Raw genomic sequence first — 144,179 nt, forward strand, 5'->3', positions numbered from 1 at the left:
CAATCAAAAACGCCTGTTTTTTGGTGAAAGAGATAACCACCCCCCCTTACGACATGCTTCAGAAATAAGAAAAAATGGTCCATTTTCAAATGTTGCGTCTTTGAACGACAATTCACATTTGTACGTGGATAATCACTTTTAGAGATAAAATTAGACGTTTAAAGTGATTTTCAAGCTTCCAGGGGCCCTAAACACAAGATTTGAGAAATGGGTAAAAGTGAATGAAAATGGCAAATTTACTCACTCTGAGGCCTTAAAATGTGTTTCTCCTCCACGGGAAGTGAATAAAATAACATTTGGAGGCCTTTATTGTTCAATCAAAAACGCCAGTTTTTTGGTGAAAGAGTTAACCACCCCCCCTTACGTCATGCTTCAGAAACGAAAAAAATGGTTCATTTTCAAATGTTGCGTCTTTGAACTACAATTCAGATTTGTACGTGGATAATCACTTTTAGAGATAAAATTAGATGTTTAAAGTGATTTTCAAGCTTCCAGGGGCCGTAAACACAAGATTTGAGGAATGGGTAAATGTGAATGAAAATGGCCAATTTATGCACTCTGAGGCCTTAAAAAGTTTTTCTCCACCCCAGCAAGTGAATTAAATAACATTTGTAGGCCTTTATTGTTCAATCAAAAACGCCCGAGTTTTTGATGAAAGAGATAACCACCCCCCCTTACGACATGCTTCAGAAACTAAAAAAATGGTCCGTTTTCAAAAGTTGCCTCTTTGAACTACAATAAACATTTGTACGTGGAATATCACGTTTAAAGATAAAATGAGATGTTTAAAGTGATTTTCAAGCTTCCAGGGGCCCTAAACACAAGATTTGAGGAATGGGTAAAAGTGAATGAAAATGGCCAATTTACTCACTCTGCGGCCTTAAAAAGTGTTTCTCCTCCACGGGAAGTGAATTAAATAACATTTGTAGGCCTTTATTGTTAAAGCAAAAATGCCCGATTTTTGACGAAAGAGATAACCACCCCCCTTACGACATGCTTCAGAAACTAAAAAAATGGTCCGTTTTCAAAAGTTGCCTCTTTGAACTACAATTCACATTTGTACGTGGAAAATCACTTTTAAAGATAAAATTAGATGTTTAAAGTGATTTTCATGCTTCCAGGGGCCTTAAACACAAGATTTGAGGAATGGGTAAAAGTGAATGAAAATGGCCAATTTACTCATTCTGAGGCCTTAAAAAGTGTTTCTCCTCCACGGGAAGTGAATTAAGTAATATTTGTAGGCCTTTATTGTTCAAGCGAAAACGCCCGATTTTTGACGAAAGAGATAACCACCCCCCCTTACGACATGCTTCAGAAACTAAAAAAATGGTCCGTTTTCAAATGTTGCCTCTTTGAACTACAATTCACATTTGTACGTGGAAAATCACTTTTAAAGATAAAATGAGATGTTTAAAGTGATTTTCATGCTTCCAGGGGCCTTAAACACGAGATTTGAGGAATGGGTAAAAGTGAATGAAAATGGTCAATTTACTCACTCTGCGGCCTTAAAAAGTGTTTCTCCTCCACGGGAAGTGAATAAAATACCATTTGGAGGCATTTATAGTTCAATCAAAAACGCCTGTTTTTTTGGTGAAAGAGATAACCACCCCCCCTTACGACATGCTTCAGAAATGAAAAAAATGGTCCATTTTCAAATGTTGCGTCTTAGAACGACAATTCACATTTGTACGTGGAAAATCACATTTAAAGATAAAATGAGATGTTTAAAGTGATTTTCATGCTTCCAGGGGCCTTAAACACGAGATTTGAGGAATGGGTAAAAGTGAATGAAAATGGCCAATTTACTCACTCTGCGGCCTTAAAAAGTGTTTCTCCTCCACGGGAAGTGAATAAAATACCATTTGGAGGCATTTATAGTTCAATCAAAAACGCCAGTTTTTTGGTGAAAGAGATAACCACCCCCCCTTACGACATGCTTCAGAAACGAAAAAAATGGTTCATTTTCAAATGTTGCGTCTTTGAACTACAATTCACATTTGTACGTGGATAATCACTTTTAGAGATAAAATTAGATGTTTAAAGTGATTTTCAAGCTTCCAGGTGCCGTAAACACAAGATTTGAGGAATGGGTAAATGTGAATGAAAATGGCCAATTTATGCACTCTGAGGCCTTAAAAAGTTTTTCTCCACCCCAGCAAGTGAATTAAATAACATTTGTAGGCCTTTATTGTTCAATCAAAAACGTCCGAGTTTTTGATGAAAGAGATAACCACCCCCCCCTTACGACATGCTTCAGAAACTAAAAAAATGGTCCGTTTTCAAATGTTGCCTCTTTGAACTACAATTCACATTTGTACGTGGAAAATCACTTTTAAAGATAAAATGAGATGTTTAAAGTGATTTTCATGCTTCCAGGGGCCTTAAACACAAGATTTGAGGAATGGGTAAAAGTGAATGAAAATGGCCAATTTACTCATTCTGAGGCCTTAAAAAGTGTTTCTCCTCCACTGGAAGTGAATTAAGTAATATTTGTAGGCCTTTATTGTTCAAGCGAAAACGCCCGATTTTTGACGAAAGAGATAACCACCCCCCCTTACGACATGCTTCAGAAACTAAAAAAATGGTCCGTTTTCAAAAGTTGCCTCTTTGAACTACAATTCACATTTGTACGTGGAAAATCACTTTTGAAGATAAAATGAGATGTTTAAAGTGATTTTCATGCTTCCAGGGGCCTTAAACACAAGATTTGAGGAATGGGTAAAAGTGAATGAAAATGGCCAATTTACTCAATCTGAGGCCTTAAAAAGTGTTTCTCCTCCACGGGAAGTGAATTAAGTAATATTTGTAGGCCTTTATTGTTCAAGCGAAAACGCCCGATTTTTGACGAAAGAGATAACCACCCCCCCTTACGACATGCTTCAGAAACTAAAAAAATGGTCCGTATTCAAATGTTGCCTCTTTGAACTACAATTCACATTTGTACGTGGAAAATCACTTTTAAAGAGAAAATGAGATGTTTAAAGTGATTTTCATGCTTCCAGGGGCCTTAAACACAAGATTTGAGGAATGGGTAAAAGTGAATGAAAATGGCCAATTTACTCATTCTGAGGCCTTAAAAAGTGTTTCTCCTCCACGGGAAGTGAATTAAGTAATATTTGTAGGCCTTTATTGTTCAAGCGAAAACTCCTGATTTTTGGCGAAAGAGATAACCCCCCCCTTACGACATGTTTCAGAAACTAAAAAAATGGTCCGTTTTCAAATGTTGCCTCTTTGAACTACAATTCACAATTGTACGTGGAAAATCACTTTGAAAGATAAAATGAGATGTTTAAAGTGATTTTCATGCTTCCAGGGGCCTTAAACACGAGATTTGAGGAATGGGTAAAAGTGAATGAAAATGGCCAATTTACTCACTCTGCGGCCTTAAAAAGTGTTTCTCCTCCACAGGAAGTGAATAAAATACCATTTTGAGGCATTTATAGTTCAATTAAAAACGCCTGTTTTTTAGTGAAAGAGATAACCACCCCCCCTTACGACATGCTTCAGAAATGAAAAAAATGTCCATTTTCAAATGTTGCGTCTTTGAACGACAATTCACATTTGTACGTGGAAAATCACGTTTAAAGATAAAATGAGATGTTTAAAGTGATTTTCATGCTTCCAGGGGCCTTAAACACGAGATTTGAGGAATGGGTAAAAGTGAATGAAAATGGCCAATTTACTCACTCTGCGGCCTTAAAAAGTGTTTCTCCTCCACGGGAAGTGAATTAAATAACATTTGTAGGCCTTTATTGTTAAAGCAAAAACGCCCGATTTTTGACGAAAGAGATAACCACCCCCCCTTACGACATGCTTCAGGAACTAAAAAAATGGACCGTTTTCAAATGTTGCCTCTTTGAACTACAATTCACATTTGTACGTGGAAAATCACTTTTAAAGATAAAATGAGATGTTTAAAGTGATTTTCATGCTTCCAGGGGCCTTAAACACGAGATTTGAGGAATGGGTAAAAGTGAATGAAAATGGCCAATTTACTCACTCTGCGGCCTTAAAAAGTGTTTCTCCTCCACGGGAAGTGAATTAAATAACATTTGTAGGCCTTTATTGTTAAAGCAAAAACGCCCGATTTTTGACGAAAGAGATAACCACCCCCCCTTACGACATGCTTCAGAAACTAAAAAAATGGTCCGTTTTCAAATGTTGCCTCTTTGAACTACAATTCACATTTGTACGTGGAAAATCACTTTTAAAGATAAAATGAGATGTTTAAAGTGATTTTCATGCTTCCAGGGGCCTTAAACACGAGATTTGAGGAATGGGTAAAAGTGAATGAAAATGGCCAATTTACTCACTCTGCGGCCTTAAAAAGTGTTTCTCCTCTACGGGAAGTGAATAAAATACCATTTGGAGGCATTTATAGTTCAATCAAAAACGCCTGTTTTTTGGTGAAAGAGATAACCACCCCCCCCCTTACGACATGCTTCAGAAACGAAAAAAATGGTCCATTTTCAAATGTTGCGTCTTTGAACGACAATTCACATTTGTACGTGGATAATCACTTTTAGAGATAAAATTAGATGTTTAAAGTGATTTTCAAGCTTCCAGGGGCCCTAAACACAAGATTTGAGAAATGGGTAAAAGTGAATGAAAATGGCCAATTTACTCACTCTGAGGCCTTAAAATGTGTTTCTCCTCCACGGGAAGTGAATAAAATAACATTTGGAGGCCTTTATTGTTCAATCAAAAACGCCAGTTTTTTGGTGAAAGAGTTAACCACCCCCCCCTTACGACATGCTTCAGAAACGAAAAAAATGGTTCATTTTCAAATGTTGCGTCTTTGAACTACAATTCAGATTTGTACGTGGATAATCACTTTTAGAGATAAAATTAGATGTTTAAAGTGATTTTCAAGCTTCCAGGGACCGTAAACACAAGATTTGAGGAATGGGTAAATGTGAATGAAAATGGCCAATTTATGCACTCTGAGGCCTTAAAAAGTTTTTCTCCACCCCAGCAAGTGAATTAAATAACATTTGTAGGCCTTTATTGTTCAATCAAAAACGCCCGAGTTTTTGATGAAAGAGATAACCACCCCCCCTTACGACATGCTTCAGAAACTAAAAAAATGGTCCGTTTTCAAAAGTTGCCTCTTTGAACTACAATAAACATTTGTACGTGGAATATCACGTTTAAAGATAAAATGAGATGTTTAAAGTGATTTTCAAGCTTCCAGGGGCCCTAAACACAAGATTTGAGGAATGGGTAAAAGTGAATGAAAATGGCCAATTTACTCACTCTGCGGCCTTAAAAAGTGTTTCTCCTCCACGGGAAGTGAATTAAATAACATTTGTAGGCCTTTATTGTTAAAGCAAAAATGCCCGATTTTTGACGAAAGAGATAACCACCCCCCCTTACGACATGCTTCAGAAACTAAAAAAATGGTCCGTTTTCAAATGTTGCCTCTTTGAACGACAATTCACATTTGTACGTGGAAAATCACTTTTAAAGATAAAATGAGCTGTTTAAAGTGATTTTCATGCTTCCAGGGGCCTTAAACATGAGATTTGAGGAATGGGTAAAAGTGAATGAAAATGGCCAATATACTCACTCTGCGGCCTTAAAAAGTGTTTCTCCTCCACGGGAAGTGAATAAAATACCATTTGGAGGCATTTATAGTTCAATCAAAAACGCCTGTTTTTTGGTGAAAGAGATAACCACCCCCCCTTACGACATGCTTCAGAAACGAAAAAAATGGTCCATTTTCAAATGTTGCGTCTTTGAACGACAATTCACATTTGTACGTGGATAATCACTTTTAGAGATAAAATTAGATGTTTAAAGTGAATTTCAAGCTTCCAGGGGCCCTAAACACAAGATTTGAGAAATGGGTAAAAGTGAATGAAAATGGCCAATTTACTCACTCTGAGGCTTTAAAATGTGTTTCTCCTCCACGGGAAGTGAATAAAATAACATTTGGAGGCCTTTATTGTTCAATCAAAAACGCCAGTTTTTTGGTGAAAGAGTTAACCACCCCCCCTTACGAAATGCTTCAGAAACGGAAAAAAATGGTTCATTTTCAAATGTTGTGTCTTTGAACTACAATTCAGATTTGTACGTGGATAATCAATTTTAGAGATAAAATTAGATGTTTATAGTGATTTTCAAGCTTCCAGGGGCCGTAAACACAAGATTTGAGGAATGGGTAAATGTGAATGAAAATGGCCAATTTATGCACTCTGAGGCCTTAAAAAGTTTTTCTCCACCCCAGCAAGTGAATTAAATAACATTTGTAGGCCTTTATTGTTTAATCAAAAACGCCCGAGTTTTTGATGAAAGAGATAACCACCCCCCCTTACGACATGCTTCAGAAACTAAAAAAATGGTCCGTTTTCAAATGTTGCCTCTTTGAACTACAATTCACATTTGTATGTGGAAAATCACTTTTAGAGATTAAATTAGATGTTTAAAGTGATTTTCAAGCTTCCAGGGGCCCTAAATACAAGAATTGAGGAATGGGTAAATGTGAATGAAAATGGCCAATGTACTCACTCTGCGGCCTTAAAAAGTGTTTCTCCTCCACAGGAAGTGAATAAAATACCATTTGGAGGCATTTATAGTTCAATCAAAAACGCCTGTTTTTTAGTGAAAAAGATAACCACCCCCCCTTACGACATGCTTCAGAAATTAAAAAAATGTCCATTTTCAAATGTTGCGTCTTTGAACGACAATTCACATTTGTACGTGGAAAATCACGTTTAAAGATAAAATGAGATGTTTAAAGTGATTTTCATGCTTCCAGGGGCCTTAAACACGAGATTTGAGGAATGGGTAAAAGTGAATGAAAATGGCCAATTTACTCACTCTGCGGCCTTAAAAAGTGTTTCTCCTCCACGGGAAGTGAATTAAATAACATTTGTAGGCCTTTATTGTTAAAGCAAAAACGCCCGATTTTTGACGAAAGAGATAACCACCCCCCCTTACGACATGCTTCAGAAACTAAAAAAATGGTCCGTTTTCAAATGTTGCGTCTTTGAACGACAATTCACATTTGTACGTGGAAAATCACGTTTAAAGATAAAATGAGATGTTTAAAGTGATTTTCATGCTTCCAGGGGCCTTAAACACGAGATTTGAGGAATGGGTAAAAGTGAATGAAAATGGCCAATTTACTCACTCTGCGGCCTTAAAAAGTGTTTCTCCTCCACGGGAAGTGAATTAAATAACATTAAGTAGGCCTTTATTGTTCAATCAAAAACGCCAGTTTTTTGGTGAAAGAGTTAACCACCCCCACTTACAACATGCTTCAGAAACGAAAAAAATGGTTCATTTTCAAATGTTGCGTCTTTGAACTACAATTCAGATTTGTACGTGGATAATCACTTTTAGAGATAAAATTACATGTTTAAAGTGATTTTCAAGCTTCCAGGGGCCGTAAACACAAGATTTGAGGAATGGGTAAATGTGAATGAAAATGGCCAATTTATGCACTCTGAGGCCTTAAAAAGTTTTTCTCCACCCCAGCAAGTGAATTAAATAACATTTGTAGGCCTTTATTGTTCAATCAAAAACGCCCTAGTTTTTGATGAAAGAGATAACCACCCCCCCTTACGACATGCTTCAGAAACTAAAAAAATGGTCCGTTTTCAAAAGTTGCCTCTTTGAACTACAATTCACATTTGTACGTGGAAAATCACGTTTAAAGATAAAATGAGATGTTTAAAGTGATTTTCATGCTTCCAGGGGCCTTAAACACGAGATTTGAGGAATGGGTAAAAGTGAATGAAAATGGCCAATTTACTCACTCTGCAGCCTTAAAAAGTGTTTCTCCTCCACGGGAAGTGAATAAAATACCATTTGGAGGCATTTATAGTTCAATCAAAAACGCCAGTTTTTTGGTGAAAGAGATAACCACGCCCCCTTACGACATGCTTCAGAAATGAAAAAAATGGTTCATTTTCAAATGTTGCGTCTTTGAACTACAATTCACATTTGTACGTGGAAAATCACTTTTAAAGATAAAATGAGATGTTTAAAGTGATTTTCATGCTTCCAGGGGCCTTAAACACGAGATTTGAGGAATGGGTAAAAGTGAATGAAAATGGCCAATTTACTCACTCTGCGGCCTTAAAAAGTGTTTCTCCTCTACGGGAAGTGAATAAAATACCATTTGGAGGCATTTATAGTTCAATCAAAAACGCCTGTTTTTTGGTGAAAGAGATAACCACCCCCCCTTACGACATGCTTCAGAAACGAAAAAAATGGTCCATTTTCAAATGTTGCGTCTTTGAACGACAATTCACATTTGTACGTGGATAATCACTTTTAGAGATAAAATTAGACGTTTAAAGTGATTTTCAAGCTTCCAGGGGCCCTAAACACAAGATTTGAGAAATGGGTAAAAGTGAATGAAAATGGCGAATTTACTCACTCTGAGGCCTTAAAATGTGTTTCTCCTCCACGGGAAGTGAATAAAATAACATTTGGAGGCCTTTATTGTTCAATCAAAAACGCCAGTTTTTTGGTGAAAGAGTTAACCACCCCCCCTTACGTCATGCTTCAGAAACGAAAAAAATGGTTCATTTTCAAATGTTGCGTCTTTGAACTACAATTCAGATTTGTACGTGGATAATCACTTTTAGAGATAAAATTAGATGTTTAAAGTGATTTTCAAGCTTCCAGGGGCCGTAAACACAAGATTTGAGGAATGGGTAAATGTGAATGAAAATGGCCAATTTATGCACTCTGAGGCCTTAAAAAGTTTTTCTCCACCCCAGCAAGTGAATTAAATAACATTTGTAGGCCTTTATTGTTCAATCAAAAACGCCCGAGTTTTTTATGAAAGAGATAACCACCTCCCCTTACGACATGCTTCAGAAACTAAAAAAATGGTCCGTTTTCAAAAGTTGCCTCTTTGAACTACAATAAACATTTGTACGTGGAATATCACGTTTAAAGATAAAATGAGATGTTTAAAGTGATTTTCAAGCTTCCAGGGGCCCTAAACACAAGATTTGAGGAATGGGTAAAAGTGAATGAAAATGGCCAATTTACTCACTCTGCGGCCTTAAAAAGTGTTTCTCCTCCACGGGAAGTGAATTAAATAACATTTGTAGGCCTTTATTGTTAAAGCAAAAATGCCCGATTTTTGACGAAAGAGATAACCACCCCCCCTTACGACATGCTTCAGAAACTAAAAAAATGGTCCGTTTTCAAAAGTTGCCTCTTTGAACTACAATTCACATTTGTACGTGGAAAATCACTTTTAAAGATAAAATGAGATGTTTAAAGTGATTTTCATGCTTCCAGGGGCCTTAAACACAAGATTTGAGGAATGGGTAAAAGTGAATGAAAATGGCCAATTTACTCATTCTGAGGCCTTAAAAAGTGTTTCTCCTCCACGGGAAGTGAATTAAGTAATATTTGTAGGCCTTTATTGTTCAAGCGAAAACGCCCGATTTTTGACGAAAGAGATAACCACCCCCCCTTACGACATGCTTCAGAAACTAAAAAAATGGTCCGTTTTCAAATGTTGCCTCTTTGAACTACAATTCACATTTGTACGTGGAAAATCACTTTTAAAGATAAAATGAGATGTTTAAAGTGATTTTCATGCTTCCAGGGGCCTTAAACACGAGATTTGAGGAATGGGTAAAAGTGAATGAAAATGGTCAATTTACTCACTCTGCGGCCTTAAAAAGTGTTTCTCCTCCACGGGAAGTGAATAAAATACCATTTGGAGGCATTTATAGTTCAATCAAAAACGCCTGTTTTTTTGGTGAAAGAGATAATCACCCCCCCTTACGACATGCTTCAGAAATGAAAAAAATGGTCCATTTTCAAATGTTGCGTCTTAGAACGACAATTCACATTTGTACGTGGAAAATCACGTTTAAAGATAAAATGAGATGTTTAAAGTGATTTTCATGCTTCCAGGGGCCTTAAACACGAGATTTGAGGAATGGGTAAAAGTGAATGAAAATGGCCAATTTACTCACTCTGCGGCCTTAAAAAGTGTTTCTCCTCCACGGGAAGTGAATAAAATACCATTTGGAGGCATTTATAGTTCAATCAAAAACGCCAGTTTTTTGGTGAAAGAGATAACCACCCCCCCTTACGACATGCTTCAGAAACGAAAAAAATGGTTCATTTTCAAATGTTGCGTCTTTGAACTACAATTCACATTTGTACGTGGATAATCACTTTTAGAGATAAAATTAGATGTTTAAAGTGATTTTCAAGCTTCCAGGTGCCGTAAACACAAGATTTGAGGAATGGGTAAATGTGAATGAAAATGGCCAATTTATGCACTCTGAGGCCTTAAAAAGTTTTTCTCCACCCCAGCAAGTGAATTAAATAACATTTGTAGGCCTTTATTGTTCAATCAAAAACGTCCGAGTTTTTGATGAAAGAGATAACCACCCCCCCTTACGACATGCTTCAGAAACTAAAAAAATGGTCCGTTTTCAAATGTTGCCTCTTTGAACTACAATTCACATTTGTACGTGGAAAATCACTTTTAAAGATAAAATGAGATGTTTAAAGTGATTTTCATGCTTCCAGGGGCCTTAAACACGAGATTTGAGGAATGGGTAAAAGTGAATGAAAATGGCCAATTTACTCACTCTGCGGCCTTAAAAAGTGTTTCTCCTCCACAGGAAGTGAATAAAATACCATTTGGAGGCATTTATAGTTCAATCAAAAACGCCTGTTTTTTAGTGAAAGAGATAACCACCCCCCCTTACGACATGCTTCAGAAATGAAAAAAATGTCCATTTTCAAATGTTGCGTCTTTGAACGACTATTCACATTTGTACGTGGAAAATCACGTTTAAAGATAAAATGAGATGTTTAAAGTGATTTTCATGCTTCCAGGGGCCTTAAACACGAGATTTGAGGAATGGGTAAAAGTGAATGAAAATGGCCAATTTACTCACTCTGCGGCCTTAAAAAGTGTTTCTCCTCCACGGGAAGTGAATTAAATAACATTTGTAGGCCTTTATTGTTAAAGCAAAAACGCCCGATTTTTGACGAAAGAGATAACCACCCCCCCTTACGACATGCTTCAGAAACTAAAAAAATGGTCCGTTTTCAAATGTTGCCTCTTTGAACTACAATTCACATTTGTACGTGGAAAATCACTTTTAAAGATAAAATGAGATGTTTAAAGTGATTTTCATGCTTCCAGGGGCCTTAAACACGAGATTTGAGGAATGGGTAAAAGTGAATGAAAATGGCCAATTTACTCACTCTGCGGCCTTAAAAAGTGTTTCTCCTCCACGGGAAGTGAATTAAATAACATTTGTAGGCCTTTATTGTTAAAGCAAAAACGCCCGATTTTTGACGAAAGAGATAACCACCCCCCCCTTACGACATGCTTCAGAAACTAAAAAAATGGTCCGTTTTCAAATGTTGCCTCTTTGAACTACAATTCACATTTGTACGTGGAAAATCACTTTTAAAGATAAAATGAGATGTTTAAAGTGATTTTCATGCTTCCAGGGGCCTTAAACACGAGATTTGAGGAATGGGTAAAAGTGAATGAAAATGGCCAATTTACTCACTCTGCGGCCTTAAAAAGTGTTTCTCCTCTACGGGAAGTGAATAAAATACCATTTGGAGGCATTTATAGTTCAATCAAAAACGCCTGTTTTTTGGTGAAAGAGATAACCACCCCCCCTTACGACATGCTTCAGAAATAAGAAAAAATGGTCCATTTTCAAATGTTGCGTCTTTGAACGACAATTCACATTTGTACGTGGATAATCACTTTTAGAGATAAAATTAGACGTTTAAAGTGATTTTCAAGCTTCCAGGGGCCCTAAACACAAGATTTGAGAAATGGGTAAAAGTGAATGAAAATGGCAAATTTACTCACTCTGAGGCCTTAAAATGTGTTTCTCCTCCACGGGAAGTGAATAAAATAACATTTGGAGGCCTTTATTGTTCAATCAAAAACGCCAGTTTTTTGGTGAAAGAGTTAACCACCCCCCCTTACGTCATGCTTCAGAAACGAAAAAAATGGTTCATTTTCAAATGTTGCGTCTTTGAACTACAATTCAGATTTGTACGTGGATAATCACTTTTAGAGATAAAATTAGATGTTTAAAGTGATTTTCAAGCTTCCAGGGGCCGTAAACACAAGATTTGAGGAATGGGTAAATGTGAATGAAAATGGCCAATTTATGCACTCTGAGGCCTTAAAAAGTTTTTCTCCACCCCAGCAAGTGAATTAAATAACATTTGTAGGCCTTTATTGTTCAATCAAAAACGCCCGAGTTTTTGATGAAAGAGATAACCACCCCCCCTTACGACATGCTTCAGAAACTAAAAAAATGGTCCGTTTTCAAAAGTTGCCTCTTTGAACTACAATAAACATTTGTACGTGGAATATCACGTTTAAAGATAAAATGAGATGTTTAAAGTGATTTTCAAGCTTCCAGGGGCCCTAAACACAAGATTTGAGGAATGGGTAAAAGTGAATGAAAATGGCCAATTTACTCATTCTGAGGCCTTAAAAAGTGTTTCTCCTCCACGGGAAGTGAATTAAGTAATATTTGTAGGCCTTTATTGTTCAAGCGAAAACGCCCGATTTTTGACGAAAGAGATAACCACCCCCCCTTACGACATGCTTCAGAAACTAAAAAAATGGTCCGTTTTCAAATGTTGCCTCTTTGAACTACAATTCACATTTGTACATGGAAAATCACTTTTGAAGATAAAATGAGATGTTTAAAGTGATTTTCATGCTTCCAGGGGCCTTAAACACGAGATTTGAGGAATGGGTAAAAGTGAATGAAAATGGTCAATTTACTCACTCTGCGGCCTTAAAAAGTGTTTCTCCTCCACGGGAAGTGAATAAAATACCATTTGGAGGCATTTATAGTTCAATCAAAAACGCCTGTTTTTTTGGTGAAAGAGATAACCACCCCCCCTTACGACATGCTTCAGAAATGAAAAAAATGGTCCATTTTCAAATGTTGCGTCTTAGAACGACAATTCACATTTGTACGTGGAAAATCACGTTTAAAGATAAAATGAGATGTTTAAAGTGATTTTCATGCTTCCAGGGGCCTTAAACACGAGATTTGAGGAATGGGTAAAAGTGAATGAAAATGGCCAATTTACTCACTCTGCGGCCTTAAAAAGTGTTTCTCCTCCACGGGAAGTGAATAAAATACCATTTGGAGGCATTTATAGTTCAATCAAAAACGCCAGTTTTTTGGTGAAAGAGATAACCACCCCCCTTACGACATGCTTCAGAAACGAAAAAAATGGTTCATTTTCAAATGTTGCGTCTTTGAACTACAATTCACATTTGTACGTGGATAATCACTTTTAGAGATAAAATTAGATGTTTAAAGTGATTTTCAAGCTTCCAGGTGCCGTAAACACAAGATTTGAGGAATGGGTAAATGTGAATGAAAATGGCCAATTTATGCACTCTGAGGCCTTAAAAAGTTTTTCTCCACCCCAGCAAGTGAATTAAATAACATTTGTAGGCCTTTATTGTTCAATCAAAAACGTCCGAGTTTTTGATGAAAGAGATAACCACCCCCCCTTTCGACATGCTTCAGAAACTAAAAAAATGGTCCGTTTTCAAATGTTGCCTCTTTGAACTACAATTCACATTTGTACGTGGAAAATCACTTTTAAAGATAAAATGAGATGTTTAAAGTGATTTTCATGCTTCCAGGGGCCTTAAACACAAGATTTGAGGAATGGGTAAAAGTGAATGAAAATGGCCAATTTACTCACTCTGCGGCCTTAAAAAGTGTTTCTCCTCCACGGGAAGTGAATTAAATAACATTTGTAGGCCTTTATTGTTAAAGCAAAAATGCCCGATTTTTGACGAAAGAGATAACCACCCCCCTTACGACATGCTTCAGAAACTAAAAAAATGGTCCGTTTTCAAAAGTTGCCTCTTTGAACTACAATTCACATTTGTACGTGGAAAATCACTTTTAAAGATAAAATGAGATGTTTAAAGTGATGTTCATGCTTCCAGGGGCCTTAAACACGAGATTTGAGGAATGGGTAAAAGTGAATAAAAATGGCCAATTTACTCACTCTGCGGCCTTAAAAAGTGTTTCTCCTCCACGGGAAGTGAATTAAATAACATTTGTAGGCCTTTATTGTTAAAGCAAAAACGCCCGATTTTTGACGAAAGAGATAACCATCCCCCCTTACGACATGCTTCAGAAACTAAAAAAATGGTCCGTTTTCAAATGTTGCCTCTTTGAACTACAATTCACATTTGTACGTGGAAAATCACTTTTAAAGATAAAATGAGATGTTTAAAGTGATTTTCATGCTTCCAGGGGCCTTAAACACGAGATTTGAGGAATGGGTAAAAGTGAATGAAAATGGCCAATTTACTCACTCTGCGGCCTTAAAAAGTGTTTCTCCTCCACGGGAAGTGAATTAAGTAATATTTGTAGGCCTTTATTGTTCAAGCGAAAACGCCTGATTTTTGACGAAAGAGATAACCACCCCCCCTTACGACATGCTTCAGAAACTAAAAAAATGGTCCGTATTCAAATGTTGCCTCTTTGAACTACAATTCACATTTGTACGTGGAAAATCACTTTTAAAGATAAAATGAGATGTTTAAAGTGATTTTCATGCTTCCAGGGGCCTTAAACACGAGATTTGAGGAATGGGTAAAAGTGAATGAAAATGGCCAATTTACTCACTCTGCGGCCTTAAAAAGTGTTTCTCCTCCACGGGAAGTGAATAAAATACCATTTGGAGGCATTTATAGTTCAATCAAAAACGCCTGTTTTTTGGTGAAAGAGATAACCACCCCCCCTTACGACATGCTTCAGAAACGAAAAAAATGGTCCATTTTCAAATGTTGCGTCTTTGAACGACAATTCACATTTGTACGTGGATAATCCCTTTTAGAGATAAAATTAGATGTTTAAAGTGATTTTCAAGCTTCCAGGGGCCCTAAACACAAGATTTGAGAAATGGGTAAAAGTGAATGAAAATGGCCAATTTACTCACTCTGAGGCCTTAAAAAGTGTTTCTCCTCCACGGGAAGTGAATAAAATAACATTTGGAGGCCTTTATTGTTCAATCAAAAACACCAGTTTTTTGGTGAAAGAGATAACCACCCCCCCTTACGACATGCTTCAGAAACGAAAAAAATGGTTCATTTTCAAATGTTGCGTCTTTGAACTACAATTCACATTTGTACGTGGATAATCACTTTTAGAGATAAAATTAGATGTTTAACGTGATTTTCAAGCTTCCAGGGGCCGTAAACACAAGATTTGAGGAATGGGTAAATGTGAATGAAAATCGCCAATTTATGCACTCTGAGGCCTTAAAAAGTTTTTCTCCACCCCAGCAAGTGAATTAAATAACATTTGTAGGCCTTTATTGTTCAATCAAAAACGTCCGAGTTTTTGATGAAAGAGATAACCACCCCCCCTTACGACATGCTTCAGAAACTAAAAAAATGGTCCGTTTTCAAATGTTGCCTCTTTGAACTACAATTCACATTTGTACGTGGAAAATCACTTTTAAAGAGAAAATGAGATGTTTAAAGTGATTTTCATGCTTCCAGGGGCCTTAAACACAAGATTTGAGGAATGGGTAAAAGTGAATGAAAATGGCCAATTTACTCATTCTGAGGCCTTAAAAAGTGTTTCTCCTCCATGGGAAGTGAATTAAGTAATATTTGTAGGCCTTTATTGTTCAAGCGAAAACTCCTGATTTTTGGCGAAAGAGATAACCTCCCCCTTACGACATGTTTCAGAAACTAAAAAAATGGTCCGTTTTCAAATGTTGCCTCTTTGAACTACAATTCACAATTGTACGTGGAAAATCACTTTGAAAGATAAAATGAGATGTTTAAAGTGATTTTCATGCTTCCAGGGGCCTTAAACACGAGATTTGAGGAATGGGTAAAAGTGAATGAAAATGGCCAATTTACTCACTCTGCGGCCTTAAAAAGTGTTTCTCCTCCACAGGAAGTGAATAAAATACCATTTGGAGGCATTTACAGTTCAATTAAAAACGCCTGTTTTTTAGTGAAAGAGATAACCACCCCCCCTTACGACATGCTTCAGAAATGAAAAAAATGTCCATTTTCAAATGTTGCGTCTTTGAACGACAATTCACATTTGTACGTGGAAAATCACGTTTAAAGATAAAATGAGATGTTTAAAGTGATTTTCATGCTTCCAGGGGCCTTAAACACGAGATTTGAGGAATGGGTAAAAGTGAATGAAAATGGCCAATTTACTCACTCTGCGGCCTTAAAAAGTGTTTCTCCTCCACGGGAAGTGAATTAAATAACATTTGTAGGCCTTTATTGTTAAAGCAAAAACGCCCGATTTTTGACGAAAGAGATAACCACCCCCCCTTACGACATGCTTCAGGAACTAAAACAATGGTCCGTTTTCAAATGTTGCCTCTTTGAACTACAATTCACATTTGTACGTGGAAAATCACTTTTAAAGATAAAATGAGATGTTTAAAGTGATTTTCATGCTTCCAGGGGCCTTAAACACGAGATTTGAGGAATGGGTAAAAGTGAATGAAAATGGCCAATTTACTCACTCTGCGGCCTTAAAAAGTGTTTCTCCTCCACGGGAAGTGAATTAAATAACATTTGTAGGCCTTTATTGTTAAAGCAAAAACGCCCGATTTTTGACGAAAGAGATAACCACCCCCCCTTACGACAAGCTTCAGAAACTAAAAAAATGGTCCGTTTTCAAATGTTGCCTCTTTGAACTACAATTCACATTTGTACGTGGAAAATCACTTTTAAAGATAAAATGAGATGTTTAAAGTGATTTTCATGCTTCCAGGGGCCTTAAACACGAGATTTGAGGAATGGGTAAAAGTGAATGAAAATGGCCAATTTATGCACTCTGAGGCCTTAAAAAGTTTTTCTCCACCCCAGCAAGTGAATTAAATAACATTTGTAGGCCTTTATTGTTCAATCAAAAACGCCCGAGTTTTTGATGAAAGAGATAACCACCCCCCCTTACGACATGCTTCAGAAACTAAAAAAATGGTCCGTTTTCAAAAGTTGCCTCTTTGAACTACAATAAACATTTGTACGTGGAATATCACGTTTAAAGATAAAATGAGATGTTTAAAGTGATTTTCAAGCTTCCAGGGGCCCTAAACACAAGATTTGAGGAATGGGTAAAAGTGAATGAAAATGGCCAATTTACTCACTCTGCGGCCTTAAAAAGTGTTTCTCCTCCACGGGAAGTGAATTAAATAACATTTGTAGGCCTTTATTGTTAAAGCAAAAATGCCCGATTTTTGACGAAAGAGATAACCACCCCCCCTTACGACATGCTTCAGAAACTAAAAAAATGGTCCGTTTTCAAATGTTGCCTCTTTGAACGACAATTCACATTTGTACGTGGAAAATCACTTTTAAAGATAAAATGAGATGTTTAAAGTGATTTTCATGCTTCCAGGGACCTTAAACACGAGATTTGAGGAATGGGTAAAAGTGAATGAAAATGGCCAATATACTCACTCTGCGGCCTTAAAAAGTGTTTCTCCTCCACGGGAAGTGAATAAAATACCATTTGGAGGCATTTATAGTTCAATCAAAAACGCCTGTTTTTTGGTGAAAGAGATAACCACCCCCCCTTACGACATGCTTCAGAAACGAAAAAAATGGTCCATTTTCAAATGTTGCGTCTTTGAACGACAATTCACATTTGTACGTGGATAATCACTTTTAGAGATAAAATTAGATGTTTAAAGTGAATTTCAAGCTTCCAGGGGCCCTAAACACAAGATTTGAGAAATGGGTAAAAGTGAATGAAAATGGCCAATTTACTCACTCTGAGGCCTTAAAATGTGTTTCTCCTCCACGGGAAGTGAATAAAATAACATTTGGAGGCCTTTATTGTTCAATCAAAAACGCCAGTTTTTTGGTGAAAGAGTTAACCACCCCCCCTTACGAAATGCTTCAGAAACGAAAAAAATGGTTCATTTTCAAATGTTGTGTCTTTGAACTACAATTCAGATTTGTACGTGGATAATCAATTTTAGAGATAAAATTAGATGTTTATAGTGATTTTCAAGCTTCCAGGGGCCGTAAACACAAGATTTGAGGAATGGGTAAATGTGAATGAAAATGGCCAATTTATGCACTCTGAGGCCTTAAAAAGTTTTTCTCCACCCCAGCAAGTGAATTAAATAACATTTGTAGGCCTTTATTGTTTAATCAAAAACGCCCGAGTTTTTGATGAAAGAGATAACCACCCCCCCTTACGACATGCTTCAGAAACTAAAAAAATGGTCCGTTTTCAAAAGTTGCCTCTTTGAACTACAATTCACATTTGTACGTGGAAAATCACTTTTAAAGATAAAATGAGATGTTTAAAGTGATTTTCATGCTTCCAGGGGCCTTAAACACAAGATTTGAGGAATGGGTAAAAGTGAATGAAAATGGCCAATTTACTCATTCTGAGGCCTTAAAAAGTGTTTCTCCTCCAAGGGAAGTGAATTAAGTAATATTTGTAGGCCTTTATTGTTCAAGCGAAAACGCCTGATTTTTGACGAAAGAGATAACCACCCCCCCTTACGACATGCTTCAGAAACTAAAAAAATGGTCCGTTTTCAAATGTTGCCTCTTTGAACTACAATTCACATTTGTATGTGGAAAATCACTTTTAGAGATTAAATTAGATGTTTAAAGTGATTTTCAAGCTTCCAGGGGCCCTAAATACAAGAATTGAGGAATGGGTAAATGTGAATGAAAATGGCCAATTTACTCACTCTGCGGCCTTAAAAAGTGTTTCTCCTCCACAGGAAGTGAATAAAATACCATTTGGAGGCATTTATAGTTCAATCAAAAACGCCTGTTTTTTAGTGAAAAAGATAACCACCCCCCCCTTACGACATGCTTCAGAAATTAAAAAAATGTCCATTTTCAAATGTTGCGTCTTTGAACGACAATTCACATTTGTACGTGGAAAATCACGTTTAAAGATAAAATGAGATGTTTAAAGTGATTTTCATGCTTCCAGGGGCCTTAAACACGAGATTTGAGGAATGGGTAAAAGTGAATGAAAATGGCCAATTTACTCACTCTGCGGCCTTAAAAAGTGTTTCTCCTCCACGGGAAGTGAATTAAAAAACATTTGTAGGCCTTTATTGTTCAATCAAAAACGCCAGTTTTTTGGTGAAAGAGTTAACCACCCCCACTTACAACATGCTTCAGAAACGAAAAAAATGGTTCATTTTCAAATGTTGCGTCTTTGAACTACAATTCAGATTTGTACGTGGATAATCACTTTTAGAGATAAAATTACATGTTTAAAGTGATTTTCAAGCTTCCAGGGGCCGTAAACACAAGATTTGAGGAATGGGTAAATGTGAATGAAAATGGCCAATTTATGCACTCTGAGGCCTTAAAAAGTTTTTCTCCACCCCAGCAAGTGAATTAAATAACATTTGTAGGCCTTTATTGTTCAATCAAAAACGCCCTAGTTTTTGATGAAAGAGATAACCACCCCCCCTTACGACATGCTTCAGAAACTAAAAAAATGGTCCGTTTTCAAAAGTTGCCTCTTTGAACTACAATTCACATTTGTACGTGGAAAATCACGTTTAAAGATAAAATGAGATGTTTAAAGTGATTTTCATGCTTCCAGGGGCCTTAAACACGAGATTTGAGGAATGGGTAAAAGTTAATGAAAATGGCCAATTTACTCACTCTGCAGCCTTAAAAAGTGTTTCTCCTCCACGGGAAGTGAATAAAATACCATTTGGAGGCATTTATAGTTCAATCAAAAACGCCAGTTTTTTGGTGAAAGAGATAACCACCCCCCCTTACGACATGCTTCAGAAATGAAAAAAATGGTTCATTTTCAAATGTTGCGTCTTTGAACTACAATTCACATTTGTACGTGGAAAATCACTTTTAAAGATAAAATGAGATGTTTAAAGTGATTTTCATGCTTCCAGGGGCCTTAAACACGAGATTTGAGGAATGGGTAAAAGTGAATGAAAATGGCCAATTTACTCACTCTGCGGCCTTAAAAAGTGTTTCTCCTCTACGGGAAGTGAATAAAATACCATTTGGAGGCATTTATAGTTCAATCAAAAACGCCTGTTTTTTGGTGAAAGAGATAACCACCCCCCCTTACGACATGCTTCAGAAACGAAAAAAATGGTCCATTTTCAAATGTTGCGTCTTTGAACGACAATTCACATTTGTACGTGGATAATCACTTTTAGAGATAAAATTAGATGTTTAAAGTGATTTTCAAGCTTCCAGGGGCCGTAAACACAAGATTTGAGGAATGGGTAAATGTGAATGAAAATGGCCAATTTATGCACTCTGAGGCCTTAAAAAGTTTTTCTCCACCCCAGCAAGTGAATTAAATAACATTTGTAGGCCTTTATTGTTCAATCAAAAACGCCCAAGTTTTTGATGAAAGAGATAACCACCTCCCCTTACGACATGCTTCAGAAACTAAAAAAATGGTCCGTTTTCAAAAGTTGCCTCTTTGAACTACAATAAACATTTGTACGTGGAATATCACGTTTAAAGATAAAATGAGATGTTTAAAGTGATTTTCAAGCTTCCAGGGGCCCTAAACACAAGATTTGAGGAATGGGTAAAAGTGAATGAAAATGGCCAATTTACTCACTCTGCGGCCTTAAAAAGTGTTTCTCCTCCACGGGAAGTGAATTAAATAACATTTGTAGGCCTTTATTGTTAAAGCAAAAATGCCCGATTTTTGACGAAAGAGATAACCACCCCCCCTTACGACATGCTTCAGAAACTAAAAAAATGGTCCGTTTTCAAAAGTTGCCTCTTTGAACTACAATTCACATTTGTACGTGGAAAATCACTTTTAAAGATAAAATGAGATGTTTAAAGTGATTTTCATGCTTCCAGGGGCCTTAAACACAAGATTTGAGGAATGGGTAAAAGTGAATGAAAATGGCCAATTTACTCATTCTGAGGCCTTAAAAAGTGTTTCTCCTCCACGGGAAGTGAATTAAGTAATATTTGTAGGCCTTTATTGTTCAAGCGAAAACGCCCGATTTTTGACGAAAGAGATAACCACCCCCCCTTACGACATGCTTCAGAAACTAAAAAAATGGTCCGTTTTCAAATGTTGCCTCTTTGAACTACAATTCACATTTGTACGTGGAAAATCACTTTTAAAGATAAAATGAGATGTTTAAAGTGATTTTCATGCTTCCAGGGGCCTTAAACACGAGATTTGAGGAATGGGTAAAAGTGAATGAAAATGGTCAATTTACTCACTCTGCGGCCTTAAAAAGTGTTTCTCCTCCACGGGAAGTGAATAAAATACCATTTGGAGGCATTTATAGTTCAATCAAAAACGCCTGTTTTTTTGGTGAAAGAGATAACCACCCCCCCTTACGACATGCTTCAGAAATGAAAAAAATGGTCCATTTTCAAATGTTGCGTCTTAGAACGACAATTCACATTTGTACGTGGAAAATCACGTTTAAAGATAAAATGAGATGTTTAAAGTGATTTTCATGCTTCCAGGGGCCTTAAACACGAGATTTGAGGAATGGGTAAAAGTGAATGAAAATGGCCAATTTACTCACTCTGCGGCCTTAAAAAGTGTTTCTCCTCCACGGGAAGTGAATAAAATACCATTTGGAGGCATTTATAGTTCAATCAAAAACGCCAGTTTTTTGGTGAAAGAGATAACCACTCCCCCTTACGACATGCTTCAGAAACGAAAAAAATGGTTCATTTTCAAATGTTGCGTCTTTGAACTACAATTCACATTTGTACGTGGATAATCACTTTTAGAGATAAAATTAGATGTTTAAAGTGATTTTCAAGCTTCCAGGTGCCGTAAACACAAGATTTGAGGAATGGGTAAATGTGAATGAAAATGGCCAATTTATGCACTCTGAGGCCTTAAAAAGTTTTTCTCCACCCCAGCAAGTGAATTAAATAACATTTGTAGGCCTTTATTGTTCAATCAAAAACGTCCGAGTTTTTGATGAAAGAGATAACCACCCCCCCTTACGACATGCTTCAGAAACTAAAAAAATGGTCCGTTTTCAAATGTTGCCTCTTTGAACTACAATTCACATTTGTACGTGGAAAATCACTTTTAAAGATAAAATGAGATGTTTAAAGTGATTTTCATGCTTCCAGGGGCCTTAAACACAAGATTTGAGGAATGGGTCAAAGTGAATGAAAATGGCCACTTTACTCATTCTGAGGCCTTAAAAAGTGTTTCTCCTCCACGGGAAGTGAATTAAGTAATATTTGTAGGCCTTTATTGTTCAAGCGAAAACGCCCGATTTTTGACGAAAGAGATAACCACCCCCCCTTACGACATGCTTCAGAAACTAAAAAAATGGTCCGTTTTCAAATGTTGCCTCTTTGAACTACAATTCACATTTGTACGTGGAAAATCACTTTTAAAGATAAAATGAGATGTTTAAAGTGATTTTCATGCTTCCAGGGGCCTTAAACACGAGATTTGAGGAATGGGTAAAAGTGAATGAAAATGGTCAATTTACTCACTCTGCGGCCTTAAAAAGTGTTTCTCCTCCACGGGAAGTGAATAAAATACCATTTGGAGGCATTTATAGTTCAATCAAAAACGCCTGTTTTTTTGGTGAAAGAGATAACCACCCCCCCTTACGACATGCTTCAGAAATGAAAAAAATGGTCCATTTTCAAATGTTGCGTCTTAGAACGACAATTCACATTTGTACGTGGAAAATCACGTTTAAAGATAAAATGAGATGTTTAAAGTGATTTTCATGCTTCCAGGGGCCTTAAACACGAGATTTGAGGAATGGGTAAAAGTGAATGAAAATGGCCAATTTACTCACTCTGCGGCCTTAAAAAGTGTTTCTCCTCCACGGGAAGTGAATAAAATACCATTTGGAGGCATTTATAGTTCAATCAAAAACGCCAGTTTTTTGGTGAAAGAGATAACCACCCCCCCTTACGACATGCTTCAGAAACGAAAAAAATGGTTCATTTTCAAATGTTGCGTCTTTGAACTACAATTCACATTTGTACGTGGATAATCACTTTTAGAGATAAAATTAGATGTTTAAAGTGATTTTCAAGCTTCCAGGTGCCGTAAACACAAGATTTGAGGAATGGGTAAATGTGAATGAAAATGGACAATTTATGCACTCTGAGGCCTTAAAAAGTTTTTCTCCACCCCAGCAAGTGAATTAAATAACATTTGTAGGCCTTTATTGTTCAATCAAAAACGTCCGAGTTTTTGATGAAAGAGATAACCACCCCCCCTTACGACATGCTTCAGAAACTAAAAAAATGATCCGTTTTCAAATGTTGCCTCTTTGAACTACAATTCACATTTGTACGTGGAAAATCACTTTTAAAGATAAAATGAGATGTTTAAAGTGATTTTCATGCTTCCAGGGGCCTTAAACACAAGATTTGAGGAATGGGTAAAAGTGAATGAAAATGGCCACTTTACTCATTCTGAGGCCTTAAAAAGTGTTTCTCCTCCACGGGAAGTGAATTAAGTAATATTTGTAGGCCTTTATTGTTCAAGCGAAAACTCCTGATTTTTGGCGAAAGAGATAACCACCCCCCCTTACGACATGCTTCAGAAACTAAAAAAATGGTCCGTTTTCAAATGTTGCCTCTTTGAACTACAATTCACAATTGTACGTGGAAAATCACTTTTAAAGATAAAATGAGATGTTTAAAGTGATTTTCATGCTTCCAGGGGCCTTAAACACGAGATTTGAGGAATGGGTAAAAGTGAATGAAAATGGCCAATTTACTCACTCTGCGGCCTTAAAAAGTGTTTCTCCTCCACAGGAAGTGAATAAAATACCATTTGGAGGCATTTATAGTTCAATCAAAAACGCCTGTTTTTTAGTGAAAGAGATAACCACCCCCCCTTACGACATGCTTCAGAAATGAAAAAAATGTCGATTTTCAAATGTTGCGTCTTTGAACGACTATTCACATTTGTACGTGGAAAATCACGTTTAAAGATAAAATGAGATGTTTAAAGTGATTTTCATGCTTCCAGGGGCCTTAAACACGAGATTTGAGGAATGGGTAAAAGTGAATGAAAATGGCCAATTTACTCACTCTGCGGCCTTAAAAAGTGTTTCTCCTCCACGGGAAGTGAATTAAATAACATTTGTAGGCCTTTATTGTTAAAGCAAAAACGCCTGTTTATTGGTGAAAGAGATAACCACCCCCCTTACGACATGCTTCAGAAACGAAAAAAATGGTCCACTTTCAAATGTTGCGTCTTTGAACGACAATTCACATTTGTACGTGGATAATCACTTTTAGAGATAAAATTAGATGTTTAAAGTGATTTTCAAGCTTCCAGGGGCCCTAAACACAAGATTTGAGAAATGGGTAAAAGTGAATGAAAATGGCCAATTTACTCACTCTGAGGCCTTAAAATGTGTTTCTCCTCCACGGGAAGTGAATAAAATAACATTTGGAGGACTTTATTGTTCAATCAAAAACGCCAGTTTTTTGGTGAAAGAGTTAACCACCCCCCCTTACGACATGCTTCAGAAACTAAAAAAATGGTCCGTTTTCAAATGTTGCCTCTTTGAACTACAATTCACATTTGTACGTGGAAAATCACTTTTAAAGATAAAATGAGATGTTTAAAGTGATTTTCATGCTTCCAGGGGCCTTAAACACGAGATTTGAGGAATGGGTAAAAGTGAATGAAAATGGCCAATTTACTCACTCTGCGGCCTTAAAAAGTGTTTCTCCTCCACAGGAAGTGAATAAAATACCATTTGGAGGCATTTATAGTTCAATCAAAAACGCCTGTTTTTTAGTGAAAGAGATAACCACCCCCCCTTACGACATGCTTCAGAAATGAAAAAAATGTCCATTTTCAAATGTTGCGTCTTTGAACGACAATTCACATTTGTACGTGGAAAATCACGTTTAAAGATAAAATGAGATGTTTAAAGTGATTTTCATGCTTCCAGGGGCCTTAAACACGAGATTTGAGGAATGGGTAAAAGTGAATGAAAATGGCCAATTTACTAACTCTGCGGCCTTAAAAAGTGTTTCTCCTCCACGGGAAGTGAATAAAATACCATTTGGAGGCATTTATAGTTCAATCAAAAACGCCTGTTTTTTGGTGAAAGTGATAACCACCCCCCCTTACGACATGCTTCAGAAACGAAAAAAATGGTCCATTTTCAAATGTTGCGTCTTTGAATGACAATTCACATTTGTACGTGGATAATCACTTTTAGAGATAAAATTAGATATTTAAAGTGATTTTCAAGCTTCCAGGGGCCGTAAACACAAGATTTGAGGAATGGGTAAATGTGAATGAAAATGGCCAATTTATGCACTCTGAGGTCTTAAAAAGTTTTTCTCCACCCCAGCAAGTGAATTAAATAACATTTGTAGGCCTTTATTGTTCAATCAAAAACGCCCGAGTTTTTGATGAAAGAGATAACCACCCCCCCTTACGACATGCTTCAGAAACTAAAAAAATGGTCCGTTTTCAAAAGTTGCCTCTTTGAACTACAATTCACATTTGTACGTGGAAAATCACTTTTAAAGATAAAATGAGATGTTTAAAGTGATTTTCATGCTTCCAGGGGCCTTAAACACAAGATTTGAGGAATGGGTAAAAGTGAATGAAAATGGCCAATTTACTCATTCTGAGGCCTTAAAAAGTGTTTCTCCTCCACGGGAAGTGAATTAAGTAATATTTGTAGGCCTTTATTGTTCAAGCGAAAACGCCCGATTTTTGACGAAAGAGATAACCACCCCCCCTTACGACATGCTTCAGAAACTAAAAAAATGGTCCGTATTCAAATGTTGCCTCTTTGAACTACAATTCACATTTGTACGTGGAAAATCACTTTTAAAGATAAAATGAGATGTTTAAAGTGATTTTCATGCTTCCAGGGGCCTTAAACACGAGATTTGAGGAATGGGTAAAAGTGAATGAAAATGGCCAATTTACTCACTCTGCGGCCTTAAAAAGTGTTTCTCCTCCACGGGAAGTGAATAAAATACCATTTGGAGGCATTTATAGTTCAATCAAAAACGCCTGTTTTTTGGTGAAAGAGATAACCACCCCCCCTTACGACATGCTTCAGAAACGAAAAAAATGGTCCATTTTCAAATGTTGCGTCTTTGAACGACAATTCACATTTGTACGTGGATAATCCCTTTTAGAGATAAAATTAGATGTTTAAAGTGATTTTCAAGCTTCCAGGGGCCCTAAACACAAGATTTGAGAAATGGGTAAAAGTGAATGAAAATGGCCAATTTACTCACTCTGAGGCCTTAAAAAGTGTTTCTCCTCCACGGGAAGTGAATAAAATAACATTTGGAGGCCTTTATTGTTCAATCAAAAACACCAGTTTTTTGGTGAAAGAGATAACCACCCCCCCTTACGACATGCTTCAGAAACGAAAAAAATGGTTCATTTTCAAATGTTGCGTCTTTGAACTACAATTCACATTTGTACGTGGATAATCACTTTTAGAGATAAAATTAGATGTTTAACGTGATTTTCAAGCTTCCAGGGGCCGTAAACACAAGATTTGAGGAATGGGTAAATGTGAATGAAAATGGCCAATTTATGCACTCTGAGGCCTTAAAAAGTTTTTCTCCACCCCAGCAAGTGAATTAAATAACATTTGTAGGCCTTTATTGTTCAATCAAAAACGTCCGAGTTTTTGATGAAAGAGATAACCACCCCCCCTTACGACATGCTTCAGAAACTAAAAAAATGGTCCGTTTTCAAATGTTGCCTCTTTGAACTACAATTCACATTTGTACGTGGAAAATCACTTTTAAAGAGAAAATGAGATGTTTAAAGTGATTTTCATGCTTCCAGGGGCCTTAAACACAAGATTTGAGGAATGGGTAAAAGTGAATGAAAATGGCCAATTTACTCATTCTGAGGCCTTAAAAAGTGTTTCTCCTCCACGGGAAGTGAATTAAGTAATATTTGTAGGCCTTTATTGTTCAAGCGAAAACTCCTGATTTTTGGCGAAAGAGATAACCCCCCCTTACGACATGTTTCAGAAACTAAAAAAATGGTCCGTTTTCAAATGTTGCCTCTTTGAACTACAATTCACAATTGTACGTGGAAAATCACTTTGAAAGATAACATGAGATGTGTAAAGTGATTTTCATGCTTCCAGGGGCCTTAAACACGAGATTTGAGGAATGGGTAAAAGTGAATGAAAATGGCCAATTTACTCACTCTGCGGCCTTAAAAAGTGTTTCTCCTCCACAGGAAGTGAATAAAATACCATTTGGAGGCATTTATAGTTCAATCAAAAACGCCTGTTTTTTAGTGAAAGAGATAACCACCCCCCTTACGACATGCTTCAGAAATGAAAAAAATGTCCATTTTCAAATGTTGCGTCTTTGAACGACAATTCACATTTGTACGTGGAAAATCACGTTTAAAGATAAAATGAGATGTTTAAAGTGATTTTCATGCTTCCAGGGGCCTTAAACACGAGATTTGAGGAATGGGTAAAAGTGAATGAAAATGGCCAATTTACTCACTCTGCGGCCTTAAAAAGTGTTTCTCCTCCACGGGAAGTGAATTAAATAACATTTGTAGGCCTTTATTGTTAAAGCAAAAACGCCCGATTTTTGACGAAAGAGATAACCACCCCCCCTTACGACATGCTTCAGAAACTAAAAAAATGGTCCGTTTTCAAATGTTGCCTCTTTGAACTACAATTCACATTTGTACGTGGAAAATCACTTTTAAAGATAAAATGAGATGTTTAAAGTGATTTTCATGCTTCCAGGGGCCTTAAACACGAGATTTGAGGAATGGGTAAAAGTGAATGAAAATGGCCAATTTACTCACTCTGCGGCCTTAAAAAGTGTTTCTCCTCTACGGGAAGTGAATAAAATACCATTTGGAGGCATTTATAGTTCAATCAAAAACGCCTGTTTTTTGGTGAAAGAGATAACCACCCCCCCCTTACGACATGCTTCAGAAACTAAAAAAATGGTCCATTTTCAAATGTTGCGTCTTTGAACGACAATTCACATTTGTACGTGGATAATCACTTTTAGAGATAAAATTAGATGTTTAAAGTGATTTTCAAGCTTCCAGGGGCCCTAAACACAAGATTTGAGAAATGGGTAAAAGTGAATGAAAATGGCCAATTTACTCACTCTGAGGCCTTAAAATGTGTTTCTCCTCCACGGGAAGTGAATAAAATAACATTTGGAGGCCTTTATTGTTCAATCAAAAACGCCAGTTTTTTGGTGAAAGAGTTAACCACCCCCCCTTACGACATGCTTCAGAAACGAAAAAAATGGTTCATTTTCAAATGTTGCGTCTTTGAACTACAATTCAGATTTGTACGTGGATAATCACTTTTAGAGATAAAATTAGATGTTTAAAGTGATTTTCATGCTTCCAGGGGCCTTAAACACGAGATTTGAGGAATGGGTAAAAGTGAATGAAAATGGCCAATTTACTCACTCTGCAGCCTTAAAAAGTGTTTCTCCTCCACGGGAAGTGAATAAAATACCATTTGGAGGCATTTATAGTTCAATCAAAAACGCCTGTTTTTTGGTGAAAGAGATAACCACCCCCCCTTACGACATGCTTCAGAAACGAAAAAAATGGTCCATTTTCAAATGTTGCGTCTTTGAACGACAATTCACATTTGTACGTGGATAATCCCTTTTAGAGATAAAATTAGATGTTTAAAGTGATTTTCAAGCTTCCAGGGGCCCTAAACACAAGATTTGAGAAATGGGTAAAAGAGAATGAAAATGGCCAATTTACTCACTCTGAGGCCTTAAAAAGTGTTTCTCCTCCAGGGGAAGTGAATTAAGTAATATTTGTAGGCCTTTATTGTTCAAGCGAAAACTCCTGATTTTTGGCGAAAGAGATAACCCCCCCCTTACGACATGTTTCAGAAACTAAAAAAATGGTCCGTTTTCAAATGTTGCCTCTTTGAACTACAATTCACAATTGTACGTGGAAAATCACTTTGAAAGATAAAATGAGATGTTTAAAGTGATTTTCATGCTTCCAGGGGCCTTAAACACGAGATTTGAGGAATGGGTAAAAGTGAATGAAAATGGCCAATTTACTCACTCTGCGGCCTTAAAAAGTGTTTCTCCTCCACAGGAAGTGAATAAAATACCATTTGGAGGCATTTATAGTTCAATCAAAAACGCCTGTTTTTTAGTGAAAGAGATAACCACCCCCCTTACGACATGCTTCAGAAATGAAAAAAATGTCCATTTTCAAATGTTGCGTCTTTGAACGACAATTCACATTTGTACGTGGAAAATCACGTTTAAAGATAAAATGAGATGTTTAAAGTGATTTTCATGCTTCCAGGGGCCTTAAACACGAGATTTGAGGAATGGGTAAAAGTGAATGAAAATGGCCAATTTACTCACTCTGCGGCCTTAAAATGTGTTTCTCCTCCACGGGAAGTGAATTAAATAACATTTGTAGGCCTTTATTGTTAAAGCAAAAACGCCCGATTTTTGACGAAAGAGATAACCACCCCCCCTTACGACATGCTTCAGAAACTAAAAAAATGGTCCGTTTTCAAAAGTTGCCTCTTTGAACTACAATTCACATTTGTACGTGGAAAATCACTTTTAAAGATAAAATGAGATGTTTAAAGTGATTTTCATGCTTCCAGGGGCCTTAAACACGAGATTTGAGGAATGGGTAAAAGTGAATGAAAATGGCCAATTTACTCACTCTGCGGCCTTAAAAAGTGTTTCTCCTCTACGGGAAGTGAATAAAATACCATTTGGAGGCATTTATAGTTCAATCAAAAACGCCTGTTTTTTGGTGAAAGAGATAACCACCCCCCCTTACGACATGCTTCAGAAACTAAAAAAATGGTCCATTTTCAAATGTTGCGTCTTTGAACGACAATTCACATTTGTACGTGGATAATCACTTTTAGAGATAAAATTAGATGTTTAAAGTGATTTTCAAGCTTCCAGGGGCCCTAAACACAAGATTTGAGAAATGGGTAAAAGTGAATGAAAATGGCCAATTTACTCACTCTGAGGCCTTAAAATGTGTTTCTCCTCCACGGGAAGTGAATAAAATAACATTTGGAGGCCTTTATTGTTCAATCAAAAACGCCAGTTTTTTGGTGAAAGAGTTAACCACCCCCCCTTACGACATGCTTCAGAAACGAAAAAAATGGTTCATTTTCAAATGTTGCGTCTTTGAACTACAATTCAGATTTGTACGTGGATAATCACTTTTAGAGATAAAATTAGATGTTTAAAGTGATTTTCAAGCTTCCAGGGACCGTAAACACAAGATTTGAGGAATGGGTAAATGTGAATGAAAATGGCCAATTTATGCACTCTGAGGCCTTAAAAAGTTTTTCTCCACCCCAGCAAGTGAATTAAATAACATTTGTAGGCCTTTATTGTTCAATCAAAAACGCCCGAGTTTTTGATGAAAGAGATAACCACCCCCCCTTACGACATGCTTCAGAAACTAAAAAAATGGTCCGTTTTCAAATGTTGCCTCTTTGAACGACAATTCACATTTGTACGTGGAAAATCACTTTTAAAGATAAAATGAGATGTTTAAAGTGATTTTCATGCTTCCAGGGGCCTTAAACACGAGATTTGAGGAATGGGTAAAAGTGAATGAAAATGGCCAATTTACTCACTCTGCGGCCTTAAAAAGTGTTTCTCCTCCACGGGAAGTGAATAAAATACCATTTGGAGGCATTTATAGTTCAATCAAAAACGCCTGTTTTTTGGTGAAAGAGATAACCACCCCCCCTTACGACATGCTTCAGAAACGAAAAAAATGGTCCATTTTCAAATGTTGCGTCTTTGAACGACAATTCACATTTGTACGTGGATAATCACTTTTAGAGATAAAATTAGATGTTTAAAGTGAATTTCAAGCTTCCAGGGGCCCTAAACACAAGATTTGAGAAATGGGTAAAAGTGAATGAAAATGGCCAATTTACTCACTCTGAGGCCTTAAAATGTGTTTCTCCTCCACGGGAAGTGAATAAAATAACATTTGGAGGCCTTTATTGTTCAATCAAAAACGCCAGTTTTTTGGTGAAAGAGTTAACCACCCCCCATTACGAAATGCTTCAGAAACGAAAAAAATGGTTCATTTTCAAATGTTGTGTCTTTGAACTACAATTCAGATTTGTACGTGGATAATCAATTTTAGAGATAAAATTAGATGTTTATAGTGATTTTCAAGCTTCCAGGGGCCGTAAACACAAGATTTGAGGAATGGGTAAATGTGAATGAAAATGGCCAATTTATGCACTCTGAGGCCTTAAAAAGTTTTTCTCCACCCCAGCAAGTGAATTAAATAACATTTGTAGGCCTTTATTGTTCAATCAAAAACGCCCGAGTTTTTGATGAAAGAGATAACCACCCCCCCTTACGACATGCTTCAGAAACTAAAAAAATGGTCTGTTTTCAAAAGTTGCCTCTTTGAACTACAATTCACATTTGTACGTGGAAAATCACTTTTAAAGATAAAATGAGATGTTTAAAGTGATTTTCATGCTTCCAGGGGCCTTAAACACAAGATTTGAGGAATGGGTAAAAGTGAATGAAAATGGCCAATTTACTCATTCTGAGGCCTTAAAAAGTGTTTCTCCTCCACGGGAATGGAATTAAGTAATATTTGTAGGCCTTTATTGTTCAAGCGAAAACGCCTGATTTTCGACGAAAGAGATAACCACCCCCCCTTACGACATGCTTCAGAAACTAAAAAAATGGTCCGTTTTCAAATGTTGCCTCTTTGAACTACAATTCACATTTGTATGTGGAAAATCACTTTTAAAGATAAAATGAGATGTTTAAAGTGATTTTCATGCTTCCAGGGGCCTTAAACACGAGATTTGAGGAATGGGTAAAAGTGAATGAAAATGGCCAATTTACTCACTCTGCGGCCTTAAAAAGTGTTTCTCCTCCACAGGAAGTGAATAAAATACCATTTGGAGGCATTTATAGTTCAATCAAAAACGCCTGTTTTTTAGTGAAAGAGATAACCACCCCCCCTTACGACATGCTTCAGAAATGAAAAAAATGTCCATTTTCAAATGTTGCGTCTTTGAACGACAATTCACATTTGTACGTGGAAAATCACGTTTAAAGATAAAATGAGATGTTTAAAGTGATTTTCATGCTTCCAGGGGCCTTAAACACGAGATTTGAGGAATGGGTAAAAGTGAATGAAAATGGCCAATTTACTCACTCTGCGGCCTTAAAAAGTGTTTCTCCTCCACGGGAAGTGAATTAAATAACATTTGTAGGCCTTTATTGTTAAAGCAAAAATACCCGATTTTTGACTAAAGAGATAACCACCCCCCCTTACGACATGCTTCAGAAACTAAAAAAATGGTCCGTTTTCAAATGTTGCCTCTTTGAACTACAATTCACATTTGTACGTGGAAAATCACTTTTAAAGATAAAATGAGATGTTTAAAGTGATTTTCATGCTTCCAGGGGCCTTAAACACGAGATTTGAGGAATGGGTAAAAGTGAATGAAAATGGCCAATTTACTCACTCTGCGGCCTTAAAAAGTGTTTCTCCTCCACGGGAAGTGAATAAAATACCATTTTGAGGCATTTATAGTTCAATCAAAAACGCCTGTTTTTTGGTGAAAGAGATAACCACCCCCCCTTACGACATGCTTCAGAAACGAAAAAAATGGTCCATTTTCAAATGTTGCGTCTTTGAACGACAATTCACATTTGTACGTGGATAATCACTTTTAGAGATAAAATTAGATGTTTAAAGTGATTTTCAAACTTCCAGGGGCCCTAAACACAAGATTTGAGAAATGGGTAAAAGTGAATGAAAATGGCCAATTTACTCACTCTGAGGCCTTAAAATGTGTTTCTCCTCCACGGGAAGTGAATAAAATAACATTTGGAGGCCTTTATTGTTCAATCAAAAACGCCAGTTTTTTGGTGAAAGAGTTAACCACCCCCCCTTACGACATGCTTCAGAAACGAAAAAAATGGTTCATTTTCAAATGTTGCGTCTTTGAACTACAATTCAGATTTGTACGTGGATAATCACTTTTAGAGATAAAATTAGATATTTAAAGTGATTTTCAAGCTTCCAGGGGCCGTAAACACAAGATTTGAGGAATGGGTAAATGTGAATGAAAATGGCCAATTTATGCACTCTGAGGCCTTAAAAAGTTTTTCTCCACCCCAGCAAGTGAATTAAATAACATTTGTAGGCCTTTATTGTTCAATCAAAAACGCCCGAGTTTTTGATGAAAGAGATAACCACCCCCCCTTACGACATGCTTCAGAAACTAAAAAAATGGTCCGTTTTCAAAAGTTGCCTCTTTGAACTACAGTTCACATTTGTACGTGGAAAATCACTTTTAAAGATAAAATGAGATGTTTAAAGTGATTTTCATGCTTCCAGGGGCCTTAAACACAAGATTTGAGGAATGGGTAAAAGTGAATGAAAATGGCCAATTTACTCATTCTGAGGCCTTAAAAAGTGTTTCTCCTCCACGGGAAGTGAATTAAGTAATATTTGTAGGCCTTTATTGTTCAAGCGAAAACACCCGATTTTTGACGAAAGAGATAACCACCCCCCCTTACGACATGCTTCAGAAACTAAAAAAATGGTCCGTTTTCAAATGTTGCCTCTTTGAACTACAATTCACATTTGTACGTGGAAAATCACTTTTAAAGATAAAATGAGATGTTTAAAGTGATTTTCATGCTTCCAGGGGCCTTAAACACGAGATTTGAGGAATGGGTAAAAGTGAATGAAAATGGCCAATTTACTCACTCTGCGGCCTTAAAAAGTGTTTCTCCTCCACAGGAAGTGAATAAAATACCATTTGGAGGCATTTATAGTTCAATCAAAAACGCCTGTTTTTTAGTGAAAGAGATAACCACCCCCCTTACGACATGCTTCAGAAATGAAAAAAATGTCCATTTTCAAATGTTGCGTCTTTGAACGACAATTCACATTTGTACGTGGAAAATCACGTTTAAAGATAAAATGAGATGTTTAAAGTGATTTTCATGCTTCCAGGGGCCTTAAACACGAGATTTGAGGAATGGGTAAAAGTGAATGAAAATGGCCAATTTACTAACTCTGCGGCCTTAAAAAGTGTTTCTCCTCCACGGGAAGTGAATAAAATACCATTTGGAGGCATTTATAGTTCAATCAAAAACGCCTGTTTTTTGGTGAAAGAGATAACCACCCCCCCTTACGACATGCTTCAGAAACGAAAAAAATGGTCCATTTTCAAATGTTGCGTCTTTGAATTACAATTCACATTTGTACGTGGATAATCACTTTTAGAGATAAAATTAGATATTTAAAGTGATTTTCAAGCTTCCAGGGGCCGTAAACACAAGATTTGAGGAATGGGTAAATGTGAATGAAAATGGCCAATTTATGCACTCTGAGGCCTTAAAAAGTTTTTCTCCACCCCAGCAAGTGAATTAAATAACATTTGTAGGCCTTTATTGTTCAATCAAAAACGCCCGAGTTTTTGATGAAAGAGATAACCACCCCCCTTACGACATGCTTCAGAAACTAAAAAAATGGTCCGTTTTCAAAAGTTGCCTCTTTGAACTACAATTCACATTTGTACGTGGAAAATCACTTTTAAAGATAAAATGAGACGTTTAAAGTGATTTTCATGCTTCCAGGGGCCTTAAACACAAGATTTGAGGAATGGGTAAAAGTGAATGAAAATGGCCAATTTACTCATTCTGAGGCCTTAAAAAGTGTTTCTCCTCCACGGGAAGTGAATTAAGTAATATTTGTAGGCCTTTATTGTTCAAGCGAAAACGCCCGATTTTTGACGAAAGAGATAACCACCCCCCCTTACGACATGCTTCAGAAACTAAAAAAATGGTCCGTTTTCAAATGTTGCCTCTTTGAACTACAATTCACATTTGTACGTGGAAAATCACTTTTAAAGATAAAATGAGATGTTTAAAGTGATTTTCATGCTTCCAGGGGCCTTAAACACGAGATTTGAGGAATGGGTAAAAGTGAATGAAAATGGCCAATTTACTCACTCTGCGGCCTTAAAAAGTGTTTCTCCTCCACGGGAAGAGAATAAAATACCATTTGGAGGCATTTATAGTTCAATCAAAAACGCCTGTTTTTTTGGTGAAAGAGATAACCACCCCCCCCTTACGACATGCTTCAGAAACGAAAAAAATGGTTTATTTTCAAATGTTGCGTCTTTGAACTACAATTCAGATTTGTACGTGGATAATCACTTTTAGAGATAAAATTAGATGTTTAAAGTGATTTTCAAGCTTCCAGGGGCCGTAAACACAAGATTTGAGGAATGGGTAAATGTGAATGAAAATGGCCAATTTATGCACTCTGAGGCCTTAAAAAGTTTTTCTCCACCCCAGCAAGTGAATTAAATAACATTTGTAGGCCTTTATTGTTCAATCAAAAACGCCCAAGTTTTTGATGAAAGAGATAACCACCCCCCCTTACGACATGCTTCAGAAACTAAAAAAATGGTCCGTTTTCAAAAGTTGCCTCTTTGAACTACAATTCACATTTGTACGTGGAAAATCACTTTTAAAGATAAAATGAGATGTTTAAAGTGATTTTCATGCTTCCAGAGGCCTTAAACACAAGATTTGAGGAATGGGTAAAAGTGAATGAAAATGGCCAATTTACTCATTCTGAGGCCTTAAAAAGTGTTTCTCCTCCACGGGAAGTGAATTAAGTAATATTTGTAGGCCTTTATTGTTCAAGCGAAAATGCCCGATTTTTGACGAAAGAGATAACCACCCCCCCTTACGACATGCTTCAGAAACGAAAAAAATGGTCCATTTTCAAATGTTGCGTCTTTGAATTACAATTCACATTTGTACGTGGATAATCACTTTTAGAGATAAAATTAGATATTTAAAGTGATTTTCAAGCTTCCAGGGGCCGTAAACACAAGATTTGAGGAATGGGTAAATGTGAATGAAAATGGCCAATTTATGCACTCTGAGGCCTTAAAAAGTTTTTCTCCACCCCTTACGACATGCTTCAGAAACTAAAAAAATGGTCCGTTTTCAAAAGTTGCCTTTTTGAACTACAATTCACATTTGTACGTGGAAAATCACTTTTAAAGATAAAATGAGATGTTTAAAGTGATTTTCATGCTTCCAGGGGCCTTAAACACAAGATTTGAGGAATGGGTAAAAGTGAATGAAAATGGCCAATTTACTCATTCTGCGGCCTTAAAAAGTGTTTCTCCTCCACGGGAAGTGAATAAAATACCATTTGGAGGCATTTATAGTTCAATCAAAAACGCCTGTTTTTTTGGTGAAAGAGATAACCACCCCCCCTTACGACATGCTTCAGAAATGAAAAAAATGGTCCATTTTCAAATGTTGCGTCTTAGAACGACAATTCACATTTGTACGTGGAAAATCACGTTTAAAGATAAAATGAGATGTTTAAAGTGATTTTCATGCTTCCAGGGGCCTTAAACACGAGATTTGAGGAATGGGTAAAAGTGAATGAAAATGGCCAATTTACTCACTCTGCGGCCTTAAAAAGTGTTTCTCCTCCACGGGAAGTGAATAAAATACCATTTGGAGGCATTTATAGTTCAACCAAAAACGCCAGTTTTTTGGTGAAAGAGATAACCACCCCCCCTTACGACATGCTTCAGAAACGAAAAAAATGGTTCATTTTCAAATGTTGCGTCTTTGAACTACAATTTACATTTGTACGTGGATAATCACTTTTAGAGATAAAATTAGATGTTTAAAGTGATTTTCAAGCTTCCAGGTGCCGTAAACACAAGATTTGAGGAATGGGTAAATGTGAATGAAAATGGCCAATTTATGCACTCTGAGGCCTTAAAAAGTTTTTCTCCACCCCAGCAAGTGAATTAAATAACATTTGTAGGCCTTTATTGTTCAATCAAAAACGTCCGAGTTTTTGATGAAAGAGATAACCACCCCCCCTTACGACATGCTTCAGAAACTAAAAAAATGGTCCGTTTTCAAATGTTGCCTCTTTGAACTACAATTCACATTTGTACGTGGAAAATCACTTTTAAAGATAAAATGAGATGTTTAAAGTGATTTTCATGCTTCCAGGGGCCTTAAACACAAGATTTGAGGAATGGGTAAAAGTGAATGAAAATGGCCAATTTACTCATTCTGAGGCCTTAAAAAGTGTTTCTCCTCCACGGGAAGTGAATAAAATACCATTTGGAGGCATTTATAGTTCAATCAAAAACACCTGTTTTTTAGTGAAAGAGATAACCACCCCCCCTTACGACATGCTTCAGAAATGAAAAAAATGTCCATTTTCAAATGTTGCGTCTTTGAACGACTATTCACATTTGTACGTGGAAAATCACGTTTAAAGATAAAATGAGATGTTTAAAGTGATTTTCATGCTTCCAGGGGCCTTAAACACGAGATTTGAGGAATGGGTAAAAGTGAATGAAAATGGCCAATTTACTCACTCTGCGGCCTTAAAAAGTGTTTCTCCTCCACGGGAAGTGAATTAAATAACATTTGTAGGCCTTTATTGTTAAAGCAAAAACGCCCGATTTTTGACGAAAGAGATAACCACCCCCCCTTACGACATGCTTCAGAAACTAAAAAAATGGTCCGTTTTCAAATGTTGCCTCTTTGAACTACAATTCACATTTGTACGTGGAAAATCACTTTTAAAGATAAAATGAGATGTTTAAAGTGATTTTCATGCTTCCAGGGGCCTTAAACACGAGATTTGAGGAATGGGTAAAAGTGAATGAAAATGGCCAATTTACTCACTCTGCGGCCATAAAAAGTGTTTCTCCTCTACGGGAAGTGAATAAAATACCATTTGGAGGCATTTATAGTTCAATCAAAAACGCCTGTTTTTTGGTGAAAGAGATAACCACCCCCCCCTTACGACATGCTTCAGAAACGAAAAAAATGGTCCATTTTCAAATGTTGCGTCTTTGAACGACAATTCACATTTGTACGTGGATAATCACTTTTAGAGATAAAATTAGATGTTTAAAGTGATTTTCAAGCTTCCAGGGGCCCTAAACACAAGATTTGAGAAATGGGTAAAAGTGAATGAAAATGGCCAATTTACTCACTCTGAGGCCTTAAAATGTGTTTCTCCTCCACGGGAAGTGAATAAAATAACATTTGGAGGCCTTTATTGTTCAATCAAAAACGCCAGTTTTTTGGTGAAAGAGTTAACCACCCCCCCTTACGACATGCTTCAGAAACGAAAAAAATGGTTCATTTTCAAATGTTGCGTCTTTGAACTACAATTCAGATTTGTACGTGGATAATCACTTTTAGAGATAAAATTAGATGTTTAAAGTGATTTTCAAGCTTCCAGGGACCGTAAACACAAGATTTGAGGAATGGGTAAATGTGAATGAAAATGGCCAATTTATGCACTCTGAGGCCTTAAAAAGTTTTTCTCCACCCCAGCAAGTGAATTAAATAACATTTGTAGGCCTTTATTGTTCAATCAAAAACGCCCGAGTTTTTGATGAAAGAGATAACCACCCCCCCTTACGACATGCTTCAGAAACTAAAAAAATGGTCCGTTTTCAAAAGTTGCCTCTTTGAACTACAGTTCACATTTGTACGTGGAAAATCACTTTTAAAGATAAAATGAGATGTTTAAAGTGATTTTCATGCTTCCAGGGGCCTTAAACACAAGATTTGAGGAATGGGTAAAAGTGAATGAAAATGGCCAATTTACTCATTCTGAGGCCTTAAAAAGTGTTTCTCCTCCACGGGAAGTGAATTAAGTAATATTTGTAGGCCTTTATTGTTCAAGCGAAAACACCCGATTTTTGACGAAAGAGATAACCACCCCCCCTTACGACATGCTTCAGAAACTAAAAAAATGGTCCGTTTTCAAATGTTGCCTCTTTGAACTACAATTCACATTTGTACGTGGAAAATCACTTTTAAAGATAAAATGAGATGTTTAAAGTGATTTTCATGCTTCCAGGGGCCTTAAACAGGAGATTTGAGGAATGGGTAAAAGTGAATGAAAATGGCCAATTTACTCACTCTGCGGCCTTAAAAAGTGTTTCTCCTCCACAGGAAGTGAATAAAATACCATTTGGAGGCATTTATAGTTCAATCAAAAACGCCTGTTTTTTAGTGAAAGAGATAACCACCCCCCCTTACGACATGCTTCTGAAATGAAAAAAATGTCCATTTTCAAATGTTGCGTCTTTGAACGACAATTCACATTTGTACGTGGAAAATCACGTTTAAAGATAAAATGAGATGTTTAAAGTGATTTTCATGCTTCCAGGGGCCTTAAACACGAGATTTGAGGAATGGGTAAAAGTGAATGAAAATGGCCAATTTACTAACTCTGCGGCCTTAAAAAGTGTTTCTCCTCCACGGGAAGTGAATAAAATACCATTTGGAGGCATTTATAGTTCAATCAAAAACGCCTGTTTTTTGGTGAAAGTGATAACCACCCCCCCTTACGACATGCTTCAGAAACGAAAAAAATGGTCCATTTTCAAATGTTGCGTCTTTGAATGACAATTCACATTTGTACGTGGATAATCACTTTTAGAGATAAAATTAGATATTTAAAGTGATTTTCAAGCTTCCAGGGGCCGTAAACACAAGATTTGAGGAATGGGTAAATGTGAATGAAAATGGCCAATTTATGCACTCTGAGGTCTTAAAAAGTTTTTCTCCACCCCAGCAAGTGAATTAAATAACATTTGTAGGCCTTTATTGTTCAATCAAAAACGCCCGAGTTTTTGATGAAAGAGATAACCACCCCCCCTTACGACATGCTTCAGAAACTAAAAAAATGGTCCGTTTTCAAAAGTTGCCTCTTTGAACTACAATTCACATTTGTACGTGGAAAATCACTTTTAAAGATAAAATGAGATGTTTAAAGTGATTTTCATGCTTCCAGGGGCCTTAAACACAAGATTTGAGGAATGGGTAAAAGTGAATGAAAATGGCCAATTTACTCATTCTGAGGCCTTAAAAAGTGTTTCTCCTCCACGGGAAGTGAATTAAGTAATATTTGTAGGCCTTTATTGTTCAAGCGAAAACGCCCGATTTTTGACGAAAGAGATAACCACCCCCCCTTACGACATGCTTCAGAAACTAAAAAAATGGTCCGTATTCAAATGTTGCCTCTTTGAACTACAATTCACATTTGTACGTGGAAAATCACTTTTAAAGATAAAATGAGATGTTTAAAGTGATTTTCATGCTTCCAGGGGCCTTAAACACGAGATTTGAGGAATGGGTAAAAGTGAATGAAAATGGCCAATTTACTTACTCTGCGGCCTTAAAAAGTGTTTCTCCTCCACGGGAAGTGAATAAAATACCATTTGGAGGCATTTATAGTTCAATCAAAAACGCCTGTTTTTTGGTGAAAGAGATAACCACCCCCCCTTACGACATGCTTCAGAAACGAAAAAAATGGTCCATTTTCAAATGTTGCGTCTTTGAACGACAATTCACATTTGTACGTGGATAATCCCTTTTAGAGATAAAATTAGATGTTTAAAGTGATTTTCAAGCTTCCAGGGGCCCTAAACACAAGATTTGAGAAATGGGTAAAAGTGAATGAAAATGGCCAATTTACTCACTCTGAGGCCTTAAAAAGTGTTTCTCCTCCACGGGAAGTGAATAAAATAACATTTGGAGGCCTTTATTGTTCAATCAAAAACACCAGTTTTTTGGTGAAAGAGATAACCACCCCCCCTTACGACATGCTTCAGAAACGAAAAAAATGGTTCATTTTCAAATGTTGCGTCTTTGAACTACAATTCACATTTGTACGTGGATAATCACTTTTAGAGATAAAATTAGATGTTTAACGTGATTTTCAAGCTTCCAGGGGCCGTAAACACAAGATTTGAGGAATGGGTAAATGTGAATGAAAATGGCCAATTTATGCACTCTGAGGCCTTAAAAAGTTTTTCTCCACCCCAGCAAGTGAATTAAATAACATTTGTAGGCCTTTATTGTTCAATCAAAAACGTCCGAGTTTTTGATGAAAGAGATAACCACCCCCCCTTACGACATGCTTCAGAAACTAAAAAAATGGTCCGTTTTCAAATGTTGCCTCTTTGAACTACAATTCACATTTGTACGTGGAAAATCACTTTTAAAGAGAAAATGAGATGTTTAAAGTGATTTTCATGCTTCCAGGGGCCTTAAACACAAGATTTGAGGAATGGGTAAAAGTGAATGAAAATGGCCAATTTACTCATTCTGAGGCCTTAAAAAGTGTTTCTCCTCCACGGGAAGTGAATTAAGTAATATTTGTAGGCCTTTATTGTTCAAGCGAAAACTCCTGATTTTTGGCGAAAGAGATAACCCCCCCCTTACGACATGTTTCAGAAACTAAAAAAATGGTCCGTTTTCAAATGTTGCCTCTTTGAACTACAATTCACAATTGTACGTGGAAAATCACTTTGAAAGATAAAATGAGATGTGTAAAGTGATTTTCATGCTTCCAGGGGCCTTAAACACGAGATTTGAGGAATGGGTAAAAGTGAATGAAAATGGCCAATTTACTCACTCTGCGGCCTTAAAAAGTGTTTCTCCTCCACAGGAAGTGAATAAAATACCATTTGGAGGCATTTATAGTTCAATCAAAAACGCCTGTTTTTTAGTGAAAGAGATAACCACCCCCCTTACGACATGCTTCAGAAATTAAAAAAATGTCCATTTTCAAATGTTGCGTCTTTGAACGACAATTCACATTTGTACGTGGAAAATCACGTTTAAAGATAAAATGAGATGTTTAAAGTGATTTTCATGCTTCCAGGGGCCTTAAACACGAGATTTGAGGAATGGGTAAAAGTGAATGAAAATGGCCAATTTACTCACTCTGCGGCCTTAAAAAGTGTTTCTCCTCCACGGGAAGTGAATTAAATAACATTTGTAGGCCTTTATTGTTAAAGCAAAAACGCCCGATTTTTGACGAAAGAGATAACCACCCCCCCTTACGACATGCTTCAGAAACTAAAAAAATGGTCCGTTTTCAAATGTTGCCTCTTTGAACTACAATTCACATTTGTACGTGGAAAATCACTTTTAAAGATAAAATGAGATGTTTAAAGTGATTTTCATGCTTCCAGGGGCCTTAAACACGAGATTTGAGGAATGGGTAAAAGTGAATGAAAATGGCCAATTTACTCACTCTGCGGCCTTAAAAAGTGTTTCTCCTCTACGGGAAGTGAATAAAATACCATTTGGAGGCATTTATAGTTCAATCAAAAACGCCTGTTTTTTGGTGAAAGAGATAACCACCCCCCCCTTACGACATGCTTCAGAAACTAAAAAAATGGTCCATTTTCAAATGTTGCGTCTTTGAACGACAATTCACATTTGTACGTGGATAATCACTTTTAGAGATAAAATTAGATGTTTAAAGTGATTTTCAAGCTTCCAGGGGCCCTAAACACAAGATTTGAGAAATGGGTAAAAGTGAATGAAAATGGCCAATTTACTCACTCTGAGGCCTTAAAATGTGTTTCTCCTCCACGGGAAGTGAATAAAATAACATTTGGAGGCCTTTATTGTTCAATCAAAAACGCCAGTTTTTTGGTGAAAGAGTTAACCACCCCCCCTTACGACATGCTTCAGAAACGAAAAAAATGGTTCATTTTCAAATGTTGCGTCTTTGAACTACAATTCAGATTTGTACGTGGATAATCACTTTTAGAGATAAAATTAGATGTTTAAAGTGATTTTCAAGCTTCCAGGGACCGTAAACACAAGATTTGAGGAATGGGTAAATGTGAATGAAAATGGCCAATTTATGCACTCTGAGGCCTTAAAAAGTTTTTCTCCTCCCCAGCAAGTGAATTAAATAACATTTGTAGGCCTTTATTGTTCAATCAAAAACGCCCGAGTTTTTGATGAAAGAGATAACCACCCCCCCTTACGACATGCTTCAGAAACTAAAAAAATGGTCCGTTTTCAAATGTTGCCTCTTTGAACGACAATTCACATTTGTACGTGGAAAATCACTTTTAAAGATAAAATGAGATGTTTAAAGTGATTTTCATGCTTCCAGGGGCCTTAAACACGAGATTTGAGGAATGGGTAAAAGTGAATGAAAATGGCCAATTTACTCACTCTGCGGCCTTAAAAAGTGTTTCTCCTCCACGGGAAGTGAATAAAATACCATTTGGAGGCATTTATAGTTCAATCAAAAACGCCTGTTTTTTGGTGAAAGAGATAACCACCCCCCCTTACGACATGCTTCAGAAACGAAAAAAATGGTCCATTTTCAAATGTTGCGTCTTTGAACGACAATTCACATTTGTACGTGGATAATCCCTTTTAGAGATAAAATTAGATGTTTAAAGTGATTTTCAAGCTTCCAGGGGCCCTAAACACAAGATTTGAGAAATGGGTAAAAGTGAATGAAAATGGCCAATTTACTCACTCTGAGGCCTTAAAAAGTGTTTCTCCTCCACGGGAAGTGAATTAAGTAATATTTGTAGGCCTTTATTGTTCAAGCGAAAACTCCTGATTTTTGGCGAAAGAGATAACCCCCCCCTTACGACATGTTTCAGAAACTAAAAAAATGGTCCGTTTTCAAATGTTGCCTCTTTGAACTACAATTCACAATTGTACGTGGAAAATCACTTTGAAAGATAAAATGAGATGTTTAAAGTGATTTTCATGCTTCCAGGGGCCTTAAACACGAGATTTGAGGAATGGGTAAAAGTGAATGAAAATGGCCAATTTACTCACTCTGCGGCCTTAAAAAGTGTTTCTCCTCCACAGGAAGTGAATAAAATACCATTTGGAGGCATTTATAGTTCAATCAAAAATGCCTGTTTTTTAGTGAAAGAGATAACCACCCCCCTTACGACATGCTTCAGAAATGAAAAAAATGTCCATTTTCAAATGTTGCGTCTTTGAACGACAATTCACATTTGTACGTGGAAAATCACGTTTAAAGATAAAATGAGATGTTTAAAGTGATTTTCATGCTTCCAGGGGCCTTAAACACGAGATTTGAGGAATGGGTAAAAGTGAATGAAAATGGCCAATTTACTCACTCTGCGGCCTTAAAAAGTGTTTCTCCTCCACAGGAAGTGAATTAAATAACATTTGTAGGCCTTTATTGTTAAAGCAAAAACGCCCGATTTTTGACGAAAGAGATAACCACCCCCCCTTACGACATGCTTCAGAAACTAAAAAAATGGTCCGTTTTCAAATGTTGCCTCTTTGAACTACAATTCACATTTGTACGTGGAAAATCACTTTTAAAGATAAAATGAGATGTTTAAAGTGATTTTCATGCTTCCAGGGGCCTTAAACACGAGATTTGAGGAATGGGTAAAAGTGAATGAAAATGGCCAATTTACTCACTCTGCGGCCTTAAAAAGTGTTTCTCCTCTACGGGAAGTGAATAAAATACCATTTGGAGGCATTTATAGTTCAATCAAAAACGCCTGTTTTTTGGTGAAAGAGATAACCACCCCCCCTTACGACATGCTTCAGAAACTAAAAAAATGGTCCATTTTCAAATGTTGCGTCTTTGAACGACAATTCACATTTGTACGTGGATAATCACTTTTAGAGATAAAATTAGATGTTTAAAGTGATTTTCAAGCTTCCAGGGGCCCTAAACACAAGATTTGAGAAATGGGTAAAAGTGAATGAAAATGGCCAATTTACTCACTCTGAGGCCTTAAAATGTGTTTCTCCTCCACGGGAAGTGAATAAAATAACATTTGGAGGCCTTTATTGTTCAATCAAAAACGCCAGTTTTTTGGTGAAAGAGTTAACCACCCCCCCTTACGACATGCTTCAGAAACGAAAAAAATGGTTCATTTTCAAATGTTGCGTCTTTGAACTACAATTCAGATTTGTACGTGGATAATCACTTTTAGAGATAAAATTAGATGTTTAAAGTGATTTTCAAGCTTCCAGGGACCGTAAACACAAGATTTGAGGAATGGGTAAATGTGAATGAAAATGGCCAATTTATGCACTCTGAGGCCTTAAAAAGTTTTTCTCCACCCCAGCAAGTGAATTAAATAACATTTGTAGGCCTTTATTGTTCAATCAAAAACGCCCGAGTTTTTGATGAAAGAGATAACCACCCCCCCTTACGACATGCTTCAGAAACTAAAAAAATGGTCCGTTTTCAAATGTTGCCTCTTTGAACGACAATTCACATTTGTACGTGGAAAATCACTTTTAAAGATAAAATGAGATGTTTAAAGTGATTTTCATGCTTCCAGGGGCCTTAAACACGAGATTTGAGGAATGGGTAAAAGTGAATGAAAATGGCCAATTTACTCACTCTGCGGCCTTAAAAAGTGTTTCTCCTCCACGGGAAGTGAATAAAATACCATTTGGAGGCATTTATAGTTCAATCAAAAACGCCTGTTTTTTGGTGAAAGAGATAACCACCCCCCCTTACGACATGCTTCAGAAACGAAAAAAATGGTCCATTTTCAAATGTTGCGTCTTTGAACGACAATTCACATTTGTACGTGGATAATCACTTTTAGAGATAAAATTAGATGTTTAAAGTGAATTTCAAGCTTCCAGGGGCCCTAAACACAAGATTTGAGAAATGGGTAAAAGTGAATGAAAATGGCCAATTTACTCACTCTGAGGCCTTAAAATGTGTTTCTCCTCCACGGGAAGTGAATAAAATAACATTTGGAGGCCTTTATTGTTCAATCAAAAACGCCAGTTTTTTGGTGAAAGAGTTAACCACCCCCCCTTACGAAATGCTTCAGAAACGAAAAAAATGGTTCATTTTCAAATGTTGTGTCTTTGAACTACAATTCAGATTTGTACGTGGATAATCAATTTTAGAGATAAAATTAGATGTTTATAGTGATTTTCAAGCTTCCAGGGGCCGTAAACACAAGATTTGAGGAATGGGTAAATGTGAATGAAAATGGCCAATTTATGCACTCTGAGGCCTTAAAAAGTTTTTCTCCACCCCAGCAAGTGAATTAAATAACATTTGTAGGCCTTTATTGTTCAATCAAAAACGCCCGAGTTTTTGATGAAAGAGATAACCACCCCCCTTACGACATGCTTCAGAAACTAAAAAAATGGTCTGTTTTCAAAAGTTGCCTCTTTGAACTACAATTCACATTTGTACGTGGAAAATCACTTTTAAAGATAAAATGAGATGTTTAAAGTGATTTTCATGCTTCCAGGGGCCTTAAACACAAGATTTGAGGAATGGGTAAAAGTGAATGAAAATGGCCAATTTACTCATTCTGAGGCCTTAAAAAGTGTTTCTCCTCCACGGGAAGTGAATTAAGTAATATTTGTAGGCCTTTATTGTTCAAGCGAAAACGCCTGATTTTTGACGAAAGAGATAACCACCCCCCCTTACGACATGCTTCAGAAACTAAAAAAATGGTCCGTTTTCAAATGTTGCCTCTTTGAACTACAATTCACATTTGTATGTGGAAAATCACTTTTAAAGATAAAATGAGATGTTTAAAGTGATTTTCATGCTTCCAGGGGCCTTAAACACGAGATTTGAGGAATGGGTAAAAGTGAATGAAAATGGCCAATTTACTCACTCTGCGGCCTTAAAAAGTGTTTCTCCTCCACAGGAAGTGAATAAAATACCATTTGGAGGCATTTATAGTTCAATCAAAAACGCCTGTTTTTTAGTGAAAGAGATAACCACCCCCCCTTACGACATGCTTCAGAAATGAAAAAAATGTCCATTTTCAAATGTTGCGTCTTTGAACGACAATTCACATTTGTACGTGGAAAATCACGTTTAAAGATAAAATGAGATGTTTAAAGTGATTTTCATGCTTCCAGGGGCCTTAAACACGAGATTTGAGGAATGGGTAAAAGTGAATGAAAATGGCCAATTTACTCACTCTGCGGCCTTAAAAAGTGTTTCTCCTCCACGGGAAGTGAATTAAATAACATTTGTAGGCCTTTATTGTTAAAGCAAAAATACCCGATTTTTGACTAAAGAGATAACCACCCCCCCTTACGACATGCTTCAGAAACTAAAAAAATGGTCCGTTTTCAAATGTTGCCTCTTTGAACTACAATTCACATTTGTACGTGGAAAATCACTTTTAAAGATAAAATGAGATGTTTAAAGTGATTTTCATGCTTCCAGGGGCCTTAAACACGAGATTTGAGGAATGGGTAAAAGTGAATGAAAATGGCCAATTTACTCACTCTGCGGCCTTAAAAAGTGTTTCTCCTCCACGGGAAGTGAATAAAATACCATTTTGAGGCATTTATAGTTCAATCAAAAACGCCTGTTTTTTGGTGAAAGAGATAACCACCCCCCCTTACGACATGCTTCAGAAACGAAAAAAATGGTCCATTTTCAAATGTTGCGTCTTTGAACGACAATTCACATTTGTACGTGGATAATCACTTTTAGAGATAAAATTAGATGTTTAAAGTGATTTTCAAGCTTCCAGGGGCCCTAAACACAAGATTTGAGAAATGGGTAAAAGTGAATGAAAATGGCCAATTTACTCACTCTGAGGCCTTAAAATGTGTTTCTCCTCCACGGGAAGTGAATAAAATAACATTTGGAGGCCTTTATTGTTCAATCAAAAACGCCAGTTTTTTGGTGAAAGAGTTAACCACCCCCCCTTACGACATGCTTCAGAAACGAAAAAAATGGTTCATTTTCAAATGTTGCGTCTTTGAACTACAATTCAGATTTGTACGTGGATAATCACTTTTAGAGATAAAATTAGATATTTAAAGTGATTTTCAAGCTTCCAGGGGCCGTAAACACAAGATTTGAGGAATGGGTAAATGTGAATGAAAATGGCCAATTTATGCACTCTGAGGCCTTAAAAAGTTTTTCTCCACCCCAGCAAGTGAATTAAATAACATTTGTAGGCCTTTATTGTTCAATCAAAAACGCCCGAGTTTTTGATGAAAGAGATAACCACCCCCCCTTACGACATGCTTCAGAAACTAAAAAAATGGTCCGTTTTCAAAAGTTGCCTCTTTGAACTACAGTTCACATTTGTACGTGGAAAATCACTTTTAAAGATAAAATGAGATGTTTAAAGTGATTTTCATGCTTCCAGGGGCCTTAAACACAAGATTTGAGGAATGGGTAAAAGTGAATGAAAATGGCCAATTTACTCATTCTGAGGCCTTAAAAAGTGTTTCTCCTCCACGGGAAGTGAATTAAGTAATATTTGTAGGCCTTTATTGTTCAAGCGAAAACACCCGATTTTTGACGAAAGAGATAACCACCCCCCCTTACGACATGCTTCAGAAACTAAAAAAATGGTCCGTTTTCAAAAGTTGCCTCTTTGAACTACAATTCACATTTGTACGTGGAAAATCACTTTTAAAGATAAAATGAGATGTTTAAAGTGATTTTCATGCTTCCAGGGGCCTTAAACACGAGATTTGAGGAATGGGTAAAAGTGAATGAAAATGGCCAATTTACTCACTCTGCGGCCTTAAAAAGTGTTTCTCCTCCACAGGAAGTGAATAAAATACCATTTGGAGGCATTTATAGTTCAATCAAAAACGCCTGTTTTTTAGTGAAAGAGATAACCACCCCCCTTACGACATGCTTCAGAAATGAAAAAAATGTCCATTTTCAAATGTTGCGTCTTTGAACGACAATTCACATTTGTACGTGGAAAATCACGTTTAAAGATAAAATGAGATGTTTAAAGTGATTTTCATGCTTCCAGGGGCCTTAAACACGAGATTTGAGGAATGGGTAAAAGTGAATGAAAATGGCCAATTTACTAACTCTGCGGCCTTAAAAAGTGTTTCTCCTCCACGGGAAGTGAATAAAATACCATTTGGAGGCATTTATAGTTCAATCAAAAACGCCTGTTTTTTGGTGAAAGAGATAACCACCCCCCCTTACGACATGCTTCAGAAACGAAAAAAATGGTCCATTTTCAAATGTTGCGTCTTTGAATTACAATTCACATTTGTACGTGGATAATCACTTTTAGAGATAAAATTAGATATTTAAAGTGATTTTCAAGCTTCCAGGGGCCGTAAACACAAGATTTGAGGAATGGGTAAATGTGAATGAAAATGGCCAATTTATGCACTCTGAGGCCTTAAAAAGTTTTTCTCCACCCCAGCAAGTGAATTAAATAACATTTGTAGGCCTTTATTGTTCAATCAAAAACGCCCGAGTTTTTGATGAAAGAGATAACCACCCCCCTTACGACATGCTTCAGAAACTAAAAAAATGGTCCGTTTTCAAAAGTTGCCTCTTTGAACTACAATTCACATTTGTACGTGGAAAATCACTTTTAAAGATAAAATGAGACGTTTAAAGTGATTTTCATGCTTCCAGGGGCCTTAAACACAAGATTTGAGGAATGGGTAAAAGTGAATGAAAATGGCCAATTTACTCATTCTGAGGCCTTAAAAAGTGTTTCTCCTCCACGGGAAGTGAATTAAGTAATATTTGTAGGCCTTTATTGTTCAAGCGAAAACGCCCGATTTTTGACGAAAGAGATAACCACCCCCCCTTACGACATGCTTCAGAAACTAAAAAAATGGTCCGTTTTCAAATGTTGCCTCTTTGAACTACAATTCACATTTGTACGTGGAAAATCACTTTTAAAGATAAAATGAGATGTTTAAAGTGATTTTCATGCTTCCAGGGGCCTTAAACATGAGATTTGAGGAATGGGTAAAAGTGAATGAAAATGGCCAATTTACTCACTCTGCGGCCTTAAAAAGTGTTTCTCCTCCACGGGAAGTGAATAAAATACCATTTGGAGGCATTTATAGTTCAATCAAAAACGCCTGTTTTTTTGGTGAAAGAGATAACCACCCCCCCCCTTACGACATGCTTCAGAAACGAAAAAAATGGTTCATTTTCAAATGTTGCGTCTTTGAACTACAATTCAGATTTGTACGTGGATAATCACTTTTAGAGATAAAATTAGATGTTTAAAGTGATTTTCAAGCTTCCAGGGGCCGTAAACACAAGATTTGAGGAATGGGTAAATGTGAATGAAAATGGCCAATTTATGCACTCTGAGGCCTTAAAAAGTTTTTCTCCACCCCAGCAAGTGAATTAAATAACATTTGTAGGCCTTTATTGTTCAATCAAAAACGCCCAAGTTTTTGATGAAAGAGATAACCACCCCCCCTTACGACATGCTTCAGAAACTAAAAAAATGGTCCGTTTTCAAAAGTTGCCTCTTTGAACTACAATTCACATTTGTACGTGGAAAATCACTTTTAAAGATAAAATGAGATGTTTAAAGTGATTTTCATGCTTCCAGAGGCCTTAAACACAAGATTTGAGGAATGGGTAAAAGTGAATGAAAATGGCCAATTTACTCATTCTGAGGCCTTAAAAAGTGTTTCTCCTCCACGGGAAGTGAATTAAGTAATATTTGTAGGCCTTTATTGTTCAAGCGAAAATGCCCGATTTTTGACGAAAGAGATAACCCCCCCCTTACGACATGCTTCAGAAACTAAAAAAATGGTCCGTTTTCAAAAGTTGCCTCTTTGAACTACAATTCACATTTGTACGTGGAAAATCACTTTTAAAGATAAAATGAGATGTTTAAAGTGATTTTCATGCTTCCAGGGGCCTTAAACACAAGATTTGAGGAATGGGTAAAAGTGAATGAAAATGGCCAATTTACTCATTCTGAGGCCTTAAAAAGTGTTTCTCCTCCACGGAAAGTGAATTAAGTAATATTTGTAGGCCTTTATTGTTCAAGCGAAAACGCCCGATTTTTGACGAAAGAGATAACCACCCCCCCTTACGACATGCTTCAGAAACTAAAAAAATGGTCCGTTTTCAAATGTTGCCTCTTTGAACTACAATTCACATTTGTACGTGGAAAATCACTTTTAAAGATAAAATGAGATGTTTAAAGTGATTTTCATGCTTCCAGGGGCCTTAAACACGAGATTTGAGGAATGGGTAAAAGTGAATGAAAATGGTCAATTTACTCACTCTGCGGCCTTAAAAAGTGTTTCTCCTCCACGGGAAGTGAATAAAATACCATTTGGAGGCATTTATAGTTCAATCAAAAACGCCTGTTTTTTTAGTGAAAGAGATAACCACCCCCCCTTACGACATGCTTCAGAAATGAAAAAAATGGTCCATTTTCAAATGTTGCGTCTTAGAACGACAATTCACATTTGTACGTGGAAAATCACGTTTAAAGATAAAATGAGATGTTTAAAGTGATTTTCATGCTTCCAGGGGCCTTAAACACGAGATTTGAGGAATGGGTAAAAGTGAATGAAAATGGCCAATTTACTCACTCTGCGGCCTTAAAAAGTGTTTCTCCTCCACGGGAAGTGAATAAAATACCATTTGGAGGCATTTATAGTTCAATCAAAAACGCCAGTTTTTTGGTGAAAGAGATAACCACCCCCCCTTACGACATGCTTCAGAAACGAAAAAAATGGTTCATTTTCAAATGTTGCGTCTTTGAACTACAATTCACATTTGTACGTGGATAATCACTTTTAGAGATAAAATTAGATGTTTAAAGTGATTTTCAAGCTTCCAGGTGCCGTAAACACAAGATTTGAGGAATGGGTAAATGTGAATGAAAATGGCCAATTTATGCACTCTGAGGCCTTAAAAAGTTTTTCTCCACCCCAGCAAGTGAATTAAATAACATTTGTAGGCCTTTATTGTTCAATCAAAAACGTCCGAGTTTTTGATGAAAGAGATAACCACCCCCCCTTACGACATGCTTCAGAAACTAAAAAAATGGTCCGTTTTCAAATGTTGCCTCTTTGAACTACAATTCACATTTGTACGTGGAAAATCACTTTTAAAGATAAAATGAGATGTTTAAAGTGATTTTCATGCTTCCAGGGGCCTTAAACACGAGATTTGAGGAATGGGTAAAAGTGAATGAAAATGGCCAATTTACTCACTCTGCGGCCTTAAAAAGTGTTTCTCCTCCACAGGAAGTGAATAAAATACCATTTGGAGGCATTTATAGTTCAATCAAAAACGCCTGTTTTTTAGTGAAAGAGATAACCACCCCCCCCTACGACATGCTTCAGAAATGAAAAAAATGTCCATTTTCAAATGTTGCGTCTTTGAACGACAATTCACATTTGTACGTGGAAAATCACGTTTAAAGATAAAATGAGATGTTTAAAGTGATTTTCATGCTTCCAGGGGCCTTAAACACGAGATTTGAGGAATGGGTAAAAGTGAATGAAAATGGCCAATTTACTCACTCTGCGGCCTTAAAAAGTGTTTCTCCTCCACGGGAAGTGAATTAAATAACATTTGTAGGCCTTTATTGTTAAAGCAAAAACGCCCGATTTTTGACGAAAGAGATAACCACCCCCCCTTACGACATGCTTCAGAAACTAAAAAAATGGTCCGTTTTCAAATGTTGCCTCTTTGAACTACAATTCACATTTGTACGTGGAAAATCACTTTTAAAGATAAAATGAGATGTTTAAAGTGATTTTCATGCTTCCAGGGGCCTTAAACACGAGATTTGAGGAATGGGTAAAAGTGAATGAAAATGGCCAATTTACTCACTCTGCGGCCTTAAAAAGTGTTTCTCCTCCACGGGAAGTGAATAAAATACCATTTGGAGGCATTTATAGTTCAATCAAAAACGCCTGTTTATTGGTGAAAGAGATAACCACCCCCCTTACGACATGCTTCAGAAACGAAAAAAATGGTCCACTTTCAAATGTTGCGTCTTTGAACGACAATTCACATTTGTACGTGGATAATCACTTTTAGAGATAAAATTAGATGTTTAAAGTGATTTTCAAGCTTCCAGGGGCCCTAAACACAAGATTTGAGAAATGGGTAAAAGTGAATGAAAATGGCCAATTTACTCACTCTGAGGCCTTAAAATGTGTTTCTCCTCCACGGGAAGTGAATAAAATAACATTTGGAGGACTTTATTGTTCAATCAAAAACGCCAGTTTTTTGGTGAAAGAGTTAACCACCCCCCCTTACGACATGCTTCAGAAACGAAAAAAATGGTTCATTTTCAAATGTTGCGTCTTTGAACTACAATTCAGATTTGTACGTGGATAATCACTTTTAGAGATAAAATTACATGTTTAAAGTGATTTTCAAGCTTCCAGGGGCCGTAAACACAAGATTTGAGGAATGGGTAAATGTGAAGGAAAATGGCCAATTTATGCACTCTGAGGTCTTAAAAAGTTTTTCTCCACCCCAGCAAGTGAATAAAATAACATTTGGAGGCCTTTATTGTTCAATCAAAAACGCCAGTTTTTTGGTGAAAGAGTTAACCACCCCCCCTTACGACATGCTTCAGAAACGAAAAAAATGGTTCATTTTCAAATGTTGCGTCTTTGAACTACAATTCAGATTTGTACGTGGATAATCACTTTTAGAGATAAAATTAGATATTTAAAGTGATTTTCAAGCTTCCAGGGGCCGTAAACACAAGATTTGAGGAATGGGTAAATGTGAATGAAAATGGCCAATTTATGCACTCTGAGGCCTTAAAAAGTTTTTCTCCACCCCAGCAAGTGAATTAAATAACATTTGTAGGCCTTTATTGTTCAATCAAAAACGCCCGAGTTTTTGATGAAAGAGATAACCACCCCCCCTTACGACATGCTTCAGAAACTAAAAAAATGGTCCGTTTTCAAAAGTTGCCTCTTTGAACTACAGTTCACATTTGTACGTGGAAAATCACTTTTAAAGATAAAATGAGATGTTTAAAGTGATTTTCATGCTTCCAGGGGCCTTAAACACAAGATTTGAGGAATGGGTAAAAGTGAATGAAAATGGCCAATTTACTCATTCTGAGGCCTTAAAAAGTGTTTCTCCTCCACGGGAAGTGAATTAAGTAATATTTGTAGGCCTTTATTGTTCAAGCGAAAACACCCGATTTTTGACGAAAGAGATAACCACCCCCCCTTACGACATGCTTCAGAAACTAAAAAAATGGTCCGTTTTCAAAAGTTGCCTCTTTGAACTACAATTCACATTTGTACGTGGAAAATCACTTTTAAAGATAAAATGAGATGTTTAAAGTGATTTTCATGCTTCCAGGGGCCTTAAACACGAGATTTGAGGAATGGGTAAAAGTGAATGAAAATGGCCAATTTACTCACTCTGCGGCCTTAAAAAGTGTTTCTCCTCCACAGGAAGTGAATAAAATACCATTTGGAGGCATTTATAGTTCAATCAAAAACGCCTGTTTTTTAGTGAAAGAGATAACCACCCCCCTTACGACATGCTTCAGAAATGAAAAAAATGTCCATTTTCAAATGTTGCGTCTTTGAACGACAATTCACATTTGTACGTGGAAAATCACGTTTAAAGATAAAATGAGATGTTTAAAGTGATTTTCATGCTTCCAGGGGCCTTAAACACGAGATTTGAGGAATGGGTAAAAGTGAATGAAAATGGCCAATTTACTAACTCTGCGGCCTTAAAAAGTGTTTCTCCTCCACGGGAAGTGAATAAAATACCATTTGGAGGCATTTATAGTTCAATCAAAAACGCCTGTTTTTTGGTGAAAGAGATAACCACCCCCCCTTACGACATGCTTCAGAAACGAAAAAAATGGTCCATTTTCAAATGTTGCGTCTTTGAATTACAATTCACATTTGTACGTGGATAATCACTTTTAGAGATAAAATTAGATATTTAAAGTGATTTTCAAGCTTCCAGGGGCCGTAAACACAAGATTTGAGGAATGGGTAAATGTGAATGAAAATGGCCAATTTATGCACTCTGAGGCCTTAAAAAGTTTTTCTCCACCCCAGCAAGTGAATTAAATAACATTTGTAGGCCTTTATTGTTCAATCAAAAACGCCCGAGTTTTTGATGAAAGAGATAACCACCCCCCTTACGACATGCTTCAGAAACTAAAAAAATGGTCCGTTTTCAAAAGTTGCCTCTTTGAACTACAATTCACATTTGTACGTGGAAAATCACTTTTAAAGATAAAATGAGACGTTTAAAGTGATTTTCATGCTTCCAGGGGCCTTAAACACAAGATTTGAGGAATGGGTAAAAGTGAATGAAAATGGCCAATTTACTCATTCTGAGGCCTTAAAAAGTGTTTCTCCTCCACGGGAAGTGAATTAAGTAATATTTGTAGGCCTTTATTGTTCAAGCGAAAACGCCCGATTTTTGACGAAAGAGATAACCACCCCCCCTTACGACATGCTTCAGAAACTAAAAAAATGGTCCGTTTTCAAATGTTGCCTCTTTGAACTACAATTCACATTTGTACGTGGAAAATCACTTTTAAAGATAAAATGAGATGTTTAAAGTGATTTTCATGCTTCCAGGGGCCTTAAACATGAGATTTGAGGAATGGGTAAAAGTGAATGAAAATGGCCAATTTACTCACTCTGCGGCCTTAAAAAGTGTTTCTCCTCCACGGGAAGTGAATAAAATACCATTTGGAGGCATTTATAGTTCAATCAAAAACGCCTGTTTTTTTGGTGAAAGAGATAACCACCCCCCCCCTTACGACATGCTTCAGAAACGAAAAAAATGGTTCATTTTCAAATGTTGCGTCTTTGAACTACAATTCAGATTTGTACGTGGATAATCACTTTTAGAGATAAAATTAGATGTTTAAAGTGATTTTCAAGCTTCCAGGGGCCGTAAACACAAGATTTGAGGAATGGGTAAATGTGAATGAAAATGGCCAATTTATGCACTCTGAGGCCTTAAAAAGTTTTTCTCCACCCCAGCAAGTGAATTAAATAACATTTGTAGGCCTTTATTGTTCAATCAAAAACGCCCAAGTTTTTGATGAAAGAGATAACCACCCCCCCTTACGACATGCTTCAGAAACTAAAAAAATGGTCCGTTTTCAAAAGTTGCCTCTTTGAACTACAATTCACATTTGTACGTGGAAAATCACTTTTAAAGATAAAATGAGATGTTTAAAGTGATTTTCATGCTTCCAGAGGCCTTAAACACAAGATTTGAGGAATGGGTAAAAGTGAATGAAAATGGCCAATTTACTCATTCTGAGGCCTTAAAAAGTGTTTCTCCTCCACGGGAAGTGAATTAAGTAATATTTGTAGGCCTTTATTGTTCAAGCGAAAATGCCCGATTTTTGACGAAAGAGATAACCCCCCCTTACGACATGCTTCAGAAACTAAAAAAATGGTCCGTTTTCAAAAGTTGCCTCTTTGAACTACAATTCACATTTGTACGTGGAAAATCACTTTTAAAGATAAAATGAGATGTTTAAAGTGATTTTCATGCTTCCAGGGGCCTTAAACACAAGATTTGAGGAATGGGTAAAAGTGAATGAAAATGGCCAATTTACTCATTCTGAGGCCTTAAAAAGTGTTTCTCCTCCACGGAAAGTGAATTAAGTAATATTTGTAGGCCTTTATTGTTCAAGCGAAAACGCCCGATTTTTGACGAAAGAGATAACCACCCCCCCTTACGACATGCTTCAGAAACTAAAAAAATGGTCCGTTTTCAAATGTTGCCTCTTTGAACTACAATTCACATTTGTACGTGGAAAATCACTTTTAAAGATAAAATGAGATGTTTAAAGTGATTTTCATGCTTCCAGGGGCCTTAAACACGAGATTTGAGGAATGGGTAAAAGTGAATGAAAATGGTCAATTTACTCACTCTGCGGCCTTAAAAAGTGTTTCTCCTCCACGGGAAGTGAATAAAATACCATTTGGAGGCATTTATAGTTCAATCAAAAACGCCTGTTTTTTTAGTGAAAGAGATAACCACCCCCCCTTACGACATGCTTCAGAAATGAAAAAAATGGTCCATTTTCAAATGTTGCGTCTTAGAACGACAATTCACATTTGTACGTGGAAAATCACGTTTAAAGATAAAATGAGATGTTTAAAGTGATTTTCATGCTTCCAGGGGCCTTAAACACGAGATTTGAGGAATGGGTAAAAGTGAATGAAAATGGCCAATTTACTCACTCTGCGGCCTTAAAAAGTGTTTCTCCTCCACGGGAAGTGAATAAAATACCATTTGGAGGCATTTATAGTTCAATCAAAAACGCCAGTTTTTTGGTGAAAGAGATAACCACCCCCCCTTACGACATGCTTCAGAAACGAAAAAAATGGTTCATTTTCAAATGTTGCGTCTTTGAACTACAATTCACATTTGTACGTGGATAATCACTTTTAGAGATAAAATTAGATGTTTAAAGTGATTTTCAAGCTTCCAGGTGCCGTAAACACAAGATTTGAGGAATGGGTAAATGTGAATGAAAATGGCCAATTTATGCACTCTGAGGCCTTAAAAAGTTTTTCTCCACCCCAGCAAGTGAATTAAATAACATTTGTAGGCCTTTATTGTTCAATCAAAAACGTCCGAGTTTTTGATGAAAGAGATAACCACCCCCCCTTACGACATGCTTCAGAAACTAAAAAAATGGTCAGTTTTCAAATGTTGCCTCTTTGAACTACAATTCACATTTGTACGTGGAAAATCACTTTTAAAGATAAAATGAGATGTTTAAAGTGATTTTCATGCTTCCAGGGGCCTTAAACACGAGATTTGAGGAATGGGTAAAAGTGAATGAAAATGGCCAATTTACTCACTCTGCGGCCTTAAAAAGTGTTTCTCCTCCACAGGAAGTGAATAAAATACCATTTGGAGGCATTTATAGTTCAATCAAAAACGCCTGTTTTTTAGTGAAAGAGATAACCACCCCCCCCTACGACATGCTTCAGAAATGAAAAAAATGTCCATTTTCAAATGTTGCGTCTTTGAACGACAATTCACATTTGTACGTGGAAAATCACGTTTAAAGATAAAATGAGATGTTTAAAGTGATTTTCATGCTTCCAGGGGCCTTAAACACGAGATTTGAGGAATGGGTAAAAGTGAATGAAAATGGCCAATTTACTCACTCTGCGGCCTTAAAAAGTGTTTCTCCTCCACGGGAAGTGAATTAAATAACATTTGTAGGCCTTTATTGTTAAAGCAAAAACGCCCGATTTTTGACGAAAGAGATAACCACCCCCCCTTACGACATGCTTCAGAAACTAAAAAAATGGTCCGTTTTCAAATGTTGCCTCTTTGAACTACAATTCACATTTGTACGTGGAAAATCACTTTTAAAGATAAAATGAGATGTTTAAAGTGATTTTCATGCTTCCAGGGGCCTTAAACACGAGATTTGAGGAATGGGTAAAAGTGAATGAAAATGGCCAATTTACTCACTCTGCGGCCTTAAAAAGTGTTTCTCCTCCACGGGAAGTGAATAAAATACCATTTGGAGGCATTTATAGTTCAATCAAAAACGCCTGTTTATTGGTGAAAGAGATAACCACCCCCCTTACGACATGCTTCAGAAACGAAAAAAATGGTCCACTTTCAAATGTTGCGTCTTTGAACGACAATTCACATTTGTACGTGGATAATCACTTTTAGAGATAAAATTAGATGTTTAAAGTGATTTTCAAGCTTCCAGGGGCCCTAAACACAAGATTTGAGAAATGGGTAAAAGTGAATGAAAATGGCCAATTTACTCACTCTGAGGCCTTAAAATGTGTTTCTCCTCCACGGGAAGTGAATAAAATAACATTTGGAGGACTTTATTGTTCAATCAAAAACGCCAGTTTTTTGGTGAAAGAGTTAACCACCCCCCCTTACGACATGCTTCAGAAACGAAAAAAATGGTTCATTTTCAAATGTTGCGTCTTTGAACTACAATTCAGATTTGTACGTGGATAATCACTTTTAGAGATAAAATTACATGTTTAAAGTGATTTTCAAGCTTCCAGGGGCCGTAAACACAAGATTTGAGGAATGGGTAAATGTGAAGGAAAATGGCCAATTTATGCACTCTGAGGTCTTAAAAAGTTTTTCTCCACCCCAGCAAGTGAATTAAATAACATTTGTAGGCCTTTATTGTTCAATCAAAAACGCCCGAGTTTTTGATGAAAGAGATAACCACCCCCCCTTACGACATGCTTCAGAAACTAAAAAAATGGTCCGTTTTCAAAAGTTGCCTCTTTGAACTACAATTCACATTTGTACGTGGAAAATCACTTTTAAAGATAAAATGAGATGTTTAAAGTGATTTTCATGCTTCCAGGGGCCTTAAACACAAGATTTGAGTAATGGGTAAAAGTGAATGAAAATGGCCAATTTACTCATTCTGAGGCCTTAAAAAGTGTTTCTCCTCCACGGGAAGTGAATTAAGTAATATTTGTAGGCCTTTATTGTTCAAGCGAAAACGCCCGATTTTTGACGAAAGAGATAACCACCCCCCCTTACGACATGCTTCAGAAACTAAAAAAATGGTCCGTATTCAAATGTTGCCTCTTTGAACTACAATTCACATTTGTACGTGGAAAATCACTTTTAAAGATAAAATGAGATGTTTAAAGTGATTTTCATGCTTCCAGGGGCCTTAAACACGAGATTTGAGGAATGGGTAAAAGTGAATGAAAATGGCCAATTTACTCACTCTGCGGCCTTAAAAAGTGTTTCTCCTCCACGGGAAGTGAATAAAATACCATTTGGAGGCATTTATAGTTCAATCAAAAACGCCTGTTTTTTGGTGAAAGAGATAACCACCCCCCCTTACGACATGCTTCAGAAACGAAAAAAATGGTCCATTTTCAAATGTTGCGTCTTTGAACGACAATTCACATTTGTACGTGGATAATCCCTTTTAGAGATAAAATTAGATGTTTAAAGTGATTTTCAAGCTTCCAGGGGCCCTAAACACAAGATTTGAGAAATGGGTAAAAGTGAATGAAAATGGCCAATTTACTCACTCTGAGGCCTTAAAAAGTGTTTCTCCTCCACGGGAAGTGAATAAAATAACATTTGGAGGCCTTTATTGTTCAATCAAAAACACCAGTTTTTTGGTGAAAGAGATAACCACCCCCCCTTACGACATGCTTCAGAAACGAAAAAAATGGTTCATTTTCAAATGTTGCGTCTTTGAACTACAATTCACATTTGTACGTGGATAATCACTTTTAGAGATAAAATTAGATGTTTAAAGTGATTTTCAAGCTTCCAGGGGCCGTAAACACAAGATTTGAGGAATGGGTAAATGTGAAGGAAAATGGCCAATTTATGCACTCTGAGGTCTTAAAAAGTTTTTCTCCACCCCAGCAAGTGAATTAAATAACATTTGTAGGCCTTTATTGTTCAATCAAAAACGCCCGAGTTTTTGATGAAAGAGATAACCACCCCCCCTTACGACATGCTTCAGAAACTAAAAAAATGGTCCGTTTTCAAAAGTTGCCTCTTTGAACTACAATTCACATTTGTACGTGGAAAATCACTTTTAAAGATAAAATGAGATGTTTAAAGTGATTTTCATGCTTCCAGGGGCCTTAAACACAAGATTTGAGGAATGGGTAAAAGTGAATGAAAATGGCCAATTTACTCATTCTGAGGCCTTAAAAAGTGTTTCTCCTCCACGGGAAGTGAATTAAGTAATATTTGTAGGCCTTTATTGTTCAAGCGAAAACGCCCGATTTTTGACGAAAGAGATAACCACCCCCCCTTACGACATGCTTCAGAAACTAAAAAAATGGTCCGTATTCAAATGTTGCCTCTTTGAACTACAATTCACATTTGTACGTGGAAAATCACTTTTAAAGATAAAATGAGATGTTTAAAGTGATTTTCATGCTTCCAGGGGCCTTAAACACGAGATTTGAGGAATGGGTAAAAGTGAATGAAAATGGCCAATTTACTCACTCTGCGGCCTTAAAAAGTGTTTCTCCTCCACGGGAAGTGAATAAAATACCATTTGGAGGCATTTATAGTTCAATCAAAAACGCCTGTTTTTTGGTGAAAGAGATAACCACCCCCCCTTACGACATGCTTCAGAAACGAAAAAAATGGTCCATTTTCAAATGTTGCGTCTTTGAACGACAATTCACATTTGTACGTGGATAATCCCTTTTAGAGATAAAATTAGATGTTTAAAGTGATTTTCAAGCTTCCAGGGGCCCTAAACACAAGATTTGAGAAATGGGTAAAAGTGAATGAAAATGGCCAATTTACTCACTCTGAGGCCTTAAAAAGTGTTTCTCCTCCACGGGAAGTGAATAAAATAACATTTGGAGGCCTTTATTGTTCAATCAAAAACACCAGTTTTTTGGTGAAAGAGATAACCACCCCCCCTTACGACATGCTTCAGAAACTAAAAAAATGGTCCGTATTCAAATGTTGCCTCTTTGAACTACAATTCACATTTGTACGTGGAAAATCACTTTTAAAGATAAAATGAGATGTTTAAAGTGATTTTCATGCTTCCAGGGGCCTTAAACACAAGATTTGAGGAATGGGTAAATGTGAATGAAAATGGCCAATTTACTCACTCTGCGGCCTTAAAAAGTGTTTCTCCTCTACGGGAAGTGAATAAAATACCATTTGGAGGCATTTATAGTTCAATCAAAAACGCCTGTTTTTTGGTGAAAGAGATAACCACCCCCCCTTACGACATGCTTCAGAAACGAAAAAAATGGTCCATTTTCAAATGTTGCGTCTTTGAACGACAATTCACATTTGTACGTGGATAATCACTTTTAGAGATAAAATTAGATGTTTAAAGTGATTTTCAAGCTTCCAGGGGCCCTAAACACAAGATTTGAGAAATGGGTAAAAGTGAATGAAAATGGCCAATTTACTCACTCTGAGGCCTTAAAATGTGTTTCTCCTCCACAGGAAGTGAATAAAATACCATTTGGAGGCATTTATAGTTCAATCAAAAACGCCTGTTTTTTAGTGAAAGAGATAACCACCCCCCCTTACGACATGCTTCAGAAATGAAAAAAATGTCCATTTTCAAATGTTGCGTCTTTGAACGACTATTCACATTTGTACGTGGAAAATCACGTTTAAAGATAAAATGAGATGTTTAAAGTGATTTTCATGCTTCCAGGGGCCTTAAACACGAGATTTGAGGAATGGGTAAAAGTGAATGAAAATGGCCAATTTACTCACTCTGCGGCCTTAAAAAGTGTTTCTCCTCCACGGGAAGTGAATTAAATAACATTTGTAGGCCTTTATTGTTAAAGCAAAAACGCCCGATTTTTGACGAAAGAGATAACCACCCCCCCTTACGACATGCTTCAGAAACTAAAAAAATGGTCCGTTTTCAAATGTTGCCTCTTTGAACTACAATTCACATTTGTACGTGGAAAATCACTTTTAAAGATAAAATGAGATGTTTAAAGTGATTTTCATGCTTCCAGGGGCCTTAAACACGAGATTTGAGGAATGGGTAAAAGTGAATGAAAATGGCCAATTTACTCACTCTGTGGCCTTAAAAAGTGTTTCTCCTCCACGGGAAGTGAATAAAATACCATTTGGAGGCATTTATAGTTCAATCAAAAACGCCTGTTTATTGGTGAAAGAGATAACCACCCCCCTTACGACATGCTTCAGAAACGAAAAAAATGGTCCACTTTCAAATGTTGCGTCTTTGAACGACAATTCACATTTGTACGTGGATAATCACTTTTAGAGATAAAATTAGATGTTTAAAGTGATTTTCAAGCTTCCAGGGGCCCTAAACACAAGATTTGAGAAATGGGTAAAAGTGAATGAAAATGGCCAATTTACTCACTCTGAGGCCTTAAAATGTGTTTCTCCTCCACGGGAAGTGAATAAAATAACATTTGGAGGACTTTATTGTTCAATCAAAAACGCCAGTTTTTTGGTGAAAGAGTTAACCACCCCCCCTTACGACATGCTTCAGAAACGAAAAAAATGGTTCATTTTCAAATGTTGCGTCTTTGAACTACAATTCAGATTTGTACGTGGATAATCACTTTTAGAGATAAAATTACATGTTTAAAGTGATTTTCAAGCTTCCAGGGGCCGTAAACACAAGATTTGAGGAATGGGTAAATGTGAAGGAAAATGGCCAATTTATGCACTCTGAGGTCTTAAAAAGTTTTTCTCCACCCCAGCAAGTGAATTAAATAACATTTGTAGGCCTTTATTGTTCAATCAAAAACGCCCGAGTTTTTGATGAAAGAGATAACCACCCCCCCTTACGACATGCTTCAGAAACTAAAAAAATGGTCCGTTTTCAAAAGTTGCCTCTTTGAACTACAATTCACATTTGTACGTGGAAAATCACTTTTAAAGATAAAATGAGATGTTTAAAGTGATTTTCATGCTTCCAGGGGCCTTAAACACAAGATTTGAGTAATGGGTAAAAGTGAATGAAAATGGCCAATTTACTCATTCTGAGGCCTTAAAAAGTGTTTCTCCTCCACGGGAAGTGAATTAAGTAATATTTGTAGGCCTTTATTGTTCAAGCGAAAACGCCCGATTTTTGACGAAAGAGATAACCACCCCCCCTTACGACATGCTTCAGAAACTAAAAAAATGGTCCGTATTCAAATGTTGCCTCTTTGAACTACAATTCACATTTGTACGTGGAAAATCACTTTTAAAGATAAAATGAGATGTTTAAAGTGATTTTCATGCTTCCAGGGGCCTTAAACACGAGATTTGAGGAATGGGTAAAAGTGAATGAAAATGGCCAATTTACTCACTCTGCGGCCTTAAAAAGTGTTTCTCCTCCACGGGAAGTGAATAAAATACCATTTGGAGGCATTTATAGTTCAATCAAAAACGCCTGTTTTTTGGTGAAAGAGATAACCACCCCCCCTTACGACATGTTCAGAAACGAAAAAAATGGTCCATTTTCAAATGTTGCGTCTTTGAACGACAATTCACATTTGTACGTGGATAATCCCTTTTAGAGATAAAATTAGATGTTTAAAGTGATTTTCAAGCTTCCAGGGGCCCTAAACACAAGATTTGAGAAATGGGTAAAAGTGAATGAAAATGGCCAATTTACTCACTCTGAGGCCTTAAAAAGTGTTTCTCCTCCACGGGAAGTGAATAAAATAACATTTGGAGGCCTTTATTGTTCAATCAAAAACACCAGTTTTTTGGTGAAAGAGATAACCACCCCCCCTTACGACATGCTTCAGAAACGAAAAAAATGGTTCATTTTCAAATGTTGCGTCTTTGAACTACAATTCACATTTGTACGTGGATAATCACTTTTAGAGATAAAATTAGATGTTTAAAGTGATTTTCAAGCTTCCAGGGGCCGTAAACACAAGATTTGAGGAATGGGTAAATGTGAAGGAAAATGGCCAATTTATGCACTCTGAGGTCTTAAAAAGTTTTTCTCCACCCCAGCAAGTGAATTAAATAACATTTGTAGGCCTTTATTGTTCAATCAAAAACGCCCGAGTTTTTGATGAAAGAGATAACCACCCCCCCTTACGACATGCTTCAGAAACTAAAAAAATGGTCCGTTTTCAAAAGTTGCCTCTTTGAACTACAATTCACATTTGTACGTGGAAAATCACTTTTAAAGATAAAATGAGATGTTTAAAGTGATTTTCATGCTTCCAGGGGCCTTAAACACAAGATTTGAGGAATGGGTAAAAGTGAATGAAAATGGCCAATTTACTCATTCTGAGGCCTTAAAAAGTGTTTCTCCTCCACGGGAAGTGAATTAAGTAATATTTGTAGGCCTTTATTGTTCAAGCGAAAACGCCCGATTTTTGACGAAAGAGATAACCACCCCCCTTACGACATGCTTCAGAAACTAAAAAAATGGTCCGTATTCAAATGTTGCCTCTTTGAACTACAATTCACATTTGTACGTGGAAAATCACTTTTAAAGATAAAATGAGATGTTTAAAGTGATTTTCATGCTTCCAGGGGCCTTAAACACGAGATTTGAGGAATGGGTAAAAGTGAATGAAAATGGCCAATTTACTCACTCTGCGGCCTTAAAAAGTGTTTCTCCTCCACGGGAAGTGAATAAAATACCATTTGGAGGCATTTATAGTTCAATCAAAAACGCCTGTTTTTTGGTGAAAGAGATAACCACCCCCCCTTACGACATGCTTCAGAAACGAAAAAAATGGTCCATTTTCAAATGTTGCGTCTTTGAACGACAATTCACATTTGTACGTGGATAATCCCTTTTAGAGATAAAATTAGATGTTTAAAGTGATTTTCAAGCTTCCAGGGGCCCTAAACACAAGATTTGAGAAATGGGTAAAAGTGAATGAAAATGGCCAATTTACTCACTCTGAGGCCTTAAAAAGTGTTTCTCCTCCACGGGAAGTGAATAAAATAACATTTGGAGGCCTTTATTGTTCAATCAAAAACACCAGTTTTTTGGTGAAAGAGATAACCACCCCCCCTTACGACATGCTTCAGAAACGAAAAAAATGGTTCATTTTCAAATGTTGCGTCTTTGAACTACAATTCACATTTGTACGTGGATAATCACTTTTAGAGATAAAATTAGATGTTTAACGTGATTTTCAAGCTTCCAGGGGCCGTAAACACAAGATTTGAGGAATGGGTAAATGTGAATGAAAATGGCCAATTTATGCACTCTGAGGCCTTAAAAAGTTTTTCTCCACCCCAGCAAGTGAATTAAATAACATTTGTAGGCCTTTATTGTTCAATCAAAAACGTCCGAGTTTTTGATGAAAGAGATAACCACCCCCCCTTACGACATGCTTCAGAAACTAAAAAAATGGTCCGTTTTCAAATGTTGCCTCTTTGAACTACAATTCACATTTGTACGTGGAAAATCACTTTTAAAGAGAAAATGAGATGTTTAAAGTGATTTTCATGCTTCCAGGGGCCTTAAACACAAGATTTGAGGAATGGGTAAAAGTGAATGAAAATGGCCAATTTACTCATTCTGCGGCCTTAAAAAGTGTTTCTCCTCCACGGGAAGTGAATTAAATAACATTTGTAGGCCTTTATTGTTAAAGCAAAAACGCCCGATTTTTGACGAAAGAGATAACCACCCCCCCTTACGACATGCTTCAGAAACTAAAAAAATGGTCCGTTTTCAAATGTTGCCTCTTTGAACTACAATTCACATTTGTACGTGGAAAATCACTTTTAAAGATAAAATGAGATGTTTAAAGTGATTTTCATGCTTCCAGGGGCCTTAAACACGAGATTTGAGGAATGGGTAAAAGTGAATGAAAATGGCCAATTTACTCACTCTGCGGCCTTAAAAAGTGTTTCTCCTCTACGGGAAGTGAATAAAATACCATTTGGAGGCATTTATAGTTCAATCAAAAACGCCTGTTTTTTGGTGAAAGAGATAACCACCCCCCCTTACGACATGCTTCAGAAACGAAAAAAATGGTCCATTTTCAAATGTTGCGTCTTTGAACGACAATTCACATTTGTACGTGGATAATCACTTTTAGAGATAAAATTAGATGTTTAAAGTGATTTTCAAGCTTCCAGGGGCCCTAAACACAAGATTTGAGAAATGGGTAAAAGTGAATGAAAATGGCCAATTTACTCACTCTGAGGCCTTAAAATGTGTTTCTCCTCCACGGGAAGTGAATAAAATAACATTTGGAGGCCTTTATTGTTCAATCAAAAACGCCAGTTTTTTGGTGAAAGAGTGAACCACCCCCCCCTTACGACATGCTTCAGAAACGAAAAAAATGGTTCATTTTCAAATGTTGCGTCTTTGAACTACAATTCAGATTTGTACGTGGATAATCACTTTTAGAGATAAAATTAGATGTTTAAAGTGATTTTCAAGCTTCCAGGGACCGTAAACACAAGATTTGAGGAATGGGTAAATGTGAATGAAAATGGCCAATTTATGCACTCTGAGGCCTTAAAAAGTTTTTCTCCACCCCAGCAAGTGAATTAAATAACATTTGTAGGCCTTTATTGTTCAATCAAAAACGCCCGAGTTTTTGATGAAAGAGATAACCACCCCCCCTTACGACATGCTTCAGAAACTAAAAAAATGGTCCGTTTTCAAAAGTTGCCTCTTTGAACTACAATAAACATTTGTACGTGGAATATCACGTTTAAAGATAAAATGAGATGTTTAAAGTGATTTTCAAGCTTCCAGGGGCCCTAAACACAAGATTTGAGGAATGGGTAAAAGTGAATGAAAATGGCCAATTTACTCACTCTGCGGCCTTAAAAAGTGTTTCTCCTCCACGGGAAGTGAATTAAATAACATTTGTAGGCCTTTAATGTTAAAGCAAAAATGCCCGATTTTTGACGAAAGAGATAACCACCCCCCCTTACGACATGCTTCAGAAACTAAAAAAATGGTCCGTTTTCAAATGTTGCCTCTTTGAACGACAATTCACATTTGTACGTGGAAAATCACTTTTAAAGATAAAATGAGATGTTTAAAGTGATTTTCATGCTTCCAGGGGCCTTAAACACGAGATTTGAGGAATGGGTAAAAGTGAATGAAAATGGCCAATTTACTCACTCTGCGGCCTTAAAAAGTGTTTCTCCTCCACGGGAAGTGAATAAAATACCATTTGGAGGCATTTATAGTTCAATCAAAAACGCCTGTTTTTTGGTGAAAGAGATAACCACCCCCCCTTACGACATGCTTCAGAAACGAAAAAAATGGTCCATTTTCAAATGTTGCGTCTTTGAACGACAATTCACATTTGTACGTGGATAATCACTTTTAGAGATAAAATTAGATGTTTAAAGTGATTTTCAAGCTTCCAGGGGCCCTAAACACAAGATTTGAGAAATGGGTAAAAGTGAATGAAAATGGCCAATTTACTCACTCTGCGGCCTTAAAAAGTGTTTCTCCTCTACGGGAAGTAATTAAAATACCATTTGGAGGCATTTATAGTTCAATCAAAAACGCCTGTTTTTTGGTGAAAGAGATAACCACCCCCCCCTTACGACATGCTTCAGAAACTAAAAAAATGGTCCATTTTCAAATGTTGCGTCTTTGAACGACAATTCACATTTGTACGTGGATAATCACTTTTAGAGATAAAATTAGATGTTTAAAGTGATTTTCAAGCTTCCAGGGGCCCTAAACACAAGATTTGAGAAATGGGTAAAAGTGAATGAAAATGGCCAATTTACTCACTCTGAGGCCTTAAAATGTGTTTCTCCTCCACGGGAAGTGAATAAAATAACATTTGGAGGCCTTTATTGTTCAATCAAAAACGCCAGTTTTTTGGTGAAAGAGTTAACCACCCCCCCTTACGACATGCTTCAGAAACGAAAAAAATGGTTCATTTTCAAATGTTGCGTCTTTGAACTACAATTCAGATTTGTACGTGGATAATCACTTTTAGAGATAAAATTAGATGTTTAAAGTGATTTTCAAGCTTCCAGGGACCGTAAACACAAGATTTGAGGAATGGGTAAATGTGAATGAAAATGGCCAATTTATGCACTCTGAGGCCTTAAAAAGTTTTTCTCCACCCCAGCAAGTGAATTAAATAACATTTGTAGGCCTTTATTGTTCAATCAAAAACGCCCGAGTTTTTGATGAAAGAGATAACCACCCCCCCTTACGACATGCTTCAGAAACTAAAAAAATGGTCCGTTTTCAAATGTTGCCTCTTTGAACGACAATTCACATTTGTACGTGGAAAATCACTTTTAAAGATAAAATGAGATGTTTAAAGTGATTTTCATGCTTCCAGGGGCCTTAAACACGAGATTTGAGGAATGGGTAAAAGTGAATGAAAATGGCCAATTTACTCACTCTGCGGCCTTAAAAAGTGTTTCTCCTCCACGGGAAGTGAATAAAATACCATTTGGAGGCATTTATAGTTCAATCAAAAACGCCTGTTTTTTGGTGAAAGAGATAACCACCCCCCCTTACGACATGCTTCAGAAACGAAAAAAATGGTCCATTTTCAAATGTTGCGTCTTTGAACGACAATTCACATTTGTACGTGGATAATCCCTTTTAGAGATAAAATTAGATGTTTAAAGTGATTTTCAAGCTTCCAGGGGCCCTAAACACAAGATTTGAGAAATGGGTAAAAGTGAATGAAAATGGCCAATTTACTCACTCTGAGGCCTTAAAAAGTGTTTCTCCTCCACGGGAAGTGAATTAAGTAATATTTGTAGGCCTTTATTGTTCAAGCGAAAACTCCTGATTTTTGGCGAAAGAGATAACCCCCCCCTTACGACATGTTTCAGAAACTAAAAAAATGGTCCGTTTTCAAATGTTGCCTCTTTGAACTACAATTCACAATTGTACGTGGAAAATCACTTTGAAAGATAAAATGAGATGTTTAAAGTGATTTTCATGCTTCCAGGGGCCTTAAACACGAGATTTGAGGAATGGGTAAAAGTGAATGAAAATGGCCAATTTACTCACTCTGCGGCCTTAAAAAGTGTTTCTCCTCCACAGGAAGTGAATAAAATACCATTTGGAGGCATTTATAGTTCAATCAAAAACGCCTGTTTTTTAGTGAAAGAGATAACCACCCCCCTTACGACATGCTTCAGAAATGAAAAAAATGTCCATTTTCAAATGTTGCGTCTTTGAACGACAATTCACATTTGTACGTGGAAAATCACGTTTAAAGATAAAATGAGATGTTTAAAGTGATTTTCATGCTTCCAGGGGCCTTAAACACGAGATTTGAGGAATGGGTAAAAGTGAATGAAAATGGCCAATTTACTCACTCTGCGGCCTTAAAAAGTGTTTCTCCTCCACAGGAAGTGAATTAAATAACATTTGTAGGCCTTTATTGTTAAAGCAAAAACGCCCGATTTTTGACGAAAGAGATAACCACCCCCCCTTACGACATGCTTCAGAAACTAAAAAAATGGTCCGTTTTCAAATGTTGCCTCTTTGAACTACAATTCACATTTGTACGTGGAAAATCACTTTTAAAGATAAAATGAGATGTTTAAAGTGATTTTCATGCTTCCAGGGGCCTTAAACACGAGATTTGAGGAATGGGTAAAAGTGAATGAAAATGGCCAATTTACTCACTCTGCGGCCTTAAAAAGTGTTTCTCCTCTACGGGAAGTGAATAAAATACCATTTGGAGGCATTTATAGTTCAATCAAAAACGCCTGTTTTTTGGTGAAAGAGATAACCACCCCCCCCTTACGACATGCTTCAGAAACTAAAAAAATGGTCCATTTTCAAATGTTGCGTCTTTGAACGACAATTCACATTTGTACGTGGATAATCACTTTTAGAGATAAAATTAGATGTTTAAAGTGATTTTCAAGCTTCCAGGGGCCCTAAACACAAGATTTGAGAAATGGGTAAAAGTGAATGAAAATGGCCAATTTACTCACTCTGAGGCCTTAAAATGTGTTTCTCCTCCACGGGAAGTGAATAAAATAACATTTGGAGGCCTTTATTGTTCAATCAAAAACGCCAGTTTTTTGGTGAAAGAGTTAACCACCCCCCCTTACGACATGCTTCAGAAACGAAAAAAATGGTTCATTTTCAAATGTTGCGTCTTTGAACTACAATTCAGATTTGTACGTGGATAATCACTTTTAGAGATAAAATTAGATGTTTAAAGTGATTTTCAAGCTTCCAGGGACCGTAAACACAAGATTTGAGGAATAGGTAAATGTGAATGAAAATGGCCAATTTATGCACTCTGAGGCCTTAAAAAGTTTTTCTCCACCCCAGCAAGTGAATTAAATAACATTTGTAGGCCTTTATTGTTCAATCAAAAACGCCCGAGTTTTTGATGAAAGAGATAACCACCCCCCCTTACGACATGCTTCAGAAACTAAAAAAATGGTCCGTTTTCAAATGTTGCCTCTTTGAACGACAATTCACATTTGTACGTGGAAAATCACTTTTAAAGATAAAATGAGATGTTTAAAGTGATTTTCATGCTTCCAGGGGCCTTAAACACGAGATTTGAGGAATGGGTAAAAGTGAATGAAAATGGCCAATTTACTCACTCTGCGGCCTTAAAAAGTGTTTCTCCTCCACGGGAAGTGAATAAAATACCATTTGGAGGCATTTATAGTTCAATCAAAAACGCCTGTTTTTTGGTGAAAGAGATAACCACCCCCCCTTACGACATGCTTCAGAAACGAAAAAAATGGTCCATTTTCAAATGTTGCGTCTTTGAACGACAATTCACATTTGTACGTGGATAATCACTTTTAGAGATAAAATTAGATGTTTAAAGTGAATTTCAAGCTTCCAGGGGCCCTAAACACAAGATTTGAGAAATGGGTAAAAGTGAATGAAAATGGCCAATTTACTCACTCTGAGGCCTTAAAATGTGTTTCTCCTCCACGGGAAGTGAATAAAATAACATTTGGAGGCCTTTATTGTTCAATCAAAAACGCCAGTTTTTTGGTGAAAGAGTTAACCACCCCCCCTTACGAAATGCTTCAGAAACGAAAAAAATGGTTCATTTTCAAATGTTGTGTCTTTGAACTACAATTCAGATTTGTACGTGGATAATCAATTTTAGAGATAAAATTAGATGTTTATAGTGATTTTCAAGCTTCCAGGGGCCGTAAACACAAGATTTGAGGAATGGGTAAATGTGAATGAAAATGGCCAATTTATGCACTCTGAGGCCTTAAAAAGTTTTTCTCCACCCCAGCAAGTGAATTAAATAACATTTGTAGGCCTTTATTGTTCAATCAAAAACGCCCGAGTTTTTGATGAAAGAGATAACCACCCCCCCTTACGACATGCTTCAGAAACTAAAAAAATGGTCTGTTTTCAAAAGTTGCCTCTTTGAACTACAATTCACATTTGTACGTGGAAAATCACTTTTAAAGATAAAATGAGATGTTTAAAGTGATTTTCATGCTTCCAGGGGCCTTAAACACAAGATTTGAGGAATGGGTAAAAGTGAATGAAAATGGCCAATTTACTCATTCTGAGGCCTTAAAAAGTGTTTCTCCTCCACGGGAAGTGAATTAAGTAATATTTGTAGGCCTTTATTGTTCAAGCGAAAACGCCTGATTTTTGACGAAAGAGATAACCACCCCCCCTTACGACATGCTTCAGAAACTAAAAAAATGGTCCGTTTTCAAATGTTGCCTCTTTGAACTACAATTCACATTTGTATGTGGAAAATCACTTTTAAAGATAAAATGAGATGTTTAAAGTGATTTTCATGCTTCCAGGGGCCTTAAACACGAGATTTGAGGAATGGGTAAAAGTGAATGAAAATGGCCAATTTACTCACTCTGCGGCCTTAAAAAGTGTTTCTCCTCCACAGGAAGTGAATAAAATACCATTTGGAGGCATTTATAGTTCAATCAAAAACGCCTGTTTTTTAGTGAAAGAGATAACCACCCCCCCTTACGACATGCTTCAGAAATGAAAAAAATGTCCATTTTCAAATGTTGCGTCTTTGAACGACAATTCACATTTGTACGTGGAAAATCACGTTTAAAGATAAAATGAGATGTTTAAAGTGATTTTCATGCTTCCAGGGGCCTTAAACACGAGATTTGAGGAATGGGTAAAAGTGAATGAAAATGGCCAATTTACTCACTCTGCGGCCTTAAAAAGTGTTTCTCCTCCACGGGAAGTGAATTAAATAACATTTGTAGGCCTTTATTGTTAAAGCAAAAATACCCGATTTTTGACTAAAGAGATAACCACCCCCCCTTACGACATGCTTCAGAAACTAAAAAAATGGTCCGTTTTCAAATGTTGCCTCTTTGAACTACAATTCACATTTGTACGTGGAAAATCACTTTTAAAGATAAAATGAGATGTTTAAAGTGATTTTCATGCTTCCAGGGGCCTTAAACACGAGATTTGAGGAATGGGTAAAAGTGAATGAAAATGGCCAATTTACTCACTCTGCGGCCTTAAAAAGTGTTTCTCCTCCACGGGAAGTGAATAAAATACCATTTTGAGGCATTTATAGTTCAATCAAAAACGCCTGTTTTTTGGTGAAAGAGATAACCACCCCCCCTTACGACATGCTTCAGAAACGAAAAAAATGGTCCATTTTCAAATGTTGCGTCTTTGAACGACAATTCACATTTGTACGTGGATAATCACTTTTAGAGATAAAATTAGATGTTTAAAGTGATTTTCAAGCTTCCAGGGGCCCTAAACACAAGATTTGAGAAATGGGTAAAAGTGAATGAAAATGGCCAATTTACTCACTCTGAGGCCTTAAAATGTGTTTCTCCTCCACGGGAAGTGAATAAAATAACATTTGGAGGCCTTTATTGTTCAATCAAAAACGCCAGTTTTTTGGTGAAAGAGTTAACCACCCCCCCTTACGACATGCTTCAGAAACGAAAAAAATGGTTCATTTTCAAATGTTGCGTCTTTGAACTACAATTCAGATTTGTACGTGGATAATCACTTTTAGAGATAAAATTAGATATTTAAAGTGATTTTCAAGCTTCCAGGGGCCGTAAACACAAGATTTGAGGAATGGGTAAATGTGAATGAAAATGGCCAATTTATGCACTCTGAGGCCTTAAAAAGTTTTTCTCCACCCCAGCAAGTGAATTAAATAACATTTGTAGGCCTTTATTGTTCAATCAAAAACGCCCGAGTTTTTGATGAAAGAGATAACCACCCCCCCTTACGACATGCTTCAGAAACTAAAAAAATGGTCCGTTTTCAAAAGTTGCCTCTTTGAACTACAGTTCACATTTGTACGTGGAAAATCACTTTTAAAGATAAAATGAGATGTTTAAAGTGATTTTCATGCTTCCAGGGGCCTTAAACACAAGATTTGAGGAATGGGTAAAAGTGAATGAAAATGGCCAATTTACTCATTCTGAGGCCTTAAAAAGTGTTTCTCCTCCACGGGAAGTGAATTAAGTAATATTTGTAGGCCTTTATTGTTCAAGCGAAAACACCCGATTTTTGACGAAAGAGATAACCACCCCCCCTTACGACATGCTTCAGAAACTAAAAAAATGGTCCGTTTTCAAAAGTTGCCTCTTTGAACTACAATTCACATTTGTACGTGGAAAATCACTTTTAAAGATAAAATGAGATGTTTAAAGTGATTTTCATGCTTCCAGGGGCCTTAAACACGAGATTTGAGGAATGGGTAAAAGTGAATGAAAATGGCCAATTTACTCACTCTGCGACCTTAAAAAGTGTTTCTCCTCCACAGGAAGTGAATAAAATACCATTTGGAGGCATTTATAGTTCAATCAAAAACGCCTGTTTTTTAGTGAAAGAGATAACCACCCCCCTTACGACATGCTTCAGAAATGAAAAAAATGTCCATTTTCAAATGTTGCGTCTTTGAACGACAATTCACATTTGTACGTGGAAAATCACGTTTAAAGATAAAATGAGATGTTTAAAGTGATTTTCATGCTTCCAGGGGCCTTAAACACGAGATTTGAGGAATGGGTAAAAGTGAATGAAAATGGCCAATTTACTAACTCTGCGGCCTTAAAAAGTGTTTCTCCTCCACGGGAAGTGAATAAAATACCATTTGGAGGCATTTATAGTTCAATCAAAAACGCCTGTTTTTTGGTGAAAGAGATAACCACCCCCCCTTACGACATGCTTCAGAAACGAAAAAAATGGTCCATTTTCAAATGTTGCGTCTTTGAATTACAATTCACATTTGTACGTGGATAATCACTTTTAGAGATAAAATTAGATATTTAAAGTGATTTTCAAGCTTCCAGGGGCCGTAAACACAAGATTTGAGGAATGGGTAAATGTGAATGAAAATGGCCAATTTATGCACTCTGAGGCCTTAAAAAGTTTTTCTCCACCCCAGCAAGTGAATTAAATAACATTTGTAGGCCTTTATTGTTCAATCAAAAACGCCCGAGTTTTTGATGAAAGAGATAACCACCCCCCTTACGACATGCTTCAGAAACTAAAAAAATGGTCCGTTTTCAAAAGTTGCCTCTTTGAACTACAATTCACATTTGTACGTGGAAAATCACTTTTAAAGATAAAATGAGACGTTTAAAGTGATTTTCATGCTTCCAGGGGCCTTAAACACAAGATTTGAGGAATGGGTAAAAGTGAATGAAAATGGCCAATTTACTCATTCTGAGGCCTTAAAAAGTGTTTCTCCTCCACGGGAAGTGAATTAAGTAATATTTGTAGGCCTTTATTGTTCAAGCGAAAACGCCCGATTTTTGACGAAAGAGATAACCACCCCCCCTTACGACATGCTTCAGAAACTAAAAAAATGGTCCGTTTTCAAATGTTGCCTCTTTGAACTACAATTCACATTTGTACGTGGAAAATCACTTTTAAAGATAAAATGAGATGTTTAAAGTGATTTTCATGCTTCCAGGGGCCTTAAACACGAGATTTGAGGAATGGGTAAAAGTGAATGAAAATGGCCAATTTACTCACTCTGCGGCCTTAAAAAGTGTTTCTCCTCCACGGGAAGTGAATAAAATACCATTTGGAGGCATTTATAGTTCAATCAAAAACGCCTGTTTTTTTGGTGAAAGAGATAACCACCCCCCCCCTTACGACATGCTTCAGAAACGAAAAAAATGGTTCATTTTCAAATGTTGCGTCTTTGAACTACAATTCAGATTTGTACGTGGATAATCACTTTTAGAGATAAAATTAGATGTTTAAAGTGATTTTCAAGCTTCCAGGGGCCGTAAACACAAGATTTGAGGAATGGGTAAATGTGAATGAAAATGGCCAATTTATGCACTCTGAGGCCTTAAAAAGTTTTTCTCCACCCCAGCAAGTGAATTAAATAACATTTGTAGGCCTTTATTGTTCAATCAAAAACGCCCAAGTTTTTGATGAAAGAGATAACCACCCCCCCTTACGACATGCTTCAGAAACTAAAAAAATGGTCCGTTTTCAAAAGTTGCCTCTTTGAACTACAATTCACATTTGTACGTGGAAAATCACTTTTAAAGATAAAATGAGATGTTTAAAGTGATTTTCATGCTTCCAGAGGCCTTAAACACAAGATTTGAGGAATGGGTAAAAGTGAATGAAAATGGCCAATTTACTCATTCTGAGGCCTTAAAAAGTGTTTCTCCTCCATGGGAAGTGAATTAAGTAATATTTGTAGGCCTTTATTGTTCAAGCGAAAATGCCCGATTTTTGACGAAAGAGATAACCCCCCCCTTACGACATGCTTCAGAAACTAAAAAAATGGTCCGTTTTCAAAAGTTGCCTCTTTGAACTACAATTCACATTTGTACGTGGAAAATCACTTTTAAAGATAAAATGAGATGTTTAAAGTGATTTTCATGCTTCCAGGGGCCTTAAACACAAGATTTGAGGAATGGGTAAAAGTGAATGAAAATGGCCAATTTACTCATTCTGAGGCCTTAAAAAGTGTTTCTCCTCCACGGAAAGTGAATTAAGTAATATTTGTAGGCCTTTATTGTTCAAGCGAAAACGCCCGATTTTTGACGAAAGAGATAACCACCCCCCCTTACGACATGCTTCAGAAACTAAAAAAATGGTCCGTTTTCAAATGTTGCCTCTTTGAACTACAATTCACATTTGTACGTGGAAAATCACTTTTAAAGATAAAATGAGATGTTTAAAGTGATTTTCATGCTTCCAGGGGCCTTAAACACGAGATTTGAGGAATGGGTAAAAGTGAATGAAAATGGTCAATTTACTCACTCTGCGGCCTTAAAAAGTGTTTCTCCTCCACGGGAAGTGAATAAAATACCATTTGGAGGCATTTATAGTTCAATCAAAAACGCCTGTTTTTTTAGTGAAAGAGATAACCACCCCCCCTTACGACATGCTTCAGAAATGAAAAAAATGGTCCATTTTCAAATGTTGCGTCTTAGAACGACAATTCACATTTGTACGTGGAAAATCACGTTTAAAGATAAAATGAGATGTTTAAAGTGATTTTCATGCTTCCAGGGGCCTTAAACACGAGATTTGAGGAATGGGTAAAAGTGAATGAAAATGGCCAATTTACTCACTCTGCGGCCTTAAAAAGTGTTTCTCCTCCACGGGAAGTGAATAAAATACCATTTGGAGGCATTTATAGTTCAATCAAAAACGCCAGTTTTTTGGTGAAAGAGATAACCACCCCCCCTTACGACATGCTTCAGAAACGAAAAAAATGGTTCATTTTCAAATGTTGCGTCTTTGAACTACAATTCACATTTGTACGTGGATAATCACTTTTAGAGATAAAATTAGATGTTTAAAGTGATTTTCAAGCTTCCAGGTGCCGTAAACACAAGATTTGAGGAATGGGTAAATGTGAATGAAAATGGCCAATTTATGCACTCTGAGGCCTTAAAAAGTTTTTCTCCACCCCAGCAAGTGAATTAAATAACATTTGTAGGCCTTTATTGTTCAATCAAAAACGTCCGAGTTTTTGATGAAAGAGATAACCACCCCCCCTTACGACATGCTTCAGAAACTAAAAAAATGGTCCGTTTTCAAATGTTGCCTCTTTGAACTACAATTCACATTTGTACGTGGAAAATCACTTTTAAAGATAAAATGAGATGTTTAAAGTGATTTTCATGCTTCCAGGGGCCTTAAACACAAGATTTGAGGAATGGGTAAAAGTGAATGAAAATGGCCAATTTACTCATTCTGAGGCCTTAAAAAGTGTTTCTCCTCCACGGGAAGTGAATAAAATACCATTTGGAGGCATTTATAGTTCAATCAAAAACGCCTGTTTTTTAGTGAAAGAGATAACCACCCCCCCTTACGACATGCATCAGAAATGAAAAAAATGTCCATTTTCAAATGTTGCGTCTTTGAACGACTATTCACATTTGTACGTGGAAAATCACGTTTAAAGATAAAATGAGATGTTTAAAGTGATTTTCATGCTTCCAGGGGCCTTAAACACGAGATTTGAGGAATGGGTAAAAGTGAATGAAAATGGCCAATTTACTCACTCTGCGGCCTTAAAAAGTGTTTCTCTTCCACGGGAAGTGAATTAAATAACATTTGTAGGCCTTTATTGTTAAAGCAAAAACGCCCGATTTTTGACGAAAGAGATAACCACCCCCCCTTACGACATGCTTCAGAAACTAAAAAAATGGTCCGTTTTCAAATGTTGCCTCTTTGAACTACAATTCACATTTGTACGTGGAAAATCACTTTTAAAGATAAAATGAGATGTTTAAAGTGATTTTCATGCTTCCAGGGGCCTTAAACACGAGATTTGAGGAATGGGTAAAAGTGAATGAAAATGGCCAATTTACTCACTCTGCGGCCTTAAAAAGTGTTTCTCCTCCACGGGAAGTGAATAAAATACCATTTGGAGGCATTTATAGTTCAATCAAAAACGCCTGTTTATTGGTGAAAGAGATAACCACCCCCCTTACGACATGCTTCAGAAACGAAAAAAATGGTCCACTTTCAAATGTTGCGTCTTTGAACGACAATTCACATTTGTACGTGGATAATCACTTTTAGAGATAAAATTAGATGTTTAAAGTGATTTTCAAGCTTCCAGGGGCCCTAAACACAAGATTTGAGAAATGGGTAAAAGTGAATGAAAATGGCCAATTTACTCACTCTGAGGCCTTAAAATGTGTTTCTCCTCCACGGGAAGTGAATAAAATAACATTTGGAGGACTTTATTGTTCAATCAAAAACGCCAGTTTTTTGGTGAAAGAGTTAACCACCCCCCCTTACGACATGCTTCAGAAACGAAAAAAATGGTTCATTTTCAAATGTTGCGTCTTTGAACTACAATTCAGATTTGTACGTGGATAATCACTTTTAGAGATAAAATTACATGTTTAAAGTGATTTTCAAGCTTCCAGGGGCCGTAAACACAAGATTTGAGGAATGGGTAAATGTGAAGGAAAATGGCCAATTTATGCACTCTGAGGTCTTAAAAAGTTTTTCTCCACCCCAGCAAGTGAATTAAATAACATTTGTAGGCCTTTATTGTTCAATCAAAAACGCCCGAGTTTTTGATGAAAGAGATAACCACCCCCCTTACGACATGCTTCAGAAACTAAAAAAATGGTCCGTTTTCAAAAGTTGCCTCTTTGAACTACAATTCACATTTGTACGTGGAAAATCACTTTTAAAGATAAAATGAGATGTTTAAAGTGATTTTCATGCTTCCAGGGGCCTTAAACACAAGATTTGAGTAATGGGTAAAAGTGAATGAAAATGGCCAATTTACTCATTCTGAGGCCTTAAAAAGTGTTTCTCCTCCACGGGAAGTGAATTAAGTAATATTTGTAGGCCTTTATTGTTCAAGCGAAAACGCCCGATTTTTGACGAAAGAGATAACCACCCCCCCTTACGACATGCTTCAGAAACTAAAAAAATGGTCCGTATTCAAATGTTGCCTCTTTGAACTACAATTCACATTTGTACGTGGAAAATCACTTTTAAAGATAAAATGAGATGTTTAAAGTGATTTTCATGCTTCCAGGGGCCTTAAACACGAGATTTGAGGAATGGGTAAAAGTGAATGAAAATGGCCAATTTACTCACTCTGCGGCCTTAAAAAGTGTTTCTCCTCCACGGGAAGTGAATAAAATACCATTTGGAGGCATTTATAGTTCAATCAAAAACGCCTGTTTTTTGGTGAAAGAGATAACCACCCCCCCTTACGACATGCTTCAGAAACGAAAAAAATGGTCCATTTTCAAATGTTGCGTCTTTGAACGACAATTCACATTTGTACGTGGATAATCCCTTTTAGAGATAAAATTAGATGTTTAAAGTGATTTTCAAGCTTCCAGGGGCCCTAAACACAAGATTTGAGAAATGGGTAAAAGTGAATGAAAATGGCCAATTTACTCACTCTGAGGCCTTAAAAAGTGTTTCTCCTCCACGGGAAGTGAATAAAATAACATTTGGAGGCCTTTATTGTTCAATCAAAAACACCAGTTTTTTGGTGAAAGAGATAACCACCCCCCCTTACGACATGCTTCAGAAACGAAAAAAATGGTTCATTTTCAAATGTTGCGTCTTTGAACTACAATTCACATTTGTACGTGGATAATCACTTTTAGAGATAAAATTAGATGTTTAAAGTGATTTTCAAGCTTCCAGGGGCCGTAAACACAAGATTTGAGGAATGGGTAAATGTGAAGGAAAATGGCCAATTTATGCACTCTGAGGTCTTAAAAAGTTTTTCTCCACCCCAGCAAGTGAATTAAATAACATTTGTAGGCCTTTATTGTTCAATCAAAAACGCCCGAGTTTTTGATGAAAGAGATAACCACCCCCCCTTACGACATGCTTCAGAAACTAAAAAAATGGTCCGTTTTCAAAAGTTGCCTCTTTGAACTACAATTCACATTTGTACGTGGAAAATCACTTTTAAAGATAAAATGAGATGTTTAAAGTGATTTTCATGCTTCCAGGGGCCTTAAACACAAGATTTGAGGAATGGGTAAAAGTGAATGAAAATGGCCAATTTACTCATTCTGAGGCCTTAAAAAGTGTTTCTCCTCCACGGGAAGTGAATTAAGTAATATTTGTAGGCCTTTATTGTTCAAGCGAAAACGCCCGATTTTTGACGAAAGAGATAACCACCCCCCCTTACGACATGCTTCAGAAACTAAAAAAATGGTCCGTATTCAAATGTTGCCTCTTTGAACTACAATTCACATTTGTACGTGGAAAATCACTTTTAAAGATAAAATGAGATGTTTAAAGTGATTTTCATGCTTCCAGGGGCCTTAAACACGAGATTTGAGGAATGGGTAAAAGTGAATGAAAATGGCCAATTTACTCACTCTGCGGCCTTAAAAAGTGTTTCTCCTCCACGGGAAGTGAATAAAATACCATTTGGAGGCATTTATAGTTCAATCAAAAACGCCTGTTTTTTGGTGAAAGAGATAACCACCCCCCCTTACGACATGCTTCAGAAACGAAAAAAATGGTCCATTTTCAAATGTTGCGTCTTTGAACGACAATTCACATTTGTACGTGGATAATCCCTTTTAGAGATAAAATTAGATGTTTAAAGTGATTTTCAAGCTTCCAGGGGCCCTAAACACAAGATTTGAGAAATGGGTAAAAGTGAATGAAAATGGCCAATTTACTCACTCTGAGGCCTTAAAAAGTGTTTCTCCTCCACGGGAAGTGAATAAAATAACATTTGGAGGCCTTTATTGTTCAATCAAAAACACCAGTTTTTTGGTGAAAGAGATAACCACCCCCCCTTACGACATGCTTCAGAAACGAAAAAAATGGTTCATTTTCAAATGTTGCGTCTTTGAACTACAATTCACATTTGTACGTGGATAATCACTTTTAGAGATAAAATTAGATGTTTAACGTGATTTTCAAGCTTCTAGGGGCCGTAAACACAAGATTTGAGGAATGGGTAAATGTGAATGAAAATGGCCAATTTACTCACTCTGCGGCCTTAAAAAGTGTTTCTCCTCTACGGGAAGTGAATAAAATACCATTTGGAGGCATTTATAGTTCAATCAAAAACGCCTGTTTTTTGGTGAAAGAGATAACCACCCCCCCTTACGACATGCTTCAGAAACGAAAAAAATGGTCCATTTTCAAATGTTGCGTCTTTGAACGACAATTCACATTTGTACGTGGATAATCACTTTTAGAGATAAAATTAGATGTTTAAAGTGATTTTCAAGCTTCCAGGGGCCCTAAACACAAGATTTGAGAAATGGGTAAAAGTGAATGAAAATGGCCAATTTACTCACTCTGAGGCCTTAAAATGTGTTTCTCCTCCACGGGAAGTGAATAAAATAACATTTGGAGGACTTTATTGTTCAATCAAAAACGCCAGTTTTTTGGTGAAAGAGTTAACCACCCCCCCTTACGACATGCTTCAGAAACGAAAAAAATGGTTCATTTTCAAATGTTGCGTCTTTGAACTACAATTCAGATTTGTACGTGGATAATCACTTTTAGAGATAAAATTACATGTTTAAAGTGATTTTCAAGCTTCCAGGGGCCGTAAACACAAGATTTGAGGAATGGGTAAATGTGAATGAAAATGGCCAATTTATGCACTCTGAGGTCTTAAAAAGTTTTTCTCCACCCCAGCAAGTGAATTAAATAACATTTGTAGGCCTTTATTGTTCAATCAAAAACGCCCGAGTTTTTGATGAAAGAGATAACCACCCCCCCTTACGACATGCTTCAGAAACTAAAAAAATGGTCCGTTTTCAAAAGTTGCCTCTTTGAACTACAATTCACATTTGTACGTGGAAAATCACTTTTAAAGATAAAATGAGATGTTTAAAGTGATTTTCATGCTTCCAGGGGCCTTAAACACAAGATTTGAGGAATGGGTAAAAGTGAATGAAAATGGCCAATTTACTCATTCTGAGGCCTTAAAAAGTGTTTCTCCTCCACGGGAAGTGAATTAAGTAATATTTGTAGGCCTTTATTGTTCAAGCGAAAACGCCCGATTTTTGACGAAAGAGATAACCACCCCCCCTTACGACATGCTTCAGAAACTAAAAAAATGGTCCGTATTCAAATGTTGCCTCTTTGAACTACAATTCACATTTGTACGTGGAAAATCACTTTTAAAGATAAAATGAGATGTTTAAAGTGATTTTCATGCTTCCAGGGGCCTTAAACACGAGATTTGAGGAATGGGTAAAAGTGAATGAAAATGGCCAATTTACTCACTCTGCGGCCTTAAAAAGTGTTTCTCCTCCACGGGAAGTGAATAAAATACCATTTGGAGGCATTTATAGTTCAATCAAAAACGCCTGTTTTTTGGTGAAAGAGATAACCACCCCCCCTTACGACATGCTTCAGAAACGAAAAAAATGGTCCATTTTCAAATGTTGCGTCTTTGAACGACAATTCACATTTGTACGTGGATAATCCCTTTTAGAGATAAAATTAGATGTTTAAAGTGATTTTCAAGCTTCCAGGGGCCCTAAACACAAGATTTGAGAAATGGGTAAAAGTGAATGAAAATGGCCAATTTACTCACTCTGAGGCATTAAAAAGTGTTTCTCCTCCACGGGAAGTGAATAAAATAACATTTGGAGGCCTTTATTGTTCAATCAAAAACACCAGTTTTTTGGTGAAAGAGATAACCACCCCCCCTTACGACATGCTTCAGAAACGAAAAAAATGGTTCATTTTCAAATGTTGCGTCTTTGAACTACAATTCACATTTGTACGTGGATAATCACTTTTAGAGATAAAATTAGATGTTTAACGTGATTTTCAAGCTTCCAGGGGCCGTAAACACAAGATTTGAGGAATGGGTAAATGTGAATGAAAATGGCCAATTTATGCACTCTGAGGCCTTAAAAAGTTTTTCTCCACCCCAGCAAGTGAATTAAATAACATTTGTAGGCCTTTATTGTTCAATCAAAAACGTCCGAGTTTTTGATGAAAGAGATAACCACCCCCCCTTACGACATGCTTCAGAAACTAAAAAAATGGTCCGTTTTCAAATGTTGCCTCTTTGAACTACAATTCACATTTGTACGTGGAAAATCACTTTTAAAGAGAAAATGAGATGTTTAAAGTGATTTTCATGCTTCCAGGGGCCTTAAACACAAGATTTGAGGAATGGGTAAAAGTGAATGAAAATGGCCAATTTACTCATTCTGCGGCCTTAAAAAGTGTTTCTCCTCCACGGGAAGTGAATTAAATAACATTTGTAGGCCTTTATTGTTAAAGCAAAAACGCCCGATTTTTGACGAAAGAGATAACCACCCCCCCTTACGACATGCTTCAGAAACTAAAAAAATGGTCCGTTTTCAAATGTTGCCTCTTTGAACTACAATTCACATTTGTACGTGGAAAATCACTTTTAAAGATAAAATGAGATGTTTAAAGTGATTTTCATGCTTCCAGGGGCCTTAAACACGAGATTTGAGGAATGGGTAAAAGTGAATGAAAATGGCCAATTTACTCACTCTGCGGCCTTAAAAAGTGTTTCTCCTCTACGGGAAGTGAATAAAATACCATTTGGAGGCATTTATAGTTCAATCAAAAACGCCTGTTTTTTGGTGAAAGAGATAACCACCCCCCCTTACGACATGCTTCAGAAACGAAAAAAATGGTCCATTTTCAAATGTTGCGTCTTTGAACGACAATTCACATTTGTACGTGGATAATCACTTTTAGAGATAAAATTAGATGTTTAAAGTGATTTTCAAGCTTCCAGGGGCCCTAAACACAAGATTTGAGAAATGGGTAAAAGTGAATGAAAATGGCCAATTTACTCACTCTGAGGCCTTAAAATGTGTTTCTCCTCCACGGGAAGTGAATAAAATAACATTTGGAGGCCTTTATTGTTCAATCAAAAACGCCAGTTTTTTGGTGAAAGAGTGAACCACCCCCCCTTACGACATGCTTCAGAAACGAAAAAAATGGTTCATTTTCAAATGTTGCGTCTTTGAACTACAATTCAGATTTGTACGTGGATAATCACTTTTAGAGATAAAATTAGATGTTTAAAGTGATTTTCAAGCTTCCAGGGACCGTAAACACAAGATTTGAGGAATGGGTAAATGTGAATGAAAATGGCCAATTTATGCACTCTGAGGCCTTAAAAAGTTTTTCTCCACCCCAGCAAGTGAATTAAATAACATTTGTAGGCCTTTATTGTTCAATCAAAAACGCCCGAGTTTTTGATGAAAGAGATAACCACCCCCCCTTACGACATGCTTCAGAAACTAAAAAAATGGTCCGTTTTCAAAAGTTGCCTCTTTGAACTACAATAAACATTTGTACGTGGAATATCACGTTTAAAGATAAAATGAGATGTTTAAAGTGATTTTCAAGCTTCCAGGGGCCCTAAACACAAGATTTGAGGAATGGGTAAAAGTGAATGAAAATGGCCAATTTACTCACTCTGCGGCCTTAAAAAGTGTTTCTCCTCCACGGGAAGTGAATTAAATAACATTTGTAGGCCTTTAATGTTAAAGCAAAAATGCCCGATTTTTGACGAAAGAGATAACCACCCCCCCTTACGACATGCTTCAGAAACTAAAAAAATGGTCCGTTTTCAAATGTTGCCTCTTTGAACGACAATTCACATTTGTACGTGGAAAATCACTTTTAAAGATAAAATGAGATGTTTAAAGTGATTTTCATGCTTCCAGGGGCCTTAAACACGAGATTTGAGGAATGGGTAAAAGTGAATGAAAATGGCCAATTTACTCACTCTGCGGCCTTAAAAAGTGTTTCTCCTCCACGGGAAGTGAATAAAATACCATTTGGAGGCATTTATAGTTCAATCAAAAACGCCTGTTTTTTGGTGAAAGAGATAACCACCCCCCCTTACGACATGCTTCAGAAACGAAAAAAATGGTCCATTTTCAAATGTTGCGTCTTTGAACGACAATTCACATTTGTACGTGGATAATCACTTTTAGAGATAAAATTAGATGTTTAAAGTGAATTTCAAGCTTCCAGGGGCCCTAAACACAAGATTTGAGAAATGGGTAAAAGTGAATGAAAATGGCCAATTTACTCACTCTGAGGCCTTAAAATGTGTTTCTCCTCCACGGGAAGTGAATAAAATAACATTTGGAGGCCTTTATTGTTCAATCAAAAACGCCAGTTTTTTGGTGAAAGAGTTAACCACCCCCCCTTACGAAATGCTTCAAAAACGAAAAAAATGGTTCATTTTCAAATGTTGTGTCTTTGAACTACAATTCAGATTTGTACGTGGATAATCAATTTTAGAGATAAAATTAGATGTTTATAGTGATTTTCAAGCTTCCAGGGGCCGTAAACACAAGATTTGAGGAATGGGTAAATGTGAATGAAAATGGCCAATTTATGCACTCTGAGGCCTTAAAAAGTTTTTCTCCACCCCAGCAAGTGAATTAAATAACATTTGTAGGCCTTTATTGTTCAATCAAAAACGCCCGAGTTTTTGATGAAAGAGATAACCACCCCCCCCTTACGACATGCTTCAGAAACTAAAAAAATGGTCCGTTTTCAAAAGTTGCCTCTTTGAACTACAATTCACATTTGTACGTGGAAAATCACTTTTAAAGATAAAATGAGATGTTTAAAGTGATTTTCATGCTTCCAGGGGCCTTAAACACAAGATTTGAGGAATGGGTAAAAGTGAATGAAAATGGCCAATTTACTCATTCTGAGGCCTTAAAAAGTGTTTCTCCTCCACGGGAAGTGAATTAAGTAATATTTGTAGGCCTTTATTGTTCAAGCGAAAACGCCTGATTTTTGACGAAAGAGATAACCACCCCCCCTTACGACATGCTTCAGAAACTAAAAAAATGGTCCGTTTTCAAATGTTGCCTCTTTGAACTACAATTCACATTTGTATGTGGAAAATCACTTTTAAAGATAAAATGAGATGTTTAAAGTGATTTTCATGCTTCCAGGGGCCTTAAACACGAGATTTGAGGAATGGGTAAAAGTGAATGAAAATGGCCAATTTACTCACTCTGCGGCCTTAAAAAGTGTTTCTCCTCCACAGGAAGTGAATAAAATACCATTTGGAGGCATTTATAGTTCAATCAAAAACGCCTGTTTTTTAGTGAAAGAGATAACCATCCCCCCTTACGACATGCTTCAGAAATGAAAAAAATGTCCATTTTCAAATGTTGCGTCTTTGAACGACAATTCACATTTGTACGTGGAAAATCACGTTTAAAGATAAAATGAGATGTTTAAAGTGATTTTCATGCTTCTAGGGGCCTTAAACACGAGATTTGAGGAATGGGTAAAAGTGAATGAAAATGGCCAATTTACTCACTCTGCGGCCTTAAAAAGTGTTTCTCCTCCACGGGTAGTGAATTAAATAACATTTGTAGGCCTTTATTGTTAAAGCAAAAATACCCGATTTTTGACTAAAGAGATAACCACCCCCCCTTACGACATGCTTCAGAAACTAAAAAAATGGTCCGTTTTCAAATGTTGCCTCTTTGAACTACAATTCACATTTGTACGTGGAAAATCACTTTTAAAGATAAAATGAGATGTTTAAAGTGATTTTCATGCTTCCAGGGGCCTTAAACACGAGATTTGAGGAATGGGTAAAAGTGAATGAAAATGGCCAATTTACTCACTCTGCGGCCTTAAAAAGTGTTTCTCCTCCACGGGAAGTGAATAAAATACCATTTGGAGGCATTTATAGTTCAATCAAAAACGCCTGTTTTTTGGTGAAAGAGATAACCACCCCCCCTTACGACATGCTTCAGAAACGAAAAAAATGGTCCATTTTCAAATGTTGCGTCTTTGAACGACAATTCACATTTGTACGTGGATAATCACTTTTAGAGATAAAATTAGATGTTTAAAGTGATTTTCAAGCTTCCAGGGGCCCTAAACACAAGATTTGAGAAATGGGTAAAAGTGAATGAAAATGGCCAATTTACTCACTCTGAGGCCTTAAAATGTGTTTCTCCTCCACGGGAAGTGAATAAAATAACATTTGGAGGCCTTTATTGTTCAATCAAAAACGCCAGTTTTTTGGTGAAAGAGTTAACCACCCCCCCTTACGACATGCTTCAGAAATGAAAAAAATGGTTCATTTTCAAATGTTGCGTCTTTGAACTACAATTCAGATTTGTATGTGGATAATCACTTTTAGAGATAAAATTAGATATTTAAAGTGATTTTCAAGCTTCCAGGGGCCGTAAACACAAGATTTGAGGAATGGGTAAATGTGAATGAAAATGGCCAATTTATGCACTCTGAGGCCTTAAAAAGTTTTTCTCCACCCCAGCAAGTGAATTAAATAACATTTGTAGGCCTTTATTGTTCAATCAAAAACGCCCGAGTTTTTGATGAAAGAGATAACCACCCCTCCTTACGACATGCTTCAGAAACTAAAAAAATGGTCCGTTTTCAAATGTTGCCTCTTTGAACTACAATTCACATTTGTACGTGGAAAATCACTTTTAAAGATAAAATGAGATGTTTAAAGTGATTTTCATGCTTCCAGGGGCCTTAAACACGAGATTTGAGGAATGGGTAAAAGTGAATGAAAATGGCCAATTTACTCACTCTGCGGCCTTAAAAAGTGTTTCTCCTCCACAGGAAGTGAATAAAATACCATTTGGAGGCATTTATAGTTCAATCAAAAACGCCTGTTTTTTAGTGAAAGAGATAACCACCCCCCCTTACGACATGCTTCAGAAATGAAAAAAATGTCCATTTTCAAATGTTGCGTCTTTGAACGACAATTCACATTTGTACGTGGAAAATCACGTTTAAAGATAAAATGAGATGTTTAAAGTGATTTTCATGCTTCCAGGGGCCTTAAACACGAGATTTGAGGAATGGGTAAAAGTGAATGAAAATGGCCAATTTACTCACTCTGCGGCCTTAAAAAGTGTTTCTCCTCTACGGGAAGTGAATAAAATACCATTTGGAGGCATTTATAGTTCAATCAAAAACGCCTGTTTTTTGGTGAAAGAGATAACCACCCCCCCTTACGACATGCTTCAGAAACGAAAAAAATGGTCCATTTTCAAATGTTGCGTCTTTGAACGACAATTCACATTTGTACGTGGATAATCACTTTTAGAGATAAAATTAGATGTTTAAAGTGATTTTCAAGCTTCCAGGGGCCCTAAACACAAGATTTGAGAAATGGGTAAAAGTGAATGAAAATGGCCAATTTACTCACTCTGAGGCCTTAAAATGTGTTTCTCCTCCACGGGAAGTGAATAAAATAACATTTGGAGGCCTTTATTGTTCAATCAAAAACGCCAGTTTTTTGGTGAAAGAGTGAACCACCCCCCCTTACGACATGCTTCAGAAACGAAAAAAATGGTTCATTTTCAAATGTTGCGTCTTTGAACTACAATTCAGATTTGTACGTGGATAATCACTTTTAGAGATAAAATTAGATGTTTAAAGTGATTTTCAAGCTTCCAGGGACCGTAAACACAAGATTTGAGGAATGGGTAAATGTGAATGAAAATGGCCAATTTATGCACTCTGAGGCCTTAAAAAGTTTTTCTCCACCCCAGCAAGTGAATTAAATAACATTTGTAGGCCTTTATTGTTCAATCAAAAACGCCCGAGTTTTTGATGAAAGAGATAACCACCCCCCCTTACGACATGCTTCAGAAACTAAAAAAATGGTCCGTTTTCAAAAGTTGCCTCTTTGAACTACAATAAACATTTGTACGTGGAATATCACGTTTAAAGATAAAATGAGATGTTTAAAGTGATTTTCAAGCTTCCAGGGGCCCTAAACACAAGATTTGAGGAATGGGTAAAAGTGAATGAAAATGGCCAATTTACTCACTCTGCGGCCTTAAAAAGTGTTTCTCCTCCACGGGAAGTGAATTAAATAACATTTGTAGGCCTTTAATGTTAAAGCAAAAATGCCCGATTTTTGACGAAAGAGATAACCACCCCCCCTTACGACATGCTTCAGAAACTAAAAAAATGGTCCGTTTTCAAATGTTGCCTCTTTGAACGACAATTCACAAATGTACGTGGAAAATCACTTTTAAAGATAAAATGAGATGTTTAAAGTGATTTTCATGCTTCCAGGGGCCTTAAACACGAGATTTGAGGAATGGGTAAAAGTGAATGAAAATGGCCAATTTACTCACTCTGCGGCCTTAAAAAGTGTTTCTCCTCCACAGGAAGTGAATAAAATACCATTTGGAGGCATTTATAGTTCAATCAAAAACGCCTGTTTTTTAGTGAAAGAGATAACCACCCCCCCTTACGACATGCTTCAGAAATGAAAAAAATGTCCATTTTCAAATGTTGCGTCTTTGAACGACAATTCACATTTGTACGTGGAAAATCACGTTTAAAGATAAAATGAGATGTTTAAAGTGATTTTCATGCTTCTAGGGGCCTTAAACACGAGATTTGAGGAATGGGTAAAAGTGAATGAAAATGGCCAATTTACTCACTCTGCGGCCTTAAAAAGTGTTTCTCCTCCACTGGAAGTGAATTAAATAACATTTGTAGGCCTTTATTGTTAAAGCAAAAATGCCCGATTTTTGACTAAAGAGATAACCACCCCCCCTTACGACATGCTTCAGAAACTAAAAAAATGGTCCGTTTTCAAATGTTGCCTCTTTGAACTACAATTCACATTTGTACGTGGAAAATCACTTTTAAAGATAAAATGAGATGTTTAAAGTGATTTTCATGCTTCCAGGGGCCTTAAACACGAGATTTGAGGAATGGGTAAAAGTGAATGAAAATGGCCAATTTACTCACTCTGCGGCCTTAAAAAGTGTTTCTCCTCCACGGGAAGTGAATAAAATACCATTTGGAGGCATTTATAGTTCAATCAAAAACGCCTGTTTTTTGGTGAAAGTGATAACCACCCCCCCTTACGACATGCTTCAGAAACAAAAAAAATGGTTCATTTTCAAATGTTGCGTCTTTGAACGACAATTCACATTTGTACGTGGATAATCACTTTTAGAGATAAAATTAGATGTTTAAAGTGATTTTCAAGCTTCCAGGGGCCCTAAACACAAGATTTGAGAAATGGGTAAAAGTGAATGAAAATGGCCAATTTACTCACTCTGAGGCCTTAAAATGTGTTTCTCCTCCATGGGAAGTGAACAAAATAACATTTGGAGGCCTTTATTGTTCAATCAAAAACGCCAGTTTTTTGGTGAAAGAGTTAACCACCCCCCCTTACGACATGGTTCAGAAACAAAAAAAATGGTTCATTTTCAAATGTTGCGTCTTTGAACTACAATTCAGATTTGTACGTGGATAATCACTTTTAGAGATAAAATTAGATGTTTAAAGTGATTTTCAAGCTTCCAGGGGCCGTAAACACGAGATTTGAGGAATGGGTAAAAGTGAATGAAAATGGCCAATTTACTCACTCTGCGGCCTTAAAAAGTGTTTCTCCTCCACGGGAAGTGAATTAAATAACATTTGTAGGCCTTTATTGTTAAAGCAAAAATGCCCGAGTTTTTGATGAAAGAGATAACCACCCCCCCTTGCGACATGCTTCAGAAACTAAAAAAATGGTCCGTTTTCAAATGTTGCCTCTCTGAACTACAATTCACATTTGTACGTGGAAAATCACTTTTAAAGATAAAATGAGATGTTTAAAGTGATTTTCATGCTTCCAGGGGCCTTAAACACGAGATTTGAGGAATGGGTAAAAGTGAATGAAAATGGCCAATTTACTCACTCTGCGGCCTTAAAAAGTGTTTCTCCTCCACGGGAAGTGAATAAAATACCATTTGGAGGCATTTATAGTTCAATCAAAAACGCCTGTTTTTTGGTGAAAGAGATAACCACCCCCCCTTACGACATGCTTCAGAAACGAAAAAAATGGTTCATTTTCAAATGTTGCGTCTTTGAACGACAATTCACATTTGTACGTGGATAATCACTTTTAGAGATAAAATTAGATGTTTAAAGTGATTTTCAAGCTTCCAGGGGCCCTAAACACAAGATTTGAGAAATGGGTAAAAGTGAATGAAAATGGCCAATTTACTCACTCTGAGGCCTTAAAATGTGTTTCTCCTCCACGGGAAGTGAATAAAATAACATTTGGAGGCCTTTATTGTTCAATCAAAAACGCCAGTTTTTTGGTGAAAGAGTTAACCACCCCCCCTTACGACATGCTTCAGAAACGAAAAAAATGGTTCATTTTCAAATGTTGCGTCTTTGAACTACAATTCAGATTTGTACGTGGATAATCACTTTTAGAGATAAAATTAGATGTTTAAAGTGATTTTCAAGCTTCCAGGGGCCGTAAACACAAGATTTGAGGAATGGGTAAATGTGAATGAAAATGGCCAATTTATGCACTCTGAGGCCTTAAAAAGTGTTTCTCCTCCACGGGAAGTGAATTAAGTAATATTTGTAGGCCTTTATTGTTCAAGCGAAAACGCCCGATTTTTTACGAAAGAGATAACCACCCCCCCTTACGACATGCTTCAGAAACTAAAAAAATGGTCCGTTTTCAAATGTTGCCTCTTTGAACTACAATTCACATTTGTACGTGGAAAATCACTTTTAAAGATAAAATGAGATGTTTAAAGTGATTTTCATGCTTCCAGGGGCCTTAAACACGAGATTTGAGGAATGGGTAAAAGTGAATGAAAATGGCCAATTTACTCACTCTGCGGCCTTAAAAAGTGTTTCTCCTCCACGGGAAGTGAATAAAATACCATTTGGAGGCATTTATAGTTCAATCAAAAACGCCTGTTTTTTTGGTGAAAGAGATAACCACCCCCCCCTTACGACATGCTTCAGAAACGAAAAAAATGGTTCATTTTCAAATGTTGCGTCTTTGAACTACAATTCAGATTTGTACGTGGATAATCACTTTTAGAGATAAAATTAGATGTTTAAAGTGATTTTCAAGCTTCCAGGGGCCGTAAACACAAGATTTGAGGAATGGGTAAATGTGAATGAAAATGGCCAAATTATGCACTCTGAGGCCTTCAAAAGTTTTTCTCCACCCCAGCAAGTGAATTAAATAACATTTGTAGGCCTTTATTGTTCAATCAAAAACGCCTGAGTTTTTGATGAAAGAGATAACCACCCCCCTTACGACATGCTTCAGAAACTAAAAAAATGGTCCGTTTTCAAAAGTTGCCTCTTTGAACTACAATTCACATTTGTACGTGGAAAATCACTTTTAAAGATAAAATGAGATGTTTAAAGTGATTTTCATGCTTCCAGGGGCCTTAAACACAAGATTTGAGGAATGGGTAAAAGTGAATGAAAATGGCCAATTTACTCATTCTGAGGCCTTAAAAAGTGTTTCTCCTCCACGGGAAGTGAATTAAGTAATATTTGTAGGCCTTTATTGTTCAAGCGAAAACGCCCGATTTTTGACGAAAGAGATAACCACCCCCCCTTACGACATGCTTCAGAAACTAAAAAAATGGTCCGTTTTCAAATGTTGCCTCTTTGAACTACAATTCACATTTGTACGTGGAAAATCACTTTTAAAGATAAAATGAGATGTTTAAAGTGATTTTCATGCTTCCAGGGGCCTTAAACACAAGATTTGAGGAATGGGTAAAAGTGAATGAAAATGGCCAATTTACTCCTTCTGAGGCCTTAAAAAGTGTTTCTCCTCCACGGAAAGTGAATTAAGTAATATTTGTAGGCCTTTATTGTTCAAGCGAAAATGCCCGATTTTTGACGAAAGAGATAACCACCCCCCCTTACGACATGCTTCAGAAACTAAAAAAATGGTCCGTTTTCAAATGTTGCCTCTTTGAACTACAATTCACATTTGTACGTGGAAAATCACTTTTAAAGATAAAATGAGATGTTTAAAGTGAGTTTCATGCTTCCAGGGGCCTTAAACACGAGATTTGAGGAATGGGTAAAAGTGAATGAAAATGGCCAATTTACTCACTCTGCGGCCTTAAAAAGTGTTTCTCCTCCACGGGAAGTGAATAAAATACCATTTGGAGGCATTTATAGTTCAATCAAAAACGCCTGTTTTTTGGTGAAAGAGATAACCACCCCCCCTTACGACATGCTTCAGAAACGAAAAAAATGGTTCATTTTCAAATGTTGCGTCTTTGAACGACAATTCACATTTGTACGTGGATAATCACTTTTAGAGATAAAATTAGATGTTTAAAGTGATTTTCAAGCTTCCAGGGGCCCTAAACACAAGATTTGAGAAATGGGTAAAAGTGAATGAAAATGGCCAATTTACTCACTCTGAGGCCTTAAAATGTGTTTCTCCTCCACGGGAAGTGAATAAAATAACATTTGGAGGCCTTTATTGTTCAATCAAAAACGCCAGTTTTTTGGTGAAAGAGTTAACCACCCCCCCTTACGACATGCTTCAGAAACGAAAAAAATGGTTCATTTTCAAATGTTGCGTCTTTGAACTACAATTCAGATTTGTACGTGGATAATCACTTTTAGAGATAAAATTAGATGTTTAAAGTGATTTTCAAGCTTCCAGGGGCCGTAAACACAAGATTTGAGGAATGGGTAAATGTGAATGAAAATGGCCAATTTATGCACTCTGAGGCCTTAAAAGTTTTTCTCCACCCCAGCAAGTGAATTAAATAACATTTGTAGGCCTTTATTGTTCAATCAAAAACGCCCGAGTTTTTGATGAAAGAGATAACCACCCCCCCTTACAACATGCTTCAGAAACTAAAAAAATGGTCCGATTTCAAAAGTTGCCTCTTTGAACTACAATTCACATTTGTACGTGGAAAATCACTTTTAAAGATAAAATGAGATGTTTAAAGTGATTTTCATGCTTCCAGGGGCCTTAAACACAAGATTTGAGGAATGGGTAAAAGTGAATGAAAATGGCCAATTTACTCATTGTGAGGCCTTAAAAAGTGTTTCTCCTCCACGGGAAGTGAATAAAATACCATTTGGAGGCATTTATAGTTCAATCAAAAACGCCTGTTTTTTTGGTGAAAGAGATAACCACCCCCCCCTTACGACATGCTTCAGAAATGAAAAAAATGGTCCATTTTCAAATGTTGCGTCTTTGAACGACAATTCACATTTGTACGTGGAATATCACATTTAAAGATAAAATGAGATGTTTAAAGTGATTTTCAAGCTTCCAGGGGCCCTAAACACAAGATTTGAGGAATGGGTAAAAGTGAATGAAAATGGCCAATTTACTCACTCTGCGGCCTTAAAAAGTGTTTCTCCTCCACGGGAAGTGAATTAAATAACATTTGTAGGCCTTTATTGTTAAAGCAAAAATGCCCGATTTTTGACGAAAGAGATAACCACCCCCCCTTACGACATGCTTCAGAAACTAAAAAAATGGTCCGTTTTCAAATGTTGCCTCTTTGAACTACAATTCACATTTGTACGTGGAAAATCACTTTTAAAGATAAAATGAGATGTTTAAAGTGATTTTCATGCTTCCAGGGGCCTTAAACACGAGATTTGAGGAATGGGTAAAAGTGAATGAAAATGGCCAATTTACTCACTCTGCGGCCTTAAAAAGTGTTTCTCCTCCACGGGAAGTGAATAAAATACCATTTGGAGGCATTTATAGTTCAATCAAAAACGCCTGTTTTTTTGGTGAAAGAGATAACCACCCCCCCCTTACGACATGCTTCAGAAATGAAAAAAATGGTCCATTTTCAAATGTTGCGTCTTTGAACGACAATTCACATTTGTACGTGGAATATCACATTTAAAGATAAAATGAGATGTTTAAAGTGATTTTCAAGCTTCCAGGGGCCCTAAACACAAGATTTGAGGAATGGGTAAAAGTGAATGAAAATGGCCAATTTACTCACTCTGCGGCCTTAAAAAGTGTTTCTCCTCCACGGGAAGTGAATTAAATAACATTTGTAGGCCTTTATTGTTAAAGCAAAACTGCCCGATTTTTGACGAAAGAGATAACCACCCCCCCTTACGACATGCTTCAGAAACTAAAAAAATGGTCCGTTTTCAAATGTTGCCTCTTTGAACTACAATTCACATTTGTACGTGGAAAATCACTTTTAAAGATAAAATGAGATGTTTAAAGTGATTTTCAAGCTTCCAGGGCCTTAAACACGAGATTTGAGGAATGGGTAAAAGTGAATGAAAATGGCCAATTTACTCATTCTGAGGCCTTAAAAAGTGTTTCTCCTCCACGGGAAGTGAATTAAGTAATATTTGTAGGCCTTTATTGTTCAAGCGAAAACGCCCGATTTTTGACGAAAGAGATAACCACCCCCCCTTACGACATGCTTCAGAAACTAAAAAAATGGTCCGTTTTCAAATGTTGCCTCTTTGAACTACAATTCACATTTGTACGTGGAAAATCACTTTTAAAGATAAAATGAGATGTTTAAAGTGATTTTCATGCTTCCAGGGGCCTTAAACACAAGATTTGAGGAATGGGTAAAAGTGAATGAAAATGGCCAATTTACTCATTCTGAGGCCTTAAAAAGTGTTTCTCCTCCACGGGAAGTGAATTAAGTAATATTTGTAGGCCTTTATTGTTCAAGCGAAAACGCCCGATTTTTGACGAAAGAGATAACCCCCCCTTACGACATGCTTCAGAAACTAAAAAAATGGTCCGTTTTCAAATGTTGCCTCTTTGAACTACAATTCACAATTGTACATGGAAAATCACTTTTAAAGATAAAATGAGATGTTTAAAGTGATTTTCATGCTTCCAGGGGCCTTAAACACGAGATTTGAGGAATGGGTAAAAGTGAATGAAAATGGCCAATTTACTCACTCTGCGGCCTTAAAAAGTGTTTCTCCTCCACAGGAAGTGAATAAAATACCATTTGGAGGCATTTATAGTTCAATCAAAAACGCCTGTTTTTTGGTGAAAGAGATAACCACCCCCCCTTACGACATGCTTCAGAAACGAAAAAAATGGTTCATTTTCAAATGTTGCGTCTTTGAACGACAATTCACATTTGTACGTGGATAATCACTTTTAGAGATAAAATTAGATGTTTAAAGTGATTTTCAAGCTTCCAGGGGCCCTAAACACAAGATTTGAGAAATGGGTAAAAGTGAATGAAAATGGCCAATTTACTCACTCTGAGGCCTTAAAATGTGTTTCTCCTCCACGGGAAGTGAATAAAATAACATTTGGAGGCCTTTATTGTTCAATCAAAAACGCCAGTTTTTTGGTGAAAGAGTTAACCACCCCCCCTTACGACATGGTTCAGAAACGAAAAAAATGGTTCATTTTCAAATGTTGCGTCTTTGAACTACAATTCAGATTTGTACGTGGATAATCACTTTTAGAGATAAAATTAGATGTTTAAAGTGATTTTCAAGCTTCCAGGGGCCGTAAACACAAGATTTGAGGAATGGGTAAATGTGAATGAAAATGGCCAATTTATGCAGTCTGAGGCCTTAAAAAGTTTTTCTCCACCCCAGCAAGTGAATTAAATAACATTTGTAGGCCTTTATTGTTCAATCAAAAACGCCCGAGTTTTTGATGAAAGAGATAACCACCCCCCCTTACGACATGCTTCAGAAACTAAAAAAATGGTCCGTTTTCAAAAGTTGCCTCTTTGAACTACAATTCACATTTGTACGTGGAAAATCACTTTTAAAGATAAAATGAGATGTTTAAAGTGATTTTCATGCTTCCAGGGGCCTTAAACACAAGATTTGAGGAATGGGTAAAAGTGAATGAAAATGGCCAATTTACTCATTCTAAGGCCTTAAAAAGTGTTTCTCCTCCACGGGAAGTGAATAAAATACCATTTGGAGGCATTTATAGTTCAATCAAAAACGCCTGTTTTTTTGGTGAAAGAGATAACCACCCCCCCTTACGACATGCTTCAGAAATGAAAAAAATGGTCCATTTTCAAATGTTGCGTCTTTGAACGACAATTCACATTTGTACGTAGAATATCACGTTTAAAGATAAAATGAGATGTTTAAAGTGATTTTCAAGCTTCCAGGGGCCCTAAACACAAGATTTGAGGAATGGGTAAAAGTGAATGAAAATGGCCAATTTACTCACTCTGCGGCCTTAAAAAGTGTTTCTCCTCCACGGGAAGTGAATTAAATAACATTTGTAGGCCTTTATTGTTAAAGCAAAAATGCCCGATTTTTGACGAAAGAGATAACCACCCCCCCTTACGACATGCTTCAGAAACTAAAAAAATGGTCCGTTTTCAAATGTTGCCTCTTTGAACTACAATTCACATTTGTACGTGGAAAATCACTTTTAAAGATAAAATGAGATGTTTAAAGTGATTTTCGTGCTTCCAGGGGCCTTAAACACGAGATTTGAGGAATGGGTAAAAGTGAATGAAAATGGCCAATTTACTCACTCCGCGGCCTTAAAAAGTGTTTCTCCTCCACGGGAAGTGAATAAAATACCATTTGGAGGCATTTATAGTTCAATCAAAAACGCCTGTTTTTTGGTGAAAGAGATAACCACCCCCCCTTACGACATGCTTCAGAAACGAAAAAAATGGTCCATTTTCAAATGTTGCGTCTTTGAACGACAATTCACATTTGTACGTGGATAATCAATTTTAGAGATAAAATTAGATGTTTATAGTGATTTTCAAGCTTCCAGGGGCCGTAAACACAAGATTTGAGGAATGGGTAAAAGTGAATGAAAATGGCCAATTTACTCACTCTGAGGCCGTAAAATGTGTTTCTCCTCCACGGGAAGTGAATAAAATAACATTTGGAGGCCTTTATTGTTCAATCAAAAACGCCAGTTTTTTGGTGAAAGAGTTAACCACCCCCCCTTACGACATGCTTCAGAAACGAAAAAAATGGTTCATTTTCAAATGTTGCGTCTTTGAACTACAATTCAGATTTGTACGTGGATAATCAATTTTAGAGATAAAATTAGATGTTTATAGTGATTTTCAAGCTTCCAGGGGCCGTAAACACAAGATTTGAGGAATGGGTAAATGTGAATGAAAATGGCCAATTTATGCACTCTGAGGCCTTAAAAAGTTTTTCTCCACCCCAGCAAGTGAATTAAATAACATTTGTAGGCCTTTATTGTTCAATCAAAAACGCCCGAGTTTTTGATGAAAGAGATAACCACCCCCCCTTACGACATGCTTCAGAAACTAAAAAAATGGTCCGTTTTCAAAAGTTGCCTCTTTGAACTACAATTCACATTTGTACGTGGAAAATCACTTTTAAAGATAAAATGAGATGTTTAAAGTGATTTTCATGCTTCCAGGGGCCTTAAACACAAGATTTGAGGAATGGGTAAAAGTGAATGAAAATGGCCAATTTACTCACTCTGCGGCCTTAAAAAGTGTTTCTCCTCCACGGGAAGTGAATAAAATACCATTTGGAGGCATTTATAGTTCAATCAAAAACGCCCGAGTTTTTGATGAAAGAGATAACCACCCCCCCTTACGACATGCTTCAGAAACGAAAAAAATTGTCCATTTTCAAATGTTGCGTCTTTGAACGACAATTCACATTTGTACGTGGATAATCACTTTTAGAGATAAAATTAGATGTTTAAAGTGATTTTCAAGCTTCCAGGGGCCCTAAACACAAGATTTGAGAAATGGGTAAAAGTGAATGAAAATGGCCAATTTACTCACTCTGAGGCCTTAAAATGTGTTTCTCCTCCACGGAAAGTGAATAAAATAACATTTGGAGGCCTTTATTGTTCAATCAAAAACGCCAGTTTTTTGGTGAAAGAGATAACCACCCCCCCTTACGACATGCTTCAGAAACGAAAAAAATTGTCCATTTTCAAATGTTGCGTCTTTGAACGACAATTCACATTTGTACGTGGATAATCACTTTTAGAGATAAAATTAGATGTTTAAAGTGATTTTCAAGCTTCCAGGGGCCGTAAACACAAGATTTGAGGAATGGGTAAATGTGAATGAAAATGGCCAATTTATGCACTCTGAGGCCTTAAAAAGTTTTTCTCCACCCCAGCAAGTGAATTAAATAACATTTGTAGGCCTTTATTGTTCAATCAAAAACGCCCGAGTTTTTGATGAAAGAGATAACCACCCCCCCTTACGACATGCTTCAGAAACTAAAAAAATGGTCCGTTTTCAAAAGTTGCCTCTTTGAACTACAATTCACATTTGTACGTGGAAAATCACTTTTAAAGATAAAATGAGATGTTTAAAGTGATTTTCATGCTTCCAGGGGCCTTAAACACAAGATTTGAGGAATGGGTAAAAGTGAATGAAAATGGCCAATTTACTCATTCTGAGGCCTTAAAAAGTGTTTCTCCTCCACGGGAAGTGAATTAAGTAATATTTGTAGGCCTTTATTGTTCAAGCAAAAACGCCCGAGTTTTTGATGAAAGAGATAACCACCCCCCCTTACGACATGCTTCAGAAACTAAAAAAATGGTCCGTTTTCAAAAGTTGCCTCTTTGAACTACAATTCACATTTGTACGTGGAAAATCACTTTTAAAGATAAAATGAGATGTTGAAAGTGATTTTCATGCTTCCAGGGGCCTTAAACACAAGATTTGAGGAATGGGTAAAAGTGAATGAAAATGGCCAATTTACTCATTCTGAGGCCTTAAAAAGTGTTTCTCCTCCACGGGAAGTGAATTAAGTAATATTTGTAGGCCTTTATTGTTCAAGCGAAAACGCCCGATTTTTGACGAAAGAGATAACCACCCCCCCTTACGACATGCTTCAGAAACTAAAAAAATGGTCCGTTTTCAAATGTTGCCTCTTTGAACTACAATTCACATTTGTACGTGGAAAATCACTTTTAAAGATAAAATGAGATGTTTAAAGTGATTTTCATGCTTCCAGGGGCCTTAAACACGAGATTTGAGGAATGGGTAAAAGTGAATGAAAATGGCCAATTTACTCACTCTGCGGCCTTAAAAAGTGTTTCTCCTCCACGGGAAGTGAATAAAATACCATTTGGAGGCATTTATAGTTCAATCAAAAACGCCTGTTTTTTTGGTGAAAGAGATAACCACCCCCCCTTACGACATGCTTCAGAAACTAAAAAAATGGTCCGTTTTCAAATGTTGCCTCTTTGAACTACAATTCACATTTGTACGTGGAAAATCACTTTTAAAGATAAAATGAGATGTTCAAAGTGATTTTCATGCTTCCAGGGGCCTTAAACACGAGATTTGAGGAATGGGTAAAAGTGAATGAAAATGGCCAATTTACTCACTCTGCGGCCTTAAAAAGTGTTTCTCCTCTACGGGAAGTGAATAAAATACCATTTGGAGGCATTTATAGTTCAATCAAAAACGCCTGTTTTTTGGTGAAAGAGATAACCACCCCCCCTTACGACATGCTTCAGAAACGAAAAAAATGGTTCATTTTCAAATGTTGCGTCTTTGAACGACAATTCACATTTGTACGTGGATAATCACTTTTAGAGATAAAATTAGATGTTTAAAGTGATTTTCAAGCTTCCAGGGGGCTTAAACACAAGATTTGAGGAATGGGTAAAAGTGAATGAAAATGGCCAATTTACTCACTCTGCGGCCTTAAAAAGTGTTTCTCCTCCACGGGAAGTGAATTAAATAACATTTGTAGGCCTTTAATGTTAAAGCAAAAATGCCCGATTTTTGACGAAAGAGATAACCACCCCCCCTTACGACATGCTTCAGACACTAAAAAAATGGTCCGTTTTCAAATGTTGCCTCTTTGAATGACAATTCACAAATGTACGTGGAAAATCACTTTTAAAGATAAAATGAGATGTTTAAAGTGATTTTCATGCTTCCAGGGGCCTTAAACACGAGATTTGAGGAATGGGTAAAAGTGAATGAAAATGGCCAATTTACTCACTCTGCGGCCTTAAAAAGTGTTTCTCCTCCACAGGAAGTGAATAAAATACCATTTGGAGGCATTTATAGTTCAATCAAAAACGCCTGTTTTTTAGTGAAAGAGATAACCACCCCCCCTTACGACATGCTTCAGAAATGAAAAAAATGTCCATTTTCAAATGTTGCGTCTTTGAACGACAATTCACATTTGTACGTGGAAAATCACGTTTAAAGATAAAATGAGATGTTTAAAGTGATTTTCATGCTTCTAGGGGCCTTAAACACGAGATTTGAGGAATGGGTAAAAGTGAATGAAAATGGCCAATTTACTCACTCTGCGGCCTTAAAAAGTGTTTCTCCTCCACTGGAAGTGAATTAAATACCATTTGTAGGCCTTTATTGTTAAAGCAAAAATGCCCGATTTTTGACTAAAGAGATAACCACCCCCCCTTACGACATGCTTCAGAAACTAAAAAAATGGTCCGTTTTCAAATGTTGCCTCTTTGAACTACAATTCACATTTGTACGTGGAAAATCACTTTTAAAGATAAAATGAGATGTTTAAAGTGATTTTCATGCTTCCAGGGGCCTTAAACACGAGATTTGAGGAATGGGTAAAAGTGAATGAAAATGGCCAATTTACTCACTCTGCGGCCTTAAAAAGTGTTTCTCCTCCACGGGAAGTGAATAAAATACCATTTGGAGGCATTTATAGTTCAATCAAAAACGCCTGTTTTTTGGTGAAAGTGATAACCACCCCCCCTTACGACATGCTTCAGAAACAAAAAAAATGGTTCATTTTCAAATGTTGCGTCTTTGAACGACAATTCACATTTGTACGTGGATAATCACTTTTAGAGATAAAATTAGATGTTTAAAGTGATTTTCAAGCTTCCAGGGGCCCTAAACACAAGATTTGAGAAATGGGTAAAAGTGAATGAAAATGGCCAATTTACTCACTCTGAGGCCTTAAAATGTGTTTCTCCTCCATGGGAAGTGAACAAAATAACATTTGGAGGCCTTTATTGTTCAATCAAAAACGCCAGTTTTTTGGTGAAAGAGTTAACCACCCCCCCTTACGACATGGTTCAGAAACAAAAAAAATGGTTCATTTTCAAATGTTGCGTCTTTGAACTACAATTCAGATTTGTACGTGGATAATCACTTTTAGAGATAAAATTAGATGTTTAAAGTGATTTTCAAGCTTCCAGGGGCCGTAAACACGAGATTTGAGGAATGGGTAAAAGTGAATGAAAATGGCCAATTTACTCACTCTGCGGCCTTAAAAAGTGTTTCTCCTCCACGGGAAGTGAATTAAATAACATTTGTAGGCCTTTATTGTTAAAGCAAAAATGCCCGAGTTTTTGATGAAAGAGATAACCACCCCCCCTTACGACATGCTTCAGAAACGAAAAAAATGGTTCATTTTCAAATGTTGCGTCTTTGAACGACAATTCACATTTGTACGTGGATAATCACTTTTAGAGATAAAATTAGATGTTTAAAGTGATTTTCAAGCTTCCAGGGGCCCTAAACACAAGATTTGAGAAATGGGTAAAAGTGAATGAAAATGGCCAATTTACTCACTCTGAGGCCTTAAAATGTGTTTCTCCTCCACGGGAAGTGAATAAAATAACATTTGGAGGCCTTTATTGTTCAATCAAAAACGCCAGTTTTTTGGTGAAAGAGTTAACCACCCCCCCTTACGACATGCTTCAGAAACGAAAAAAATGGTTCATTTTCAAATGTTGCGTCTTTGAACTACAATTCAGATTTGTACGTGGATAATCACTTTTAGAGATAAAATTAGATGTTTAAAGTGATTTTCAAGCTTCCAGGGGCCGTAAACACAAGATTTGAGGAATGGGTAAATGTGAATGAAAATGGCCAATTTATGCACTCTGAGGCCTTAAAAAGTGTTTCTCCTCCACGGGAAGTGAATTAAGTAATATTTGTAGGCCTTTATTGTTCAAGCGAAAACGCCCGATTTTTTACGAAAGAGATAACCACCCCCCCTTACGACATGCTTCAGAAACTAAAAAAATGGTCCGTTTTCAAATGTTGCCTCTTTGAACTACAATTCACATTTGTACGTGGAAAATCACTTTTAAAGATAAAATGAGATGTTTAAAGTGATTTTCATGCTTCCAGGGGCCTTAAACACGAGATTTGAGGAATGGGTAAAAGTGAATGAAAATGGCCAATTTACTCACTCTGCGGCCTTAAAAAGTGTTTCTCCTCCACGGGAAGTGAATAAAATACCATTTGGAGGCATTTATAGTTCAATCAAAAACGCCTGTTTTTTTGGTGAAAGAGATAACCACCCCCCCCTTACGACATGCTTCAGAAACGAAAAAAATGGTTCATTTTCAAATGTTGCGTCTTTGAACTACAATTCAGATTTGTACGTGGATAATCACTTTTAGAGATAAAATTAGATGTTTAAAGTGATTTTCAAGCTTCCAGGGGCCGTAAACACAAGATTTGAGGAATGGGTAAATGTGAATGAAAATGGCCAAATTATGCACTCTGAGGCCTTCAAAAGTTTTTCTCCACCCCAGCAAGTGAATTAAATAACATTTGTAGGCCTTTATTGTTCAATCAAAAACGCCTGAGTTTTTGATGAAAGAGATAACCACCCCCCTTACGACATGCTTCAGAAACTAAAAAAATGGTCCGTTTTCAAAAGTTGCCTCTTTGAACTACAATTCACATTTGTACGTGGAAAATCACTTTTAAAGATAAAATGAGATGTTTAAAGTGATTTTCATGCTTCCAGGGGCCTTAAACACAAGATTTGAGGAATGGGTAAAAGTGAATGAAAATGGCCAATTTACTCATTCTGAGGCCTTAAAAAGTGTTTCTCCTCCACGGGAAGTGAATTAAGTAATATTTGTAGGCCTTTATTGTTCAAGCGAAAACGCCCGATTTTTGACGAAAGAGATAACCACCCCCCCTTACGACATGCTTCAGAAACTAAAAAAATGGTCCGTTTTCAAATGTTGCCTCTTTGAACTACAATTCACATTTGTACGTGGAAAATCACTTTTAAAGATAAAATGAGATGTTTAAAGTGATTTTCATGCTTCCAGGGGCCTTAAACACAAGATTTGAGGAATGGGTAAAAGTGAATGAAAATGGCCAATTTACTCCTTCTGAGGCCTTAAAAAGTGTTTCTCCTCCACGGAAAGTGAATTAAGTAATATTTGTAGGCCTTTATTGTTCAAGCGAAAATGCCCGATTTTTGACGAAAGAGATAACCACCCCCCCTTACGACATGCTTCAGAAACTAAAAAAATGGTCCGTTTTCAAATGTTGCCTCTTTGAACTACAATTCACATTTGTACGTGGAAAATCACTTTTAAAGATAAAATGAGATGTTTAAAGTGAGTTTCATGCTTCCAGGGGCCTTAAACACGAGATTTGAGGAATGGGTAAAAGTGAATGAAAATGGCCAATTTACTCACTCTGCGGCCTTAAAAAGTGTTTCTCCTCCACGGGAAGTGAATAAAATACCATTTGGAGGCATTTATAGTTCAATCAAAAACGCCTGTTTTTTGGTGAAAGAGATAACCACCCCCCCTTACGACATGCTTCAGAAACGAAAAAAATGGTTCATTTTCAAATGTTGCGTCTTTGAACGACAATTCACATTTGTACGTGGATAATCACTTTTAGAGATAAAATTAGATGTTTAAAGTGATTTTCAAGCTTCCAGGGGCCCTAAACACAAGATTTGAGAAATGGGTAAAAGTGAATGAAAATGGCCAATTTACTCACTCTGAGGCCTTAAAATGTGTTTCTCCTCCACGGGAAGTGAATAAAATAACATTTGGAGGCCTTTATTGTTCAATCAAAAACGCCAGTTTTTTGGTGAAAGAGTTAACCACCCCCCCTTACGACATGCTTCAGAAACGAAAAAAATGGTTCATTTTCAAATGTTGCGTCTTTGAACTACAATTCAGATTTGTACGTGGATAATCACTTTTAGAGATAAAATTAGATGTTTAAAGTGATTTTCAAGCTTCCAGGGGCCGTAAACACAAGATTTGAGGAATGGGTAAATGTGAATGAAAATGGCCAATTTATGCACTCTGAGGCCTTAAAAGTTTTTCTCCACCCCAGCAAGTGAATTAAATAACATTTGTAGGCCTTTATTGTTCAATCAAAAACGCCCGAGTTTTTGATGAAAGAGATAACCACCCCCCTTACAACATGCTTCAGAAACTAAAAAAATGGTCCGATTTCAAAAGTTGCCTCTTTGAACTACAATTCACATTTGTACGTGGAAAATCACTTTTAAAGATAAAATGAGATGTTTAAAGTGATTTTCATGCTTCCAGGGGCCTTAAACACAAGATTTGAGGAATGGGTAAAAGTGAATGAAAATGGCCAATTTACTCATTGTGAGGCCTTAAAAAGTGTTTCTCCTCCACGGGAAGTGAATAAAATACCATTTGGAGGCATTTATAGTTCAATCAAAAACGCCTGTTTTTTTGGTGAAAGAGATAACCACCCCCCCCTTACGACATGCTTCAGAAATGAAAAAAATGGTCCATTTTCAAATGTTGCGTCTTTGAACGACAATTCACATTTGTACGTGGAATATCACATTTAAAGATAAAATGAGATGTTTAAAGTGATTTTCAAGCTTCCAGGGGCCCTAAACACAAGATTTGAGGAATGGGTAAAAGTGAATGAAAATGGCCAATTTACTCACTCTGCGGCCTTAAAAAGTGTTTCTCCTCCACGGGAAGTGAATTAAATAACATTTGTAGGCCTTTATTGTTAAAGCAAAAATGCCCGATTTTTGACGAAAGAGATAACCACCCCCCCTTACGACATGCTTCAGAAACTAAAAAAATGGTCCGTTTTCAAATGTTGCCTCTTTGAACTACAATTCACATTTGTACGTGGAAAATCACTTTTAAAGATAAAATGAGATGTTTAAAGTGATTTTCATGCTTCCAGGGGCCTTAAACACGAGATTTGAGGAATGGGTAAAAGTGAATGAAAATGGCCAATTTACTCACTCTGCGGCCTTAAAAAGTGTTTCTCCTCCACGGGAAGTGAATAAAATACCATTTGGAGGCATTTATAGTTCAATCAAAAACGCCTGTTTTTTTGGTGAAAGAGATAACCACCCCCCCCTTACGACATGCTTCAGAAATGAAAAAAATGGTCCATTTTCAAATGTTGCGTCTTTGAACGACAATTCACATTTGTACGTGGAATATCACATTTAAAGATAAAATGAGATGTTTAAAGTGATTTTCAAGCTTCCAGGGGCCCTAAACACAAGATTTGAGGAATGGGTAAAAGTGAATGAAAATGGCCAATTTACTCACTCTGCGGCCTTAAAAAGTGTTTCTCCTCCACGGGAAGTGAATTAAATAACATTTGTAGGCCTTTATTGTTAAAGCAAAACTGCCCGATTTTTGACGAAAGAGATAACCACCCCCCCTTACGACATGCTTCAGAAACTAAAAAAATGGTCCGTTTTCAAATGTTGCCTCTTTGAACTACAATTCACATTTGTACGTGGAAAATCACTTTTAAAGATAAAATGAGATGTTTAAAGTGATTTTCAAGCTTCCAGGGCCTTAAACACGAGATTTGAGGAATGGGTAAAAGTGAATGAAAATGGCCAATTTACTCATTCTGAGGCCTTAAAAAGTGTTTCTCCTCCACGGGAAGTGAATTAAGTAATATTTGTAGGCCTTTATTGTTCAAGCGAAAACGCCCGATTTTTGACGAAAGAGATAACCACCCCCCCTTACGACATGCTTCAGAAACTAAAAAAATGGTCCGTTTTCAAATGTTGCCTCTTTGAACTACAATTCACATTTGTACGTGGAAAATCACTTTTAAAGATAAAATGAGATGTTTAAAGTGATTTTCATGCTTCCAGGGGCCTTAAACACAAGATTTGAGGAATGGGTAAAAGTGAATGAAAATGGCCAATTTACTCATTCTGAGGCCTTAAAAAGTGTTTCTCCTCCACGGGAAGTGAATTAAGTAATATTTGTAGGCCTTTATTGTTCAAGCGAAAACGCCCGATTTTTGACGAAAGAGATAACCCCCCCTTACGACATGCTTCAGAAACTAAAAAAATGGTCCGTTTTCAAATGTTGCCTCTTTGAACTACAATTCACAATTGTACATGGAAAATCACTTTTAAAGATAAAATGAGATGTTTAAAGTGATTTTCATGCTTCCAGGGGCCTTAAACACGAGATTTGAGGAATGGGTAAAAGTGAATGAAAATGGCCAATTTACTCACTCTGCGGCCTTAAAAAGTGTTTCTCCTCCACAGGAAGTGAATAAAATACCATTTGGAGGCATTTATAGTTCAATCAAAAACGCCTGTTTTTTGGTGAAAGAGATAACCACCCCCCCTTACGACATGCTTCAGAAACGAAAAAAATGGTTCATTTTCAAATGTTGCGTCTTTGAACGACAATTCACATTTGTACGTGGATAATCACTTTTAGAGATAAAATTAGATGTTTAAAGTGATTTTCAAGCTTCCAGGGGCCCTAAACACAAGATTTGAGAAATGGGTAAAAGTGAATGAAAATGGCCAATTTACTCACTCTGAGGCCTTAAAATGTGTTTCTCCTCCACGGGAAGTGAATAAAATAACATTTGGAGGCCTTTATTGTTCAATCAAAAACGCCAGTTTTTTGGTGAAAGAGTTAACCACCCCCCCTTACGACATGGTTCAGAAACGAAAAAAATGGTTCATTTTCAAATGTTGCGTCTTTGAACTACAATTCAGATTTGTACGTGGATAATCACTTTTAGAGATAAAATTAGATGTTTAAAGTGATTTTCAAGCTTCCAGGGGCCGTAAACACAAGATTTGAGGAATGGGTAAATGTGAATGAAAATGGCCAATTTATGCAGTCTGAGGCCTTAAAAAGTTTTTCTCCACCCCAGCAAGTGAATTAAATAACATTTGTAGGCCTTTATTGTTCAATCAAAAACGCCCGAGTTTTTGATGAAAGAGATAACCACCCCCCCTTACGACATGCTTCAGAAACTAAAAAAATGGTCCGTTTTCAAAAGTTGCCTCTTTGAACTACAATTCACATTTGTACTTGGAAAATCACTTTTAAAGATAAAATGAGATGTTTAAAGTGATTTTCATGCTTCCAGGGGCCTTAAACACAAGATTTGAGGAATGGGTAAAAGTGAATGAAAATGGCCAATTTACTCATTCTAAGGCCTTAAAAAGTGTTTCTCCTCCACGGGAAGTGAATAAAATACCATTTGGAGGCATTTATAGTTCAATCAAAAACGCCTGTTTTTTTGGTGAAAGAGATAACCACCCCCCCTTACGACATGCTTCAGAAATGAAAAAAATGGTCCATTTTCAAATGTTGCGTCTTTGAACGACAATTCACATTTGTACGTAGAATATCACGTTTAAAGATAAAATGAGATGTTTAAAGTGATTTTCAAGCTTCCAGGGGCCCTAAACACAAGATTTGAGGAATGGGTAAAAGTGAATGAAAATGGCCAATTTACTCACTCTGCGGCCTTAAAAAGTGTTTCTCCTCCACGGGAAGTGAATTAAATAACATTTGTAGGCCTTTATTGTTAAAGCAAAAATGCCCGATTTTTGACGAAAGAGATAACCACCCCCCCTTACGACATGCTTCAGAAACTAAAAAAATGGTCCGTTTTCAAATGTTGCCTCTTTGAACTACAATTCACATTTGTACGTGGAAAATCACTTTTAAAGATAAAATGAGATGTTTAAAGTGATTTTCGTGCTTCCAGGGGCCTTAAACACGAGATTTGAGGAATGGGTAAAAGTGAATGAAAATGGCCAATTTACTCACTCCGCGGCCTTAAAAAGTGTTTCTCCTCCACGGGAAGTGAATAAAATACCATTTGGAGGCATTTATAGTTCAATCAAAAACGCCTGTTTTTTGGTGAAAGAGATAACCACCCCCCCTTACGACATGCTTCAGAAACGAAAAAAATGGTCCATTTTCAAATGTTGCGTCTTTGAACGACAATTCACATTTGTACGTGGATAATCAATTTTAGAGATAAAATTAGATGTTTATAGTGATTTTCAAGCTTCCAGGGGCCGTAAACACAAGATTTGAGGAATGGGTAAAAGTGAATGAAAATGGCCAATTTACTCACTCTGAGGCCGTAAAATGTGTTTCTCCTCCACGGGAAGTGAATAAAATAACATTTGGAGGCCTTTATTGTTCAATCAAAAACGCCAGTTTTTTGGTGAAAGAGTTAACCACCCCCCCTTACGACATGCTTCAGAAACGAAAAAAATGGTTCATTTTCAAATGTTGCGTCTTTGAACTACAATTCAGATTTGTACGTGGATAATCAATTTTAGAGATAAAATTAGATGTTTATAGTGATTTTCAAGCTTCCAGGGGCCGTAAACACAAGATTTGAGGAATGGGTAAATGTGAATGAAAATGGCCAATTTATGCACTCTGAGGCCTTAAAAAGTTTTTCTCCACCCCAGCAAGTGAATTAAATAACATTTGTAGGCCTTTATTGTTCAATCAAAAACGCCCGAGTTTTTGATGAAAGAGATAACCACCCCCCCTTACGACATGCTTCAGAAACTAAAAAAATGGTCCGTTTTCAAAAGTTGCCTCTTTGAACTACAATTCACATTTGTACGTGGAAAATCACTTTTAAAGATAAAATGAGATGTTTAAAGTGATTTTCATGCTTCCAGGGGCCTTAAACACAAGATTTGAGGAATGGGTAAAAGTGAATGAAAATGGCCAATTTACTCACTCTGCGGCCTTAAAAAGTGTTTCTCCTCCACGGGAAGTGAATAAAATACCATTTGGAGGCATTTATAGTTCAATCAAAAACGCCCGAGTTTTTGATGAAAGAGATAACCACCCCCCCTTACGACATGCTTCAGAAACGAAAAAAATTGTCCATTTTCAAATGTTGCGTCTTTGAACGACAATTCACATTTGTACGTGGATAATCACTTTTAGAGATAAAATTAGATGTTTAAAGTGATTTTCAAGCTTCCAGGGGCCCTAAACACAAGATTTGAGAAATGGGTAAAAGTGAATGAAAATGGCCAATTTACTCACTCTGAGGCCTTAAAATGTGTTTCTCCTCCACGGAAAGTGAATAAAATAACATTTGGAGGCCTTTATTGTTCAATCAAAAACGCCAGTTTTTTGGTGAAAGAGATAACCACCCCCCCTTACGACATGCTTCAGAAACGAAAAAAATTGTCCATTTTCAAATGTTGCGTCTTTGAACGACAATTCACATTTGTACGTGGATAATCACTTTTAGAGATAAAATTAGATGTTTAAAGTGATTTTCAAGCTTCCAGGGGCCGTAAACACAAGATTTGAGGAATGGGTAAATGTGAATGAAAATGGCCAATTTATGCACTCTGAGGCCTTAAAAAGTTTTTCTCCACCCCAGCAAGTGAATTAAATAACATTTGTAGGCCTTTATTGTTCAATCAAAAACGCCCGAGTTTTTGATGAAAGAGATAACCACCCCCCCTTACGACATGCTTCAGAAACTAAAAAAATGGTCCGTTTTCAAAAGTTGCCTCTTTGAACTACAATTCACATTTGTACGTGGAAAATCACTTTTAAAGATAAAATGAGATGTTTAAAGTGATTTTCATGCTTCCAGGGGCCTTAAACACAAGATTTGAGGAATGGGTAAAAGTGAATGAAAATGGCCAATTTACTCATTCTGAGGCCTTAAAAAGTGTTTCTCCTCCACGGGAAGTGAATTAAGTAATATTTGTAGGCCTTTATTGTTCAAGCAAAAACGCCCGAGTTTTTGATGAAAGAGATAACCACCCCCCCTTACGACATGCTTCAGAAACTAAAAAAATGGTCCGTTTTCAAAAGTTGCCTCTTTGAACTACAATTCACATTTGTACGTGGAAAATCACTTTTAAAGATAAAATGAGATGTTGAAAGTGATTTTCATGCTTCCAGGGGCCTTAAACACAAGATTTGAGGAATGGGTAAAAGTGAATGAAAATGGCCAATTTACTCATTCTGAGGCCTTAAAAAGTGTTTCTCCTCCACGGGAAGTGAATTAAGTAATATTTGTAGGCCTTTATTGTTCAAGCGAAAACGCCCGATTTTTGACGAAAGAGATAACCACCCCCCCTTACGACATGCTTCAGAAACTAAAAAAATGGTCCGTTTTCAAATGTTGCCTCTTTGAACTACAATTCACATTTGTACGTGGAAAATCACTTTTAAAGATAAAATGAGATGTTTAAAGTGATTTTCATGCTTCCAGGGGCCTTAAACACGAGATTTGAGGAATGGGTAAAAGTGAATGAAAATGGCCAATTTACTCACTCTGCGGCCTTAAAAAGTGTTTCTCCTCCACGGGAAGTGAATAAAATACCATTTGGAGGCATTTATAGTTCAATCAAAAACGCCTGTTTTTTTGGTGAAAGAGATAACCACCCCCCCTTACGACATGCTTCAGAAACTAAAAAAATGGTCCGTTTTCAAATGTTGCCTCTTTGAACTACAATTCACATTTGTACGTGGAAAATCACTTTTAAAGATAAAATGAGATGTTCAAAGTGATTTTCATGCTTCCAGGGGCCTTAAACACGAGATTTGAGGAATGGGTAAAAGTGAATGAAAATGGCCAATTTACTCACTCTGCGGCCTTAAAAAGTGTTTCTCCTCTACGGGAAGTGAATAAAATACCATTTGGAGGCATTTATAGTTCAATCAAAAACGCCTGTTTTTTGGTGAAAGAGATAACCACCCCCCCCTTACGACATGCTTCAGAAACGAAAAAAATGGTTCATTTTCAAATGTTGCGTCTTTGAACGACAATTCACATTTGTACGTGGATAATCACTTTTAGAGATAAAATTAGATGTTTAAAGTGATTTTCAAGCTTCCAGGGGGCTTAAACACAAGATTTGAGAAATGGGTAAAAGTGAATGAAAATGGCCAATTTACTCACTCTGAGGCCTTAAAATGTGTTTCTCCTCCACGGGAAGTGAATAAAATAACATTTGGAGGCATTTATAGTTCAATCAAAAACGCCTGTTTTTTGGTGAAAGAGTTAACCACCCCCCCTTACGACATGCTTTAGAAACGAAAAAAATGGTTCATTTTCAAATGTTGCGTCTTTGAACTACAATTCAGATTTGTACGTGGATAATCACTTTTAGAGATAAAATTAGATGTTTAAAGTGATTTTCAAGCTTCCAGGGGCCGTAAACACAAGATTTGAGGAATGGGTAAATGTGAATGAAAATGGCCAATTTATGCACTCTGAGGCCTTAAAAAGAGTTCTCCACCCCAGCAAGTGAATTAAATAACATTTGTAGGCCTTTATTGTTCAATCAAAAACGCCCGAGTTTTTGATGAAAGAGATAACCACCCCCCCTTACGACATGCTTCAGAAACTAAAAAAATGGTCCGTTTTCAAAAGTTGCCTCTTTGAACTACAATTCACATTTGTACGTGGAAAATCACTTTTAAAGATAAAATGAGATGTTTAAAGTGATTTTCATGCTTCCAGGGGTCTTAAACACAAGATTTGAGGAATGGGTAAAAGTGAATGAAAATGGCCAATTTACTCATTCTGAGGCCTTAAAAAGTGTTTCTCCTCCACGGGAAGTGAATTAAGTAATATTTGTAGGCCTTTATTGTTCAAGCGAAAACGCCCGATTTTTGACGAAAGAGATAACCACCCCCCCTTACGACATGCTTCAGAAACTAAAAAAATGGTCCGTTTTCAAATGTTGCCTCTTTGAACTACAATTCACATTTGTACGTGGAAAATCACTTTTAAAGATAAAATGAGATGTTTAAAGTGATTTTCATGCTTCCAGGGGCCTTAAACACGAGATTTGAGGAATGGGTAAAAGTGAATGAAAATGGCCAATTTACTCACTCTGCGGCCTTAAAAAGTGTTTCTCCTCTACGGGAAGTGAATAAAATACCATTTGGAGGCATTTATAGTTCAATCAAAAACGCCTGTTTTTTGGTGAAAGAGATAACCACCCCCCCTTACGACATGCTTCAGAAACGAAAAAAATGGTTCATTTTCAAATGTTGCGTCTTTGAACGACAATTCACATTTGTACGTGGATAATCACTTTTAGAGATAAAATTAGATGTTTAAAGTGATTTTCAAGCTTCCAGGGGGCTTAAACACAAGATTTGAGAAATGGGTAAAAGTGAATGAAAATGGCCAATTTACTCACTCTGAGGCCTTAAAATGTGTTTCTCCTCCACGGGAAGTGAATAAAATAACATTTGGAGGCCTTTATTGTTCAATCAAAAACGCCAGTTTTTTGGTGAAAGAGTTAACCACCCCCCCTTACGACATGCTTTAGAAACGAAAAAAATGGTTCATTTTCAAATGTTGCGTCTTTGAACTACAATTCAGATTTGTACGTGGATAATCACTTTTAGAGATAAAATTAGATGTTTAAAGTGATTTTCAAGCTTCCAGGGGCCGTAAACACAAGATTTGAGGAATGGGTAAATGTGAATGAAAATGGCCAATTTATGCACTCTGTGGCCTTAAAAAGTGTTTCTCCTCCACGGGAAGTGAATTAAGTAATATTTGTAGGCCTTTATTGTTCAAGCGAAAACGCCCGATTTTTGACGAAAGAGATAACCACCCCCCCTTACGACATGCTTCAGAAACTAAAAAAATGGTCCGTTTTCAAATGTTGCCTCTTTGAACTACAATTCACATTTGTACGTGGAAAATCACTTTTAAAGATAAAATGAGATGTTTAAAGTGATTTTCATGCTTCCAGGGGCCTTAAACACGAGATTTGAGGAATGGGTAAAAGTGAATGAAAATGGCCAATTTACTCACTCTGCGGCCTTAAAAAGTGTTTCTCCTCCACGGGAAGTGAATAAAATAACATTTGGAGGCATTTATAGTTCAATCAAAAACGCCAGTTTTTTGGTGAAAGAGTTAACCACCCCCCCTTACGACATGGTTCAGAAACGAAAAAAATGGTTCATTTTCAAATGTTGCGTCTTTGAACTACAATTCAGATTTGTACGTGGATAATCACTTTTAGAGATAAAATTAGATGTTTAAAGTGATTTTCAAGCTTCCAGGGGCCGTAAACACAAGATTTGAGGAATGGGTAAATGTGAATGAAAATGGCCAATTTATGCAGTCTGAGGCCTTAAAAAGTTTTTCTCCACCCCAGCAAGTGAATTAAATAACATTTGTAGGCCTTTATTGTTCAATCAAAAACGCCCGAGTTTTTGATGAAAGAGATAACCACCCCCCCTTACGACATGCTTCAGAAACTAAAAAAATGGTCCGTTTTCAAAAGTTGCCTCTTTGAACTACAATTCACATTTGTACGTGGAAAATCACTTTTAAAGATAAAATGAGATGTTTAAAGTGATTTTCATGCTTCCAGGGGCCTTAAACACAAGATTTGAGGAATGGGTAAAAGTGAATGAAAATGGCCAATTTACTCATTCTAAGGCCTTAAAAAGTGTTTCTCCTCCACAGGAAGTGAATAAAATACCATTTGGAGGCATTTATAGTTCAATCAAAAACGCCTGTTTTTTTGGTGAAAGAGATAACCACCCCCCTTACGACATGCTTCAGAAATGAAAAAAATGGTCCATTTTCAAATGTTGCGTCTTTGAACGACAATTCACATTTGTACGTAGAATATCACGTTTAAAGATAAAATGAGATGTTTAAAGTGATTTTCAAGCTTCCAGGGGCCCTAAACACAAGATTTGAGGAATGGGTAAAAGTGAATGAAAATGGCCAATTTACTCACTCTGCGGCCTTAAAAAGTGTTTCTCCTCCACGGGAAGTGAATTAAATAACATTTGTAGGCCTTTATTGTTAAAGCAAAAATGCCCGATTTTTGACGAAAGAGATAACCACCCCCCCTTACGACATGCTTCAGAAACTAAAAAAATGGTCCGTTTTCAAATGTTGCCTCTTTGAACTACAATTCACATTTGTACGTGGAAAATCACTTTTAAAGATAAAATGAGATGTTTAAAGTGATTTTCGTGCTTCCAGGGGCCTTAAACACGAGATTTGAGGAATGGGTAAAAGTGAATGAAAATGGCCAATTTACTCACTCCGCGGCCTTAAAAAGTGTTTCTCCTCCACGGGAAGTGAATAAAATACCATTTGGAGGCATTTATAGTTCAATCAAAAACGCCTGTTTTTTGGTGAAAGAGATAACCACCCCCCCTTACGACATGCTTCAGAAACGAAAAAAATGGTCCATTTTCAAATGTTGCGTCTTTGAACGACAATTCACATTTGTACGTGGATAATCAATTTTAGAGATAAAATTAGATGTTTATAGTGATTTTCAAGCTTCCAGGGGCCGTAAACACAAGATTTGAGGAATGGGTAAAAGTGAATGAAAATGGCCAATTTACTCACTCTGCGGCCTTAAAAAGTGTTTCTCCTCCACGGGAAGTGAATAAAATACCATTTGGAGGCATTTATAGTTCAATCAAAAACGCCCGAGTTTTTGATGAAAGAGATAACCACCCCCCCTTACGACATGCTTCAGAAACGAAAAAAATTGTCCATTTTCAAATGTTGCGTCTTTGAACGACAATTCACATTTGTACGTGGATAATCACTTTTAGAGATAAAATTAGATGTTTAAAGTGATTTTCAAGCTTCCAGGGGCCCTAAACACAAGATTTGAGAAATGGGTAAAAGTGAATGAAAATGGCCAATTTACTCACTCTGAGGCCTTAAAATGTGTTTCTCCTCCACGGAAAGTGAATAAAATAACATTTGGAGGCCTTTATTGTTCAATCAAAAACGCCAGTTTTTTGGTGAAAGAGATAACCACCCCCCCTTACGACATGCTTCAGAAACGAAAAAAATTGTCCATTTTCAAATGTTGCGTCTTTGAACGACAATTCACATTTGTACGTGGATAATCACTTTTAGAGATAAAATTAGATGTTTAAAGTGATTTTCAAGCTTCCAGGGGCCGTAAACACAAGATTTGAGGAATGGGTAAATGTGAATGAAAATGGCCAATTTATGCACTCTGAGGCCTTAAAAAGTTTTTCTCCACCCCAGCAAGTGAATTAAATAACATTTGTAGGCCTTTATTGTTCAATCAAAAACGCCCGAGTTTTTGATGAAAGAGATAACCACCCCCCCTTACGACATGCTTCAGAAACTAAAAAAATGGTCCGTTTTCAAAAGTTGCCTCTTTGAACTACAATTCACATTTGTACGTGGAAAATCACTTTTAAAGATAAAATGAGATGTTTAAAGTGATTTTCATGCTTCCAGGGGCCTTAAACACAAGATTTGAGGAATGGGTAAAAGTGAATGAAAATGGCCAATTTACTCATTCTGAGGCCTTAAAAAGTGTTTCTCCTCCACGGGAAGTGAATTAAGTAATATTTGTAGGCCTTTATTGTTCAAGCAAAAACGCCCGAGTTTTTGATGAAAGAGATAACCACCCCCCCTTACGACATGCTTCAGAAACTAAAAAAATGGTCCGTTTTCAAAAGTTGCCTCTTTGAACTACAATTCACATTTGTACGTGGAAAATCACTTTTAAAGATAAAATGAGATGTTGAAAGTGATTTTCATGCTTCCAGGGGCCTTAAACACAAGATTTGAGGAATGGGTAAAAGTGAATGAAAATGGCCAATTTACTCATTCTGAGGCCTTAAAAAGTGTTTCTCCTCCACGGGAAGTGAATTAAGTAATATTTGTAGGCCTTTATTGTTCAAGCGAAAACGCCCGATTTTTGACGAAAGAGATAACCACCCCCCCTTACGACATGCTTCAGAAACTAAAAAAATGGTCCGTTTTCAAATGTTGCCTCTTTGAACTACAATTCACATTTGTACGTGGAAAATCACTTTTAAAGATAAAATGAGATGTTTAAAGTGATTTTCATGCTTCCAGGGGCCTTAAACACGAGATTTGAGGAATGGGTAAAAGTGAATGAAAATGGCCAATTTACTCACTCTGCGGCCTTAAAAAGTGTTTCTCCTCCACGGGAAGTGAATAAAATACCATTTGGAGGCATTTATAGTTCAATCAAAAACGCCTGTTTTTTTGGTGAAAGAGATAACCACCCCCCCTTACGACATGCTTCAGAAACTAAAAAAATGGTCCGTTTTCAAATGTTGCCTCTTTGAACTACAATTCACATTTGTACGTGGAAAATCACTTTTAAAGATAAAATGAGATGTTCAAAGTGATTTTCATGCTTCCAGGGGCCTTAAACACGAGATTTGAGGAATGGGTAAAAGTGAATGAAAATGGCCAATTTACTCACTCTGCGGCCTTAAAAAGTGTTTCTCCTCTACGGGAAGTGAATAAAATACCATTTGGAGGCATTTATAGTTCAATCAAAAACGCCTGTTTTTTGGTGAAAGAGATAACCACCCCCCCTTACGACATGCTTCAGAAACGAAAAAAATGGTTCATTTTCAAATGTTGCGTCTTTGAACGACAATTCACATTTGTACGTGGATAATCACTTTTAGAGATAAAATTAGATGTTTAAAGTGATTTTCAAGCTTCCAGGGGGCTTAAACACAAGATTTGAGAAATGGGTAAAAGTGAATGAAAATGGCCAATTTACTCACTCTGAGGCCTTAAAATGTGTTTCTCCTCCACGGGAAGTGAATAAAATAACATTTGGAGGCATTTATAGTTCAATCAAAAACGCCTGTTTTTTGGTGAAAGAGTTAACCACCCCCCCTTACGACATGCTTTAGAAACGAAAAAAATGGTTCATTTTCAAATGTTGCGTCTTTGAACTACAATTCAGATTTGTACGTGGATAATCACTTTTAGAGATAAAATTAGATGTTTAAAGTGATTTTCAAGCTTCCAGGGGCCGTAAACACAAGATTTGAGGAATGGGTAAATGTGAATGAAAATGGCCAATTTATGCACTCTGAGGCCTTAAAAAGAGTTCTCCACCCCAGCAAGTGAATTAAATAACATTTGTAGGCCTTTATTGTTCAATCAAAAACGCCCGAGTTTTTGATGAAAGAGATAACCACCCCCCCTTACGACATGCTTCAGAAACTAAAAAAATGGTCCGTTTTCAAAAGTTGCCTCTTTGAACTACAATTCACATTTGTACGTGGAAAATCACTTTTAAAGATAAAATGAGATGTTTAAAGTGATTTTCATGCTTCCAGGGGTCTTAAACACAAGATTTGAGGAATGGGTAAAAGTGAATGAAAATGGCCAATTTACTCATTCTGAGGCCTTAAAAAGTGTTTCTCCTCCACGGGAAGTGAATTAAGTAATATTTGTAGGCCTTTATTGTTCAAGCGAAAACGCCCGATTTTTGACGAAAGAGATAACCACCCCCCCTTACGACATGCTTCAGAAACTAAAAAAATGGTCCGTTTTCAAATGTTGCCTCTTTGAACTACAATTCACATTTGTACGTGGAAAATCACTTTTAAAGATAAAATGAGATGTTTAAAGTGATTTTCATGCTTCCAGGGGCCTTAAACACGAGATTTGAGGAATGGGTAAAAGTGAATGAAAATGGCCAATTTACTCACTCTGCGGCCTTAAAAAGTGTTTCTCCTCTACGGGAAGTGAATAAAATACCATTTGGAGGCATTTATAGTTCAATCAAAAACGCCTGTTTTTTGGTGAAAGAGATAACCACCCCCCCTTACGACATGCTTCAGAAACGAAAAAAATGGTTCATTTTCAAATGTTGCGTCTTTGAACGACAATTCACATTTGTACGTGGATAATCACTTTTAGAGATAAAATTAGATGTTTAAAGTGATTTTCAAGCTTCCAGGGGGCTTAAACACAAGATTTGAGAAATGGGTAAAAGTGAATGAAAATGGCCAATTTACTCACTCTGAGGCCTTAAAATGTGTTTCTCCTCCACGGGAAGTGAATAAAATAACATTTGGAGGCCTTTATTGTTCAATCAAAAACGCCAGTTTTTTGGTGAAAGAGTTAACCACCCCCACTTACGACATGCTTTAGAAACGAAAAAAATGGTTCATTTTCAAATGTTGCGTCTTTGAACTACAATTCAGATTTGTACGTGGATAATCACTTTTAGAGATAAAATTAGATGTTTAAAGTGATTTTCAAGCTTCCAGGGGCCGTAAACACAAGATTTGAGGAATGGGTAAATGTGAATGAAAATGGCCAATTTATGCACTCTGTGGCCTTAAAAAGTGTTTCTCCTCCACGGGAAGTGAATTAAGTAATATTTGTAGGCCTTTATTGTTCAAGCGAAAACGCCCGATTTTTGACGAAAGAGATAACCACCCCCCCTTACGACATGCTTCAGAAACTAAAAAAATGGTCCGTTTTCAAATGTTGCCTCTTTGAACTACAATTCACATTTGTACGTGGAAAATCACTTTTAAAGATAAAATGAGATGTTTAAAGTGATTTTCATGCTTCCAGGGGCCTTAAACACGAGATTTGAGGAATGGGTAAAAGTGAATGAAAATGGCCAATTTACTCACTCTGCGGCCTTAAAAAGTGTTTCTCCTCCACGGGAAGTGAATAAAATACCATTTGGAGGCATTTATAGTTAAATCAAAAACGCCTGTTTTTTTGGTGAAAGAGATAACCACCCCCCCCTTACGACATGCTTCAGAAACGAAAAAAATGGTTCATTTTCAAATGTTGCGTCTTTGAACTACAATTCAGATTTGTACGTGGATAATCACTTTTAGAGATAAAATTAGATGTTTAAAGTGATTTTCAAGCTTCCAGGGGCCGTAAACACAAGATTTGAGGAATGGGTAAATGTGAATGAAAATGGCCAAATTATGCACTCTGAGGCCTTCAAAAGTTTTTCTCCACCCCAGCAAGTGAATTAAATAACATTGGTAGGCCTTTATTGTTCAATCAAAAACGCCCGAGTTTTTGATGAAAGAGATAACCACCCCCCCTTACGACATGCTTCAGAAACTAAAAAAATGGTCCGTTTTCAAAAGTTGCCTCTTTGAACTACAATTCACATTTGTACGTGGAAAATCACTTTTAAAGATAAAATGAGATGTTTAAAGTGATTTTCATGCTTCCAGGGGCCTTAAACACAAGATTTGAGGAATGGGTAAAAGTGAATGAAAATGGCCAATTTACTCATTCTGAGGCCTTAAAAAGTGTTTCTCCTCCACGGGAAGTGAATTAAGTAATATTTGTAGGCCTTTATTGTTCAAGCGAAAACGCCCGATTTTTGACGAAAGAGATAACCACCCCCCCTTACGACATGCTTCAGAAACTAAAAAAATGGTCCGTTTTCAAATGTTGCCTCTTTGAACTACAATTCACATTTGTACGTGGAAAATCACTTTTAAAGATAAAATGAGATGTTTAAAGTGATTTTCATGCTTCCAGGGGCCTTAAACACAAGATTTGAGGAATGGGTAAAAGTGAATGAAAATGGCCAATTTACTCCTTCTGAGGCCTTAAAAAGTGTTTCTCCTCCACGGGAAGTGAATTAAGTAATATTTGTAGGCCTTTATTGTTCAAGCGAAAACGCCAGATTTTTGACGAAAGAGATAACCCCCCCCCCTTACGACATGCTTCAGAAACTAAAAAAATGGTCCGTTTTCAAATGTTGCCTCTTTGAACTACAATTCACAATTGTACGTGGAAAATCACTTTTAAAGATAAAATGAGATGTTTAAAGTGATTTTCATGCTTCCAGGGGCCTTAAACACGAGATTTGAGGAATGGGTAAAAGTGAATGAAAATGGCCAATTTACTCACTCTGCGGCCTTAAAAAGTGTTTCTCCTCCACGGGAAGTGAATAAAATACCATTTGGAGGCATTTATAGTTCAATCAAAAACGCCTGTTTTTTGGTGAAAGAGATAACCACCCCCCCCCTTACGACATGCTTCAGAAACGAAAAAAATGGTCCATTTTCAAATGTTGCGTCTTTGAACGCCAATTCACATTTGTACGTGGATAATCACTTTTAGAGATAAAATTAGATGTTTAAAGTGATTTTCAAGCTTCCAGGGGCCCTAAACACAAGATTTGAGAAATGGGTAAAAGTGAATGAAAATGGACAATTTACTCACTCTGAGGCCTTAAAATGTGTTTCTCCTCCACGGGAAGTGAATAAAATAACATTTGGAGGCCTTTATTGTTCAATCAAAAACGCCAGTTTTTTGGTGAAAGAGTTAACCACCCCCCCTTACGACATGCTTCAGAAACGAAAAAAATGGTTCATTTTCAAATGTTGCGTCTTTGAACTACAATTCAGATTTGTACGTGGATAATCACTTTTAGAGATAAAATTAGATGTTTAAAGTGATTTTCAAGCTTCCAGGGGCCGTAAACACAAAATTTGAGGAATGGGTAAATGTGAATGAAAATGGCCAATTTATGCACTCTGAGGCCTTAAAAAGTTTTTCTCCACCCCAGCAAGTGAATTAAATAACATTTGTAGGCCTTTATTGTTCAATCAAAAACTCCGGGTTTTTGATGAAAGAGATAACCACCCCCCCTTACGACATGCTTCAGAAACGAAAAAAATGGTCCGTTTTCAAATGTTGCCTCTTTGAACTACAATTCACATTTGTACGTGGAAAATCACTTTTAAAGATAAAATGAGATGTTTAAAGTGATTTTCATGCTTCCAGGGGCCTTAAACACAAGATTTGAGGAATGGGTAAAAGTGAATGAAAATGGCCAATTTACTCATTCTGAGGCCTTAAAAAGTGTTTCTCCTCCACGGGAAGTGAATTAAGTAATATTTGTAGGCCTTTATTGTTCAAGCGAAAACGCCCGATTTTTGACGAAAGAGATAACCACCCCCCCTTACGACATGCTTCAGAAACTAAAAAAATGGTCCGTTTTCAAATGTTGCCTCTTTGAACTACAATTCACATTTGTACGTGGAAAATCACTTTTAAAGATAAAATGAGATGTTTAAAGTGATTTTCATGCTTCCAGGGGCCTTAAACACGAGATTTGAGGAATGGGTAAAAGTGAATGAAAATGGCCAATTTACTCACTCTGCGGCCTTAAAAAGTGTTTCTCCTCCACAGGAAGTGAATAAAATACCATTTGGAGGCATTTATAGTTCAATCAAAAACGCCGGTTTTTTAGTGAAAGAGATAACCACCCCCCCTTACGACATGCTTCAGAAACGAAAAAAATGGTCCATTTTCAAATGTTGCGTCTTTGAACGACAATTCACATTTGTACGTGGATAATCACTTTTAGAGATAAAATTAGATGTTTAAAGTGATTTTCAAGCTTCCAGGGGCCCTAAACACAAGATTTGAGAAATGGGTAAAAGTGAATGAAAATGGCCAATTTACTCACTCTGAGGCCTTAAAATGTGTTTCTCCTCCACGGGAAATAACATTTGGAGGCCTTTATTGTTCAATCAAAAACGCCAGTTTTTTGGTGAAAGAGTTAACCACCCCCCCTTACGACATGCTTCAGAAACGAAAAAAATGGTTCATTTTCAAATGTTGCGTCTTTGAACTACAATTCAGATTTGTACGTGGATAATCACTTTTAGAGATAAAATTAGATGTTTAAAGTGATTTTCAAGCTTCCAGGGGCCGTAAACACAAGATTTGAGGAATGGGTAAATGTGAATGAAAATGGCCAATTTATGCACTCTGAGGCCTTAAAAAGTTTTTCTCCACCCCAGCAAGTGAATTAAATAACATTTGTAGGCCTTTATTGTTCAATCAAAAACGTCCGAGTTTTTGATGAAAGAGATAACCACCCCCCCTTACGACATGCTTCAGAAACTAAAAAAATGGTCCGTTTTCAAATGTTGCCTCTTTGAACTACAATTCACATTTGTACGTGGAAAATCACGTTTAAAGATAAAATGAGATGTTTAAAGTGATTTTCATGCTTCCAGGGGCCTTAAACACGAGATTTGAGGAATGGGTAAAAGTGAATGAAAATGGCCAATTTACTCACTCTGCGGCCTTAAAAAGTGTTTCTCCTCCACGGGAAGTGAATAAAATACCATTTGGAGGCATTTATAGTTCAATCAAAAACGCCTGTTTTTTGGTGAAAGAGATAACCACCCCCCCTTACGACATGCTTCAGAAACGAAAAAAATGGTCCATTTTCAAATGTTGCGTCTTTGAACGACAATTCACATTTGTACGTGGAAAATCACTTTTAAAGATAAAATGAGATGTTTAAAGTGATTTTCATGCTTCCAGGGGCCTTAAACACGAGATTTGAGGAATGGGTAAAAGTGAATGAAAATGGCCAATTTACTCACTCTGCGGCCTTAAAAAGTGTTTCTCCTCCACGGGAAGTGAATTAAATAACATTTGTAGGCCTTTATTGTTAAAGCAAAAACGCCCGATTTTTGACGAAAGAGATAACCACCCCCCCTTACGTCATGCTTCAGAAACTAAAAAAATGGTCCGTTTTCAAATGTTGCCTCTTTGAACTACAATTCACATTTGTACGTGGAAAATAACTTTTAAAGATAAAATGAGATGTTTAAAGTGATTTTCATGCTTCCAGGGGCCTTAAACACGAGATTTGAGGAATGGGTAAAAGTGAATGAAAATGGCCAATTTACTCATTCTGAGGCCTTAAAAAGTGTTTCTCCTCCACGGGAAGTGAATTAAGTAATATTTGTAGGCCTTTATTGTTCAAGCGAAAACGCCCGATTTTTGACGAAAGAGATAACCACCCCCCCTTACGACATGCTTCAGAAACTAAAAAAATGGTCCGTTTTCAAATGTTGCCTCTTTGAACTACAATTCACATTTGTACGTGGAAAATCACTTTTAAAGATAAAATGAGATGTTTAAAGTGATTTTCATGCTTCCAGGGGCCTTAAACACGAGATTTGAGGAATGGGTAAAAGTGAATGAAAATGGCCAATTTACTCATTCTGAGGCCTTAAAAAGTGTTTCTCCTCCACGGGAAGTGAATTAAGTAATATTTGTAGGCCTTTATTGTTCAAGCGAAAACTCCTGATTTTTGACGAAAGAGATAACCACCCCCCCTTACGACATGCTTCAGAAACTAAAAAAATGGTCCGTTTTCAAATGTTGCCTCTTTGAACTACAATTCACATTTGTACGTGGAAAATCACTTTTAAAGATAAAATGAGATGTTTAAAGTGATTTTCATGCTTCCAGGGGCCTTAAACACGAGATTTGAGGAATGGGTAAAAGTGAATGAAAATGGCCAATTTACTCATTCTGAGGCCTTAAAAAGTGTTTCTCCTCCACGGGAAGTGAATTAAGTAATATTTGTAGGCCTTTATTGTTCAAGCGAAAACTCCTGATTTTTGGCGAAAGAGATAACCACCCCCCCTTACGACATGCTTCAGAAACTAAAAAAATGGTCCGTTTTCAAATGTTGCCTCTTTGAACTACAATTCACAATTGTACGTGGAAAATCACTTTTAAAGATAAAATGAGATGTTTAAAGTGATTTTCATGCTTCCAGGGGCCTTAAACACGAGATTTGAGGAATGGGTAAAAGTGAATGAAAATGGCCAATTTACTCACTCTGCGGCCTTAAAAAGTGTTTCTCCTCCACAGGAAGTGAATAAAATACCATTTGGAGGCATTTATAGTTCAATCAAAAACGCCTGTTTTTTAGTGAAAGAGATAACCACCCCCCCTTACGACATGCTTCAGAAATGAAAAAAATGTCCATTTTCAAATGTTGCGTCTTTGAACGACAATTCACATTTGTACGTGGAAAATCACGTTTAAAGATAAAATGAGATGTTTAAAGTGATTTTCATGCTTCCAGGGGCCTTAAACACGAGATTTGAGGAATGGGTAAAAGTGAATGAAAATGGCCAATTTACTCACTCTGCGGCCTTAAAAAGTGTTTCTCCTCCACGGGAAGTGAATTAAATAACATTTGTAGGCCTTTATTGTTAAAGCAAAAACGCCCGATTTTTGACGAAAGAGATAACCACCCCCCCTTACGACATGCTTCAGAAACTAAAAAAATGGTCCGTTTTCAAATGTTGCCTCTTTGAACTACAATTCACATTTGTACGTGGAAAATCACTTTTAAAGATAAAATGAGATGTTTAAAGTGATTTTCATGCTTCCAGGGGCCTTAAACACGAGATTTGAGGAATGGGTAAAAGTGAATGAAAATGGCCAATTTACTCACTCTGCGGCCTTAAAAAGTGTTTCTCCTCCATGGGAAGTGAATAAAATACCATTTGGAGGCATTTATAGTTCAATCAAAAACGCCTGTTTTTTGGTGAAAGAGATAACCACCCCCCCTTACGACATGCTTCAGAAACGAAAAAAATGGTCCATTTTCAAATGTTGCGTCTTTGAATGACAATTCACATTTGTACGTGGATAATCACTTTTAGAGATAAAATTAGATGTTTAAAGTGATTTTCAAGCTTCCAGGGGCCGTAAACACAAGATTTGAGAAATGGGTAAAAGTGAATGAAAATGGCCAATTTACTCACTCTGAGGCCTTAAAATGTGTTTCTCCTCCACGGGAAGTGAATAAAATGACATTTGGAGGCCTTTATTGTTCAATCAAAAACGCCAGTTTTTTGGTGAAAGAGTTAACCACCCCCCCCTTACGACATGCTTCAGAAACGAAAAAAATGGTTCATTTTCAAATGTTGCGTCTTTGAACTACAATTCAGATTTGTACGTGGATAATCACTTTTAGAGATAAAATTAGATGTTTAAAGTGATTTTCAAGCTTCCAGGGGCCGTAAACACAAGATTTGAGGAATGGGTATATGTGAATGAAAATGGCCAATTTATGCACTCTGAGGCCTTAAAAAGTTTTTCTCCACCCCAGCAAGTGAATTAAATAACATTTGTAGGCCTTATTGTTCAATCAAAAACGCCCGAGTTTTTGTTGAAAGAGATAACCACCCCCCCTTACGACATGCTTCAGAAACTAAAAAAATGGTCCGTTTTCAAAAGTTGCCTCTTTGAACTACAATTCACATTTGTACGTGGAAAATCACTTTTAAAGATAAAATGAGATGTTTAAAGTGATTTTCATGCTTCCAGGGGCCTTAAACACAAGATTTGAGGAATGGGTAAAAGTGAATGAAAATGGCCAATTTACTCATTCTGAGACCTTAAAAAGTGTTTCTCCTCCACGGGAAGTGAATTAAGTAATATTTGTAGGCCTTTATTGTTCAAGCGAAAACGCCCGATTTTTGACGAAAGAGATAACCACCCCCCCTTACGACATGCTTCAGAAACTAAAAAAATGGTCCGTTTTCAAATGTTGCCTCTTTGAACTACAATTCACATTTGAACGTGGAAAATCACTTTTAAAGATAAAATGAGATGTTTAAAGTGATTTTCATGCTTCCAGGGGCCTTAAACACGAGATTTGAGGAATGGATAAAAGTGAATGAAAATGGCCAATTTACTCACTCTGCGGCCTTAAAAAGGGTTTCTCCTCCACGGGAAGTGAATAAAATACCATTTGGAGGCATTTATAGTTCAATCAAAAACGCCTGTTTTTTTGGTGAAAGAGATAACCACCCCCCCTTACGACATGCTTCAGAAATGAAAAAAATGGTCCATTTTCAAATGTTGCGTCTTTGAACGACAATTCACATTTGTACGTGGAAAATATACGTTTAAAGATAAAATGAGATGTTTAAAGTGATTTTCATGCTTCCAGGGGCCTTAAACACGAGATTTGAAGAATGGGTAAAAGTGAATGAAAATGGCCAATTCACTCACTCTGCGGCCTTAAAAAGTGTTTCTCCTCCACGGGAAGTGAATAAAATACCATTTGGAGGCATTTATAGTTCAATCAAAAACGCCTGTTTTTTGGTGAAAGAGATAACCACCCCCCCTTACGACATGCTTCAGAAACTAAAAAAATGGTCCGTTTTCAAATGTTGCCTCTTTGAACTACAATTCACATTTGTACGTGGAAAATCACTTTTAAAGATAAAATGAGATGTTTAAAGTGATTTTCATGCTTCCAGGGGACTTAAACACAAGATTTGAGGAATGGGTAAAAGTGAATGAAAATGGCCAATTTACTCATTCTGAGGCCTTAAAAAGTGTTTCTCCTCCACGGGAAGTGAATTAAGTAATATTTGTAGGCCTTTATTGTTCAAGCGAAAACTCCTGATTTTTGGCGAAAGAGATAACCACCCCCCCTTACGACATGCTTCAGAAACTAAAAAAATGGTCCGTTTTCAAATGTTGCCTCTTTGAACTACAATTCACAATTGTACGTGGAAAATCACTTTTAAAGATAAAATGAGATGTTTAAAGTGATTTTCATGCTTCCAGGGGCCTTAAACACGAGATTTGAGGAATGGGTAAAAGTGAATGAAAATGGCCAATTTACTCACTCTGCGGCCTTAAAAATGTTTCTCCTCCACAGGAAGTGAATAAAATACCATTTGGAGGCATTTATAGTTCAATCAAAAACACCTGTTTTTTAGTGAAAGAGATAACCACCCCCCCTTACGACATGCTTCAGAAATGAAAAAAATGTCCATTTTCAAATGTTGCGTCTTTGAACGACAATTCACATTTGTACGTGGAAAATCACGTTTAAAGATAAAATGAGATGTTTAAAGTGATTTTCATGCTTCCAGGGGCCTTAAACACGAGATTTGAGGAATGGGTAAAAGTGAATGAAAATGGCCAATTTACTCACTCTGCGGCCTTAAAAAGTGTTTCTCCTCCACGGGAAGTGAATTAAATGACATTTGTAGGCCTTTATTGTTAAAGCAAAAACGCCCGATTTTTGACGAAAGAGATAACCACCCCCCCTTACGACATGCTTCAGAAACTAAAAAAATGGTCCGTTTTCAAATGTTGCCTCTTTGAACTACAATTCACATTTGTACGTGGAAAATCACTTTTAAAGATAAAATGAGATGTTTAAAGTGATTTTCATGCTTCCAGGGGCCTTAAACACGAGATTTGAAGAATGGGTAAAAGTGAATGAAAATGGCCAATTTACTCACTCTGCGGCCTTAAAAAGTGTTTCTCCTCCACGGGAAGTGAATAAAATACCATTTGGAGGCATTTATAGTTCAATCAAAAACGCCTGTTTTTTGGTGAAAGAGATAACCACCCCCCCCTTACGACATGCTTCAGAAACGAAAAAAATGGTCCATTTTCAAATGTTGCGTCTTTGAACGACAATTCACATTTGTACGTGGATAATCACTTTTAGAGATAAAATTAGATGTTTAAAGTGATTTTCAAGCTTCCAGGGGCCCTAAACACAAGATTTGAGAAATGGGTAAAAGTGAATGAAAATGGCCAATTTACTCACTCTGAGGCCTTAAAATGTGTTTCTCCTCCACGGGAAGTGAATAAAATAACATTTGGAGGCCTTTATTGTTCAATCAAAAACGCCAGTTTTTTGGTGAAAGAGTTAACCACCCCCCCTTACGACATGCTTCAGAAACGAAAAAAATGGTTCATTTTCAAATGTTGCGTCTTTGAACTACAATTCAGATTTGTACGTGGATAATCACTTTTAGAGATAAAATTAGATGTTTAAAGTGATTTTCAAGCTTCCAGGGGCCGTAAACACAAAATTTGAGGAATGGGTAAATGTGAATGAAAATGGCCAATTTATGCACTCTGAGGCCTTAAAAAGTTTTTCTCCACCCCAGCAAGTGAATTAAATAACATTTGTAGGCCTTTATTGTTCAATCAAAAACTCCGGGTTTTTGATGAAAGAGATAACCACCCCCCCTTACGACATGCTTCAGAAACTAAAAAAATGGTCCGTTTTCAAAAGTTGCCTCTTTGAACTACAATTCACATTTGTACGTGGAAAATCACTTTTAAAGATAAAATGAGATGTTTAAAGTGATTTTCATGCTTCCAGGGGCCTTAAACACAAGATTTGAGGAATGGGTAAAAGTGAATGAAAATGGCCAATTTACTCATTCTGAGGCCTTAAAAAGTGTTTCTCCTCCACGGGAAGTGAATTAAGTAATATTTGTAGGCCTTTATTGTTCAAGCGAAAACGCCCGATTTTTGACGAAAGAGATAACCACCCCCCCTTACGACATGCTTCAGAAACTAAAAAAATGGTCCGTTTTCAAATGTTGCCTCTTTGAACTACAATTCACATTTGTACGTGGAAAATCACTTTTAAAGATAAAATGAGATGTTTAAAGTGATTTTCATGCTTCCAGGGGCCTTAAACACAAGATTTGAGGAATGGGTAAAAGTGAATGAAAATGGCCAATTTACTCCTTCTGAGGCCTTAAAAAGTGTTTCTCCTCCACGGGAAGTGAATTAAGTAATATTTGTAGGCCTTTATTGTTCAAGCGAAAACGCCAGATTTTTGACGAAAGAGATAACCCCCCCCCCTTACGACATGCTTCAGAAACTAAAAAAATGGTCCGTTTTCAAATGTTGCCTCTTTGAACTACAATTCACAATTGTACGTGGAAAATCACTTTTAAAGATAAAATGAGATGTTTAAAGTGATTTTCATGCTTCCAGGGGCCTTAAACACGAGATTTGAGGAATGGGTAAAAGTGAATGAAAATGGCCAATTTACTCACTCTGCGGCCTTAAAAAGTGTTTCTCCTCCACGGGAAGTGAATAAAATACCATTTGGAGGCATTTATAGTTCAATCAAAAACGCCTGTTTTTTGGTGAAAGAGATAACCACCCCCCCCCTTACGACATGCTTCAGAAACGAAAAAAATGGTCCATTTTCAAATGTTGCGTCTTTGAACGCCAATTCACATTTGTACGTGGATAATCACTTTTAGAGATAAAATTAGATGTTTAAAGTGATTTTCAAGCTTCCAGGGGCCCTAAACACAAGATTTGAGAAATGGGTAAAAGTGAATGAAAATGGACAATTTACTCACTCTGAGGCCTTAAAATGTGTTTCTCCTCCACGGGAAGTGAATAAAATAACATTTGGAGGCCTTTATTGTTCAATCAAAAACGCCAGTTTTTTGGTGAAAGAGTTAACCACCCCCCCTTACGACATGCTTCAGAAACGAAAAAAATGGTTCATTTTCAAATGTTGCGTCTTTGAACTACAATTCAGATTTGTACGTGGATAATCACTTTTAGAGATAAAATTAGATGTTTAAAGTGATTTTCAAGCTTCCAGGGGCCGTAAACACAAAATTTGAGGAATGGGTAAATGTGAATGAAAATGGCCAATTTATGCACTCTGAGGCCTTAAAAAGTTTTTCTCCACCCCAGCAAGTGAATTAAATAACATTTGTAGGCCTTTATTGTTCAATCAAAAACTCCGGGTTTTTGATGAAAGAGATAACCACCCCCCCTTACGACATGCTTCAGAAACGAAAAAAATGGTCCGTTTTCAAATGTTGCCTCTTTGAACTACAATTCACATTTGTACGTGGAAAATCACTTTTAAAGATAAAATGAGATGTTTAAAGTGATTTTCATGCTTCCAGGGGCCTTAAACACAAGATTTGAGGAATGGGTAAAAGTGAATGAAAATGGCCAATTTACTCATTCTGAGGCCTTAAAAAGTGTTTCTCCTCCACGGGAAGTGAATTAAGTAATATTTGTAGGCCTTTATTGTTCAAGCGAAAACGCCCGATTTTTGACGAAAGAGATAACCACCCCCCCTTACGACATGCTTCAGAAACTAAAAAAATGGTCCGTTTTCAAATGTTGCCTCTTTGAACTACAATTCACATTTGTACGTGGAAAATCACTTTTAAAGATAAAATGAGATGTTTAAAGTGATTTTCATGCTTCCAGGGGCCTTAAACACGAGATTTGAGGAATGGGTAAAAGTGAATGAAAATGGCCAATTTACTCACTCTGCGGCCTTAAAAAGTGTTTCTCCTCCACAGGAAGTGAATAAAATACCATTTGGAGGCATTTATAGTTCAATCAAAAACGCCGGTTTTTTAGTGAAAGAGATAACCACCCCCCCTTACGACATGCTTCAGAAACGAAAAAAATGGTCCATTTTCAAATGTTGCGTCTTTGAACGACAATTCACATTTGTACGTGGATAATCACTTTTAGAGATAAAATTAGATGTTTAAAGTGATTTTCAAGCTTCCAGGGGCCCTAAACACAAGATTTGAGAAATGGGTAAAAGTGAATGAAAATGGCCAATTTACTCACTCTGAGGCCTTAAAATGTGTTTCTCCTCCACGGGAAATAACATTTGGAGGCCTTTATTGTTCAATCAAAAACGCCAGTTTTTTGGTGAAAGAGTTAACCACCCCCCCTTACGACATGCTTCAGAAACGAAAAAAATGGTTCATTTTCAAATGTTGCGTCTTTGAACTACAATTCAGATTTGTACGTGGATAATCACTTTTAGAGATAAAATTAGATGTTTAAAGTGATTTTCAAGCTTCCAGGGGCCGTAAACACAAGATTTGAGGAATGGGTAAATGTGAATGAAAATGGCCAATTTATGCACTCTGAGGCCTTAAAAAGTTTTTCTCCACCCCAGCAAGTGAATTAAATAACATTTGTAGGCCTTTATTGTTCAATCAAAAACGTCCGAGTTTTTGATGAAAGAGATAACCACCCCCCCTTACGACATGCTTCAGAAACTAAAAAAATGGTCCGTTTTCAAATGTTGCCTCTTTGAACTACAATTCACATTTGTACGTGGAAAATCACGTTTAAAGATAAAATGAGATGTTTAAAGTGATTTTCATGCTTCCAGGGGCCTTAAACACGAGATTTGAGGAATGGGTAAAAGTGAATGAAAATGGCCAATTTACTCACTCTGCGGCCTTAAAAAGTGTTTCTCCTCCACGGGAAGTGAATAAAATACCATTTGGAGGCATTTATAGTTCAATCAAAAACGCCTGTTTTTTGGTGAAAGAGATAACCACCCCCCCTTACGACATGCTTCAGAAACGAAAAAAATGGTCCATTTTCAAATGTTGCGTCTTTGAACGACAATTCACATTTGTACGTGGAAAATCACTTTTAAAGATAAAATGAGATGTTTAAAGTGATTTTCATGCTTCCAGGGGCCTTAAACACGAGATTTGAGGAATGGGTAAAAGTGAATGAAAATGGCCAATTTACTCACTCTGCGGCCTTAAAAAGTGTTTCTCCTCCACGGGAAGTGAATTAAATAACATTTGTAGGCCTTTATTGTTAAAGCAAAAACGCCCGATTTTTGACGAAAGAGATAACCACCCCCCCTTACGTCATGCTTCAGAAACTAAAAAAATGGTCCGTTTTCAAATGTTGCCTCTTTGAACTACAATTCACATTTGTACGTGGAAAATAACTTTTAAAGATAAAATGAGATGTTTAAAGTGATTTTCATGCTTCCAGGGGCCTTAAACACGAGATTTGAGGAATGGGTAAAAGTGAATGAAAATGGCCAATTTACTCATTCTGAGGCCTTAAAAAGTGTTTCTCCTCCACGGGAAGTGAATTAAGTAATATTTGTAGGCCTTTATTGTTCAAGCGAAAACGCCCGATTTTTGACGAAAGAGATAACCACCCCCCCTTACGACATGCTTCAGAAACTAAAAAAATGGTCCGTTTTCAAATGTTGCCTCTTTGAACTACAATTCACATTTGTACGTGGAAAATCACTTTTAAAGATAAAATGAGATGTTTAAAGTGATTTTCATGCTTCCAGGGGCCTTAAACACGAGATTTGAGGAATGGGTAAAAGTGAATGAAAATGGCCAATTTACTCATTCTGAGGCCTTAAAAAGTGTTTCTCCTCCACGGGAAGTGAATTAAGTAATATTTGTAGGCCTTTATTGTTCAAGCGAAAACTCCTGATTTTTGACGAAAGAGATAACCACCCCCCCTTACGACATGCTTCAGAAACTAAAAAAATGGTCCGTTTTCAAATGTTGCCTCTTTGAACTACAATTCACATTTGTACGTGGAAAATCACTTTTAAAGATAAAATGAGATGTTTAAAGTGATTTTCATGCTTCCAGGGGCCTTAAACACGAGATTTGAGGAATGGGTAAAAGTGAATGAAAATGGCCAATTTACTCATTCTGAGGCCTTAAAAAGTGTTTCTCCTCCACGGGAAGTGAATTAAGTAATATTTGTAGGCCTTTATTGTTCAAGCGAAAACTCCTGATTTTTGGCGAAAGAGATAACCACCCCCCCTTACGACATGCTTCAGAAACTAAAAAAATGGTCCGTTTTCAAATGTTGCCTCTTTGAACTACAATTCACAATTGTACGTGGAAAATCACTTTTAAAGATAAAATGAGATGTTTAAAGTGATTTTCATGCTTCCAGGGGCCTTAAACACGAGATTTGAGGAATGGGTAAAAGTGAATGAAAATGGCCAATTTACTCACTCTGCGGCCTTAAAAAGTGTTTCTCCTCCACAGGAAGTGAATAAAATACCATTTGGAGGCATTTATAGTTCAATCAAAAACGCCTGTTTTTTAGTGAAAGAGATAACCACCCCCCCTTACGACATGCTTCAGAAATGAAAAAAATGTCCATTTTCAAATGTTGCGTCTTTGAACGACAATTCACATTTGTACGTGGAAAATCACGTTTAAAGATAAAATGAGATGTTTAAAGTGATTTTCATGCTTCCAGGGGCCTTAAACACGAGATTTGAGGAATGGGTAAAAGTGAATGAAAATGGCCAATTTACTCACTCTGCGGCCTTAAAAAGTGTTTCTCCTCCACGGGAAGTGAATTAAATAACATTTGTAGGCCTTTATTGTTAAAGCAAAAACGCCCGATTTTTGACGAAAGAGATAACCACCCCCCCTTACGACATGCTTCAGAAACTAAAAAAATGGTCCGTTTTCAAATGTTGCCTCTTTGAACTACAATTCACATTTGTACGTGGAAAATCACTTTTAAAGATAAAATGAGATGTTTAAAGTGATTTTCATGCTTCCAGGGGCCTTAAACACGAGATTTGAGGAATGGGTAAAAGTGAATGAAAATGGCCAATTTACTCACTCTGCGGCCTTAAAAAGTGTTTCTCCTCCATGGGAAGTGAATAAAATACCATTTGGAGGCATTTATAGTTCAATCAAAAACGCCTGTTTTTTGGTGAAAGAGATAACCACCCCCCCTTACGACATGCTTCAGAAACGAAAAAAATGGTCCATTTTCAAATGTTGCGTCTTTGAATGACAATTCACATTTGTACGTGGATAATCACTTTTAGAGATAAAATTAGATGTTTAAAGTGATTTTCAAGCTTCCAGGGGCCGTAAACACAAGATTTGAGAAATGGGTAAAAGTGAATGAAAATGGCCAATTTACTCACTCTGAGGCCTTAAAATGTGTTTCTCCTCCACGGGAAGTGAATAAAATGACATTTGGAGGCCTTTATTGTTCAATCAAAAACGCCAGTTTTTTGGTGAAAGAGTTAACCACCCCCCCCTTACGACATGCTTCAGAAACGAAAAAAATGGTTCATTTTCAAATGTTGCGTCTTTGAACTACAATTCAGATTTGTACGTGGATAATCACTTTTAGAGATAAAATTAGATGTTTAAAGTGATTTTCAAGCTTCCAGGGGCCGTAAACACAAGATTTGAGGAATGGGTATATGTGAATGAAAATGGCCAATTTATGCACTCTGAGGCCTTAAAAAGTTTTTCTCCACCCCAGCAAGTGAATTAAATAACATTTGTAGGCCTTATTGTTCAATCAAAAACGCCCGAGTTTTTGTTGAAAGAGATAACCACCCCCCCTTACGACATGCTTCAGAAACTAAAAAAATGGTCCGTTTTCAAAAGTTGCCTCTTTGAACTACAATTCACATTTGTACGTGGAAAATCACTTTTAAAGATAAAATGAGATGTTTAAAGTGATTTTCATGCTTCCAGGGGCCTTAAACACAAGATTTGAGGAATGGGTAAAAGTGAATGAAAATGGCCAATTTACTCATTCTGAGACCTTAAAAAGTGTTTCTCCTCCACGGGAAGTGAATTAAGTAATATTTGTAGGCCTTTATTGTTCAAGCGAAAACGCCCGATTTTTGACGAAAGAGATAACCACCCCCCCTTACGACATGCTTCAGAAACTAAAAAAATGGTCCGTTTTCAAATGTTGCCTCTTTGAACTACAATTCACATTTGAACGTGGAAAATCACTTTTAAAGATAAAATGAGATGTTTAAAGTGATTTTCATGCTTCCAGGGGCCTTAAACACGAGATTTGAGGAATGGATAAAAGTGAATGAAAATGGCCAATTTACTCACTCTGCGGCCTTAAAAAGGGTTTCTCCTCCACGGGAAGTGAATAAAATACCATTTGGAGGCATTTATAGTTCAATCAAAAACGCCTGTTTTTTTGGTGAAAGAGATAACCACCCCCCCTTACGACATGCTTCAGAAATGAAAAAAATGGTCCATTTTCAAATGTTGCGTCTTTGAACGACAATTCACATTTGTACGTGGAAAATATACGTTTAAAGATAAAATGAGATGTTTAAAGTGATTTTCATGCTTCCAGGGGCCTTAAACACGAGATTTGAAGAATGGGTAAAAGTGAATGAAAATGGCCAATTCACTCACTCTGCGGCCTTAAAAAGTGTTTCTCCTCCACGGGAAGTGAATAAAATACCATTTGGAGGCATTTATAGTTCAATCAAAAACGCCTGTTTTTTGGTGAAAGAGATAACCACCCCCCCTTACGACATGCTTCAGAAACTAAAAAAATGGTCCGTTTTCAAATGTTGCCTCTTTGAACTACAATTCACATTTGTACGTGGAAAATCACTTTTAAAGATAAAATGAGATGTTTAAAGTGATTTTCATGCTTCCAGGGGACTTAAACACAAGATTTGAGGAATGGGTAAAAGTGAATGAAAATGGCCAATTTACTCATTCTGAGGCCTTAAAAAGTGTTTCTCCTCCACGGGAAGTGAATTAAGTAATATTTGTAGGCCTTTATTGTTCAAGCGAAAACTCCTGATTTTTGGCGAAAGAGATAACCACCCCCCCTTACGACATGCTTCAGAAACTAAAAAAATGGTCCGTTTTCAAATGTTGCCTCTTTGAACTACAATTCACAATTGTACGTGGAAAATCACTTTTAAAGATAAAATGAGATGTTTAAAGTGATTTTCATGCTTCCAGGGGCCTTAAACACGAGATTTGAGGAATGGGTAAAAGTGAATGAAAATGGCCAATTTACTCACTCTGCGGCCTTAAAAATGTTTCTCCTCCACAGGAAGTGAATAAAATACCATTTGGAGGCATTTATAGTTCAATCAAAAACACCTGTTTTTTAGTGAAAGAGATAACCACCCCCCCTTACGACATGCTTCAGAAATGAAAAAAATGTCCATTTTCAAATGTTGCGTCTTTGAACGACAATTCACATTTGTACGTGGAAAATCACGTTTAAAGATAAAATGAGATGTTTAAAGTGATTTTCATGCTTCCAGGGGCCTTAAACACGAGATTTGAGGAATGGGTAAAAGTGAATGAAAATGGCCAATTTACTCACTCTGCGGCCTTAAAAAGTGTTTCTCCTCCACGGGAAGTGAATTAAATGACATTTGTAGGCCTTTATTGTTAAAGCAAAAACGCCCGATTTTTGACGAAAGAGATAACCACCCCCCCTTACGACATGCTTCAGAAACTAAAAAAATGGTCCGTTTTCAAATGTTGCCTCTTTGAACTACAATTCACATTTGTACGTGGAAAATCACTTTTAAAGATAAAATGAGATGTTTAAAGTGATTTTCATGCTTCCAGGGGCCTTAAACACGAGATTTGAAGAATGGGTAAAAGTGAATGAAAATGGCCAATTTACTCACTCTGCGGCCTTAAAAAGTGTTTCTCCTCCACGGGAAGTGAATAAAATACCATTTGGAGGCATTTATAGTTCAATCAAAAACGCCTGTTTTTTGGTGAAAGAGATAACCACCCCCCCCTTACGACATGCTTCAGAAACGAAAAAAATGGTCCATTTTCAAATGTTGCGTCTTTGAACGACAATTCACATTTGTACGTGGATAATCACTTTTAGAGATAAAATTAGATGTTTAAAGTGATTTTCAAGCTTCCAGGGGCCCTAAACACAAGATTTGAGAAATGGGTAAAAGTGAATGAAAATGGCCAATTTACTCACTCTGAGGCCTTAAAATGTGTTTCTCCTCCACGGGAAGTGAATAAAATAACATTTGGAGGCCTTTATTGTTCAATCAAAAACGCCAGTTTTTTGGTGAAAGAGTTAACCACCCCCCCTTACGACATGCTTCAGAAACGAAAAAAATGGTTCATTTTCAAATGTTGCGTCTTTGAACTACAATTCAGATTTGTACGTGGATAATCACTTTTAGAGATAAAATTAGATGTTTAAAGTGATTTTCAAGCTTCCAGGGGCCGTAAACACAAAATTTGAGGAATGGGTAAATGTGAATGAAAATGGCCAATTTATGCACTCTGAGGCCTTAAAAAGTTTTTCTCCACCCCAGCAAGTGAATTAAATAACATTTGTAGGCCTTTATTGTTCAATCAAAAACTCCGGGTTTTTGATGAAAGAGATAACCACCCCCCCTTACGACATGCTTCAGAAACGAAAAAAATGGTCCGTTTTCAAATGTTGCCTCTTTGAACTACAATTCACATTTGTACGTGGAAAATCACTTTTAAAGATAAAATGAGATGTTTAAAGTGATTTTCATGCTTCCAGGGGCCTTAAACACAAGATTTGAGGAATGGGTAAAAGTGAATGAAAATGGCCAATTTACTCATTCTGAGGCCTTAAAAAGTGTTTCTCCTCCACGGGAAGTGAATTAAGTAATATTTGTAGGCCTTTATTGTTCAAGCGAAAACGCCCGATTTTTGACGAAAGAGATAACCACCCCCCCTTACGACATGCTTCAGAAACTAAAAAAATGGTCCGTTTTCAAATGTTGCCTCTTTGAACTACAATTCACATTTGTACGTGGAAAATCACTTTTAAAGATAAAATGAGATGTTTAAAGTGATTTTCATGCTTCCAGGGGCCTTAAACACGAGATTTGAGGAATGGGTAAAAGTGAATGAAAATGGCCAATTTACTCACTCTGCGGCCTTAAAAAGTGTTTCTCCTCCACAGGAAGTGAATAAAATACCATTTGGAGGCATTTATAGTTCAATCAAAAACGCCGGTTTTTTAGTGAAAGAGATAACCACCCCCCCTTACGACATGCTTCAGAAACGAAAAAAATGGTCCATTTTCAAATGTTGCGTCTTTGAACGACAATTCACATTTGTACGTGGATAATCACTTTTAGAGATAAAATTAGATGTTTAAAGTGATTTTCAAGCTTCCAGGGGCCCTAAACACAAGATTTGAGAAATGGGTAAAAGTGAATGAAAATGGCCAATTTACTCACTCTGAGGCCTTAAAATGTGTTTCTCCTCCACGGGAAGTGAATAAAATAACATTTGGAGGCCTTTATTGTTCAATCAAAAACGCCAGTTTTTTGGTGAAAGAGTTAACCACCCCCCCTTACGACATGCTTCAGAAACGAAAAAAATGGTTCATTTTCAAATGTTGCGTCTTTGAACTACAATTCAGATTTGTACGTGGATAATCACTTTTAGAGATAAAATTAGATGTTTAAAGTGATTTTCAAGCTTCCAGGGGCCGTAAACACAAGATTTGAGGAATGGGTAAATGTGAATGAAAATGGCCAATTTATGCACTCTGAGGCCTTAAAAAGTTTTTCTCCACCCCAGCAAGTGAATTAAATAACATTTGTAGGCCTTTATTGTTCAATCAAAAACGTCCGAGTTTTTGATGAAAGAGATAACCACCCCCCCTTACGACATGCTTCAGAAACTAAAAAAATGGTCCGTTTTCAAATGTTGCCTCTTTGAACTACAATTCACATTTGTACGTGGAAAATCACTTTTAAAGATAAAATGAGATGTTTAAAGTGATTTTCATGCTTCCAGGGGCCTTAAACACAAGATTTGAGGAATGGGTAAAAGTGAATGAAAATGGCCAATTTACTCATTCTGAGGCCTTAAAAAGTGTTTCTCCTCCACGGGAAGTGAATTAAGTAATATTTGTAGGCCTTTATTGTTCAAGCGAAAACTCCTGATTTTTGGCGAAAGAGATAACCACCCCCCCTTACGACATGCTTCAGAAACTAAAAAAATGGTCCGTTTTCAAATGTTGCCTCTTTGAACTACAATTCACAATTGTACGTGGAAAATCACTTTTAAAGATAAAATGAGATGTTTAAGTGATTTTCATGCTTCCAGGCGCCTTAAACACGAGATTTGAGGAATGGGTAAAAGTGAATGAAAATGGCCAATTTACTCACTCTGCGGCCTTAAAAAGTGTTTCTCCTCCACGGGAAGTGAATAAAATACCATTTGGAGGCATTTATAGTTCAATCAAAAACGCCTGTTTTTTGGTGAAAGAGATAACCACCCCCCCTTACGACATGCTTCAGAAACGAAAAAAATGGTCCATTTTCAAATGTTGCGTCTTTGAACGACAATTCACATTTGTACGTGGAAAATCACTTTTAAAGATAAAATGAGATGTTTAAAGTGATTTTCATGCTTCCAGGGGCCTTAAACACGAGATTTGAGGAATGGGTAAAAGTGAATGAAAATGGCCAATTTACTCATTCTGAGGCCTTAAAAAGTGTTTCTCCTCCACGGGAAGTGAATTAAGTAATATTTGTAGGCCTTTATTGTTCAAGCGAAAATGCCCGATTTTTGACGAAAGAGATAACCCCCCCCTTACGACATGCTTCAGAAACTAAAAAAATGGTCCGTTTTCAAATGTTGCGTCTTTGAATGACAATTCACATTTGTACGTGGAAAATCACTTTTAAAGATAAAATGAGATGTTTAAAGTGATTGTCATGCTTCCAGGGGCCTTAAACACGAGATTTGAGGAATGGGTAAAAGTGAATGAAAATGGCCAATTTACTCACTCTGCGGCCTTAAAAAGTGTTTCTCCTCCACGGGAAGTGAATAAAATACCATTTGGAGGCATTTATAGTTCAATCAAAAACGCCTGTTTTTTGGTGAAAGAGTTAACCACCCCCCCTTACGACATGCTTCAGAAACGAAAAAAATGGTTCATTTTCAAATGTTGCGTCTTTGAACTACAATTCAGATTTGTACGTGGATAATCACTTTTAGAGATAAAATTAGATGTTTAAAGTGATTTTCAAGCTTCCAGGGGCCCTAAACACAAGATTTGAGGAATGGGTAAAAGTGAATGAAAATGGCCAATTTACTCATTCTGAGGCCTTAAAAAGTGTTTCTCCTCCACGGGAAGTGAATTAAGTAATATTTGTAGGCCTTTATTGTTCAATCACAAACGCCTGTTTTTTTGGTGAAAGAGATAACCACCCCCCCCTTACGACATGCTTCAGAAATGAAAAAAATGGTCCATTTTCAAATGTTGCGTCTTTGAACGACAATTCACATTTGTACGTGGAAAATCACGTTTAAAGATAAAATGAGATGTTTAAAGTGATTTTCATGCTTCCAGGGGCCTTAAACACGAGATTTGAGGAATGGGTAAAAGTGAATGAAAATGGCCAATTTACTCACTCTGCGGCCTTAAAAAGTGTTTCTCCTCCACGGGAAGTGAATAAAATACCATTTGGAGGCATTTATAGTTCAATCAAAAACGCCTGTTTTTTGGTGAAAGAGATAACCACCCCCCCTTACGACATGCTTCAGAAACGAAAAAAATGGTCCATTTTCAAATGTTGCGTCTTTGAACGACAATTCACATTTGTACGTGGATAATCACTTTTAGAGATAAAATTAGATGTTCAAAGTGATTTTCAAGCTTCCAGGGGCCCTAAACACAAGATTTGAGAAATGGGTAAAAGTGAATGAAAATGGCCAATTTACTCACTCTGAGGCCTTAAAATGTGTTTCTCCTCCACGGGAAGTGAATAAAATAACATTTGGAGGCCTTTATTGTTCAATCAAAAACGCCAGTTTTTTGGTGAAAGAGTTAACCAGCCCCCCTTACGACATGCTTCAGAAACGAAAAAAATGGTTCATTTTCAAATGTTGCGTCTTTGAACTACAATTCAGATTTGTACGTGGATAATCACTTTTAGAGATAAAATTAGATGTTTAAAGTGATTTTCAAGCTTCCAGGGGCCGTAAACACAAGATTTGAGGAATGGGTAAATGTGAATGAAAATGGCCAATTTATGCACTCTGAGGCCTTAAAAAGTTTTTCTCCACCCCAGCAAGTGAATTAAATAACATTTGTAGGCCTTTATTGTTCAATCAAAAACTCCGGGTTTTTGATGAAAGAGATAACCACCCCCCCTTACGACATGCTTCAGAAATGAAAAAAATGGTCCATTTTCAAATGTTGCGTCTTTGAACGACAATTCACATTTGTACGTGGAAAATCACTTTTAAAGATAAAATGAGATGTTTAAAGTGATTTTCATGCTTCCAGGGGCCTTAAACACGAGATTTGAGGAATGGGTAAAAGTGAATGAAAATGGCCAATTTACTCACTCTGCGGCCTTAAAAAGTGTTTCTCCTCCACAGGAAGTGAATAAAATACCATTTGGAGGCATTTATAGTTCAATCAAAAACACCTGTTTTTTAGTGAAAGAGATAACCACCCCCCCTTACGACATGCTTCAGAAATGAAAAAAATGTCCATTTTCAAATGTTGCGTCTTTGAACGACAATTCACATTTGTACGTGGAAAATCACGTTTAAAGATAAAATGAGATGTTTAAAGTGATTTTCATGCTTCCAGGGGCCTTAAACACGAGATTTGAGGAATGGGTAAAAGTGAATGAAAATGGCCAATTTACTCACTCTGCGGCCTTAAAAAGTGTTTCTCCTCCACGGGAAGTGAATTAAATAACATTTGTAGGCCTTTATTGTTAAAGCAAAAACGCCCGATTTTTGACGAAAGAGATAACCACCCCCCCTTACGTCATGCTTCAGAAACTAAAAAAATGGTCCGTTTTCAAATGTTGCCTCTTTGAACTACAATTCACATTTGTACGTGGAAAATCACTTTTAAAGATAAAATGAGATGTTTAAAGTGATTTTCATGCTTTCAGGCGCCTTAAACACGAGATTTGAGGAATGGGTAAAAGTGAATGAAAATGGCCAATTTACTCACTCTGCGGCCTTAAAAAGTGTTTCTCCTCCACGGGAAGTGAATAAAATACCATTTGGAGGCATTTATAGTTCAATCAAAAACGCCTGTTTTTTGGTGAAAGAGATAACCACCCCCCCCTTACGACATGCTTCAGAAACGAAAAAAATGGTCCATTTTCAAATGTTGCGTCTTTGAACGACAATTCACATTTGTACGTGGATAATCACTTTTAGAGATAAAATTAGATGTTTAAAGTGATTTTCAAGCTTCCAGGGGCCCTAAACACAAGATTTGAGAAATGGGTAAAAGTGAATGAAAATGGCCAATTTACTTACTCTGAGGCCTTAAAATGTGTTTCTCCTCCACGGGAAGTGAATAAAATAACATTTGGAGGCCTTTAATGTTCAATCAAAAACGCCAGTTTTTTGGTGAAAGAGTTAACCACCCCCCCTTACGACATGCTTCAGAAACGACAAAAATGGTTCATTTTCAAATGTTGCGTCTTTGAACTACAATTCAGATTTGTACGTGGATAATCACTTTTAGAGATAAAATTAGATGTTTAAAGTGATTTTCAAGCTTCCAGGGGCCCTAAACACAAGATTTGAGGAATGGGTAAATGTGAATGAAAATGGCCAATTTATGCACTCTGAGGCCTGAAAAAGTTTTTCTCCACCCCAGCAAGTGAATTAAATAACATTTGTAGGCCTTTATTGTTCAATCAAAAACTCCGGGTTTTTGATGAAAGAGATAACCACCCCCCCTTACGACATGCTTCAGAAACGAAAAAAATGGTCCGTTTTCAAATGTTGCCTCTTTGAACTACAATTCACATTTGTACGTGGAAAATCACTTTTAAAGATAAAATGAGATGTTTAAAGTGATTTTCATGCTTCCAGGGGCCTTAAACACAAGATTTGAGGAATGGGTAAAAGTGAATGAAAATGGCCAATTTACTCATTCTGAGGCCTTAAAAAGTGTTTCTCCTCCACGGGAAGTGAATTAAGTAATATTTGTAGGCCTTTATTGTTCAATCACAAACGCCTGTTTTTTTGGTGAAAGAGATAACCACCCCCCCCTTACGACATGCTTCAGAAATGAAAAAAATGGTCCATTTTCAAATGTTGCGTCTTTGAACGACAATTCACATTTGTACGTGGAAAATCACGTTTAAAGATAAAATGAGATGTTTAAAGTGATTTTCATGCTTCCAGGGGCCTTAAACACGAGATTTGAGGAATGGGTAAAAGTGAATGAAAATGGCCAATTTACTCACTCTGCGGCCTTAAAAAGTGTTTCTCCTCCACGGGAAGTGAATAAAATACCATTTGGAGGCATTTATAGTTCAATCAAAAACGCCTGTTTTTTGGTGAAAGAGATAACCACCCCCCCTTACGACATGCTTCAGAAACGAAAAAAATGGTCCAGTTTCAAATGTTGCGTCTTTGAACGACAATTCACATTTGTACGTGGATAATCACTTTTAGAGATAAAATTAGATGTTCAAAGTGATTTCCAAGCTTCCAGGGGCCCTAAACACAAGATTTGAGAAATGGGTAAAAGTGAATGAAAATGGCCAATTTACTCACTCTGAGGCCTTAAAATGTGTTTCTCCTCCACGGGAAGTGAATAAAATAACATTTGGAGGCCTTTATTGTTCAATCAAAAACGCCAGTTTTTTGGTGAAAGAGTTAACCAGCCCCCCTTACGACATGCTTCAGAAACGAAAAAAATGGTTCATTTTCAAATGTTGCGTCTTTGAACTACAATTCAGATTTGTACGTGGATAATCACTTTTAGAGATAAAATTAGATGTTTAAAGTGATTTTCAAGCTTCCAGGGGCCGTAAACACAAGATTTGAGGAATGGGTAAATGTGAGTGAAAATGGCCAATTTATGCACTCTGAGGCCTTAAAAAGTTTTTCTCCACCCCAGCAAGTGAATTAAATAACATTTGTAGGCCTTTATTGTTCAATCAAAAACTCAGGGTTTTTGATGAAAGAGATAACCACCCCCCCTTACGACATGCTTCAGAAACGAAAAAAATGGTCCGTTTTCAAATGTTGCCTCTTTGAACTACAATTCACATTTGTACGTGGAAAATCACTTTTAAAGATAAAATGAGATGTTTAAAGTGATTTTCATGCTTCCAGGGGCCTTAAACACAAGATTTGAGGAATGGGTAAAAGTGAATGAAAATGGCCAATTTACTCATTCTGAGGCCTTAAAAAGTGTTTCTCCTCCACGGGAAGTGAATTAAGTAATATTTGTAGGCCTTTATTGTTCAAGCGAAAACGCCCGATTTTTGACGAAAGAGATAACCACCCCCCCTTACGACATGCTTCAGAAACTAAAAAAATGGTCCGTTTTCAAATGTTGCCTCTTTGAACTACAATTCACATTTGTACGTGGAAAATCACTTTTAAAGATAAAATGAGATGTTTAAAGTGATTGTCATGCTTCCAGGGGCCTTAAACACGAGATTTGAGGAATGGGTAAAAGTGAATGAAAATGGCCAATTTACTCACT

The sequence above is a fragment of the Triturus cristatus genome, chromosome 9 (assembly GCF_964204655.1).
Source record: "Triturus cristatus chromosome 9, aTriCri1.1, whole genome shotgun sequence".
In the NCBI taxonomy this organism is placed as follows: Eukaryota; Metazoa; Chordata; class Amphibia; order Caudata; family Salamandridae; genus Triturus; species Triturus cristatus.